This window comes from Catharus ustulatus, chromosome Z, assembly GCF_009819885.2.
Source record: "Catharus ustulatus isolate bCatUst1 chromosome Z, bCatUst1.pri.v2, whole genome shotgun sequence".
In the NCBI taxonomy this organism is placed as follows: Eukaryota; Metazoa; Chordata; class Aves; order Passeriformes; family Turdidae; genus Catharus; species Catharus ustulatus.
The window spans coordinates 35898205-36042383 of NC_046262.2; the positions used below are offsets into that span (position 1 = coordinate 35898205).

Consider the following 144179-nt stretch of genomic DNA (forward strand, 5'->3'; position numbering starts at 1 on the left):
GGGCAGCGCCTTCCCTAACGCTGTGTTTGCTTTCGCTTCCTTTGTTTCTAGTCGTGGGCGCATATTTTTATTCGGTTCCCATCCTAGGAGAGATGAGTTGGGTTGGCAGGGACCGGCGGAAAAGGAAGGAAGGAGTAAGGAGACGAAAATGCCTTTTCCACCTTTGGCCGGAATGGGAAGGCACCCGGAAGGTTTAGCGCCCGGACTCCCCGCTGGGAAGGCAAAGTCCTGCGTTCGGCACGAACGCGCTGGGGCACCCCACCGAACGCCACCGGTGTGGCCGATACTCGGCTGCGGTGAGTTCTGTTCGCCCCCAGCCCCTGCCTCAGGCCCAGTCCGTGGAAAGCTGTCCCCACGTAGCTTTCGGTGACCCTCGGGGTGATGGCATACAAAGCAGAACGCACTGATGCACCTTCTAGTTGTTGTGGATTCATAAACTCCTCGCAGAATTGCCACACCTGCACTTCCTTTGGCCACCTCCATTTTAAGCTACTTGTATCGAAGAATGTTGCCAAATCGGCTATGAATCTGGCACTAGCCTAGGTAGTGGATAGAAAGGCACATCACTGTCTTCTAGCTCCATGACTGATACCTCACCAGCACCTGCTGACATCTGTTTTGAAATTCATATGCTCTTTCCTAAAAGCTTCCATATGTACTGACAAAATTATTTAAGTAAGATCTGCCCTAAAGAGTAAGACAATTAAGGAATTAAAAATAAGAAGAAAAAAAAAGAAAAGAAAAAAAAAAGAATTATAAAACAGGAGAATAATACATTCAATCAATTTTTTTACAGCATGAAAAAAAATCATTACTTTAAAAAAAGTATTTCCACATAGATCTATGTTGTACTAGTATATCTAGTGTATAAAAATGGTCATATCATCTTTTTTCTTTATTCCAGTCAATGACTTTTAGTCAAAATCGGGTAGTTCCAGCTATTAGGAATAGATTATATTTCCTTCAAAACATATTCTCTCTTTTAAAACCTATATGTATGTAAGTATATCTATGTATTCACATGTATTGTTCTGGTGCCAGATGCATTAACATTACATGCAATTAAGATTTCTAAAGTGCCAACACTGAATTACAGAGACAACAAGTAACAAAAAATAGGGAGAGGTTACTTCAAGAAAATAATTATCTGGGTGTATGGGATAAATATTAAAGTTTTCTTCTAAATGCCAGAGTCCAAAAGAGTGAAGGTGAGTATATGGTAGAGCTCACAAGAAATACTTGCTGGATACTTTGTACACCATGCCCAAATCCACAGCAGCCATCTCCAGGAATCACATCTTGAAAAAAGGTTAGGGACAGGTCAATGAGTTTCCAACCTTTAGGCAAAATGAATCAATATCCTCTCCAAAACTGAGGGCACACTGGTCCGATAAAAAACTAATAGTCTGCAGTAGAAGAAGTTGGACTAAACTTTCTTAACTGTTTTGTATGCTCAGAAGGCACAGAAAGCATGAACACAGTATGTACCTCAAATGCAGAACTGTCATTTAATTTTGCATTTTTAATGAGAGAAGACACCCCACAGACCGTACCTGGAATCTGCATCTACCACCTGTACTGATATGACTGGATTTCAAATTTTTACAGAGTAAATGTCTTCAGGTTTTTAATGGATGAACCATCTAGTCCTGAATATGGTATCAGCAGATAGCCATTATACACTGTTTTACTCATTTGCTTCATGACTTAGTGGAAGTCAGAAGAACCCCATTATGGACAATTACATGATAATAAACCTATGAGGAAATTCCTTTCCAGACCTCAATTCCATAATGGTTGGCTTTTGTTTTGAAATGTGAAACATCATTTATAAATATTTTATTCTAATAACAACTATCAGTAAATGACAGAAATCTTTATTGCCCATACAGGTAATTATTATCCATAGATATTATCCATTCTGTTACCAGTCCTGGACAGATACTTCCTGATAAGCCTCCCTATAGCACTAATATGTATTCCTCTATCCAAGCAGTCTCCAGTGCAGCTCATTGCCTGGGAGACATATTCATGTTGCTTACTGCCACGGGAAATTAAAAGTGGGACTGACGGAAGAAGAAAAGATGGTATAAAACACCTTGCATCTTTGGTATTCTTACTTATAAAGCAGTAAAGATTTGGAAACTACTGCTGTTTTATCATGTCCATAACATTATTTGCAGTAATCTATCCCAGTTTTCAATTGCTTCCTTCCATATGCCTGAAGATAGTTACTGTCACTCTCCTCTGTCTCTTCTGCCTAATACAGTTTTTTTGGAATGTTTTGACAGGTTCCAAATGGTATCTGAACTTGGTACTCACATGACAGTAAAACAGAAGATTGTGTATAGCAACATCATAGGATTTTCACAATTTGTATATCATGTGAGTGTTTTTTAGTTGCTATTGTGCATTAAGAAGATATTTGCACAGTACTGTGCACAAGTACGTCCCAGTCCTGTTTGTGAATGCTTCCAGTAAATTTAGAGGCTGTTGGTATGTCTGAGTTGAGCAAATTATCCTTCCAGTATGCCCTCCTAATCAGGTTTTTGTTCACTGGTTTTGTTTGGGTTGGTTTTTTGTTTGTTTTGTTTTGTTTTTTTCTAAGGGGGGGGAAAAACCCCAATAAAATGTATCTGCTGTTTCTCTGCTGTTAAATTAATAACATCCAGTATTTGCAATTTCCTTCAACTGATATCCATTGGTTCCAGTGTGTGTAGTTTTGACAAATTGTCTTCTGAATGTTTCTCAGTGTAACTTATTTCAATGCAAAAGGTGACTGCTAAGGTGCTAAGGTACAGGCTAACGACTAGGGAAGATTTAACCCCCTGATTGATGTGGAATTTTAGAAACTTCTTTCCTTCTACCTGTTTGCACGTCGAGGTTCTTACAGATGACCTATCTTGTGAAAAAGCTCGAGTGTTTTTCGACACGCTTCTGCTCTGCAGAAGAGGGTGTCGTGCGGAGAAGCGCCTGTGGCAGCCCCGCCGTGCCTCCTGAGCGCAGCGCGGAGCGGAACGCGCAGCCCGCGCCCGGCGCTAAGCCAGCCTTGTGTCCGCAGCGCTCCCCGCCGGCGCGCACGGCCGCCCGCTCCAGCAGCACCGCCTGCCAGCCGCATGATTTGCCTCCTTAACTGTGCGCCGAACTGATCCTTGAGCATTGTGTTGGGTGGGTATTTTTTTTGGTCGTTAGGCTTTCTTGCTTGCTTGACTGGGTATTTTTCCAGAGTTTGCTGTTAGTTTAAGGATTTGCATTGTCTTTCACAAAGTTTCGGTTGACCCTTCAATCCTTCTCATGGAAAACGTCTGGTAGGCACAGTGTGATCCAGACCACCACTTCTATGGGAATAAGCTGCTGGATCACCTGCATGAGCTAGTTGTTCCTGTATTGTTCTGCACAAGTCTAATGGAACAGGACCATAAATTTCAACCCTGAAAAAAACCAAAACCCCAAAGTAAAGTGAAAAATCTCACCACGCTTTACATAGCTACATGACAAATTGCATTAATAAATTGGTAGATACTACAGTAAGATGGCCACTCACTGAAAAGGAATACTTAAGTCTTCAGTATTGGCATCTATTTCTCTGAATACTTTTGTCCTATTGTATTGCTTTTACCATGAAATGGATGCCAATTATGCACCAAGGCTTATTAGTATTTTTATTATTTGACAGTTATATAGGTTAAAATCTCCTCCCAAAAGTTTCAGCAAAGCCTGTGATTAAGTGTTCAGCTCAGGATACAGTATGTATCGTAAATTATAAAAACGTATTTTGGCATTTTGTTTCTATCAAAATAGCTTTTATGTGTATTTATTACATTCATCACATTCAAGCACATTTTTCTTTCAGCTTTTTGGATTTTTAACAAGGCAGCTTTTATTCTTTATGGGTTTCTTATTTTTGTGTATGTCCAAAGTGAGTTATTCATATATATAATCACACCTATTTATTAACCTAGAGAGACTTTGTATAATGTCTAGTTCATTTGCCATCAATAGGACTTTTCATGCTCCGCTAGGTTAATGGCATTGTATGTTTTATCTATCTAAGACCTCAAACATTCTATTCTAACCTTTTACTCTTCCCCTACAGTCTTGCACATATCTTGGATATGTGCTCCTAATTCTGATTTCATTTACGTTTCATAGCATAGTAACTCTATCATTTTCAATGGAATTGCAGTGTTTTTCATTATCATTCAGAGTAGTGTCAGACTCTGAGTTCCCTTAAATATATTTAACATACACATTGGTATCATGTGACTCCTCCAGTTTGTTCAGAGCCTATTTCAGAAATAGTCTAACAATTAGAAAGGATAAACTGATAGGCCCTCATTCCCATCTTAGTTCTCGCTGTGTCACAGGACAGGGAAGCAAGAGTTACACATTACCCAGACAGAGGTAGTTCTTTTGGTATTTAATGGAGAAGTATTATTTAATGAATCTTTAGATCATCCAAAGAGTGCATCAGCTGAGGTTATTTTCTTGCAATCCAAAGTACGTCACGAGAAGAACTATCTAACTATCTAACTATATAACTATCTCATTGCCCATAATTTTATAATGGAAGACTAATCCAAAATCAAAGCATTCTTCAATACTTTTCACAATCTTGCACCAAAGTTTAGTATGTAAAGTGAAAAATTATTTTTCCAGTGAAAATAAATACCCACATGCATGTAATAGTACTTCATAAAATTATCTTTTCAATATGTAATTTATACACGAATTACATGCAAGAATTTAGAAGCTTTAGGAATTAATTGTGTACTTTGTGTATGCTTCACGTCTTGTATTAATAGGAGCATCAATGTATTTTGCACATTACTACCAAATCTCCTAATGAAAATCATAAAGAAATGTGTGAGGGATACGTGACATAAGGATAAAAGTTATGACTTAGTCAATTGCATTTTCAGATGAGCAATTAAATTATTTTTATTGAGATATATATATTATTTTAAAATATAACAAAAGTCCATCAGGAGACTGTTTCAAGTATTTATGGTTTTAAAGTGAATGCAGAGAAGGATCTTAAAGACAATAGGTGATCAATGTTTTCCTCTAAATGGAAGTACAGGAATAGGGGAAGTATCTTTCTTTCTTTATATGAGAACCTATTATAAAAGCTTGTGGTACTTAGAAAAAATGGTCATCATTCCTCATTAAGTCTTATATAAAATCATCACAAATACTTGACAAAAGTAGTATTTCCGTGGAAATATTTAAAGTTACAGAGAAAAATGAGTTGGAAGTTAGAAAAATAATTGGCTTCCCTTCAATACTTCAGGAAGTATCATGCAGGAATTCAAGGCACTCAGTTACATACTAAAGTAAAAATGTGGGTTGAATTGTAAGCCTCATTTTATAACTATAGTTACAGTTACATAACTTTAATTACACCTATAATCTCAGATAGCCACATGAACCAGTATTGGATGGTTTATGAACTTGAATTTGGGCAGAAATAGAAAAAATTCTCATTCCGGAGATGCACAGATAATAGTAGCAGTGCAGCAATTGCTGTTATTAATCAAATTCTCCTGCAGTTAACATGGAATGTAGATAGTGCTCTACAGTCTTAAGGAAGATTGGTGAATCTATAATAATATTTCAGGGAATAACAGAAATTCATTGGTAGGGAAAAGGATAACATTTGTTTCATTTGTCCCAAGAGACAGAGAATAGACTTTTCAATTCTTAGAAAATGCTGCTTTGGACACACATAGAGAATTGGATAGAATGCTAAGATTGTTTAAATACCAATTTGGATCAATCCTATGCATTATCCTGGTATAACTGTGAAGTGGGCTGTCAGGGTAGTGCATTTCTATGGGACTGCTTCCTAATCTGGTTGTATTTTTAACTGTTGGTTTCCATTGCCTTACACATAATCTAAATAAAAATCCTCAAAAATTTTGGTTTTGTTTTGATGGTTATATATTTAAGGAGAAAGAAGATTTTTTTTTTACCCCAAAATAAAGAGTGTTTAACAGAATTAAAACTTCTACGAGACTGGGAAATTTTCCAAAGAAAATCTCAGTGGTTAAAAAATCAGTGGTTAAATTTTAATTTGGATACTGAGAGTAATTGTAGCTGTACTTTGAATTACATGGATATTCAAACCTCTTTTATTTATGAAGGAAAACTTTTGTCATTAATGCTTCTGCTAAGAAATTAGTCATAAATCTGAGATTTTCAGGGAAAAAAAAAAAAAAAAAAAGCTTTGAGCTCCCCCTACTGTTCTTTCCATCCAAAAAGACAGAAAAGCTGCATTTTGTTTTGATGTGCAAAATATCAGTCAGATAGAAGAGAAAATGTAACAATTTAAAAAGAAGTACTATTTTAAGTTTCTGGTAATGTGCTGATAATTAACAGTGAAGAGTACCAGAGTGTTTAAGTTGTTTTCCGAGTTGTTAGTACTCTCAAGGCTTTTGGCATTCATAGCATAATATGCATGAGTATGTATACCTCCACATACAATAATTTTCCAAGCTGTCCATGTGAAGATATGATTTATTGTTTGTGTACGTATACACTTGTTCCCTTGTTCCCTTTGAAATTGGTGGATCATAGAACTTATTAAATATTGGCACATTCATACGAGTGAGTAATTTAATTTACTTTTCCAGATAGCTTTCAAAAAGCTCTTATTTATTCAGGTAAGTGATTTAGGAACTCCCGCTGCAATTTATAATAAATAACTACTTGTAAATCTACTTTTTGAGTTCCTTTACATCATTACCACTGCAAGTAACAAAGAGTACTTTAAGAATTAGAATTCTGACTCACATACTGATTGACATTACAAATATTTTTCACTGAAAGTGTTTAATCTCATAATGGCCAGATTTATCTATAATATATAGTTTCTGAGTTCAAGATGATCATCAGTACTCATGAGCAAAGCACTTTTATCAGTTTATTAGTATTTCTTTGTTAGATAAGACTTATTTTTTTCCCATAAAAAAAGCCTGTCTTTGCACATAGGCTGAGCTTTATTTGGAGTTTTGTACTTTCATTATTTTAACAGCTGAAAAATACTAATGTGCTGATTCTTTGAAGTGTTTTTATACCCATTCTCATAAAGAATCTCTGCTAGTCTCTTTACAAGTAATCTTAAGCTGGTAGTATTATAGCAAAAAAAAAAGTAGACACTTTCTCTAGTGTATCATATGTATCGATACTTCTCCTTAAGTTTCCTTATGGAGTTCTAAATTCTTCTAATGAAATAATCTTCAATTTTTAGCACTCTGATTTCCAAAAAGTAGTTAAGCAAACATCTATTTCTTTTGCCTGGTAACGCCAAATATAATCTGTTCTGCATGGAGGTGTGGGGTGAGGCGAGAGTGAAGTCGTGCAAGGGTCTTTCTAGATTTCAGTGAGAAAGGCCCAACAAGTGACTTAATAAGGTTGCTTCAAAAAGACAGGCTAAGAAGAGGGGTATAGATAGTAATATCTTACATCTCCTTAGGTGCTGGGCACTCCATGCAGAATTGAACAGTGCCCCAATGGATTTTTCCATGGCACGCTGACTACACAGAGCAGACCCTGTCTGGGGGAAGGAACTCACTTGAGGTCATCTGTAACTTCCTTACAAGAAAACATGTTAGTTGCAGTGTACACTGGTCCCCCAGGTGGGATCAATACATTCTGTCCCTTGAACCCTACACAGTTTACCTTTCCCAAATATATTGTTGTAATTTACAAATCATATTAATAACATATGGCATTCTCAAGTGCGAGTTCTAATAGGAGAAATGCGGTCTTTTCAAGATCAGCTCCTCACATTTAATGTCTTCTGCAAGGACTTCAATGCAGTATCCATTTACACTCTTTTCAAGGATCACATTGCTCCTTTGTGAAAGTTCATGGCAAAATACCCAGTAAACCAAAGTGACTGATTTTTGATGCCACTTTGTGGTGTCATTAGAGAGACAGCACTCCAAGATTTATGAAGACCTTTGTTTATACCTTCAGATCTTTCACAATTTATCTGTTCCCTACATTGTCTAGAGAAGGGAAATTAAACTGGTGAAAAAGTCTAGAGGTAAGTCATTTGAGGAGCAGCTGAGGGATCTGGGGTTGCTTAGCCTAGAGAAAAAGAGACTCAGGGGTGACCTTATCTCTCCCTAAAACTAACTGAAATGAGGCTGTAGCCAAGTGAGGTCAACATCTTCTCCCAGGCAACTAGGATGAGAGGACAATCTGAAGCATGCACCAGGGGTGGTTCAGGTTGGACATTAGGAACAATTTAAACACACAAAAAATTGTTAAGCACTTAAACAAGCTTCCTGGAGAGGTTGTGGAGTCATCCATCCCTGAAGATGTTTTAAGAGAAGACTGGATGGGGCACTTTGTGCCATGATCTGCCTGACAGGGTGATGTCTAGTGAAAGGTTGGATTTGATAATCTCAGATGATTGATTAATCTAATTGATTCTGTGATCAAGTGAACTTCAATTTAACTGCAATTTTAATTCTATTTTCCTTCTGTTTACAAGTTAACCTTCTTTCACCTTAATGATTACTATTGTGCTGTTTTCCTTTATGAATTGAAAAAAACCAACTCCATGGTCTTCACAAAAGATTTATCAAGTCCTACATGGAGGCTTACATTGGATATAATACTTCAAACACCTGACCATGCTGAGAAGAGCGAGATTTAAGTATTGAGCTGGAAGTATTATTTGTTGCTAGAATTCTATGTTATAAAATGTCGATCCTACTGTTTGTTTAATCTGTTACATTCCCATTTTGTCTTCATTGTCTTATTTGACAGCTTTGTTTATGTTGCATATTTTTATGCTTTAGTACCAGACCTGTTTTGTCATGCATATGGATAGACCATAAGTATAGGTTTCAGTCTTTTTCGGTCCCTGGTGGATTTCAACGGGACCGGAGAGTGCTAACACGTAGCTATCTCTCAGAAACCCATATTTCATCAGCTGAGAAAGACCGGAGGCCACGCTTGACGATTTCCACACGAGTTTATTTCATGCGAAAGGGGGTCAAGCGGGATTCTCAAAGAACAAAGGGCAGACACCTATATTTATAGGTTCAGGAAGGATCCAACTACAACCAATAGAAGTTTATACAAAGAACAGAAACTGACCAATTAAACATCTTAATTTCTAACCAATTATGTTCCGAAGTGCTAGGAGAGTGACCAAATTCTTAAGGAATCTGGGTCAGCCTTGGTATCTAGGATACCTTATCCATTACAGCAAGTTCCAAGGGCCAGGGGAAGATGGCTTTGGAGAAATTGTATCATCCACACATAAGCATAAACAGTTTAGGAGTATATTTCCTTTTTTCTGTAATTCTATTTAGTGTCCAGACCATTGGGATTCCAGTCCTAATGGACAATAGTTGTAAGAGAAATTCATATGCAAAGCCCTGTGTGCCAATACAGGTATTTCAACCACAGGAATTATCTCTACAGGTATGTTTCCTTCCCTCTGTCATATCAAATCCCTCCTTCTATGCATGTAGACCACCTAGAAAGGAGTAGAACTCAGTTTGCAGAAAACATCAGCCATACTTCCCATAAGAGAGTAACTCACTTCACATTTCCATCCATCACTATTAGTAAAAGGTCACCATCAGTTATTAGTTCCCCTGTTACTAAGCAAATATGACTTGTTTGATTCAGGACATTATTTCCTCAATGAATATTTGGGATCTACTTTGCTTCTGGCTATCCATTTTTTGGTATCCTTTTAGCACATACCGATGCCTTTTTCTCTCATCCTAGAAATAAAAGGCAGACACAGGGTAATAAAAAAGGGGTTACCTTTATATAAGGATCCTTAGGTACACAATTTATCAGCTGGAAAATGCTGATGATGCACATCCGGCATAATGCATGTACAATTTTTATAGATTTTGCAAGTTAGGTTATCTGGCAAGAATCCCCAATTAGATGCACACCCAGTGAAATCATGTCCCCCATCTCTAGTACCTTCTAAATCCTCCCCTCTCAGATGAGGCCTGAACTCTGTTTATAAAAAGAAGAAGAAGAAGTCTTGAAGAGCTGATCCCAGTCTTGATTTCTAAGGAGCGCCAAGACAGCATCTTGGAATGTGTTTTTGTCCTTCTGCCTAGGAAAATACTGAAGTTAAGTTCAACAGTAAACTGCAGAGCTACAAATATTTGTATAAAGAATACAGAATACAAAAATCAAGACGGCATAATTTCCCTCCCTTTTTAGAGACACAAGACCCTACCTTGTCTACTCTGTATTTAACCACAGCACCAGTTTACACAACCGCCTATCCCACTAGTTATACAGTTATATACACTAGTTATATAGTTGGCATCTATAACTACAGCTACTATGAACAATTCTTTTATCCAGGCCAAGTTTGGTAAACATTAGGTAAGGGTTACCTAATATAGATATGATCAAAGTTTAAGGTGTTATTTCTGAAAGCTACTTTATGTAAAATTTGAGTCTGCTCCCAAATTTCAGCCAAATCCTTCTTAATTCTTCCACTCTGGTCCATGTAAGAACAACAAGTGGTATTAATAATAGCACATATATCTCCTTGTAGAGACAGTATGAAATTGAGAGCCATTCTGTTCTGCACAACCACGAGACAGACCATGGACTTCTCCCTGTAAGGCCGAAATTGTATCTACAGCCAGCCATTCAATATGTTCGATAATGGCTGAGAGGTCTATAACTCCATGACTATATGTTTTTTTATGTATATGTATATATATGTCTATAACTATGACTATAGTCAGGCCCTCTCCAGCCTGACTACTCTGAAAGAGGGAATAAGAGTTCTGATTACACTACAGAAACATTCAACAAGATTCAGTAAGGGCACTAACAGATATTTTCCTCCTCCCATTTCAATTTTCAGCATGACTAAATACTGTTATATCTGGAATTACAGCCCCAAGAGCACAAACCTGAGCTTTATCTATGGGTACGATTTTTCAGGCCTTATCATCACATATCCAACACCACTCTGTCACAAGTGGTTGAACTAGTCTCCATTATGTCAGTTTCATTTTTCTTCACAGTTCTTGGGCTTATTCTTTCCATGAATCTGGTCTTATGGCAGTATGAAGGAAGAATGGCCTTTACTGTGGCTTTTATAACTGCACAGGGAATTGTATCATTCCCATGATCTATTAGGCTGCTCAGGGATATAGGAAGCAGAAGAGTCTTACTGACCTGTCCCCACCTTTCAGTAGGGTTTGCTTCCATTAAAATGCTAATCCGTAGCCAGTTACTACTCCTATCTAAAGGTGGCAGCTGAAGAGAAATCCAGTAATTGTTCTTATTGAGACCTTTGGATACATTTTGGACTAACGTCCCACGCAAATGGTGGGGCCAGCCCTGACTCATGGTTTCATCAGCAAAGCAATTTCCCTGGTGGAGACTTGTTTTCCATTTTTGATGACATCTGCAATGCATAATAGCTGCCTCTGAAGGCTTCCAAATACTCTGCAGTGCAAGGATCTGTTCAGCATGCTTAATTTCATTACCTTGAGCAGTTAGTAGCCCTCTCTCCTTCCAAATGGCACCATGGGCATGGACAACACTAAAGGCATATTTGGAATCGTCCATATATTCACCTTCTTCCCCTCACTCAGTTCTAGAGCTCTTGTCAGTGCAATGAGTTCAGCCTTCTGTGATGATACATCTGATGACAAGGTCTTTGCCTCAATCGCCTTATCCACGGTTGTCACTGCATAGCCTGTCATTTGCTTACTCTTTCTCATGAAGTTACTTCCATCTGTATATAGTTTGCAGTCTGGATTCTCCAGAGGCATGTCCTTCAGGTCTGGTCTGCTGGAACAGGCCTCTTCTATTGTCTGTAAACAGTCATGCTCAGGCATGTTATAAATTAATGTATATGACAAAAACATTGCAGTATTTATAACAGCTGTTTTTAGGGTAACATTATCCCATTCCAACAATACAGAGTGATACTTAAGCACTCTGCTAGCAGATAGCTAGCCGCCCCCACCCCCTTTTGTTCCAGTACAGTTATCACTGCGTGGGGCGTATACTTGAATTTGTGTTGCCCAAGGGTGAATTTATGGGCCTCTTGTATCAGGATGACAGTAGCCACCACAGCTTTCAGACACCCAGCCCACTCTTGACTAACACTGTCCAGCTGTTTTGAAAAGTGGGCCACAGCCCTTCGTTGATCTCTGAGGTGCTGCACCAGTATCTCCAGAGCAACGTTCAGTCACTCATATGCAAAGAGTTCAAAAGGCTTAGTTAAGTCCGGCTGAAATCAAGGAACATTTCAGCTGTCTAAACGCAGGCCTTGCATTCTCTGTCCACATGATGGTTCCCTTCTCAGCTGCCTTAAGGGCTCCATACAGAGGTTTTACAGTAGTCCATAAGCAGCACCAACCTACCATTCCCAGGAAGGCTTGCATCTCTCTCACAGTGTGGGGCTCAGGAAGACGGCAGATGACTTCTTTTTGTTCTCTGCTGAATTGTCGATGTCCACAGAAGATTTCTAGCCCCAAGTAGACTACCGTTTCCCTGGCAACCTCTGCTTTCTCTTTTGAGACTCTATACTCATCTAGTCCTAAAAAATTCAACAGGCTTACAGTGGGTTGAATACAGTACGGGACGCACCCGGCTCACTCTCCACGGGGGCTCTTGGCCGGTGACTGGGCGTTCCCTCGGCGGAGCGCGGCCCGGGGCGCGCAGCCCCAGCTCTGGCGCTACCTGGGCCGGGCCGGGCCTGGCCCCGTGTCCGCCCCAGTCGCTGCCGTGGGGGTGGCCGGGGGGGGCCGCGGTCTCGGCTCCTTGCGCGGCAGGCGCGGTGGGCGGAGATGGCGGTGGCAGGTCTCCCCGCACCGCCACCAGTGCGGGGCACAATGGGGGCGGCAGGGAGGTGCTGCTCACCCTTCCCCGCAGAGCGGGCGCCACCATGTCCACATCAGCCATGGCGAACTTATCGGCACAGACCGGGCTACCGAGATACTCGTCCTTCTTATTCTTTGTCTTTACTCTTAAAGCCATCGCAAAACAGCCTTCTTCACCTTCGTATGCCTCTGATCTGCTCAAAAATGCTGCAAGTAGCTCTGCATATCTTAATTCTTGCCATCTTCTCTGAGACTGAATTTCTGATAATTCTGCTATTACTGCACTTTCTAGGCTGCTAAAGTGAGGCCACGCCCTTCCTCCTTCTAGTATTTGGATCAGCCAGATTTCTCGACAGACTTGAGTTAATTCTTCTGTGATTAACAGGCGTTCTCCTGCCTGTCAGGGAATGCCAATGTTTTAATATCAAATCTTACGGGCTATGTGCATGCCTTCGTTGGACGATACACATCCCATGTTCTTACTTACTAAAAAGAAAAAAAAACAAAACAAACCCACTGAGAGAATAGCTACTAGCCACAGACTCTGATCCGGGATTCAAACTCACGCTTTCCTCTCCCAAAGCAAATTACTAAACTTTGTGCAATCCTTCTGGGGATTCAGTGTAACCACCTTCATAAATACATGGAGCTCTAATTTATAGGAAACCATTTTTGCTTCCACTGCTGGAAGCAGAATCTAGTATCTGTCATCTGCTTGAATAGTCAGGGGCTTTTTTGATGTTCCAGCCTAATATGTTTGCTCATGGGCTGTTTATTCATCATGTAGGGGACACAGAAATTCCTCAGTACTCTCTCCCCCAGGTCCTTGTCTTCTTTAGAATCCGTTTCTAGATATTTTATAACAATTTTTAATTTTTATTTGTTTTCTTGGAACTCAGATAGTTACTTGGATCAATAGAATTAGCTACCCAGTATTAGCCAAATACTGTATAAACCCCCCAATTCAGCATCTTTCTGCTGTTCAAGAAAACGTGTGAACTCAGCTGAGCACAGTGACTTTGTTAAGTGCTTGCATTCTTATTTTGGTAGTACAGAAAGGCATTTTCTCTGTTCAGTAAACTACAATAGCATCATCAATATGGATAATAACTTTGGTCAATTTGAATCAAGAAAGAATATCTCTCATTACCAGACATGAGAAAAAAATAAAAGTTGAACAGTTATTATTACCTCCCTGAAAAATACACACCATCCTCCATATTAAAGCTGTTGATTTGCCACAAAATTAAATGATAGTCTGTCAATTAGTTTGATTAGTAAAACCTAAAATTAGAAAGAAAACCTACCTGTAAAGAAAGACTGAAATATGATGGAAGATTGTTAAGCAAATATGGTTCCAAATAGGCATGCCTTCTCTTGGAGTTTTTGAAACATGTCGGAGGAGAACATTTGATCTTGGGTCAGACAGCATCAGTGTACTCTTTACAATTATGTAATTTTGTGACAGTGGAATGATGTCATATTGTTATTCACTTAACAGGACAAGAGCCATTTCATTCAAACCACATTTCAGGTGCTTTTTTTCATTCCTGCTGTACTACTGTTTCCCACTCTTCTCAGGATGGCATACTTGCACATCTCTACATGCATCTTCCCAGCTCTAGCTTTGCTTTCTCTCACTTTTTTTTTTTTTTCACTCAGTGCAGGATATTCTCATTCTCTTGTACTCTTTGGGGTAAGCACCAAGTCATTAGCAGCATAATCTCTTACAACTGTGATGGCAATTGTATGTAACTCATTGTCCAAAAAGATTTTATAGAAAAAAATCAGGCTGTTACTGCTGTTTACTTTGTATAATGTTTCATGCACTCTATTTCTGAGTTTGCTTTGCTCTTCTGACCTGGCCAGAAATACAGTGGGAAATACTGACTTTCAGCAATTGCTCCATACTGTCTCTAGGGATGCTGTTCCAGCAGATATCCATTTGCCTCTGTCATACGGATAGTAAGTTATCTTTAAAGATACATGGCAGTCCTGGCTTAGAGGTAGTATTCCCCAATTTAGTATTCCCACTAAAAAAACGAAAAACATCTGCTTCTCCCCTTCCCTTCCATCTAACTGGAGGCACAAAAGGCAAAGATCATGGGTTAAGAACAATTTACAGCAATGAGATAAGAAAACAAACAGTAACAGCAACAATATTAATAATAGTGTTCAAAAGAGGGTGATTCACATGCAAAAATGCTCACTGCAGGCCCCATGACAATAAACAACACAGGGTGGCTTCTGCTACATTTTCTCAACTGGAAGGAACCCCATGTTGTCAAAAGAGAGTCCCTTCACCCTTCCCTGTCAATGATATCAGGTGATAGAGAATAACCTCTGTGTCCTAGCCATTCTCCTCCTGGCTACTGCAAAATTTAATCCTGTCCTGGCCAAAACCAGAACAATGGCCAATTAGAAACAATATTTTTTAATTTGTTCTTCATTTTCAGAAACTTCAAAATCTTTCAAGAATGACAGTCCTGTATGACTTACATTTTCCCAGGAATCATACAGGCACTGGTAGTGCCTCATGCCACTTGGCACAGGAGGAGGTAGGGCAGTTAGGAATGAAGGAGTCAAGTTAAGGATGAGAAGGAGTAGGTAAGTATCTTTGATTCTCACCACCAAGAAAATTAATCTTTCCCAAGATGAGTCTGGTTTACCTATGATAATAATTAGTGAGCTGTCACTCTGTCTTTGTATCAGCCTATGAGCTTTTCAATCTTATTTTCTCTTGCTGTGTGGAAGAGTAGTGAAAGAGCACCTGGGTTGGGTGGGTGTCTGGCAGCCAGCCAAGGTCAATACGCCATATACAGCATGGGTGCATTAGTCCATGTGCCACAGTAAAACTTGAGCCTTTGTTAGACTTTTCGTGTGATAGTATAAAATGTAAAAGGCACTGTATCTAACAGCTAAATAATTTAAATAATGGCTAAAAATTCCAGTATTGCCATGTTATTATACCTTAAAACTGCATCAGAAACAATGTCAGTATGGTTTGTACCTGTAGTGTTCTTTGCAAGTTGGAGACCTGAATTTGCAGGCTATCAGTACTCAATAATGTAAAGAAACATAAAGAAATAACTTAATGTATTAATAACATTACATAAAATATACCAAAAGGTATTTCATATAGTGACTTTATATTCAGCAGTTAACACATGTTGGAGAACACACAGAAATGCCATTCCTAGAATTACAGAATCATGAAATGGTTTGGGTTGGAAGGGATGGACATGGTTGCTTGCTCTGTGCTGCAAGTGCACATTGCTGGGTCATGTCCAGCTCCTCATTCACCAGCACCCCCAAGTCCTTCCTGGCAGGGATAGTCTTGATCCATTCTCTGCCCAGCCTGCATTTGTACCAGGGATTGCACTGGATTGGATTCCTCTTTGATATTTTCCTCTGCCAGTACAAAGATTTATTTATGACTTCTCTAGACAAAACTGAAACTGGGTTAAGCTGAAAGCAGGGGGAAAAGGCCATGAAATTATGTTGAGCAGAACAGTGGAAAAATGAGTAAGAAAAGAACAATCTACTTTCAGATTGTGACATTATTGGCAGTGAAATCCAGGGGGAAAAAAAACCAAAACCTTACTTGTTGATCAAAAAAATCTGTTTAGGCAATTCTTAGGTACCATCAAATAAATACCAGCTTAGAACAAGGACACTTTTTTCTATTTACTCCTACTCCTATACTTCTATACTCCTAGTCTTCTATTTCTATACTCCCACTCCTTCATTCCATGTCCCTTCCTATCTCCACATGCACTGAATGTGATGCTGGATTTTGTTCTTTAACATTTTTCAGACAATAAGCCTAAGACTGGCTGGGTGCCAGAGTGCTTTATTTTCTGAGTTGGCCAAATGTTTTGGTAATTTAATACGTCACTGCTGTGAAAATGGGTTTTTCTTTGCCTAAAATTCTGAAAAAATATGACTTCTTTGGGAAAATGGGATGTTTTTCTTGGTATTTTCTAAATGTTATCAATCATATCTACATTTCAGTTAATTGCAAAATTTCCAGTCTTCCAATTTTCTATATGACTATCATCTTGAGAAAGTTCAAGCAGTATTACAGAATCTTTAGTGAGTCAAGTGAGTTTTCTTACTGTAATAGATGAAGTCTCCTTATCTAGTTTTTAGTTTGGATTCTATAGAATAATGCCAGCTCTTGCTTCTGAAAAACTTCACTCTTCCAAGGCTTTTAAACAATAATATTAAAATTTTGCTGTAGTTTTTTACTTAATCCCAACTGCCTCATCTTCCCAAGTGAATTCAAAACAGTGTTATTTCAGGTTCATTTTAATAGTTAACACAGATGAACATTGTATGACCTCTAGAACAGCATCCAGCACACAATTAAAGTATTAAAATCCTCTATAAATAAAAAGAAGGTAAATCTTTCCTGGAAGAGAGCTAATAACCAGAAAACTTGTTAGTGTATGTATTATATGAAAAAAAACTGATTCTGTATTAAAGAGCTTTTTTGTTGTCATTTTGTCTTCTTTTTTCTTTCTGGAAAACCACTAATGCTGAACTCCAACAAAAGGTTTTTCATGAAACGCAGACCAAAGATGAAGACTATCACAGAAGAGGTACTTCATTCAATAAAATAGGTGTTTGTGGGAGTTGATTATTTTTGACTGAGGAAGCATAGGAAAATTTGGCACTGAAAAAATGATGCTACTCAGAATGCAAAATACACTGAGAAACAGATGCTTTTATAATGCTTACCTCAAACTTACAGGTCAAAAGGGAGTTCTAGGAGTTGTCATTGATAAGTCCAACAGTCAATTGTGCTTTAGCAGCTGAAAATACAATTGGATGTTGACAGTCACCAAAACAGTGCAGAAAACAGGTCAGACACATCTGGTTGGTTCTAAATCTAAATGAGCCTGTGGGCTGTAGGTACAATTTCCATTGTAGTTTTCTCCATTACAAGAAGTAGGTAGTGGAGTTGGGGAAAACTCAGAGACTGGGTGACTGAAACAGTCATGTGATGGAGCAGCTGCTCTGCAAGAAAAAATCAGAACCAGCTCAATTTATTGATATTTTAGTTCTCTCTTTTTGAAAGGAAGTTTTTCTAGAAATCTAAAATGGTCAATGGATTGCCCAGACAGGAAATTTCAGAAATGATAAAAAAATTTCTGAGTCAGAGCAAGGGTATTTAATGTCACACGGGCACTTGCTATTAGCAGAAAACTAGAATTCAATACTCCTGGTTCTGGCCAGGACAGGGTTAATTTTTGCAATAGCCAGGAGGAGGCATGGACATGAGAATTATTCTATACCACCTCACATAATTTTCTGGGATGGAAGGGAAGGGGACCTTCTGGTTAAGGTGGCTTGATGGTAGTGAGATATTGTCAGATGGTCTCTGTGTGGTGAGCAATCATGTTTCAATGGTTTGTCTCTCATGCACTGTTATTAATATTGTTGCTGTTACTGTTTGATTTCTTATTTCATTCGCTGTTTCCAGTAAATTATGCTTATCTCAGTCTGTGATCTTTACCCTTTGTACCTCCAATTCTCCTCTCCAGCCACCCACACAGGGAGGTCGAGGAGAAGGGTAGTGAGCAAGCAGTGCACAGTTTCCAGTGCTTCAGTGGGAACACTAAACAGGGGAATACCATTTCTAAACCATGACAAATATATATTGTGTAAAAATATCAAAAGTGATTAAACTAGTAATGATGGAATGGTGAACAGGACAACTAAAAGTATTGTTGTAATTGTGCACTAAATAGTCAATTCAATTTCTTGACCTGGTCCAGTCTTATCCAGCATAGCTCTGGAACAGGTCTGGCAATGAAAGTCATATGAGGACATTTTCTGCCTGTGCTGGTAGTTGCCTCTGCTTTGAACAGTCTTCTTCCAGCTGAAGTGCACAGGCATTCACAGGGGATACCTGGCTGTTCAGCAGCAGTGCCAATTACAGTAGCTCCCTGGGTGGTGTCTTGCTTCCTTACAGTGCCTGGGAGATGTTTTATCTGTAAAATATTGTGTTCTTCGGCATTAGAATCCCCTTGCAACACCATCTTATGTGTTAATATAACAAATCTGGAATGAGGAGAGACAATATTCCTCCTTTCAATTTCTATTTGAAAGTATATATATATTTTATTCTATGTGATTTGAGTACCTTGTTTACCCATTTACCCAGTAGATAAAAAGCATATTTCTTGATATAAGCCTTTGATATATCTATCTCTTGATAGAGCTGTTGACCACTACCCTCTGGATCCATTTAACAGTCTGGTCACCAAATCCATCTCTCTTCCTTTTGAAGAGAAGGAAGTTGTCAGGACTATGTCAAAAGCTTTACAGAAGTCCAGATAAATGGCGTCTGTAGCCGTTTCCCTGTCCACTGATGTAATTACTCCATCATAGACCACTGGCTTGGTCAGGAAGACTCATCTTTGATGAAGTCATGCTGAGTGTCTCCAATCCCTGTTCTCCCTCTGCCTTAGCACAGCTTCTAAAAGGATCTGTGTGAGGATCTTCCCAGGCACTGAGGGCAGGCTAACTCAGCTGTAGTTCCCAGGGTCTTCCTTTCTAACCTTTGTTTCCCTTTTCCAGTCACCCAGGACTTCACATAACTGTTGTGACTTTTCAAATATGGAGAGTGGCTTGGCAGCTACATCAGTGAAATTGCTCAGGACTCTGCAATATATCTCATCACATTCCATGGACCTACATACATTCAGGTTCCTCAGATGGTCACAAACCTGATCTTTACTTGCTGTGGGAGGGACTTTGCTCCCTCAGTCCTCATCCTGCTGTTCATCCACTTGAGATGAGGTTGTCATTGAGGACTGAGGCAAAAATGTTGTTGATTACTTCAGTCTTCTCCTCATCCATTGTTACTAGTTGTGCAGAATTGTTTATTAGGGGGTACTCCTTCACTGACCTTTGTTTTTTGCCTAATATATCTGTAGAAGACCTCCTATTATTCTTTGCATCCCTTGATAGGTTCAGTTCCAGCTTTGCCTTGGCCTTCCTCACCCCATCTCTACACAACTGATCTTTATATATTTCTGAGGTCACCTATTTTTGTTTCCTCTGTGTGCATTCCCTTTATTTTGACCAGCAATTTCCTACTCAACCATGCCAGTCTCCTGCATTTCTTGCATCATTTTTTACTCCTGGGGATTGCTAGTTTTTGTGTTCTAGGGATTAATTCCTTAATGATCTGCCAGGTCTATTTCATGTCCTTGTCCCTCAGGGCAGCCTTTTAGGGATGGATGGTCACATGCAAAGGGTAGTGGTCAGAGTCCTAATGGACATCAGTGACAAGTGGTGTCCCTCACGGATCCTTACTGGAGCAATGTTATTTAAAATTTTCATTAATGACACAGATGAAGGGATTGAGTCCATCCTCAGCATATTTGCTGATGACACCAAGCCAAGTGGTGCTGTTACTACACCTGAAAGACAAGATGCCATCCAGAAGTACCTGCACAAGCTCGAGGAATGCACCCATGGCAATCTCATGAGGTTTAACAAGACCAAGTGCAAGGCACTGGGTTGGAGCAACCCCTGGTTCCAACACAGGCTGGGTATGAACAGATGGAGAGCAGCCCTGGGGAGAAGGACTTGGGGTGCCAGTGGAAGAGAGGCTGGACATGACATGGCCATGGGCACTCCCAGCCCAGAAAGTCAAACGTGGCCTGAGCTGCATCCAAAGCAGCGTGGGCAGCAGGGGAGGGAGGGGATTCTGCCCCTCTGCTCTGCTCTGGTGAGACCCCACCTGCAGAGCTGCATCCAGCTCTGGGGTCCCAGCATAGGAGGGACAAGGACTTGTTGGAGAGGGTCCAGAGGAGGCCACCAAGTTGATCAGATGGATGAAATGCACCTTCTGTGAGGAAAGGCTGAGAGAATTGGAACTGTTCATCCTGAAGAAGAGAAGGCTTTGGGGTGATGTAGTCACAGCCTTCTAGTGCCTAAAGGGAGCCTACAAGAAATATGGAGAGAGACTGTTTACAGTAGTGACAGGACAAGGGGGGATGGCTTCAGATTGAAAGAGAGCAGGTTTAGATTGGATATTAGTAAAAAATTCTTTACTGTTTGGATGGTGAGACGCTGGAACAGGTTGCTCAGAGAAGTTGTGGATGCCCCATCTATGGAAGTTTTTGAGGCAGGCTGCATGGAGCTCTGAGCAAGCAGTCTAGTGAAAGATGTCCCTATCCATGGCAGGGGGGTTGAAACCAGATGATCTTTAACATCCCTTCCAACCCAGGGTATTCTGTGATTTTATATCTGAAAGCTACCTTAATGAAAACCTATGTTTTCTATCCTTTCTTAGCATTGTTTCTGAAAGTTAGTATATATTTCAAAATTAGTGTATAATAGTTACTACTGTTACTATAACTTACTCTGGCAGTTGAGGCTGTGCAGATCTGTGTAGTGAATCAGAATCAGATGATGAACTTTGTGCAATGAAACTGCTGAAATGGTTCCCAATCTAGGAGAAAAGTTAGGGTCAAGAACAGTTAGCTACAAATGTGTTATTTTCCTGCATGTACAACCTTCCAGCTTAATTTCAGAAGGAAAACAAATGTTATTTCACTTATGTTATTTTACATATTTAATTTATATGCTTTTGTACACAATTATATATAATTACACTGGTAATATATTTTCTTCTCTATACAATGATATATATTGTATGTACAATATCTTATTTAATATATTATATGTTATAGCAATTGTACTTTATGGTGTTATTTTTGCTCATGCTGCCTTTTTATATCCTCCACACTCAGTATTTGCTCATTTCCTAAGTTTGGGGAATTGCATTTTCTGGGTGAGTTTTTCAGTGTTGCTTCTTGTTACAGTTATGACTTCCAGAATTCATCTAGATAATTTTCAGTACAACATTTGGAGGAATAATAATTTATTTTCAAAGACTTTTGTACCTAGATGGTTGATATGATTAAACAGAAATTTTGAAAAAGAGAAAATAAATTTGAAGTAGGAAAAAGGGAGACCATGAATATCAAGATGAGACAAAAGGAGATACCTGACAGTGAAAGAAACAAAAATCTTTTGAAAGCAAGAAACAAGCCAGTGGTAGATAAATGAAAAAAGCAATCAATTTCCACTGAACAAGTCCTGCTTTGCATTCAATCTTTGTTACATCGATGTGGAGCTCCCAGGTCTACAAAAAAGGAGTGCTAATCCGTGGAATGGAGGGCAGGGCTAGATATTTCAGGGAGAAAAGAACTGAATCTATTCCCCTATGTCCAACCAAGATTTCTAAAACAGGAATATTCAGCAATTTTTTTCCTACTTCGTCCATAAAGTATTTTCTACTTCTACTTTGGCCAAGTTTCCTCTTTCCTTTCAGGTTTTTTGAAGCATATTTTCTCACCATTGCTTCAGTCTCCACTGCCCACTCCATGTTGCAAGAGGTTTTGTACAACTGATGATTACCAGAAAAACTTCTGTCTTCAAACCAAGTTTCATACCTTTTTGGATGCCTTGGTTGAAAAAAATGACTCTTTTCTCTTTAACTTGATGTGTCTTTAGGTTGCCATGAAATAGACACTGAGATTCTGAAGTTTGTCACATTTAGTGTGTGTTGAAGGGTCAAGTCCTGTTATAGTATAAAGCCAATAATAAAGAGCAGTGGGCACTTGTCATTATGCAACTATGAGCTTCCAATAAAAACATGATAAAGCTGTCTAATAATGACAGAATGAAATAATTATTTCCTCCTGCTTTAAGCAGATTTACAGGCTCTTCCAATACAGCTTTGCTTAATGAACCTTGGCACCTAACAACAAAGGACCCTCTCAGGCTTCTGGACAAAAGCTAGACAAAACTACCCTGTCAGCAGCTCTTAAAACCTGTCAAATAGTTCTGGAAATTTTGGTTTTGTCATTTTTTGCACTTAGCATTCAACCCTACTGGCATTCTGCAGAACAGAGGAAAATAATATTTAGCTATTTAGTTTTGGAATGAGACAGCTATTTTGTCTTGGAAGTAGGCTTTAAAAGGCCAGATAGGAGAGTTAAAAAAAAAAAGGAAAGGACAAAGTGTCTAGGCAGTAAGCAATAATGTGGAAGAACACCAATCAAGTAGGATACCTTCCAGACATCCTCATAAAGTCAAGAGAAAACATCTGCTGCCCACCCATTAACAGGGCAGAGTGCACAGCCCCTTTTTCGTCTCCTGATGCCGCTAAGAAAGCTAACATTAGTTATAGTGTGAGACTGGGAAATGCTTGTACTGTTGAATCAAATTTAAAAATTAAATTAGTATACATTAACAATAAAACAAACAAACAACAACAAAAAAACCCTCAAAAGAGCATATGGCCTAGAAAGATGCAGAAAGAAAACAGTGAGAACAAAAAGTGCTTCAACAAATTCAGCAAAATGATGACTGGTGAAGAAGATATCATTTGCCAAAGTGACAGAATTGGGTCTGTTTGGGACTGTTCTCTATAGAGACATCTGGTATTTCACCAAATTATGCTTTTGAAGCTCTAAAACAGTAAAGGGAACTGACTTTTACTACAAAAGAAAGTAGTGATTATAGTCACAATTGCAATATATAGGATATATTACAAAAGGAATGAGATCTCTAGCCAAAGAGGAAACATGAAACAACAGTAAAAATTATGTGTTATCTGGGGTCTTCTCACTGTTCACTGGGCCCTGCAGAGGCTCTGGATGATGGCTGGCATTCCAGGACTGTGCCCTTTGTTAGGCAGAAGGTCAGTGCCCCTTTGCAGCTTGTTCTTTGGGGATGAATCTGTTTCCCACCAGCCAGGATACAACCTGCACCTTTCACTCCAAGCTACCTGCACTAGCTGTGTTGTGCAACAAATCTGCGGGCTGTGAAAGGCCTACACAAGAGACTGGAAAGAAGAACGAGACATTGTGACAAGTACCACATAAAGTTTTTAGGGCCTACCCAATTATTGATATACACAGAAGCTTTTGTCACTTCCTCAGTAATCTGCCCTTTTGGAAGGTGTAGCAAAAGTTCTGTGCCATGTGTACCAAAATTCAATGTAGCAAAAAACCCCCAACCCAACCAAACAAAAAGAACGCAAACCAAACCACACTCTCCCAAACCAACAAAATCAAGACCAACCAACCAAAAAAAAAACAATCCCCCAAGAAACTCCACCTAGACCAAAATCAAAGCAAAGCAAACAAAAAAATTTAGAGTTGCCAATAGAATGCAAATCTGAAGCACTGAATCCAATGCTAAGGAAAGAGACACTTAGCATTATTTTTTGAAGAAAACCAAGTTTGGTAGGGACCAACTTGAAGCAGTTTCTTAGCAAGATTTTGAATTTCAGTTTTGGAGAGATCTAAATAGCATGATCAAGAAACTTTTAAAAGTAAAGATTCTTGGAAATATATGAATGTTATTTTGCTTGAGTTTAGTCTGTGAGGTATGAGAGGTATGGCAAGCACAGGAAATATTTTGTCATACAGTAACAGAAATATTGTTTTTGCCACTTCACTGATAATGGTCCTGTGTTTCTTGTTTTTTACATTCAGTTCTCCGAATGTCACAGTGAAAAAATTTGTACAAATGGTGATATTAGACTTACTGAAATAAGTCTTGTTCTGGTACACTTGATAGCACTTAAGGTGCTTCAGTTGCTTCTGATGTCAGTCAATGACAGTGAGTAACATTGCATCTGATAAACACAGTGTCCTCTGAATGTTCTAGTGGCCCATCTAATTTCTCTGGAAAGCTCTCTGGAGTTCGCTCACCTTTAGAGTTTAAGTCCTGCTGCCTACCAGCAGACTAGAAACGCAATTTTTGAAGTAACCAAATTGCTCTTAGTCATCAACCTACAGCAAAAATTTTTCCTGATTAGGTGGCATCCCTATCCATGAATGAGCTGCAAGTTCTAGGAGCAGCACCTGGACTCCCTTTTGAATTATTCTGCCTTAAATGTCACACTGTCACACACTGCGCTGAATGTTAATGAATTATCTGTGATCCCGTGTATGGAAACTAACCTAGCAACCTGATGGGGAACACAGCTGTGAAATACGAGCTTGCTACCCTGTTGGACGGGTCAGGCCAGCTGGGTGCGGCTACTGCTGCATATCAAAACGTTTCCCTACGTGTGGAGCTGCTTACACGCGTGTTTTGCCGACAGAAACCTGAAGCAGGGCCTGCTTTCTTCTTGCGCTGCACTGTTGGCTTTCGGTTTGTTCTACGGATTTGTTGTTTTTGTGGTTTGGCTTGTTTTGGTTTTTTGTATGTGTGTTTGGGGATGGGTTTTTTCCCTGTTTTCCCCGTTTGTTTGTTTTTCTTCAAGGAGGGGAAGCAGTCGTTCCCTTAAGCAACGCCGTTGCTATGTGACAGCCCCGCTGTCGCTACGGCCGGGCGCGGCCATTTTGAACGCGGGCGGGAGGCGGCGGGGCGGTGGCCAATCGGGGGCCAGCCTCGCGCGCCACGCGGCGGTCGCGCCAACGGCGCGGGGCCCAGTGCGGGAGCGGCGGTAATGCGGCGCTGGGCAGTGCTGGGCAGTGCTGGGTCGCAACGGGTAACGGCGGGTGATGCCGAGTAGCAGCGGGTAACGCTGGGCAGTGCCGGGCGACGGTGGGTAACGCTGGGCAATGCCGGTTAGCGGCGCCTGACAGCGGTAACGGCGAGCCCGCGGCGCGGAGGGCGAGCGGAGTGGCCGTAGTCGGTTCCGGGAAGATGGGGCCGGCGGGGCCGTTGTTGAGTGCGGGAGCGAGCGGCTGATGCCGGGTCCCGGCCGCCTCTCGCGAGCCCGCGGGGTGGCAGCGGACAGCGCAGCCCCCTGTTGATGCCCGCTCTGCGTCGTGCGATCTCCTGTGGTTCCTTTGGTCGGTGCCGGGCTTGTGTGGGTGCGGCATAAACGCCCCGCTGTTTTTACCCCTGTACCGCAGATGCCCGTAGCTGGGTACTGTGTTAAAGTTGTGCAGCTGGTCCAGCAAAGGGTGCCTGGCCCCGGCAAACGCCCAGGCCGCGCTTAGCAAGGCGCGCCCACCCGGTGAGCGCGGCTCGGCCTCCCCATGTGCCCCGCAGGTCGGCGAGCGGCCGTGGCTACTGCTGGCAGTGCTCCCGGGTGCCATCTGTTTGCCCACGCTATGCATTTAGCCAGCTGGTTATTTTAATCGCTGCAAACTCATCCCTTCCTGAGAAGTCCTAGCACGGAGCTGGATTTTTCAGTTTTACTGTGTATTTCTTGTCAAGGTAGTCTAAGGTGGTAACAGATTGGTGCAGAAGAGTTCGACTTTGTATGCTTTTCCATTTGGAAAGCATTGTGGGTCTGATTAGTTTGTCCCTTTTTCTCTCTTCCTACAAATGGGTTAAACTTTAGTGGTAGGGCCAGGAGCTCCTTTCTTCAGAGGTGTTGTGTGATAAGGTGTTGCAGTGAAAGCCCCCATGAAAAGAATGTTGCTAAGGAGAAAAAAGGCTAATATTTTGCACATCCATACATCACCAAAAGCCATTGGTGCCTTAAAAATGATGGTCATTTTCTGAACCTGATGGGTTGGATTATAATTCAAACTTTTCTGTTCCTGTGGCCACAGTGTAGTCATTAAATACTAGTAAATCACAGCTAAAAAATAGTGAAAGGGTGTGGCGGAATTGTATTATTACAGTTTATATGTTATTATTATTAAATTTCCAGTAATTTAGATGCTAACAATATATATATATATATTTTTCTAAATTATGCTTCTACAAATGGCTGTCCTCACATGCTATTATCTGTGCAGTAACTTGTCTTAATTTGACATACAGAATATTTTAGAAGATTGTTTAAAGCTATGGTTAAAGGATTGATTAAAATCTATGACAAGAAAAAAAGTTTGCAGTGTGAACAATGTTCGATATTCTGTGTTAAATACTTAAAGTCGTCTTGAGTATCAATAAATGTATCTTCTAAATATATTGGCAGATGTCCCTATGGCGACAGAATTACTTAACCCTTAATAGCTATGTCATAGCAGTATATAGAGATTCTGCTTGGAAGTAGTACTGTTTTTCTGTGTGGGTACTAAAGTATAACTAAACCTTTAGCCTGAAAAGTGCTTACTGAATTTTACTGGGATATGTATATCTGGTATGCAATAGTAAAAATATTTAGGGAATTAAATTTTATTATGCATGAAGAAAATTTAGATTTTTAACTGAAGTAGCAGGGAAGCAGTTTGTATGTTTTCTTGATGGTTGGTCAGGGTGTGTCCAAGGCTTTTGGGCGGACCTTGACTCTACAAAGTTAAATCTTAAGATGAAAACAAGATCTCTACAGCAGTCAGTGCTTAAAGATCAGGGCTTTTGTGTTCTTGATATACTTGTTAGTTTGAGGAGAATAAAAATCCAACTTAGTTGTATTTTGGTGTTTGGGCTTTTTTCCCCCCAGCCCTTTACTCATTTAACTTTACTTCCAAGGTAGTGAGAATCATAAGACATAAGATTTTTAGCTACACATTAAAGATGCTATACCATACCCAAGAACATTTCCATTTTTTGGGTATATGTGAATATACGTGTTGAATTGGCACTGAATGCAAGATAGTTATATATTGAAAAAAGTTTATATCCTTTTTTCTCCTTTCTTATTTTAGAGAGAAATTTATCACATTAAAAAAATGATTGAGTCAGTCAGATTAAGAAGACAGTGCATGCTGGATTTCTACTCACATTATGAACATCTTTGTGAACTTCAAGGCTCCCTCCCACTGAAAACTGTGAAGGCTAGCATGACTCGTGATGCTGTTGATCTAATTGTAGATCACATCAAAGCTACTGATTGGGCACCGCTTCTGAATGCTCTCAGGCATAATAAGACTCTGACTTCTATCAGAGTAAGAAGTTTACATCAACATGGTCTTGAAGAATCAGGTCTGTATAGAAGATAAGTATGTTGATGTATGCATGTTAGAATTTGTTGGATAAAACTTCTGTGTGATTGAATACATGGGGGGAGGAATTGTTATGCCTAAGGAATTATTTTACTTTAAGAAGGTACGTGAAAGAAACAATGATTATAATTGCTTTTAAGCAATAGGGACTGGATTTTACTGATGTGTAGTTTCTTTTTTTTATTAGGTGTGGAAAGACATAAAACTTACTTTAGAAGGAAAATTCCAGCAACTCTGCCAAAAGACTTGACTGGCCAACTATGCAAAGCTGTGAAAGGCTGTCTCAGTATATCAGATGTACTAAAAAATTTAGAACTGCAAGGTTTGCTTCTGAGGGAAAGAGACCTAGCACTTTTAACAAAGGTGAGAATATAATAGTGTACAAATAAAAGGAAAATATGCCCAGAACAAAGAATATGAGCAATAAATCTTCATAAGTATTTGTTGCAGACAAGGATATTTCTCTTCTAAGATATCTTTGTGTAGTTTTACATATACATATAAAATAACTTTACTGAGACATTTAGAATAACTTAGTCTTAACTGAATGCTCAGAATCCCAATATTTACTACAAAGAACTTAGCAACATCTCTGCCATGTGCTTGAGTCATATGACATACGCTCATGAGAGAAACTGCTGTGCATGTGTGTGATAGAAGGGGTGTTGTGGGACACCAAGGAGATAAAAACTGGTCTTCACATGTGTTACTGAAAAGCTCCAATTTGCTCGAGAGTGGCTTCTTGGAAGAGAGGTTGCTACTGGTTGCCCACAGGCAAGCTTCCTCTGTGCTAAAGAAATAAACCTGCTTAAACTGAACTTGAAGGTATGCTTGTTTTGACCTTCATTTGAATCCCCTAGTTTCTTCTAAGGAACAGAGTTTGAGACATGTGGGTGACTTGTTTTTTTTGGTTTGGTTTTTTTTGGGGGGGTTTTTTTGGGTTTCTTTGTTTGGTTTGGTTTTTTTCTTTTTTTTTTCCTTTTTTTTTTTTTTCCTTTTCAGGCCAGCTAACAACATTGTTTGTTTTATTCTTAAGGGCTTGGCCGCAGCTTCGTCTCTGGAGAGTGTCTCTTTAGCCCACTGTCCAATTGGAGATGGAGGGTTGGAAAGTAAGTTTAGACTCAAAACCTGTATATATACTTTTCTCTGTTTAAGTTTCCAAATAGGAAAGCAAATTTTTCAGTATTTCCATTCCTGTTTTGAATTTGTCTATGGAGATTAAAAGAGCAATCTTCACTTTATTCTGTGTAACTCAGTAGCATTTAAAGACTGAAGTGAATTTCTTCACTTCAGGCTAGAAAAAAAATATACTATTTTATAATGATGTTTATACTTCTATTTAAAACAGTATTCATATTTCTTTACTCTTTCCTGACTTGTTTAAGTTTCTTTAAGTAAACTGAAATCAAATATGTGATAGCTTGTTCAGATATTCTTTGCTGAACATTTACACTAGAAATGTATAAACTTAGAACACATTAAGTGCATTTGAAAGACACTCTGTATTTCAGCAGTAGTTCTTTGTCAAAGCTTTTGGATGTTAAAACTGCCTCTTAATAGGGCACTGAAGAAATGTATTCTGATAATACAGGAATGCTGTGTGTAGATAACATACATGCTTTTGTTTTCTTCAGCAATCTGTCAGAGTATAAAGAATACAGCTACTATCAGATTTGTAAACTTCACAGCATGTAGCCTCACGTGGCGGGGGGCAGAACATATAGCAAATGTATTAAAGGTAATTTAATCAATTTTCTTAGAATGGAGTGTTTGTAAGAGCTTAATAAATTTAGTTTTTCACTTTCGCTTTAAAGCCCAAAATCCATGAACACAATTCACGAGGAGCTTGTGTGAATACCAAAATTAAGTGTGCATTCTTATGAAAGCTGTGATTTGGTATGAAAAAAGTAGCTTAGTTTACTGGTGTGGGATTTAAATTCACCATTTCTTAGAAAAAAACATAATAATAGATTAAAGTATTTTCTTAAAATGAGGACTAGACCTATAAACATCTGACACCTGTTTTGGGGGTGCTTCTTTCGTTGTCGGTAATTTTGAAAAATGTCTCAAGTATTCTGAAGCACTGGGTAAGAATAATCAAGATTACAGTTTAGAAGCTACTGATGAATTTATCTGTAGATTTCTGCCTAGTACTATGTTTTAATTACAGTAATTTCACGACTATAAGGTGCACTCTTTTACTAAAATTTTGGTCCGAACCCAGAAGTGCGCCTTATAGTCCAGTGCACTTTACATGATCTAAAAAATTGCGAAATTTGCCAACCCGGAAGTGCGAGCTGTGAGCTGAGCCGCAGCGGGGGGCGGGACTGGGCAGCCCCTGGAGCTGCGCGAGGAGGGAGGGAGCGGGTGGCCCCGTGCCGCCCTGAGCCGAGGGCGGCCCGCCCCTGTGCCGCCCCCGAGCCGAGGGCGGTCCCGTGGGGCTGCGGTGCCAGGTCTGGCGGGGCCATAGCTGATAGGGGCAGGCGGGGCCGCGGTGCTGGGGGCAGCAGGGCCACAGCCAATAGGGGCAGGCGGGGCCGGCTGGCTGCGGCTGATGGGGTCAGGCAGAGCAAACGGGGCCACGGCCGGTCTCCCAGTCCAGCCAGTCTCCCACCGGGCCGCACTTGTTCCAAGACATGTGACCCCTGCCCGCCAAGCCAGAGGCCGGGTCCGGCTGCGGGCACCAGGCCGACGGGCTCAGCCCTTTGGGAGAAGTTTGCTCCGCGATGCAGCTCCCCGGGTCCAGCCCTGCGGGAACCGGCAGCAACGACAGGGAAAGATTGTTCTCCAGGATCGCCTCTGGGCTTGCAGCCGCTTGCAGCGCAGGGCAGGACGCGGTGTGCGTCTGTGTGTCTGCGCGTGTGCATGTGTCTGTCTGTATGAATGTCTGTCTGTCCAAGCTGGGGGGGGTGGGGCACAGCCGATGTGCATGCCTCGCCTTGGATGCCTGCTCGCCCTCAACTTTGCAAAGCTCAAATAGAGGCGCTTGCAGGGGAGGAGGAGTCAGCCAGGCCGATCCTTCATTCACACAACCTCTGCCGAGGGGCTGCCCACAACCCGCTCTGCTGAACCCAGCCAGACCAGAGGCGCGGGGCGGAGGGGAGACGCAGGACAGCCAGGGATGGAGGGGGAGGGGTGACTGTGGGAGAATATATCTCCCCTACACATCACTCCCACCCTTCTTCTGGTGCAAACACCACTAGATCTCACCCTAAGGTCTCCCCGCTTTAGGAGAGATTTGCAGGATTGTTAGAGAGATCCAGGTGGCCAGTAAGTACATGCTGGCTGACATCCCCCACCAGCTCCGTGCGTGTCTGTGGGGATTCCCGAGGGCAGCGAGGTTGTAGGCCCTGGGGACCGTGCGGAGAAGCCTCCGCCCTTGCAGGAACCAGGGGAAGTGACATGACCTGGGGCGGGCGGACCCTGTTGTTGAGAGGGGAATGTGTCTTTCCAGGTGCCTCTCCCACTATGGAAGGAACCTGCTTGTCCATGAGCTCTGAGGGCTTGGAGAGGGGAGGGGTGGCGTGCCTGGGCGTGTGCCCGGTCCTAACCCAGTCCCTCTGACCTGCCTGTATGTGAGGGGAAGGAAGCAGTTGGGCAGGTGGGGGAGGACAGCAGCACTGGGAGTAACCTGCTTTTGAGAGATTCACCTGGAACTGCTCCTGGGAAGGCCCGGAGTCTCTTTTTTCCTCTCCAGCACAGTGGATCCTCAGCATCCATCCCAGGGGCAGCGGCCGGAGGGCCCCTGGAGACCTGGACCAGGGGGGAACGAGGAGCTGCCGGGTGGCAGCAGCGCTGGCCATGGCCCGGGCATGGGGAGAACAAGGAGCTGCTGGCGGCCGCAGCCCAGGTGTGGGCGGAAGGAGCTACCAGTGGCTGTGGCGGCCGAGCCGCAAGCTGAGCTGTGCCAACCAGTGCCTGGTGGGAGTGCCTGGGCCCGCGGCACAGGGCAGGCACCTGCGTTTAAAGGCTACGCCAATCTGTGAAAAATGTTTGCAAACTGAGTACCTGCCAGTAATTTGTTACTTTGTTGCATGCGGTGCAAAAAAAGTGCCAGCCGTGAGCCAAGCCGCAAGGGGGGGCGGCACCATGGGAGCGCTGAGCCATGAGGGGGGGCGGGAGTGGCCAGCTCCCAGCCAGCAGGAGCTGCACAGGGAGAGAGGGAGCAGGCAGCGCTGCGCCACCCTGAGCCACGCTGAACCACACCAACCCTGAGGTGTGAGCCGTGGCCGCCCTGAACCGCGGCAGCCACGAGCCTTGGCCGCCCCGAGCCCCGCCTCACCAGCCAGGGGCGGGTAGGAGTGCCAGGCCCTGCGCACGGGGAGGGCGCTTGGGGCTGCTTTTAAAGGCTACACCAATCTGTTAAAAGGTTTCCTATTTGAGCACATGCCAGTAAACTCCACAATCGTTACTAATTCGTTACTTTGTTGCGCGCGGCACAGAGCTTCACTGCAAAAAAAAGTGCGCCTTATAGTCTGGTGCGCCTTATACGATCTACAAAGTTGTGAAATTTGCCGACTTGGGGGGGGTGCGCTTTATATTCGGTGTGCCTTATGGTTGTGAAATTACTGTAGTGTTAATTTTGATTTCCATGGAAGCACAAAATTTTGTAGTATGCATTTATTTCCTATTCAATGTACCTTGAGAGTATCTGTCAGAAGAAGGTGATAAAATACTTTGTAGCCAAGTTTAATAATTTGCATTGCAAACTGGGCAGTCACAACAAATATAAGTTATGGGTAAGGTTTAAAAATTACAGTAATTTCACGATTCTAAGCCGATTATAATTTTGACTAAAATTTTGGTCTGAAACCTGGAAGCGCGGCTTATAATCGTGTGCGGCCCGTATATGGAATAAGTTCAGAAATTTGCCAGCCTGGGAGTGTGAGCCCACAGTAGCCCCGAGCCGAGCTGGAGCCCGCCCGGCCTCGACAGCAGGGCAGCAGCAGTGCTCCCTGGCCCTGGCGGTGGGGCGGCGGCAAGCCGAACCTGCATGGCCCCAAGCAGGGCTGAGCCAGTAAACCCTGCGATCCTGTTACTAATTGGCAACTTTGTGAAAGTTGCACACGACTCCTCACTGCAAACGAAAGTGCGGTTTATAATCTGGTGCAGCTTATATATGGACAAAGAACGAAATGTTGCCAACACCTGGAAGTGCGCCTTATAATCAGGTGCGGCTTATAATCGTGAAATTACTGTAATTGTGTTTCTTGAATTCAGGAATGGTGTGCTTATGCCACCATTCAAGCCACTTAACATGGTTTACCAAAAAAGGTAACTTGTGATCATATAATTAATTATGTCTTTGCCATTGCATTTGGTAATAGTTTCTTTGTTTGCAAAGCACCAGGCAATAAGAAGACATGGTGAAGCTTGGGCTGAAAGCCTACGTTACAGGAGACCTGACCTTGAAAATATGACAGGTTTGAGGCGGATTACTTTCAACTGCAACATGCTTGTTGGAGATAGAGGAGCGAGTGCCTTTGCAGACTGTTTAGGAGAGGACCTTTGGCTAAAAGGTATTGCTAAGTCTTACTAATGAACAACAGAGTAATTCAGGACTTGCCTTGTATAGTAACTGTAGATATATTGATGTACAGATACTGAGATGTTCCATGTAACACAGGACTTTGCCTACACCAGCAAATTTTCTGTATACTTCGCATCTGGTTATTACTAGTTGCTGTAAGGATTTCTACAAGATCTTAAAATGTAGTAGTGGCAGGCAGAACACTTAAAATTGTGAGATTTAACATTTGCAGCCAGAAGGATAACTCTCTGTGTAGCCTGGGAAGGGTACTCCTTTTTCCAAAGAAATCTCTCTTCTTCTTTTGATAGTGTTGTGTTATCTGGTATTGTCCTTCAGTATTTTTGAGAATGAATTTCTTCTACAGTATGTCTATCACTATATCTAGTAATTGTACAAAATTGCTAATGATGCTGACATAAATCATAGCATTCTGTATATGGAAAAAAATACCTGCTTTATAGTTTGAGGCAGGCCTACGGATAACATCCCTACTGATGGAAGAGGATCAGGTTAGAGAATACTTAAACAAACTGGACAAACAGCAGTCTATAGGCCCTAAATGGGATACCTTCACAAGTGCTGAAGGAGCTGGCTAGTGTAATTTTGAGACCACTCTCAGTAGTCTTTTTGAAAGATCATGGTGGCTGGGAGGGTGTGCATGAGGACTGGAGGAGGATAGCTAATGTCATACCTATTTTCAAGAACTCTGGGAAGAAGGACTCAAGAAGCTACAGACCAGTCAATCTTACTTGGATCCCTTAAAAGGCAAGGATATGCTACCATCCAGAGGGACTTCAGCAAGCAGGCTGATGGGAGCTTCAGGGAGTTTAAGAAATGGAAGTGCAAAGTCCTGTGCTTGGACAGGAATAATCCTGTGCACTAGAACATGCTGGAGCTGTGTGGCTGGAAAGCAGCTTTGCAGAAAGGGTGCTGCAGCTTCTGGTGGACAACAAGCTGTGTGTGAAACATTGCCTTTGTGGCAAAAGGGGCCAGTGGTGTTCAGGGTTCATTTGGCAGAGACTTTGTGAGCAGGTTGAGGGAGGTGATTCTTCTTTACTCAGCACAAGAGAGGCCATGGAACCTGTGGTACAGGAGAGAGCTAAAGCTACTGGAGGGAGTCCAGTGAAGTGTCACTAAGATGAAATGACTAAAGCAGTTCTCATTTAAGAAAGGGCTGAGAAAGCTGGAACTCTTTGGCTTGGGGAAGAGAGGCTCGGAACAGGATCAAGGTGTACAAATATCTGAAGGGAGGATGTAAAGGAGATGGAGATGGTGCCGGGGGACAGGTCAGGATGGAATGGGTAGAAATGAAAACGCTGGAGGTTTTTCCTCAACATTATGAATCCTGCTTACTTTGAGGGTGACTGAACACTGGCATGGGTTGCCCACAGTGGTTTTAGAGTGGTTCATATGACCTCTTGTGCAGATGTTAACAGTTATTTCTTGATGTTAAAAAATTCTAGTTGTCTTTGAAAGTAATGCTCCAGGTTTTACAGATGACTATTATCTTCATGTCCTCATTTCTCATGCTTCGTGTTCTATGAAATGGAAGTTTTTAGCAGGATTAACTTTTTACATATCTTTTATTAAATTACATTACTAACTAAATGCACTGACTAACTACCTTCACTGATTTTTTTTTTTTTGCCTCCTTAAACATTTTAGCACTTGATTTGCAGCAGTGTGGAATATCCAATGAGGGAGCAAGGTCATTATTAGATGCTCTTCAAACTAATACAACATTAGTGGTACTTGACATAAGAAAAAATCCATTAATTGGTATGTATCTGTGTCTGCATTTATCCTCTTCGTGCGGTTGTTGGGGTTTTTATTTCTTCTTCTACAACTCTATGGGGAAACGTAGCTGACTTCTAAGAAAAAAAGAACATGCCGTAGTAATTTGCTAAACATTTTTTAAATGGGAAAACAAGCAGGATAGGTAACATGTACTTATTCACTGACTTGTTTGTTCACATAAAGAGTTGAATCTTAGCGAAAATTCTTAATAAGGTGTTGTAATTAATTCTAGGTCATGTTCTGATGAAAAACATTATTGAAAGAGTTCTTAAGAATGGAAAGAGTGCTGATTCAGAGGTATGTTTTACATTTTGGAATGAGTTTGGGGTTTTCTTTGTAGCTTCCATTGCATTTATTTTTTTTAAAGGATGACTTTTCCAAAATTAATCTAAAGCAACTATTCTAGTTCTAAACAGAAATTTGACTCAGTACAAATAAAAAACACTATCTAAGGGAAAAACTATAACCACTATGGTGAACAATTTCTGTATTAGGCTTTCTGTTTGATTTCTTATGGAATTAAAACTCTCACATGTAATAAAACCTGGATATACATTTAATAGAAATGTGTGTGTATTTGGGCGTTACCATAGAATGTTAACTAAATATTGCTCCAGGACTGCTGGAGGAGTTTTTACTACATGTGTCCTTTTCAACATGATAGTAATTACTTCTAATTAAAAAGTAAAAGAAACCACAATTAAAAATTTAGCATTTAATTTATTTTAAAACTTATTTCTTGTCTCTGACTTCGGTAACTTAAAAATTTTTTAAGTTGCTCAACACTGTCCTTTCCAATGCAAATTGTGTATGAAAACAGAGTTCAGTACTGTTCAGTACAGTTAAAGTACAGTACCCACTTTCATCTTTGTCTAACAGTCCACACAGAGTTCACAGTAATGTGCGTAAGCTGAATATCTAGACCATTTATGATTAGGTATACTATTGAAATGTAAAGAAATCCGATTCAGTTCTCAAAGGAGTCCCAGCAATCCCAGTTCTTGCGTTGGAATTTAATGCTCTTTTGGTTTTTGAAAAGACTAAATGAAGAGAGAGCTGTGGATATATAAGGACTGTCTAATATACTGAAAATTTGTGTATAGAATTTCTGGAGTATTAATACAGTTCTCCACTTCAGTCTTTATAAGACTTTTTTTGAGAAGTTGAGGTTGGTTGTGAAGAGGTGCACTCTTTCTGCTTGGCAAGTACAATCAAAACTTGCAAGATGTCACAGGGATCATATGAAAATAACGTCTGCCTGCAAATGCTAAAGAAAATTACAAAGTCAAACCATAGGAAGAAGCAGCTTTGGGAAATCTCCCATAAGCTGAAAGATCACTTGACTCAAGACATTAGTTTTATATTCAACAGTTAGTGTGGTATCTTAAGTTTTATTGACAGTGGCAGTAATTGTTCATACTTCATTAACAGCATGGATGAAGAAATACTGATCACCAGCTTGCTAAGTAGCATTGCTGTTTCTGCCAATCACAGCTATGTTTCCTTCCTTCCTGCTTTCTGTAAAAAATGATTGGTTTTTCTCAGTAGAATGTACTGGATTCCCTTCTGTGCTGTTTTTTTAGATTTGCAAGACTTGTCCACTTCTAATTGATGCCTTTGCTAAAACAAAAGCTGTATGTTTCAGCCACACTGTGTAGCGGTATAGTGAACTGTAATCATGGCTATGACTACAGTAATTTCACGACCATAGGGCACACCGGACTATAAGGTGCACTTTTTTTTTGCAGCGAGGAGCCGCGTGGCACGCAACGAAGTAACGAATTACTGGCAGGTGCTCAATTTGCAAACATTTTTCAAAGATTGGTGTAGCCTTTAAACGCAGCCCCAGGCGCCCTCCCCGTACAGCGGGCCCTGGCACTCCTGCCCACCCCTGGCGCTGGCTGGCACGGCTCCCGGCTTCCACCATGCGGCCACGCTGCGTCCCGGCTTCCCCCTGGCTGGTGACGGTGGCACTTCTCCCCGCTTGCCCGCGGCTGCGCTGCTTGTCGCCACTTCCCCACGGCCGGCGGCAGCGCTGTCGCTTCTCGCTGCTTTCCCGCGGCTCTGCTGCTTGTCGCTGCTTCCCCGCAGCTGGCAGCAGCGCTGCCGCTTCTCGCCGCTTTTCTGCGGCCGCAGGGGCTGTGCTACCACCGCTTTCCTGCGGCCGCCTGGGCGGTGCCACTGCTGCTCCGATGCCGCCACCAGGCGGGCTCTGCTTGGGGCTGTTGCAGGCTTATACTTCTCCTTCCCCCACGCCTGGGCCGGGACCACCCGGCTTCTCGTTTCCCCCACACCCAGGCCGGGGCTGGCACCGCCCGGCTTCTCATTCTCCCTGCCCTGCGCCTGGGGTGGCGCCACTGAGCTTCTTGTTGCGCCCGGGCCGGGGCTGGTGGCAGTTCCCTCCCTCCCCGAGCGGCTCCTACCAGCTGTGGCCGCCCACTCCCGCCCCGCCTTGTGACTCGGCGCTCCCGCGGCACCGCCCCCCCATTGTGGCTCACATTTCCAGTTTGGCAAATTTTGCAACTTTGTCCATTATATAAGTCGCACCGGACTATAAGATGCATTTCTGAGTTCGGGGGCAAAATTTAGTCAAAAGGGTGCGCCTTATAGTAATGAAATTACTGTAAGTGTAATACATGGTGAAGGTTTGTGTAGTTTCTGAGAGACTGAATAGCTTGAGGTAAAATCCATTGAAGGCGTCTACAAAACAGGATGCTCTAAGAAAATACTGGTTTTTTATTTTGCTGTCTTTATACTTAGATGCTTAGATGTTGTACGACAACAGCAGCACACACCCAGATGAGACAGGCTATGGGCTAGATGATCTTTAGATTTAACATAGGAAGACTGCCATTTTAGGTGTCTAGTAAAATAAAATTAAAATTACAGTAGTTTCATGACTATAAGGCGCACCAGATTATAAGGCCCACTTCTGAGTGTCGGCAAATTTCTGAACTTCTGTCCATATATAAGACACTCTGGACTATAAGGCACAATTTTTTTTTGCAGTGAGGATCCGCCGCAGGCTCTCCCTGCTCGGCTGTCGACTGTGGCCCCGCCTCTACCCGGCAGCCGCGGCATTGTGACCCCATGGGCCCACCTCTGCCTGGCAACTGCGGCAGCCACGGTCCCACAGCCCCGCCTCCACCCAGCTGCCGCGGCACCGCAGCCCTGCCTTTACCCAGCGCTGAGCCGCGGCACCGTGGTCCCACGGGTCTACCTCCACCCAGTACCTGCAACCCCACAGTCTCACCTCCACGCGGCAGTCGCGGCCCCGCGGCCCTGCCTCCACCTGTATGCCGTGGCCCTGCGAGCTCCCCCACGGCTTGCAGCTCACACTTCCGGGTTGGCAAATTTCCGAACTTTGTCGATGTATAAGGTGCACCGGACTATAATGTGCGCTTCCGGGTTCGGGCCAAAATTTTAGTCAAAAGGGTGCGCCTTATAGTCATGAAATTACTCTTCTGCTCTTAGAAGCTTGCAGTTTACACAGGGACTAGATCCAGCTGGAGACACAGCAAAGATTGAGTCCAAAGTGAAAAGAAAAAGTTTTTCTTGACAATGATAAATTTGGATTAAACTTAGTTAGAGCACAGGGATGGCATTTTAGTCATTCTGATGCTTTAGATGGGAATATGTGGGATTTAGGGCTATGTGAGACAAGCTTTGTGTTCATGTCATCTGTATTTTTTTTAATGACTACTTCAGCACTAGATAGACCCTGTATTAATGATGCGCACTGAAAAGTAAGTGCAGAGTAGTTTTAGAATATCTACCAGGGTAATTAAATTAAACTTTTTTATCAGGGCAAGGGGAGCTTTTAGGAGTAGAGCAGTTGCTGTAAGGAAATGAAGTTCGAAGTATAGCTGTGGCCTTTGATCATCACTGTCTCTTAATTTTAGTTCAGGGCTTTTACTTTGTAAGGATGAATTTTCATTACAGGCAGTAAAAACAAACTTCATGGTTTTTAAAATACTGACTTTATCAGCAATACAAAATCACATTAGGGAAGCTTTTATGACTCTGGAGAGCTTTGCCCTGAGCCAGCCATTCCTATCAAGCCAGTTTTATGAGGATGAAATGCAGAAGTCAGGGTTGCATCTTTATAGGGTTGATCCTGGAGGTTTTTTGCTGTGGAACAGTAGCTGTTTTGTGCAGGAGGAAGGATAATATTGGATGGGTTATTGCAGTGGTGTTTTGGGAACAGTTTCTGATAATGTAGGCTATCATCTGTGTTTGAATTTGGGCTTTGTGAGACTTGTGGTTTTTTTTCCTTGATTTTCCAGTTTGTAAAGTTTTCTGTAAGTAACAGTGTTCTCTGTATCTGACAAGCTATCTCTAATTTTAAATAAGCACCTCTTCAACTATCATTTACTAAGCTGATTTATTTTTCTTTAAAAAATACCCCAACGCATTCCAGTTTAAGTGGATGCTGTCTCCGTCTTCCAAAGATTCTTTGAAAACTAAGCCAAAGAAAAGAACTATTGTCCTGGGAAGTGGTCGGAAAGGAAAAGCTACTATACGTATTGGTAATGCTTTGTTTTTTCTGGCTATAGTAAATTTTGTCTGTAAAATTTTATCTTAATGCTTAAGAACTTAAATTAAAAAATGTATGAATTGTGTAAATGTTAGTGTTTTACAGAATGCTTGTCTCCAAAAAAAACCCCAACCCTGTTTATTCTTAATTATATCATACATCTTCTGTCATCATTGGTATCTGTAGGAAACTTGCTTTTGTTTTTAGTGCTGCTAGATACATGGCTGGAAAAATGGTAGGATTTACTAACTTTGAAATGTGTGGAAGCATTGCTCGTATTTATTCTGTATCTCCACAAACTTTCACTTCTGCAAAGGCTCGCAATAGTTAGTTGTCTAGTTCACCTACCGTTGTAACCTTTCTGTAGCAGACTGTCCTCTGCCAGACCAAAAAAATAGGCATTTTTTAACTGATGTACAAAATGTTCTAAGATTTTTTTTTAACTTCATGTAAACCTACTATATATAGTATGTTTAAAATAACATAGGTATCTTGAATATTTGCAATTAAGTACGATAGCTGCAACACTAAACGTTTTTCAGTAAGCTACTAAAAATTTCACTGTAGTACGTTTCACTGTCTCTCGTTTTTACTCTAGTTATCTGGAAGCAGAGAGGTAAGCATCAATCAAAAGAAGTCTTTGTATAAATAAACAACAGTGATGAGGGTGGTGGTGGTAGTGGGAGAAAAAATGCTTGGCAAATGTGGTTGTGGAGGGTTTTGTGGTTTTTTGTTTGGCTTTTTTTCTGTTTTGGGGTTGCTAATTGTGTGTGGGTTTTTTATGTGTTTTGGGGCTTTTTTTTAAGAGAGGGAGGGAGTCAAGGTGAAAATCATCCTGTTTATTATGTTCAGAATGAATTGAGATTTTTAATCCCATTAACTAAGTTATCCATTTCCATATGTTACAAAATCTGTTATTTTATTGATGGCAGAGAAACAATAATCTGAGTTCTTACTAGTTTAACTGTAGCAAATATTAGATGATTACAGTAATTTCACGACTATAAGGCGCACCCTTTTGACTAAATTTTTCCCCCAAAGCCGGAAGTGCGCCTTATAGTCCGGTGTGCCTTATCTGATGGACAAAGTTGCGAAATTTGCAAACCTGGAAGTGTGAGCCAAAATGCGGGGACGGTGCCATGGGAACGCCAAGTCGCGAGGGGGGGCGAGGAGTGGGCGACCACAAGTGGCAGGAGCCTCTTGGGGAGAGAGGAAGCTACCGCCGGCCCAGACACAGGCACGGGCTGAACCAGAAGCCGGGCGGCACCACTCCAGGAGCGGGGGTGGGGGGAACGAGAAGCCAGGCAGCCCTGGCCCAGGCGCAGGGGAAATGAGAACCTGGGCGGCCCTGGCCTGGGCGCGGAGGGAATGAGAAGTGCGAGCCCGCAGCAGCCCCGAGCAGAGCCCGCCCGGCGGCAGCATCGGAGCAGCGGCGGCGCGGCCTGGGCGGCCGCGATAAAGCAGCGGTGGTGTGGCCCTTGCGACCGCCGAAAAGCAGCGATGGCAAAGCCCCTGCGGCCACCGAATCGCGGCACCGGCCGGGCCTCTGCGGCTGCTGAATCGCGGCGCTAGCCAGGCCCCTGCGGCCACCAAAAAGTGGTGGCGGGGAAGCCCCTGCGGCCACTGAAAAGCGGTGGTGGGGAAGCCCCTGCAGCCGCTGAATCGCAGTGCCGACCGGGCCCCTGCAGCTACCAAAAAGCGGCAGCAGGGAAGCCCCTGTGGTTGCCGAAATGCGGCGCCGGCCGGGCCCCTGTGGCCGCTGAATATTGGCAACAAGTGGCGCAGCGGCGGGAAAACAGCAACAAACGCTGCCACCACTGGCTGCAGGGAAGCCGGGACACAGCGCGACTGCACGGTGGGAGCCGTGAGCTGCGCCAGCTGGTGCTGGGGATGGCCGGGAGTGCCGGGGCCCGCTGCACGGGGAGGATGCCTGGGGCTGCGTTTAAAGGCTACACCGATCTTTGAAAAATGTTTGCAAATTGAGCTCCTGCCAGTACGTCGTTACTTTGTTGCATGCCGTGCGGCTCCTCACTGCAAAATAAAAGTGCGCCTTATAGTCGGGTGCGCCTTATATGATCTACAAAGTTGCGAAATTTGCTGACTCCCGGAGAGTGTGCTTTATAGTCCAGTGCACCTTATGGTCGTCAAATTACTGTGGTTTTCTAGACTTACGAGTTTCTGGCTTTGAGAGAATGTGAGGCACAGTGATCATCCACATTAGTTTTCTTTGCTGAGTCTACTCTGATTTAAACAACAGAAGACCAGACCAGTGAATCCTACCTTTTCTTATTAGTCCTCTGAGGGAAAGAGCTTGCTGGTCTCCTGTACAAGCAATCTGCATGAGTACCAGCTTTATTTTTAATTATTTTGCCCATAAATAAAGAATGTTCTCATTCTAAAGCCACTAGAGGACAATTTGAAGCACACAGATACCTTTATTGTCTACATGAATTGTCTAAATTCTAACATGAGACAGCGTAATTAGATATCTGAAATTAGTAATGCGAATAAACCTTTTCGTCTACAAAGCTTTACCTTGCTTTTTGAAAACCAGCTTGCCTTGCATCAAACTAAAAGCGGTTAAGTGTATCAGCTTCTAATCTCAAGTTTTTGTACACTTTAGTAAAATTAGACTTTATGGCAGATTTCCCGCAGTCCTTATTATTACATAGGAAACTTTATATACAGTAACCTGTGAATTTGTATGTGAATAATAAGGTATAACAAATTCTCTTTTCTTCTGATCTTGATCTTCAATCCAGGGTTATCATCTAAAAAATCTGTAAGTCCTGGGAAAAAAAATACCACTGTGAGTGAGAGTTACTCACCAAAACCACTACCACCAGGCACAAGAGGCTTCCTTCCTTGGCGGACTGCAGAACGTGCAAAGAGATGCAGGTGAGGTTTTCACAGTGCAAGGGAAAATACTAAACCATAAAACTTGCATGATAAATACAGTAGAGAGCAAAGTTAACTTTTTAGAATGCTATTTGAAAGTTACACACAGAATGTCATCATAGTTTTTGTGTTTTTATAAATTTTGAGGAATTTACATAAATTCTTCTCTAGTATTTAAAATACACAAAAATGCATGATAGCCATAGGAATATTTATATGCAGCAAAAACCCCCACCACAACCAAACCTGCCTTATCTTCTTGTTTTTTTGTTAATAATGATTTATCTGATGTATCATAGGTGAAGAGGCAAGTTAATGTTCTAAAACTTTTGTATAGTTGGTTTGAGATCCAGTTCAAGGTTCTTAGGTATTTTCCTACCTCGTTTTTCTGCTTCACCTCACCTAATACCCGCATAGTTATTGTGATCATCTAAGACCTGTAAATTAAAATAAAACTGAAAAAAACCTTACACATGGAAGCTTTTTTTGCACATTTTTTGAAACAGTTTTTGTTTGTTTTTTAATCTATTCCGTAGATATTGACCTCTCAAAATGGAGACTATATAACTATTTAAACAAAAGAGTTACTTAATGCTCTATTGCAAATGTGGTTGTTGAGCTTGCTTTTCAAAATGCTGAACACCAAACTCTCCTGTTGACTTTATTGTAAAATAATTAACTAAGTAAGATGGCTACTGAAGATATTAATGTTAGCATCCAGTAGTGTTGCTCGAAATCATGATTAAGTAATCATTATGAGAATGTAATGATGCTTAAAGGGATATAGTGCAGTCTCTGTTGCTGTTTTTTTACTCTTCTTCATCTGTCCTAGAGTCTTGTCTTTGGAACATTATGAACTTATTTTCTTCGAAAACATGGTTTTTTATTCTTTTTTATTCCCTAACTTCAGAGGCAAGGCAGTGGATTGTGCTGGAGAATTGCCAGTGAAGATTCAGGTACTATTCTCTCACATAGTGGTTTTGTTTTTAGTGGTTGGATGCCTGAGAAAAGGGGGAAGTGTTCTAAACAAAATCTCATTGTCTGAAGGCTAAGACTGGAACATTCTTTCAAAGATTCTCACTCATAAAAGTGAAAAAAGTAGCTTACATCAGCATTTGATTTGAAGCTTCTTTGATACTTAGTTTACTTCCGTTTCTGTTTCTGTCTGTTCGTTTTATAGTTTTACCAGCTTGCCGAGTTGGAGTATAGGCACAATCCCTCCAAAGGCAATAGGAGTAACTAACAGCATTTTTCTTGGAAGGCTTTCTGCACCATCTTTTCTGTCTTGCATTTGGATTATATACTTTTTTGCACCTATCTGTAAGCTGCTCCAGTAAACCTACCAGGAGAAGAAAATCCCCATCTTACTTCCTACTGTGTTGCATGTAGTTTCCATCACAGAAGGATCTGATGTCTGCAGAAACCACCAATTACCCTCTGCTCTGGTGTAGGCTTCCCATGGTTTGGAAAAACATGGGCTGGCACGGGATGCCTGTGGCATCCCTCTGCTTTGACAAGAGTCATCCCTGACTAGAATGAGGGTATTGGCTCTACCATGGATCACCTCTTCCTGCTCCCAGCCTGAGATTCCCTCTGCTTTTTCTTACTCTTTTTGTTCCCACCTCTTGTGCCTGTCTGGCATTTTTTGCCTTGAAATGGGTCAGTTGGGGCTGGCTATGTCCTGCATGGCTGTGCCTTGCAGGGACTGACTTTGCTGCTAAATCCTAAACACAAATACTCAACATAGGCACACATAGGATTGATTTTTTTAATATTGTTTTATGCAAATTCTTTTCAATGTGTATACATAGTAAGAAACTCTGGGAAACAACTGTATTTAACTTAAGGTTTTGATATGATTTAATCTTTGATTTTTGCTACACATTGTAATATCGTGAGTGGACATGTTTTACCTTTCTGGTGTAACTAGACAGGTCTTCCTGTGAAAGTGACGCTAGAAAGTGCTTCTACATCTGAAACTGAAGATACAGAAGATTCAGAGGATGTTATCCAGCAGCCTAATTTGGCAAAATCATTAGATAAGACTGATGTAGCGCAGTATCAGCAGTTAGAGGTAAGAACCACATTCAGTACCTTAGACTCCATAAAGGTAAAATATATCAGTTAAACCATGTTTAATTCAGAAAATTCTAATTAAATAAGTAACCTATTTTGGAGCAGAATTTCAGAATAATTTAATACAACTGCAGTATGCATAATTTCTCTGTTCCAATCTTGAATCATAGTGCGCAGACCTTTTGATCAGTGTTACTTCCTGTAGTACTTTCAAGTATTTCCTTTATAAAAGTAGTATGTTATATATAAAAGCTAAAATATAGTAATGACTGTTGTGTAAAAATAGTTGAAAGTGTTTCAGATGTATAATTGAGCCTAGTGAACTTTTTTCATATGCTTTTTATCATTCATTCTACTTCTTCAATACTTAAAGAACTTTGCAGTAGTGAAATCAAACTATTTCTGCAAGTGTCTTGACTGGGAATGTTCTTATAAAAGAAAGGGGTAGAAAAAAAATATGTATCAGTGGCTCAGTAATGCTGCTGAGGTAACCTAGCAGTATTATAAAGTAACACCTTTAGGCAGAACAACTGAATTGTTTCTGAAATATTAAGATTTGAATTCTGTTTGGAGAAACCAGTGATTACTTCTGTAAATAAGATTGACAGTCGATTGGGTTTGCTGACTGTCAGAGCACCACACTGGGTGAGTGTACTGTTCGTATGTGTAAATACTGGACTGTATTGGACACTTAACCCGTCTTGATGTAAGAGGAGTGAAGTTAAGTTATAACTTGCTGTAGGTTTATCAGTAGTGGTAATGTTTAGGATGGCATAGAGTTGTGGAAGGCAAAAGGACTGTACAAATGCTGCTTAAATAACTACCAGCATTTCCAGCTGATGTATGCTTTTTCTTTAGACCTTTTTCTCTCTAGAACTTTCGCTCAGGAAGATTTCAAGGTTTTCGCATGTTGTTGGAACTTAGTTTTATAGCAACTTTTACTGTTGGTGTGCAATGAATTGACATTGCACTGTGTGGTGGCTTCAAGAGCACCGTGTCTGAAATCATAGAATGCCATGTCGTGTGCAAATTGCTCCAAAAACCTCTGTGTAGGAACTACTGTGCTTGCAGAAACCTTTTGGTGTTTTTATTCTTGGTGTTTGGAGAGGGAAGAATATTACATTCACACAGCAGAGGCAGGCAGTGTTTTGTGCTTTGGGGAAGGGTTGTCATACTGACCTGTTGTATCTGTGTTAGCTGTAGTACTATATGTAGGGCAGCTATAAGGAAGAGACAATTTGTGATTAATTTGAACTTCCTTGGAGGAAAACACAAAAATTTTGGCACCTACCCCAAAATTTTTATTTTTCTGTGTTTGTAAAGGTCCAGATTTTCCTGAGTTTCTGAATTTGAAAACCAAAACAATTTTTTAGGCCATGGTTGCTTATCAGATAGCACCATTTAAGTGATCTGCGCCTGGTTCTGTTCCTCACCCATTTCTGTTTCTGTTTCCTTGACACAAAGCAGGTTTCACATTATGGCAGAATCAAGCTATCAAATGGGCACCACTGAATTGTCTATTTCCCCCCTGTCACTTAGTGCCTTTTCATTTCTTGCTTCAGTCTCTTTCTCTTGTGCCTTTTTTCATGTTTGTCTGATCATAAGACTGTCATTAATCAGTTGTTACTACACAGCAGCTTGCGAGGAGAGGTGCTTTGAGGAGCTGATCCAACTGAAAAGTAGTCCAATGTATTTGGTGGTAGCAGGCCTTTCTGTAAATGGGACAAGTTGTTTTAGAACAATGATGGGAATGCAGAATAGGAATAAACAGTAAGAGGTAGGAGTTCCTTAAACTGCTGCTTTGTCAAAAAAAGCTCCCCAACCATCTCTTGATATGACTGAGTGACCAGATTTTCCCTTAAGTATGCAAGTCTTTGAGTACTTCTCTACATCCTTCTGAGCATACTACTTAATGAAATAAGTAGCACTTAGTTGTGTTCTCATTTAAAAAAAAGCCTTGGCTAGTGAAAGCCTAATTTCTGCTTTAATGAAAAATAAAAAATTATATATGATAAATATTCTTTCCTTCCACTAGAGGGAATCAAATGTCACAGCTGGTTTTGATGAAGCCTGTAATTGAGGTAACTCCCATACTGTTAAATTTTAACTAGGGATTTAAATGGTGGACTACACCCTTAATCTAGTTAACAGGGCAACTCTTTCTACATCTCACTACTTTGTGAATTACAAAGAAATTGAGATTGTACAGTAACTTTTTTAAAAAAATGCAGTCAAATATAAGAACATGGCTGATTAGTTACTAATTTTTTTAAAAGAGAATTTAATTTTTTAAATTTCAGTTTTATGCCTCTGTCTAGTGTTGAAAGGACATACTGCTTACCGTAATTCTGAGGGTTACCTATATTTTTGGTATTCAGTTTCATCTCAAAGTCTTCAGTACTGTCTTTCTGGACTGTGATACTTGAGGGCTTAGTCTTGTAGCTTGGATGTACATTTAACTCTTTGATATATTTTAATAATTTTTTTCTGCATAGTGACTAGGACGTTGTATCAACTAGTGAATTTCTTAAAAGCAAATCAAAGATTAAAGTGTACATATACCTGTAATAGAATAGTGACAAATTACAGTAAATTCATTATTATAAGCCACATCATTTTGACTAAAATTTTGGTCTGAACCCGGAAGTACGGCTTATAATCAGGTGCGGCTTATATATGGACAAAGAACAAAAAGTTGCTGTTTTAGTTTGGAGGACAGGTGTCTGCTGAGAAAGGCAGGAACTTCTCTTTGAAATGGAGAATGTAAACCCCCTCCCTCCAAATTATTAGAATTTTGAAATCAAGGGGCTTTCAGGCAAAGATACAGGAATTCGGAATAACAGTTCTTTACTAGGGGCTTTCAGGCAAAGATACAGGAATTCGGAATAACAGTTCTTTACTAGGGAAAGTAAAATAGAAATACAGTACTAAAAAGAAACAAACTTCAAACCCTGACAAAGTCAGAGTATCTTTGACATTTCAAACCAGCAATTTGAAGAAAAAGGTCAGTGCTTTCATCTTTTTAATCTAAACTCTGTCCACAACAAAAATACTGTAGAAGTACAGTTTCTAATGTAGAGTTCTTAGCCTACGTCCTGGAAACTTCAGAATACAAATAATTATACATATGCACCTGCACTATAAATTGAAAAGTAAGAATTCTTCAGTCTGTGGTAGCTGTTAATGATCCTCAAAGCTAGGTTGGAGGATTCCAGGTTACATATCAAGTTATCAGTGTGGAACATTATAGTTTGTACTTTCTGTGCTGTGCTTCTGTGTGTGTTACAGGTTTTACAGCTCCTGTGACTTCCACATATTCAAAGGTAGATGGCAGTAAGACTGTGGTATTTGTGGATGGTTCTCTTTAGATATTTGCCCCCCACCCTATGCCTGGAGGTTAGATAGTACTAAATCTGTTTTGATGCTCAAATATGAGTATGATGAAGACAGGACTAACTTTCTACTTGCAGTGTTTGCTTGGTTGGTGCTAGTGTAGGGATTTTAGCAGTGGACTTCGCTGGAGTAGTGACAGACCATAATCATCACTTTGAGTGGTTGTCACTAGGAGGGCTATATAGAGAGAGTATTCTAGAACCTGCAGCTTGGAATCAGTTGCAAAAGCACCTTGGAACTTAGAACATCTTTGCATTTGTAGAAGGTTTATTTTCACTGTGCATTCTGTTGCAGACTAGTCTTCTCAACTGATTGCTTATGTTAAGTGCAGTAGTATGCATTTGAATAAGCTTTTGCGAATGAGCAAACTATTTCAGTACTATTTGAATCTTTGATTCTTTTTAGAATTACTTGATATGGTGTGGACGAAAAGCAGTGTCCTTTTACATATGTGTGACTGTATACAAAGTGAAAGGGAGTTTTGTTTACTGTTTATTTGTATAGTCTTATCTCTGAAAAATAGAATAACTTGGTATTTCAGCTTTTGGACCAAGAGATTGTTAAGGTGTGCAAGAACAAAAATTTTTGCTTGTTTTTCCAGTTCATATATTGTAATGAAAGATGATAATGCTCTGCTGGGATGCAAGAAAATGCGGTACTGCAAATCCTGACTACTCTTACTGAAACTGAGATTTACTACGTAGAATTAATAATTAAAATACAAGTTTACACATCTCATGAATAAGACTAAAATATATTTATGAAGTGTTTTGGGTTTGTTTTTGTTATTGTTAATTCAACACTAAACTTGGAATTGTGATTAACTTTTTACTGAAGAACTAAGTGAAACCGATTAGAAAAAAAGTACAGATTTACATTTCAGAATTTTGTATTCTTACTACTGAGAGTACAGTTCATCAGAATTTTATACTCTTACAGCTGTAGGAAGGAATAAAATCCTGGATAAAGAGTATAGTTGGAAAATCTAGATATGGCTGCCAAGAATTTCTCACTAGCCTCCAAACTGAGCTTTTGATGATGTAGATATATTTAGTTAAAAATGGTGCTTGAAAAAGTGGAGGGGAAGTAGAGAAGAACATGGTTGATGGTTGTGTCATAGGCCAAAGAGACTTGGACTGTAATTTCATATGATCTGTTCCAATGTTACAAATCTCTTAAGTGAGTAACACTTATTTCTACTTCTGTGTCTTAATATTTTGCATTCTAGAGTTATGTACTGGTAGACCTCTGTCTTGTATTTTTGAAGAGGATATGTTTGGAATGCCATTTAGAAGTTGTTGCTGAGTTGTTTTTTTCAAATTGCATGTTAGTCTGACGTGTTGATATATATATTTCATGGTGGTTTATCTGTGTTTTGATAGTTGGAGCTGGAAGAATGCATGGAAAAACTAAAGGAAGAACAGAAAGCTAGAGTAAAGGCTGAGGAACGATTACTAGAGGTAAAGATACTTAACTATTAATGATGTTTACTTTTAAAGAAGGCACTGTTCAGACAATCCACATGTTAATTAGGAGTAATTATCAATGACCACTTATGTGGCAGCTTCCAGAGTTTCAGTTCAAAGTCATGTGGATCGTTTACTGGTCTTAAGGGCAGTGATGAAATCTGTGTTCAGTAATGTTTGTTCTACTGATCCTGTTCAGAGCCTTGAACTCCAGCTCAAGCTACTCTTTGAATGTATTTTATTCATTTTCTGAAACACTTATGATCTGAGGCATCCTGATACTTGTTTCTCTCAAGAAAGCGATTAAATCTGTTTCCAGTATGTAAACATGGATAGTTCTTTGTCTCCCAACTTGCCATGACTTGTGCTGAAAAGCTTTATGTCTCAATTGTTGCTCAATTTGGTTTATACTGTACCTTTGGTTTTTAAGTTTTGTTTCTGCAGGCAATAACCATATTGGATGGTTTTCTGCATGTCAGTTGTGAAACGCAGTTCAGCTTTGACAAAACTGAGCTACTTATCATAGTTAAATTGTGAGGTCTATTTCTCCTCTGCTGTTGCTGACCTAAAAATATTTTTCTGCTTGAATAACCAGGATTTCTTGCAATATATATGAGTGTAAGGTAGTGTAAACAAATGGATTTGGTCCTTACATGTGATTTGGAGGGGAGTGAAAGTGGTGATATCCTTTGAAATATGAGCAACAAATGATACCCCATAGTACAGGGAGCAAATATCCACAAAGGATTCAGCACTTCTCAAAGATGGATTGTAGCCCTCTTGTGTGACTATCCCCATCTTCCTGTAATGTGATGTGCACCAGTGTGCTCTGCTGGGTGTCTGTTGTTCAGATCCTTAAATGCTTTTTAGGCTAAACACCCCCTACAAGAAATATTTCTCTATCAAGTCTAGGCTAGTTGGACTTAGCACCTTGTCCCTGAAGTGATGGAATAAACCAAGTAGCATTAATCTCTAAAAATGTTTATTTTGTTGCTTATTTATTAGCTACAGTGCACTACACTATATTTTTTTTGTCCTCTCATAAAAAATATAAGGTGGAAAGCCTGTGGTAGTACTTGATTGCATAACTGTAATCTTAAATGAGTGAGTTAATGCTTTCCTCAAGCATAAAACTTCGTATATCCTGTAGTTATCATGCAGTTTTCACTTTCATCATGGATTTGATTAATGGTTGATGTGGAGAAAAATTTAATAATCTTAAATTTTCAGTTTTGGGATGCATAGTGCAAAGGAGAGGTAACAGTGGTATGCATTCCCCCAATACAGAGTGGTGAATATAAAGGAGGACATTGGCCTTCATTAAGGCTTTTTTACTAGTAAAATAAATTCTTTGCTTTTAATGTGTGATATAATACATGCAAAGTAAAATTATATGAAAGCTAAATTTTTCTGCTTGTATATCCTGTACATACCAAAGACAGTGCTGAGCCAGTGGTTTTGAGCACTTACAGGTATATCTGTGGTAGCATAGAACTGCAACTGTGGATAAGCAGATCTGCACAGAGCTCATATAACTGTGCCCTGAAAATGTGTGGTACAGCAAACTCTGCGTCGTGTTACATCAGTTATTTCAGATATTCCTCTTCATGATGCTGCTGTTTAGGCACACAGAGGTGAGGTTTGATATTTTGGGGTTTTTTAAACTGAAAATGAAAGAAATTTCTTTTTTTTTCCCACATAGCTGGAAATTGAAAATGCAAGATTAAGGAGTCTAAATATCTCCCTATCCGAGGTTCTTCATGCACAGTCAGTAACCAGCATGATTTTGGAAGATGAAGGTGTTCTAGGCAGCATTGAGAACTCTTTTCAAAAGTTTCATGCTTTTTTAGACCTCCTTAAAGATGCTGGGTAGGTTGTCACTTTAAGTCTTGCTGTTTTTCCTGAGATCTTTCCAAAATTATCCTCACAATGAAGTATGTTGCCTGCTACCCTGCCAGATTTCTGTACTCTCAGAGAGCAAAGGAGAATAAATTAGCCATGGACCTGTTTTTTAGTCTTTTCCTAGTGGAAAAAGTGTGATCTAAGCACTGTTCAGCTGAGTTCATGCATCTCACTTTGGGAAAGGCTTTCAAGAAACCCATTCCAGAAGAGTAGAAAACTTCTATTAAAGCACGTTTCCAACTCTTCAGTGAATGACCTTTGGCTGTTAAGCATTCCCACAGTATAAAAGGCTCAAAATGCAGTTGAATTGCCTTCAGAAAATGTCCTGTTACCTTGTGCTCTCCACTCACTAATTGAAGTATGGAAATCTACATGGATGAATCTCCAGCCTTTGTATTTAAGGTCTGTATTTATTATTATTATTAGTAGTAGTGCTACTACTACTACTACTTTTACTACTAGAGTTATTTCAGAGAGCATTGATTAAAGTTTGTATTACCATTGTACCTGCAATTCCTCTGCAAGATGATGGTTCATCCTTCCCATTTTTCAAAGAATTTCAGCTTGAACCTAGTTTGTAAAGCTTGTATGACCAAACATGACAGTCTCATCCACAAGAAAGGAATTATATGAATAATGTTGTTATCTTCTCCATGTACTCAGAGAAGATCACAGAGGATTTTATTTGGTCTCCCTATCTTCCACTTCCAAATTGTAGTGATATAACCCAGGACCTAAATGACAATTGCCTCAAGTTGTCCCAGGTGAGGTTTAGATGGGATATTTGAAAAAATTTCTTCTCTGAAAGTGTGGTCAGACATTGGAACAGGCTGCCCAGGGATGTGGTAAAATGGCCATCCCTGGAAATGTCCAGAATGGATGTGACATGGTTTAGTAATGAACCTAGCAGTGTTAGATTAATGGCAGGACTTGATGATCTTAAGAGGTCTTTTTCAACCTTAATGATTCCATGATTCAATGATTCTAACTTGCTGTAAAGTTCACCCTGAGGCTGTGTTCTAATTTTGTGACAATCAGTTTGTAGAGTTACCATTACTACAGGAGTTTCAAACTTCTCAGGAAGGGAAAAATGCATTTTCACTACATTAAAAAATTTTCTTCATATGGGCCCTATGTTTATTCATAGCAACAAGAAGCTGCTCTGAAAGTTACAGAATCCCAGTTATGAAGAATGCTCTTCTCAGCTTCTATTCATCATATGCTGTGCTATCAGTTAATGACTGCAACTTCTCACTTTTTACTGAGGCTTAAAACCCACATGTGATTAGTTTTGCCAATTTCCAAGCTGGCAGGTTACCCAGCATCATTGTATTTGTGAAGCTTGTCATTGACATGTTAGAGGTTATGCTGTTTGGAGATGTGCACCAATTTCTGCTTGAATGACAGAGTTTGAATCTTTGTTCTGCCTGACATGACATCTACAGTAAATTCACGAATACAAGCCGCACTGAGTGTAAGCTGCATCTCTGGGTGTTGGCAAATATTTCGGTTTTTGTCCATAGATAAACCGCACCCGAATATAAGCCGCTCTGTCATTCGCAGCGAGGACCCGCGTGCAATTAGTAACAGAACCGCGGGAGGGCGGGGTTTACTGGCTGAGCTAAGGCTGTGCAGGCTCGGCCCGCTAGGGGCTGCTGACAGGGCCAGGTGGCCCAGCCCGGTGCTGCCGCTCGGGGCTGGCCGCCACTGCCACTGGGCTCGGTCACCCCGGGTCGGCGCTGCCCCGCGGTGGCAGGCAGGGACGGAGCTTCCCCCGCTCCTACGGCAGCGGCGGCGGGCGGGGACGGAGCTTTCCCGCGCCCGTGGCGCCGGCGGCGGGCGCGGACAAAGCACCCCGCCTCCTCCCCGGGCCGCGGCAATGGCTGCGCGGGGCTCCCGTCGGCTCCCGGAGCCGCAGCAACGGCAGCGCCCCCCCCCCCCCCACCTTCGGCTCCTGGGGCCGCGGCAACGGCGGCGCGACCCCCCCCCCTTGGCTCCCCGGGCCGCGGCAATGATGGCGCGGCCCCCCCCTCTCCTCCCTGGGCCGCGGCAACGGCGGTGCCCCCCCCCCCCCATCGGCTCCCCAGGCCGCGGCAACAGCGGCGCCCCCCCTGTGTCCTCCCCGGGCCGCGGCAATGACGGCGCGGCCCCCCCCTGTCCTCCCCGGGCCGCAGCAATGGCGGCACCCCCCGCCCCCCCCCCCCCCCCCCCCCCCGTCCTCCCCGAACAGCAGCAATGGCGGCACCCCCCCCCCCCCCCCCCTCCCCTGGCTGCGGCAGAGGAGGGAAGAGAGCTCTCCCGCCTCTCTCCCCGCCCCCCGTGCTGCCTGCAGGGAGCCAGGGCAACACGGTAACACTGTAACAATCGCGGAATGCCGGCTTTTACTGGCAGGTGCTTGGCTCGGCACTCTGGCTGGCACGTCTGGGGTTGTAAATGTCAGAAAATTATTCACATATTAGCCGCCCCCGACTATTAGCCGCACTTCCGGGTTTCCACCAAAATTTTTGTCAAATTGCTGCGGCTTGTATTCGTGAAATTACTGTAATTGCCAGTATGCTCCTCTGAGTTCAGTGCTAACTAGGAGAACTTCATTCTCAACCTTGTAACACTTGTTCTGAATCTGCAGGCTAATTTGTGCAAAGAGAAGAAAATACCTTCAACTACTTGTTTTCATCTTCGTTAAGATACTTTGAGCTTCACATAAAATCATAAAAAACTCTGTTCAAACCTTTAATCAGATTCTACTTGTGATTTCGAATGTTTAGTCTTTCAAAAACTAAGAATAGTTTATGTGATTTTCTGTTAAATGTGCATTTTACAGGCTTGGACAACTTGCTGTATTAGCTGGGATCGACCAATCAGATTTTGGTCTTTTGGGGCATCCACAAATGAATTCTGCTCTTGGTAAACCTGTGAACATGGTAAAGGAGAAGTCTTTTGAAGAAGAAAGACAGGAACATACCCAGAATAGCAAAGTAAGTCTTTAGAAGGAATGCTAGAGGCAATTCTACTTGAGACTCTTTAATATACTTTTCAGCAGTTAATTGTCCTCTGATTCATGAAGGTGTTACTGCACCCCTTTGCTGTAACTGCATTTATACAGATCATAATAATTCAGTGATTAGTGTAAGCTTTTAAAGTGTTTACCACTTGGAGCACAAACTGCAATATTTTGTAACATATTAAACTTGGGTGGTAATTGTGTTGTTTCCTAGTCTGAAATAGGAAGTTCCTTAGTGGTATGCATCCATTCAATTTGGAAAATACCATGATATGGTTTTTTAGAAACATTTAATAATGAAGTATAGTGTTTTTAAGAAATCTAGTCTTACAGGAGAGACTATACAATTAATATACCTTCTGAAAATCTTAAATTACCTTGTAAGTAATTGCAGTGTATATGTCCAGTCCTGATAGATATCTCTGTGGCCATGACATGAGTTTCAGGCAACTACAAATTTGTAGTATTTGTAAATGTTGCATGAGGTTTTAGAGTCTGCTCTCTGAATTAATAGCAAACTTTCTGGATTTTTCAAAGGAGATACTAAAATTTCCCGTAACAAAGTAAAAAACCCAGGCTTTTTATAAGGCTGTTAAAAAATTAGATACCAGTGGTCTTTAGCTATGTCCAAGTTGAATAAAACTGCTGTAGCAAGAATTACTCTGCATTCCAGTGTGTTTCTGATATCCAGTGTCTTCCCCTCTAAATGTCCTGTTTTCCTCAAGAATACATGTGCTCCTTAAATACGATGTTAAAACTTTGGGGGTTGTTTTAACAGTGTGGAGAGAATTTCGACTCTTGTTCTTATCTCCTAGTATTGGTGATTAGTTTGGATTTTGAGGCAGCTAGGTGCTGTATTGAGACTACACTTCTGTGAACTGTAAGGAGCATAAGGAATTGCAGATGTCTTGGAATGATAGGTATGATTAAGTTCTGTCTGTGTAACTGACACATCTCTGTAGTATAAATTTCTAGTTAATTGTGACACTGTAATGTGCCTATTCTGTGTGATTATCATTATGTAACAATCTTCAGAAATGTGTTTTGAAAGGTGATAAAGAATGTGCAATTGCTATTGCCTCTGCATCTTACCTATATTAGGTAAAGACTTTTGCTCTGCAGACTCCAGTATATGTGGCAGTTGCAAAAGTGGCTTTTTCTTTTTTTCCTCCAGTTGCCTCAGTTTCTTCATTGGAATCTTTTGTTTCAGAACAGAGCTGGGGACATCCAACTTCCTCTTCCTGGCACATTTCAATCCCAGATGGTTGTGAATAATGCCTTTTCATCACTTAGAGAAATTAGAGAACTTCAGGCTGCTGGACAGCACTATCAGCCAGGTTCGTGGAAGGAAAATGAAGCTCAAACAATTAACCAAAATAAAGAGGATAAGCCTCAAAGTAGTACTCCAATACTATCTGAGAGGAGAGTGAAACAAAATGAACAAGCAAAAGGACGTCACTCAACAAGGCAGTTGGCTACCAGTCTGCATTCATTTACTGATTCCAGTGTACAAAGCAAAAATGATGATAGCAGAATATCCAGTGGTATTCCTGGTGAAAAAAACAAAAATTATTCCTCTAAGAAATACATCTCTGTAGCAAATGAAACAGCAACTCCAAGTAACGGAGTGAGAGGAGACAAAAGTAGACTACAGGTAGTAAATATTAGCTCTGGAACTGATACTGTAGGATCTGGTTCTGAAATACAGGAAAGTATACAAAGTGTTACCAGCATTTGAAATTATTCTAAAATGTTTGAACTGTTCTTTACACTTGCAAGATTAGATTTAGGATGTCTCAATATAATTAGTAAATTTTTTGTAAAGTTTTGTAGACTTCATGACTTTTTAAAACATTGCATACTGCTCAGTATTCCTGTTTCATGTTTGCATTCTTTGTCACTAGATTTTTAGTTTTGAAAACATGTGATAAACCTTAAATGGTACCCATTTGGAGTTTGGAGACTCTTGACCTGTGCATTTCATTATTTTGAAATTTTGACAGATTTTTGAGCTAATAAAGCTAATTTGAGTAAAGTTTTTTCCTAGTGTTAATTTTCAGTGTATTGCAGTAGGAGTGCAGAAGTGGTTTTGTGGCAAACATCAATTCCTGCATAACAGTGTATGCATATGACGTTCCAAAAATTGGTGGAAGTTTCAGACTCAAAAATGAGCACAGAAATATGCCTATAAGAAACCTTTAAATACAACCATCGCTAGTGCTATGACTGCACTAATCATAGAACAGTACATGTTGGAAGGGTCCTCTGGGAGAGGTGTAGTCTAACTCATTCCTCTCAGGACCTAGGGAAATGTGAGAATGTAAGACTAAGAGAATTATCATTGTTTTAAAACTCTTGGGATTTACCCTTGACGTCTTGTTCTTGTGCTTGTGCACAGGTAGCTGGTTTGCAGCTTCTGAGGTAAAATATACTTACTACATATAGGAACTAGGCAGGATGATTTAGTCTAAACTGGTGTGAAAAACAACCTGTAACTATTTTTTACTCAGTCATCTGCTGTGTGATTTCTGGAACACATAGGATCTGTAGAAATTTCTGACTCCAGTTGCTTGACAAATACGAAAAAAACTCATGAATCCTCAAATTCAATCCTACAGAGCAAATAGCAGAAGATTAGCTATTGCAATATTGCACAAGTAATTGCACAATGAAAGTATGTTCTTTGTACAGACTTTGTCATTTCGGAGTAATAGAAGGTAGTATATTAATCTGTTATTTTTTACATATTTTCCCAACTGCTTGTCTAATTCTTCAGTCATTCTTTTTTTTGTAATTTTGATTTGTCTGAACAATTACGTGCATGTATTTTACGTGCAGTAAAAGGCTACCTAGTCCCTTTCTAAAATCTAAAATTCTAAAGCTAATCACTGAGAAATTCTGGATAAAATTATAAATTCATAAGTGTTTTATTTGTGAGCTTAGGAGTTAGGAATCTGTTACTTGTCCCTAAAAATACCATTAAGAACTTAGAACAATTTATGTATTACATGCCCCAAAGCAGGTGATACTAATCACCTTTCATGTTAAATACTTGCTTTTCAATATTTGATTTAGAATATGAATTATGTCAAAAATAATCTGTTAAAGCAAAATTGACCAGGCAGTTTGGAACTTAGATGTGCATACATTTTTTCAGTGGGCTAATACTTCACTTTTTTTTTTCCTGTTAAATCAGAAACATGAATGATTCTTCATGTTACTGGTGCTATGGTATTATGCTCTTACTGAAAGAATCTGTGGTGCATACTTTGTAGTTGGATCTGAAATTGGCAGAGACAAGGGATTGAAGCTTCTAGGGGAGAAATACTCTTTTTAAGGCTATCATGAATATGTCAGAAGTTTCAAGGTTTTTTCTGAAAATTTAAAAACTAATTTACAAAAAGTATTTTACACATATAAACATACGTTTTCTATATATAGTTAACAGTATTCTAATAAAAAGTAAAAAAATGTTTTTGTTTTAAATTATTAGGAAACCGTTTTTTACTCTTGAGTCTGAATAAAAACTCTTTCATTCTCTTGCTGTTAGTTAATGTTTTACGTAATTGTCTGTGTTCTTGTTTGACATAAAAGCCTGAAATCAATAGGCCAGCTATTTGCTAGAGAACATGTTACTGTTTACTCATAAAGCTCAATAATCTTTTCTCTTTTCACTTAGTCTTCCCAAGACCTGCTCTTCACAGTTCAGAACTTCGATCTCTGAAAAACAAAATAGCCCCAAACCCTTGTTTGAACCACCAAAGTGTAAGGTTTCTCCAAAATTTGCTCATCTCACTAGTTTGCTGGACCAGACATCCCAGCTGCCTCCTGAAACATTTGCCAGGTTGCTATGTTATCAGCATTATTTGTCTTTTAATAATGACGTCTGTTTTTCAGCCGTGGTACCAGACAGAGAACTTGTGTACATTTGCTCTCCTTGAGTAAGCTGATTCTCTTCCAGCAGTAGTGAATCAAGGTTTCGCTGTCCAGCATAACATGAAGTCACAATGAACCTAATAAAAGTTCATTGAAAGCTCTTAAACTTTACACTTTTTGTTTTAACCTGTCTTCTTTTTCTAGTTATGCATTACAGCTCTCTTTGCGTTTGTGTTAATTACGCAGATTCTCGTTCATATGCAGGGACTGATTTTAGCACTTGAAGGGTCAAATTCTATGACAAATGTTAGAAGTCAGAGGCATTCCTGGAAGTCATGGTTTTTAAAGCTTTTATTGGGTGACTATGACTATTGGTAGAATTCCATAATGGAATTGATGTAATTAAAACATTAAATCATAATTGCTGTTAGCAAAACACTAAACTAGGAGAAATCTCAATTCAATACATACAAAACTGTAATGTCACCTATTACTGTTTCTTTTTATTCTTTCCATCTGCAAGAGCATGATGATCCATTGTCCACAGCAAAAATTTCATGTTTATACATTCTTTCCAATTTTCTATACTTTCTATCAAGGCACAGTATGAAGAGGATTTTATAAAGCTTCTGGGTGACAAGGCTTTCAGCGGAGTTGTTCTCTCATCTTGTGGGACCTGCTATTTTTGACCCTTCTGGTCAGGATGAGACTTCTGTGAACTGAAAGTTCCTATACTTGGTATTTACACCAGTGCTCTCAGCTGATACCAGCACCAGCTTGCCTCGTTTCTATTTTTGTGTTATAGCTCTTTGTGCCAACATTTGAAGTACATTTTTAACTCCAAAGTTTTAATTTCCCTTGTGGTTTTTGCTACACAATTAGGATTCAAGACTGATCCTGTTAGGATATTGAAGCACTTTCTGCAGTAGTGGGCAAGCTTCCTGACCTGAATCCCCAGCCTACACTATTTCTGACTGCTTACACTTCCCTGTACTTCCTTGGATACCATTTTCTTAGCCGGACTGGAGTTTGCCTCTCTGGGCCTACATAGGTGCTTTAGATTTAATACTGGAAAAAGCTGGTATGAGAAACCTGTGTCTTTTTATCTTATTTCTGCTTGAGATACTGGTAAAAATAATTACATTTTTAGTCACATCTCTGTTGTTACTAAGCATTTCAGTAGAGGTTTCTATTTAATTATAACTAATTCTAATAACTAGAAGTAATGTAATTGTTTTGGGTGTTGTGGTGTGAGACATACTTTAAAAATACCTTGGTGTTTTGAAGATAGGTATCCAGCCTGTGATGTCTGTGAAGTTTCCCATTATCTCTTAAGAACTGAGGTGGTTTCTGGTGTCTAAAAGCAAGTTTGGTAGGTTTTTCTTAAGTTGTAGCTATAATTGAAATGAAGTTATCTTTGCTCTAACAATAATGTTTCTCTTCACAATTTTTTAAACAAAATAACTTCCTTAACATGAAAATCTTTCAACTGAGCACCAGATCGGCTGTAAATTCTTTTTGTGGTTTTTGCTTGACAGGAAAAGGAACAAATTTAAGTAGTCAGTATTATTCAGTGGAATAATTGGTAATGAAAAATGGTATCTTATATACATCTCAGTATTCACAAAATAATGAACATCGATACTTCCATTATTTAGAAAAGTGCAGATTTCTGTACAGATAATTGGTGATAAGCAAAGTTAACACCCAACTAACATAGCGCCAGCGTTACAGGAAACACTGCACAATCTAATAGTTCAAGAGCTGTGCTTTGTACAGCTACATATGAGAATTGTCCTAGATACTTGGAAATTATCAGATTGTGATACCCATCTGTTCTGAGTCATACTTCATGACTTACTTTGTCAAAATTGGTTTACTGCTACTACCTTTAAAATAAAACTTGAAAACTGACTTGGGCAAAATGTCTCTTCCTGAAACAATCAGAAAAAACTGAATGAGGTAAAGTCTCTTTTCCTCAGTTAGTTGTACTACCTCCATGTTTTCAATGAATGAAAGTATCTGGGGAAGGAATGCTTTAGTATTCAGGGATATCAGCCTAGGATTTGGCAAAGTCCAAGCTATGCTATCCATTATGTGAAGGTGATCAAGTTTTACAGCTCTCCTGTTTTGTCTTAGATGAAATTAAAATTCAAATTTACCTGCAACAGACTTTCTGGGGAAACGGCACAACATGCACTTCTTGGCTTATAGAAGGCAGGGATCTTCCTCCTCTACAAGGTAAGTATTTCACACAAAATGCGAGTACCATAAACCCACATTTCAAGATGAATCACAGATACGGTCTGGTTGGATACAGCCGGTGATCTGCTCCAGCTTCACAGCTGTATCAGGGATGTAATAGAATATATGGCACAGGATCCCACCTGGGTGGTTCTTAAGTGTCTCCAGCTTGGGACACTCCGCAACCTCTCTGGGCAGCTTGTTCTAGCGCATGTTCTTGCGCACTTAAGTTCTTTCTCTTACTCGGAACTTCCTGTGCATCAGTTTCTGTGCATTATCTCTTGTGATTTCATATGAAATATGAGCGATCTCCTAAAATTCACTGTAACTGCGGGCACTGCTTTTGAGTTCTCACTTGTTCCAAAAGCAGACTGCTTTTGGAACAAGCATCCCAATTCCCGCGTGGGGGAAACGTCCAGGCAAAAAGTTATAGTAGGTCGTGCATTCACCGTGTGTGTGTGTGCGTGTGCGTGTGCGTGTCCGTACGGCCAACCGCCGGGGCCCGCTGCGCTCCCCGCGGGACGCGCCGCTGTGGGGTCCCCGGCCCGGCCCACCCCTCACGCCTCCCGGCCCTCCCCTCACGCCGCCCGGCCCACACACCGCCTCCCCGAGGCCGCGCTGCCAATGGGCGGCCGGGACAGGGGTGGAAGGTGCCGAGCCCCTGCGGCCGCGGGTTTATAGCGGAGGGGTGGCGGCACGGCCTCAGCAGGAGGAGGAGGAGCACCGCGGTGATGCAGGGCGGGCGGCAGGTTGCGAACTTCGGCGCCGGGCCGGCGAAGCTGCCGCGCTCCGTGAGTAGGGGCCGGGCTGGGGCACGGCGGGGCTGGGTGTCCTCGTCGCCCCGGCTTCCCGCGGGATTCCGACTTCAAAGCGAGGGAAACTACTGAATAACAATTACGGGCGTTTACCCGCACAGCGCCGAAACCTGCTGTCTTCTTCCCTTCTCCAACGAACTGCCCTGAAAAGCTCGGATTTTTGGAAGCGAGCTCGAGTGTGGTTCTTGGAATACTCTCTAGGGTTTTGTCTTCTGGGGATACGGCGCCAACCCCTACGTGTTAGTTTTGGGATGGGAAGTAGGACCTAAGTGCACAAGGATAGCTCTGTGGCTTATGAGATTTGTCAATTGATAAATGGCATGGTAATTCCCTGAGACGCCTTTTTATAAGAAGTTATGGTGAATGTGGTGTACACTCAACCGTCTGGAAAGTTGCATCAGCATCCATGGATTATCCAGTTACATATAGAGAGGGGAGGTTTCTGCCGAACTGTATGTACCTGACTTTCAGTTTAAGGGTTATCTACTGTGCAATTTTTGTTATTGTTGTTATTTTCTTAGTTCCCTTCTTAGTATTCTTCGTTATTTTATGTGTTACTTAAAAAAATCATTAGATAAACAGATTTGCTGCAGAACAACTTTCTTGTTTTTATGTGTTTGGGTTTCTTTCCCCTGCTGTCTCTTTTCTCGAGGAAATGTCCTTTGTGGGTAAGGTTGAAAAGAAATTTGTTGTTTTGTGTTGAGCTCTAGATTCCAAAAGGGGCTCTCACAGGCACTGCCTCAGTACCCAGCTCTCTGACAGAGATGGCTGAAAGCTGGATTTAGGGTTTGAGGAATGCAAGTGGGGACAGCTGAGTTCCCTATTATTAATCTGTTTACCCTCTTGAAAATGTAGTGCTCTTGTGTGGACTGCTGCATCACCTCGATGGTTTGTTTCTCTTGGTTGTGGGCTAATGCTACCTGTAAAGCACTCGGAGTCGGTGGAGCAAGGATTGATTATAATGGGTATCACAGATATCTATTTTGAGGCATGAGCAGATTTTGAGATGGATAATGTTACTAGCATTGCGTTTTATTGAGCAGTTTAGCAAGCACTACTCTAATAGTGTGTGTGTTCTCCCTTACTTTGTTTTAGCTACCTTCTCTGTCATGAGTAAGTTAGCTTGTAAAACACGGTGGTTAAAACTTCACAATCTTTTAGTTGACCTTTTGGTAGCCAGCTGTTACAGTTGACAGGCCATACAGATACCCTGTCAGCAAGGTAGAGTTCTTATTCCTGGAATTGCCCTGAGTGTGCAGTTTCTTGTGAGAGCCTAGGGTGCATGGATGCAGCATTTGTCTGATGACTGTTACTGCAGCTCTCTCTTCTCCTGCTTCTTTTTGGAGCAGCCAAGAGTGTTCTGGCTGTCAGACAAGAATTTACCGAAATCAGAAGCCGCAGATCCAGTGGTTAGAATCTCACACTACTTTGTTGATACTCAAGAGCTAAGGGAGAAGGCAGTTAAAAATGGATGGCTGAAGCACTGCTTGGCTAGGACTTTTAGAGACTTGCCTTTTTTGGTTATTTCAAGATTTTGCCAATTTTTTTTCTTAATAAAATAAAGGCTTGTCTTCAAAAAGTGTGGAGTTTTGTTTTGTGAAACAAGTCACTGTCATATTGGCTCAGTTTCAGGTATTCAGTTCCCGAGGATGGTATTTCTTGCTGTTTTCTTCAATACTTTGGTTGTCCTATTTGCCCAAGCCAAGTGAAAGGACCCAGGATGGAGTGATAGGAGTAGGTATATAGTATGCTTGCTTGGAAAGACTGTGTATACAAGCATTAGATGTTCTGTAAGGGTTAAGAGTTCCATTTAACTCCTAGAAATAGTTCAGAAATCTGGAAATGCAGCATTTGAAATAATAACTTGGTCTCCTCAACAAGCGTATGATTTACATTTGCTATCTTATGAAAAGCCTTAAGCTTCTAGTTACAACTGAATTATATGGGTGGCTATACTTCTGTTTATCTCACCTGACAGGTGTCAGGTTATTGCAGTATGACGTAGCTGGCATAGGCATGATGCATCAGAGACTTCAGATAGTGGAAAATTCCTTTAATTTTTTTTTCTTTTGATAGGTATTATTAGAAGCACAAAAGGAATTGGTGGACTACAAAGGACTTGGTATAAGTGTTCTTGGTAAGACTTAAATTACATTTTTCATGATTTCAATGTTTAACTGAATTGTTTAATAAGCCATTCTGATCTTGGTATTTTGGCTCCATCTCTAATACTTATGTGTCTGTATAGATGTGTATAGATACCATTTAGATGTATAGCACCCTTCCCATTTGGAAGGCAGTGCTTTCCTGCAGTAAGGAGGAAGTCTTCTGTGCCATATGGGTAGCAGGCTGGTTTTTCAGCTCCAGTTGCACTAAAGATTTATGCATCAAGATGGTGAGCATTTTATTAATCTATGAAACTGATTAGTTGCTATAAGTAGGACATACAGCTCTCTCTGTAAAATTCAGATTAATGTTTAAATTGTACACTTACACATGGAAGACAGTCTATGGATTTAAAAGGAATTACTGTGTAATTGTCCTTAATGTTTAATTAGCTTTACTGTGTGAAGAAGCCTTGCTAAAGGCAAGAGAACAAAACAACCTCCTGTACTTTTCTATATACTTCTTACAGCATTAGCAGCAGAGAAGGTTCTTACCATGAGGAAAATGAAACCTTTCTAGAAACTATTTTTTATTTTACCTGCAAATGTGGTTGTTCCTAGTGGTATTAAGGTTTTAGGAGTGCCAAATGTCAATGAACAGGATTTGCCTGTATCTGGACTGCAGGTATAAGTCTTCTGTGGGTATTTAGGAGTATTTTTGTACTTAAAGAGAGGAACTGGGAATGACAGCCTTCAGACGTTTTGGGTCTGTGATGTAAAAGGTTTAAAGCTTAACACAACTTAAAAATAAAATTAATGTATTACCATCTTGTTTCATTTCTTCTCTCTATTCCACCAAAGAAATGAGCCATCGGTCCTCAGATTTCACAAAAATTTTAAATACAACTGAAAATCTCATGCGTGAATTGCTGTAAGTGAATTACTTTGCTTATTTTTATGTTATGTGTGTGCTAGTTGCATCAGTAATGTCTAATGTGGAGATCTTTTTTTAAAAATATCTCTTTGGTGGTTTTGATACGTGGATACTGTGCATCGTAGAGTAATAACGTTGGGGAGGACACTGGTCTTCTGTTTGATGCTTATATTGTTGAATGTGGCAAAGGGTTCTTATTAGTTTAAGATGGTTTTTATGTCTAGCTGCATTTGTTTTGAAATTTTGAATTTTGTCGCCTTCATAGACTTCACAAAGGACATGAACTAAAAGAAGTAAGTGCAAACAACAAAAATCAGTTCTCTGGTGGTATAAGTGGGATCTGCACAGTGTCCATAAGTCCTGTTTTGTTAACAAAAGCTCTGTGGATCAGTGTTAGAATCACTGATCAAGAGTCCTTTTCCCATTTGTACAAGGATACTTTAAAAAAAAATTGAAATAAATATATAATGGATTAGAATTACTGTTCTCATAGTAGTTAATAATGTTGATCATGTAACACAAACACTTGACCCTAAGTCACAGCCAGAATCATTGACAAAGGAATTTTCATGAATAATTTGAATATGTAATTTTTGTGATTGTATGAGCAACTCTTTATTGCACTTGCTCTGCATTCTATTTAGTGTACTGTTGCACTTTGAAATTGAAGGGTCTCTTCTGAGTGCTGAGTGCTACTGTAAGCACTTTGGTGTGATGTTCTCAGCTTGACAGAATAGTCGCGAAGCTATCAATAAATAAAATGAAAAGTCAGCATTAATTGTGATGGAATATTGTTCAAGTTTGTGTGTACAGCTACTCAGGAGTGAGTTTGTTTAATGCAGTGCCAGAGTTGGGGAGGGAAAGCTTTTTTCCAGCAAATCTTTATCACTGAAATTCATAGCATTTACTCTTAAATATTTATTTCTCAAGACCAGTGCTGAGGTAAGTTAGTGGGACTTGATCTAAGCTCTAGCCAAAGACTCTTCTAAAATGACAGTGTTCTTCTTCAGTCACAGTTAAATGCATAGTATCAAGTTGTAGGCATCCTGTGTCACCTGGGAATAACATAAATGGTTATTTCTTTTATGCAGAAATATACCAGACAACTACAAAGTTATTTTCCTTCAAGGAGGTGGATCTGCTCAGTTCAGTGCAGTCCCGCTTAATCTTATTGGTTTAAAGGAAGGCAGACAAGCAGATTATGTGGTTACTGGAGGCTGGTCGGCAAAAGCAGCTAAAGAAGCAGAAAAGTATGCCAAAGTAAATATTGTTCATCCCAAACTAGGAGCCTATACAAGTAAGTCAATGATTGTATCTATCTACGTGCTAAGCATTTTGACTCACTCTAAAAATGGATCCAATGTAGCTATTGGGCTGTTGAATGTTAACTAGAGTTGACTGCCCAGCACTCAAAAGAATGTCTGTCACATCTCTCTTTGTTCACTGCTGGGAGATTAGTGGCTTAACAGCTTCCTCCAGAAAAAAAAAAAGGTGAAATGGGACTGAGCAGATGACAGAAAATAAGTGGCAAGAAACAAGTGTCTAAATAGGTAGATGGTCTGGGCTCTGTGTTTTTTAATATTTAACTGAGCTCTTAAGCTACTCCCAGGAATATTGTGAGGTATTTAAATTTCATGTACACTCGGTAATGAGATTACTCTAAAATTCAGAAGAAAGTCTGAGATTTTAACCTTGTTGACCCAGGGTATGGAACACCTGAATTCTGTTACCTGCTTTTAAAGATTCCTAAATTATTATCTTTCCCACCAATGTGTCACTGAATGCACATAAATAATTCTTTAAGCAGGAATGCATGAGATCTGGTTTCTATTTCAGCTGGTTTTGCTCACTTCTCTCTGAACACCTGAACTAAAAAGAGTGGCAACAAGAAAGACAAAGAATATCCCAATATCCCCATATAAGTTAGTGTATTAACTAACAGTGATTAGGGCACTAACTTGTAAAGTAAGTTTATATTCTGTAAGGCACAGGAAGGAATCAAACCTACAACTTTCCAGTCTGGGGGACTGTAATTTATCATTCCATAGCTGTAGATAAGAGGAGATGCAGTAGATAATGATGGAGGCAATAGCACCATCTCCCACCCCTCCCTCCACCTCCCATCAGGCCTTGGAGGAGAAAATAAAAGGGAGAGCAACTATTTGTTCTATGCCAAACCTGTTCTGTGCTGTCAGGACATGCCTGTGTTTTGCCTGTTGACAGAGGAAATCTTAGTTTTGTAAATCAGTTGCAAAGCTTAAAATGGGAGGAAGGTAGGTAACTTTGTTTGTTCAGCTTGAGCAAAACTTAAATGCTTCTGGGATTGCATAGAAACAGAACTTCAGAGAGCTTTGTCAGTGAGAATTTGGTTCCAAAGGCAGAAGGAGGATTCTTGTACTCGGTGTCTGAATTCCTCTGAAATGCTGTTTCGAGCCCCTAGGGCAGTAGTTTGTAGTCCAGAATTGCAAACTGGATGAAAATAACTTGAAGAATAAGGGGTGAAAATAAAAAGATTTTGCAAACTTAATGATGGCTTACCAGAGAATTTTGGGACTGGTGTATTCACTTTGCAGATACATTTATCTTTCTGGTAACAACATGATTAATAGTCTATATGGCAAAATTGTTCTTGGTTTAATTGCATTCCAAGAAAATTACTTGTCTCCAGTGACCTCTGGGTTTCTTTTTTGTCTCTTAGGCATTCCCGACCCAAGCACTTGGAATCTTAATCCGGATGCATCTTATGTGTATTATTGTGCCAATGAAACTGTTCATGGTGTGGAGTTTGACTTTGTACCTGATGTCAAAGGAGCAGTCTTGGTTTGTGATATGTCATCAAACTTCCTGTCCAAACCTGTGGATGTTTCCAAGGTAAACACTTGGACACAGGACTGCACAAAGCATTCTCAAAATTTAATGCATATAGTGAAACACTTTGAAATGTCTGGGTGGCTAGAGATGCTGAGCAGTAAAATTAAGGAGGTCATATTTTGTTAATTGAGTATCTGATGATGGGTAGGAGTGTTGAAATTTCAGGTTTAAGGTTTCAATGTCTATTTGTTTTCCTTTTTCTTGTAAAAACCTACTTAACTATGCTGAAATTGTTCATCGTAATGGCTGCCCAAGATTATTTAGCTACAGTATGAACTTTATTGATGAAGAATATACCTGCTAAAAGAAAATACAGCTAAAATGAATATCTTCTAAATCATATTTAGTCTGTAGATAGTGTACAGCTACAGCAGAGTACTGTGAATCAGTTTTTTTTAATCCTGCCTCTTACATGAAAAATCTGTAACCTCTTTTAAGCTCCTAAAACTTCCTCTGCCTCATGATTATGGTGTCTGTTTCATAGATAGTACAGAGGCAGAACACAGACAGTTACTATGGTTGTGAAGTATACTATGAGTAGAAGTGTCACTGACTAGTAAAATAGCATGTTTGACCTCTCTTACCTGTGTGTAGCAAAAGGGAGTAGTTGTTAGTGCATTCAACCTGGCCTTTGCTGATCTGCCTCTTTGAACAGGTGGATTTTATGATGATTGCTCTGAAATACCAGATGGGTTGAAAATACTGGGAACTGTGTTGGAATTTGTTTTTAGTAAATTTGCATGGAGTAGTGTGAAATTGCAAAAAGCTGCCTTGAGAATTATTTTAGCTATTAAATAAACATTTAGCCAACTGTTGTGAAATTTGTTGTGATTATCTTCCTCAACTGAGTAGTCACAAGTGCACTTTGAAATCAGAACTTCTGCTAACTCTTCTTTTAACCTACAACTTGCTAATTTTCAACACATTTTCAGTTCTGTTCAGTTGACTAATATGCCTGGGGTATTACTCAGTAATAAGATCTACAAGTGAATGCATGTACCAAGTTCTTTCTTCTTCCTTTTAAAGTTTGGTGTGATATTCGCTGGTGCTCAGAAGAATGTTGGCTGTGCTGGTGTTACTGTTGTAATAGTACGTGAGGACTTGCTGGGATTTGCACTGAAGGAATGCCCTATTGTGCTGGATTACAAAACACAGGCAGCAAATAACTCATTGTACAATACTCCGCCGTGCTACAGGTAACTCACCCTGCTATCCGGTATCCTTTACTTGGAAAGCTGCTGCACTGCCATCTGCCGCTCTTACCTAGAAAAGCTTCCCAAGTTGCGTATGTGCCCTCAAGCCGCTGATGCGTTGGACTGTTACATGTGATTCCTGTGAAAACATGGAAGTGTCTGGCCGTGTGACTAGTAGGCTTCGCGTTGCCTAGTGCAACTCAGATATAGAGGATGTCATATCTTTTACAATAAATATTATATATCATAGCCCTATTGTAGAAATTTCAGGATGCAGTTCTGGTTTAACGTTAAAACACAGCTCTAGTCAATTCAGATGCTTTTCTCATTGCAAGGAGGTAATTTGACACTTAAACTTGCTTCTTGATCCCTAGATACAGTTTAATTTAACTTCTTCCTGACATTGTTCTCAGCATTTGAACCTCCAGATCCCCACTGACTTTTTTTACTGGAAAACGGTAAATATTATTGTGAATAAAGTTTTAAATAATATATTACAGGAATAAGTAATTTTTTAATCTTTAAAAATATAGCTTGTTCTTTCTACATCTTTCAGTACTGTTAGTTTTGAAATGAAACTGCAGAAAATTTTTTAAAAGGCATTTTAGTAGTTGCTTTGCTTTTTTCTCTTGTAGAGTTTTGCGTAATTCTAAGACTGCCATCTCAGTGTTTGGTTTGGCATCCAAAGATAAAATTGATCTAGTTTTATAATCATTGCTAACAATCAAAATAAAAAAATTACCATGTACATGATGATTTCGTTATGCAAGAAGCAGATCAGACTTGCTTTTTTAAAAATCACTATCTTGTAGCTTCTGATAACTAGTACAATGGTGCTTTGCTTTGGTGAATGTTTGGATGTTATGCCAATACTATCTACCTGATCTTTAACGGAATAATTTTTCTACTAGTGTCCTCTGAAATGGTTGTTTAAAAACAGATCTTCAAGCTAGGTATCTTTTTTTTTTTTTTTCCCAGAAGCTTTTAAAATTACCTTGAAAATAAAGATTTTCTTTTCATTCAGATAACTTGATAATGCAATCTTATACTGCTGTTTAGTCTCAGCTCTTATAGCTTGTTTGCACGTTCCAGAATTGCAAAGTTAGGTTGCCTAATGATCTTTGACGCATACTAAATATACTGTACGGGCCTAAAGTTCAGTGATACAAACCCTGTAATATAACCTTAATTCCATCATTGCAATAGTGTAACTTAAAATTTTACTGAATTTAAGTATCTCTATATTTGCTGATTGTCACTGCAGAATGTACTGTTGCAATGACATAGGAACAGCTATCTTTATCAACAGAACAGTAAATCTTGTGAGCATTTGTTGTGCCAGATTTTACAGTGCAGAATTTATTCCCCTGAGTTGTGTGCTTACTGTACAGTATTTAGTGCTGTAATTATGTATTCTTACTGGCAGCCTGTCTGCCCTGTTGGCCAGGTACCCCCAGTAAGAATTAGCTATACAGTGTTTCTAGATTTTGGTCTGCTTAGTGTAGCTTTGTAACATAGGCAGTATGTATGTCTTTCTTTTGCAGCGCTTGATGAAACCTCTATTTCATGATCAATTATTTGCCTGACTGCCAAGTCACACATAGTGTTTTTGGACACTGTATAATTGAATATGCCAGGTTTTAAATCCAGCCATTCATGTTTTCCAAGTACAAAGCTATTTCCATTTGAAAAACTGAAGTTCTACTTAATCTCAGTACTTGGACACAGTGTAGTTCCTCTGATTTTTGAAAAGCAAAACAAATAAAATTCTGCAACCTTTTTTTAGCCATTGCAAAGAACTTCTGAAAAGAAAGTGCTGCTTTAGCTGTTACTCAGTATCTGACAGTAACCTTAACAGAGTAGTGGATGATTAAGGGAACTGAACATAAAGTTGAACTAACAGTCTTTCTCCTTTCTCATCACTGTCTTGCTGGATTTCACTTCATGCTACAGACTCACATTGGAGTACACTCCAGAATGTAACAGACTGAAATGTTGGCAGGATGCACATCTGTTTGGCTTGGCCCTAACTGCCTGTTCCAGTTTAAGGAACTGGCAAAGCTTCTTAGTTCTCTTTTTCTCTGGTCTTTTCCTTGTACTTGTTAGTGGTTTGCTGGCAAACAGGCAGGAAATATTAACTGAATTTGCAAAAGCTACTTCAGCAAGACGTTAAATTAAATTAAGATGATACCCATGGCTTTAACCTCATGGCATAACATAGTTGACTCTTTGACCCTAATCTAAATGAGCTAAAATTAACAATGAATTTGCTATAAAAATCTCATTTGCAAGCTCTGAAATGCATTTTGCACTTAAAATTGTTCCAGAAACATTATTTTGATTGGTGTAAAAGAAGTATAAAAGGTTTCAGCTGTCTGGGTTTTTGTGAGTGGTTCTAAGGCTGGCTTCTAAGAGTTCACTTATCCAAAAAGTTTTGCTCAAGGAAGTGAGGGCAAGAGGTGAATGTGGCCCTGTATATTTGCCAAGGGCACAGTCTATACTTCACTTAAATCGTTTACACTGGAGCAGTTAATGGTGTGCTGTCATAAATGTGACAAGATTGTGCTCTCAGAGCTGTCAGGTACTTCCTATAAATGGCAGCCTTTTGTTATTCTGTAGCCTTTCTGAGGTGTTCAAGGATCTGGTACTGGCATCCCTTTAGAAATAAAAAGCAGCAAAATTTAAAACAGCCTCTGCTAGATATGTGTTAGGGAAACTTGTAGGGTAATGTTCTCTGAGCACTCCCTTGGAATCAATAATGAAGGGATTCATAAGAATGAACTTGTTGGATATAGGCCATAAAAACTTGTGAGCAGGTTTTTATGTAAATTGTTGTAGTCGTGGGAAATGTCTGAACTTGAACAAGCTGAGTTTTGTAGCAAAAGCACAAAGGCAAAAGACCTCAAGGATTTTTTTATGTTGCACTTAGTAACTAGCATTGAAATTCTTGGTCTCAAGCCATGCCATGCCAGTAGGCTTCCAGATCTCTACTAAGAACTTGACTGGTAACAAATAATTAAGTGTGATACATGGTAATTTGTTTCACCAAACTTCACTGTTCAGGTCAGCAAAAGGTCTTTGCAGACTGAAATGGGATTAGAGTTCTTATTTTTAATGTTTGTGAAAACATGATTAAATTTCTGGCATATTAATGTACATGTATTTGAGATTTACTCCTGTATTTTTACAAGAGCAGCTGCACAGGGCAAATGCCATTAACTTTTTTTATAAATCTGACTCCTTCTAGGCAACTGTGTAGTCCTTCTAGCTAGGACTTGACAGGCAACTGTGTGGGCAATGAATTGGCAGTGCATGCAGCATGTCTTGGGATGTCTCTGGGAGCCCTGCAGGGCTGCAGGAAGCCTGCAGAACATGTCCTTGTGTGGTACAAGGGATTGAGCTGGGTACAACAGATATGAGTGGAACTTGAAACTTGAATTTCAGGATATTTTTTGTGTCTAGAAAACAATATCTGTTTAGAGTTGTCATAACTTGTAAAATAGTCAATATTTTGATTTGTAAATCTTAAGTACCCTTAAATCAAACTTGGCGTTTTGTTGCTGAAACATTTTGTAAACTGTTAGACAAGACTTATGCTTTTCCTGTTTGAATAATTTCACTGAAAAATGTTCTTTTCTTTTGCAGTATTTATATAATGGGATTGGTACTGGAATGGATAAAGAATAATGGTGGAGCTGCAGCTATGGATAAACTTAGTTTAATCAAGTCACGGATGATTTATGATATTATAGACAAATCTAATGGATTTTATGCGTAAGTTGCTATACTTTTCCCCTTTGCTTCAATATTTGCTACATAACCAAACATTCTTAACTTTGTCTTTTTGAAGTTACTTTTTTTGAGGACTCATAGAGATACTATTTGTGCAAACCCTTCACTTTGTAACTGTCCAAGGATAAGTCTCACTCCAGTAGGAAGTTATTTCAATTTATCTTGTATATATCAGTAGTGAACCCTACTAAAAACATATTCTAAACTTAATAAAGCAGGAGTGTGGGAGAAGAGTATACAAAAAACAGATATGCAGATTCTGAATTGTATGCTTACTGAATCTCTTGGGGAAATATATGCCAAAAAACAGAAAATTGCCTCTGTCAAGCAGAGCGTTTTTATTAGCTAATTATGCTAAGTTCTGAAACAACTCCTGAAATAAAATAGAAAGATCAGACCTCAAAATGGAATACATTTTTTTTATGTACTTTATGTACAGTTTATTTTCTTCAGTTATTTTTGCTGGCTTTCCAAAGCAGATTTAACCCTCTTGACTTCTAGGTGGAGTTGCAAGGTATTTTTGAGCTCACAGGACCTATACGTGGTTAAGAACTGATATTATAATAATTTTAATATTTGCCAAGCTCAGACTACTAATTGACTATGAACCTGCAAAATATTTTCTGTCACCTCCAGTGTAAAAGCAACAGTGTAGGGACCTAATTTACTTCAAGTCAAAGTTAGAAGAGAGTAAATTAAATCTGGATTTTAAATTAAAGCTGTCTGCGATCATAATTGACAGGGATAAAGTTTCATCATAATATTTAATGCATTCTTCTTATCCTTTTAGAGTAATTCATGATTACAAGCTGCACTGACTATAAGTCGCATCTGTGAGTGTCAGCAACATTTCATTCTTTGTCCATACACAAGCCACACCTGATTATAAGCCGCTCTGTCATTCACAACGAGGACCTGCGTGCAACAAAGTTGCCAAATAGTAACAGGATTGCGGGGTTTACTGGCTCGGCTAAGGCTGTGCGGGCTCGGCCCGCTCGGGGCTGCCACTCGGTGGGACCGCTCGGGGCTGGCTGCCACTGCTGCTGGGCTCGCTCGCTCCAGCCCAGCGCTGCCCCGTGGTGGCAGGCGGGGATGGAGCCCACCAGCACCCACGGCAGCGGCGGCAGAAAGGGAAGGAGCCCCCCAGCTCCTGCAGCAGCAGGCGGGGACGAGAGCCTGCCACTCCCCCGGGCTGCGCTGCCTGAAGGAGGGAGCCCCCTGCCTTCCCCCACACCGTGCTGGCGGCACAGAGCCCGCTTCCACCCACCGCGCAACAGAGAAACCAATTTGTAACAATCACACAATCCTGGGTTTTACTGGCAGGTGCTTGGCTCGGCACCTCGGCTGCACTTCCGGGGTTGGAAATTTCAGAAAATTTTTCACGTATTAGCTGCTCCTGAGTGTAAGCCGCATTTCTGGGGTGGGAGCAAAATTTTAGTCAAAATGGTGCGGCTTATAATTGTGAAATTACTAATGAGAACAGCTTTACCTTTAGCATCACCATGATCAGGATTATGATCCTACTCCAGGGAACTCCTGGGGTTTTTCGTAAATGTCAGAAGGCAAACAAAACCTTGAAAAAAACATTTTGTGACAAACAGAAATCTGTATCTGGCAAGTTGGTCTGTAAGGCAATGAGTGGGAAATGCAATGCAAATTGGATGGTAAATAGTCAGTTGGGAAAGCAGAACGAGCTTCACTAAGTGAGCTGTATGCAGCTTCCTAAGCAATAGAGTTAAGACTGAGAATTTTTTAATTGTATCTATAACTAAAAAGAAGACTTAATTTGAAGCTGCCTTCCCAGCTGTAACATGGTACTTTAATCTGTGGCATGCTTCCCTGAGTAAGCCATGTGGCAAACCATTTAGCAAATGGAACCTTTCGTCCATGAAGTGCTCTGTGCTATTTGTAGTTTGTTTTTCAACGTCTATGCACTGAGTTACATCAGATTGCCTAGTAGCAACTGGCTATTCTGAAAACTAAAGCATGGCCACAGGAATTCAGATATGGGAGTTCTTAGATGCATAGGCTTTTTTGAACATTTTTTTCTTGGTTGAACCTGTAGTAGAAGATTTGCACAGGTAGGTGTTATGATAGCACTTTTTTTCTTTTTTTTTGGTGCTATCTGGACAAAGGAACAAGAGAGGAACTGAAAAGAATAATGCTCATTCTTTCCCAAATAACATAATAATAGGTATGAAATTCACATGCAGTTTATTATGAAAATCATTTAGACTGAATGCCTGCAAGAATCTACATCACAGCCTTAGAAAAAGATAAATCTGAAGACTTCATATCTCCTTTATAAGTAGAAACACTAAAAAAAGATACTTAAATCTTCTCTTCCTCCCCCATATTTTCTTACCCTCACAAAAGAGTTGAAGAGAAATTGCACATATCTTGAATTTTCCACTTCAGATTACAGTAAATTCACGAATACAAGCTGCACTGAGTATAAGCCACATCTCTGGGTGTTGGCAAATATTTCGGGTTTTGTCCATAAATAAGCCGCACCCGAATATAAGCCACTCTGTCGTTCGCAGCCAGGACTCGCGTGCAATTAGTAACAGAACCGCCGGAGGGTGGGGTTTACTGGCTGAGCTAAGGCTGTGCAGGTTCGGCCCGCTAGGGGCTGCCGACAGGGCCAGGTGGCCCAGCCCAGTGCTGCCGCTTGGGGCCGGCCGCCGCTGCCACTGGGCTCGGTCACCCCAGGTCGGCGCTGCCCCTCGGTGGCAGGCAGGGACGGAGCTTCCCCCGCTCCTACGGCAGCGGCGGCGGGCGGGGACAGAGCTTTCCCGCGCCCGTGGCGCCGGCGGCGGGCAGGGACGGAGCTTTCCCGCGCCCGTGGCGCCAGCGGCGGGCGCGGACAAAGCACCCCGCCTCCTCCCCGAGCCGCGGCAATGGCGGTGTGCACTCTCCCCCCCCCCCCCCCGCCCCCGGCCGTGGCAATGGCTTGCGCAGGACCCTCGTCAGCTCCCTGGGCCGCGGCAATGATGGCGTGCCCCCCACCCCGTCCTCCCCGGGCCGTGTCAATGACGGCGCGGCCCCCCCCCCACTCCCCGGGCTGCGGCAATGGCGGCGCGCCCCCCGCCCTCCTCCCTGGGCCGCGGCAATGGCGGCGCAGGGCCCCCGTTGGCTCCCGAGCCGCGGCAATGACGGCGCAGGGCCCCCCTTGGCTCCCCGAGCCGCGGCAATGGCGGTGCAGGGCCCCCGTGGGCTCCCCGAGCCACGGCAATGACGGCGCAGCCCCCCCACCCGTCTCTCCCCTGGGCTGCGGCAGAGGAGGAAAGAGAGCTCTCCCACCTCTCTCCCCGCCCCCCGTGCTGCCTGCAGGGAGCCAGGGCAACACAGTAACACTGTAACAATCGCAGAATGCCGGCTTTTACTGGCAGGTGCTTGGCTCGGCGCCCTGGCTGGCACGTCTGGGATTGTAAATGTCAGAAAATTATTCACATATTAGCCGCCCCCGACTATTAGCCGCACTTCCGGGTTTCCACCAAAATTTTTGTCAAATTGCTGCGGCTTGTATTTGTGAAATTACTGTAAATGGGATTTTAAGATATTAAGGAGCTGTGATGCATCTCATGTAATGTTGTGGCCATATATGCATGATTTATTCTAGAGATGCTTCTTCTCTACTTCATGATTCTGAGTAATGCTAATATAGAAGATAGACTGAAGTCACTAACAGAAGTTTCTAATATCTATGAAAATTTACTCATCTTCTGTTCTTATACTTCCTTGAATTCTGTTTAGCTGAGTGTAATTCTGGTAGCACTTTTGCTAGTTGAGAAGTGTCAGTCTTTGAAGAGGAAGAGAAGACACTGCTTTAGACTTAGTCAAATTTCCCTGTAATTACCTCACCTATCCTAAAGTAACTGTTTTCTTTATTTTTCTTTCTTTTCCCTTTAATTTGGTCTGCATACAAGCCTCATGTCTGTTTCTCTTGCACAATTCTGAGTATGTCAGGAAGGGTTAATAAGCCTTCCACTTTACTACTTCCATTGGTATACTTGGTTAAGAAAGAAAGGTTACTTTCTTTCCCAGAAAGTAATGACAATTTTGATTATGAAGGATTGACTTTGAAGGACGAACAGATGTGATTATTCATTTTCTCAAAGTGCATATAACTGAAATATAATTTTAGCACAAAGTGAGTTAAGCATTACATTCTACAACCTTTCTAGATGTCCAGTGGAGAGAAAGAACCGAAGCAGAATGAATGTACCTTTCCGCATTGGCAGTGTCAAGGGTGATGAAGCCCTTGAAAAGAAATTTCTTGAGAAGGCTGTGGAACTTAACATGATATCTCTGAAGGGACATCGGTAAGTATTAGTCAAGTGAATCTCTGTCCTGTGCAGAATAAACTATTACTACAGCATCAGGCATTGTGCATTGACTTACCAGCCTTTCTCATGAGTGAGCTGTTCTTCATACTGGTTTGGCAACGCTTGAGAATAGCATTCTAGACATTGTAATCAGAGATTGCTGGTGGCTCAGCTACTACTTAGGGGAAGTGGTGGGCTTCAGAGAGCTTTATCCTTGATACTGCTTTCTGCTGCAAATCTGTCTCAGTGTGGATGCCAAAGAAGATATATTTTGAGGTCAGATTGTATCAGTGTTATAAGGCCTCTCAAGGTGGCTTGTCTACCTGGTCGCAAGAGTTCTTTCAGTAGTGTTTGTAGGATTTTTGTTGTCATTGGGCTACAGCTTTGGAGCTGTAAATAACTAACAAATACTGAGCTTCTCTAGATTGCAAGCCTGCCTTGAAGAATTAAATATTCTCATGCACATAAATGTGAGTTTTATCATTTTAGAGTAGAAATAGATTTAAATGTCTGTGACTGTTACTATTATCTTTTTTAAAATACATAAATTTTTTATGGTTCCTTTTTTTCCTACCCTTCTATTTTCAATTCAGGTCTGTGGGAGGAATCCGTGCCTCTTTATATAATGCGGTGACTGTAGAAGATGTTCAGAAGCTTGCAGCATTCATGAGAACCTTCATGCAGACGCATCAGTCATAAATGCTCATGGGTTAGAGCCATGATGCATATCAATGAAATAAAAGCTGAAGGGTTTTAGCGTTGCTGTGGTACTGCACGGCTGTAGCGCACAAGTTTTTTCTTTTTGTTCCTGTAGCAATTTTAATTAACTGAATGGGACAGAGGCCCAGTCTTGCAATGATGTGGAAATTTTGGCTTTGCTGAAGTTGAGGATCCTCAGACTGATCATGATTGATTCCAAAATTTGAAAATGTGTGGTTAAAACATGAATAACATTCTAAGATGCTGTGGATCTGAGTCTGTTTCTCACTTCTAGTTACAAATGACTTCAGCAATGCCTTCTTTTTAGTAAAATTCAAGAAACAAAATTAGTCATAAACTCTGTTATGTTTTACAAATACTCTTTGACTGCATAATGAGGTAAACTAACATGGTTTCTAGGGACATCTAGTTGGCTTATGCGGTGCATTCCAACAGTGTAGCACCAGCAGTATTTAGGAGTTAACACCAGCATTCCTAACTTGAGGATCCAGCCTTCAGACTACTGCTCCAATGCTAGAATACTATCATAACCATTGCAAGCAATTGTGGTTAAAGCCTGCAGGACTGGGCTTTTCTCCCCATTAACATTTATTAGTTAAAAGCTAAGATTCATAAGTCTGATTAAATCAATTTCTAAGATTTTTTTATTTCTATATGCATTTTGTATATTAAACTCCTAGGTTATTAATCTTATAGTCTTATTGTGGAGCATGCATATTTGCTGCTGCAAAAAATTTGCTTCTTCATTGTTAACCTTGTGCTAGACTGGATTGCTGTATTCCACTCAGTGGGCCTGTGACTTTCTCTGCACTGACTTTGAGTCCACAGTGCAGCAGACTTCTTTGTCTGGTGTTTCTTTAGTGTTTTTCCTCTCTACTTGCTCCAGTATTTGTTCTACCTTTTCATTATTTCAGTTCTGTAGCCTTTTATACCTGGAACTTGGTCCAACTGGAGTAAATAATAGTCTTCTCTGCCTTTTCCTGACACTGCAGTGTACTTTTGGTCTCACTTTCTCACTTGGTCCTTCTAGCTTATTGCAGACTTTGATGGTTTGGGCTAGAGAGGTCACTGTGGTTATGCAAAGATCTTCAGAAGATCTCCTGTTACAGAATCCTTGAGTTGCTTTTTTTCCTCAGCTTGTGGCTTAATCTCCTATTTTAACTTGTGTAGAAGCTATCAGCTACTGTCAGAATGTTTAGCATTACTACAGCTGGTTTCAGACTAAACTCTTTGGCACACAATGGGGATTTCTTTTTTTTTTTTTAATTTTTGTGTAGCATCAGTGCAGTGGTAACAATTTATTAATAATGGTGTACTGTTCCCTTGATGGAACCTCAGAGCAAGAAGGTGCTGGGATTGAGTTACATTCTTATCTGAAAAATCATTTTAAGACTACTGTTTGGTGATTTTTGTCAACTTAGTGTAACTCAAAGTAACTAAATTATGTGAAAAAAAATAAAATTTAATCATGATATGATGTGAAGTACCATTGTGTTTGAAACTTTTTGATTCTGTCATGTTCAGGAGGAAAATCAAGACGTGTGTTAGGATTTTAGATTCTAGTATATTCCTTTTCCCTAGAAAGCAAGCTTCCCTCATGTATGTTTTATTTCTTTCCAATAAGAGTCTTTCCTATAGGAACCATGGAAACAAAAGTATTATTATGAATGCTTAAAGAACCCTTTTTGCTCTACCTATTATGAATATCTAATTTGGATTCCATATTAAACTTTTTAACTTTATAAATTTATTTTTCTGAGTTTTGTGTACTTGCTTTCAACTGTAGCTCTGCTTATCTCTTTCAAAAAAATAGCCAACCTTTCTATTTTATAATAGCCTTGCATTCATCTTAGCAAGCATGCTTTTGTGTGTGTTTACAAAAAAAATTGCACTGATTTGTGTAGCTGATTAATGAGTCCAACAAGGAACCTCTTGCTGCTTCTGAATTGTGCCTAGCATCTTCTCAATTGTTTATTTAACCCAGTAAGGCAAAAAGAATGTAGAATTAAAATACAGATTGAAGACTGCATTAGGCAGACCATGGTTGACTGAATATCAAGTGAGGGTATGCAGGAATACTGGAAATACAGAAGCATGTCCTGAATGAATTATTTACTTGAGGTTTGTTTCAGGCTAATCCATGCAGCAATTCTAGCCTTCCAAGATGTTTGTGTTTGGGGTTCTGAGCCCCTGTGGACAGTGAAATCCTGATTCTCCCACATCAGATTGGTCGGAGGAATTTCAACAACCTGTTCCTGAGATGCCTAGTCTTTTTTTGGTTCATCAGCACTTACACGCTGGGTCAGTAATTTTGGTATTTGGAAGTAGGTCTCTTTTGGAGTGATATGAATATTCCAGAGATATTAAAATGTGTTAAAAATACAAAAATACTGATCTCACCTTTGTTGGCCCATATAGCGAGGTCTTTCAATTCGTTTTATAGCGAATCATCTCTATTTCCTAGCTCTTGTGTTTGATTTCACAAAAGCACATTCTAGCATTCTGCTTTGTAGTATTAAAGTCTCTGGCCAGTGTCTTTCTGAGGCCTGGCCTAAAAAGAGAAAGCTGCTGAGAAAGTTGCATGCACCCTCTGCTGTGTGTAGTGAGGGATGCTTTAGCCCAGGTGCCAACTGTCCTTCAGGAAAGTACCGTGGCTCAGAGATTCCTGTCAGTTTTCTATGATAAGAACTTCCTATGGCAGTTACCATATGTAAACCAAGCATGAATTAAATAGGAATTGGAAGTCTGGATTGCCACATCCTTATTTAAGAACGGTAATTTCATGACTACAAGACGCACCGGATTATAAGGCGCACCTCAGGGAGTTGGCAAATTTCACAACTTTGTACGTTATATAAGGTGCACCGGACTATAAGGCATGTTTTTTTTTTTGCAGTGAGGGGCTGCGCCGCGCTCAACAAAGTAACGAATTACTGGCAGCTGCTCAATTTGCAAACATTTTTTGCAGGTTGGCATAGCCTTTAAACGCAGCCCCAAGTGCCCTCCCCGTGCCACGGACTGGCACGGCTCGCGGCTCCCGGTGTCCCCTCCCGCCCGGCGGTCGCGCCGTGTCCTGGCGTCCTCCCCGCCTGGCAACCGTGGCTCCCGCGGGTCCCGGCTTGGCTCACAGCTTGCACTTCTGGCTTAGCAAATATTCGAACTTTGTCCATATATAAGGCGCATCTGGATTATAAGACGCACTTCTGGGTTTGGACCAAAATTTTAGTCAAAAGGGTGCACCTTATAGTTGTGAAATTACTGTAATAATTCCAGTGGAGAGAAATTACAGTAATTTCACGAATACAAGCCGCACCAATTTGACCAAAATTTTGGTGGAAACCCGGAAGTGCGGCTAATATTCGAGGGCGGCTAATACATGAACAAAATTCTAAAAGCTGCCAACACGGAAGTGAGAGCCCGCGGCAGCCCCAAGCCAAGCTGGAGCCCGGCCGGCCCTGGCAGAGGTGGGAAAGCCTGGCAGAGGCGGGGCCTGCAGTGTGGGGGTGGGCGGCTGAGCCTGAGCCAGCAGGGCGGGGCAGGGGGGGCGGCAGAGCCCGGGCCAGCAGGGCAGGGGAGCTGGGGAGAACTGGGGCTAGCAGTGCAGGGGAGCATGACAGAAGCAGGAAGGCCGGCGGGTGGGGCTGCCTGGCAGCGGGGGAAGCCCAGCAGAATCGGGGCCAGCAGCGCGGGGGAGCCCGGCGGTGCGGGGGCCTGCAGTGCCGGCCAGGGCGAGCAAACGCGGCGGCGGGCAGCCGGCGTGCCTTGCAGCGGCGGCAGTGGCTGGCCCACCGGCAGGGCGAGTAAACTCAGCGGCGGGGTGGCTGGCGTGCCTCGCAGCGGCGGCAGCGGCTGGCCCGCCGGCAGGGTGAGTAAACGCAGCGGCGGGGCGGCCGGCATGCCTCGCAGTGGCGGCAGCGGCTGGCCCGCCGGCAGGGCGAGTAAACGCAGCGGCGAGGCAGTGCTGACGGGAGAGGGGGGCCAGTGAGCCCGGCGGCAGCTGCAGCACCACCCGGCCGGCCCCGTCAGCAACCATGAGCGGGCCGAGCCTTCCTGGCCCCGCCCCGAGCCAGTAAAGCCCGCTATGCCGCGATCCTGTTACTAATTGGCCAATTTGTGAAAGCTGCGCACGGATTCTCGCGACGAACGAAAGTGCGGCTAATATTCGGGGTGCGGCTTATCTATTGACAAAGACAGCAACATTGTCGAGGCACCGGAAGTGCGGCTTATACTCCGTGCGGCTTGTATTCGTGAAACTACTGTATTCATACAGGCAGCAGTGTGGGGAGTCCTGCTCTTGTGTTAACAGATATTTTATATTTTCATATGTTTTCCTGTTTCTGTTTAAATTAATTCATTTTTTGTTCTTTTCGACTCTTAACCGGCTTAATGTTTTTCAATGCACCCAGGAATGCTTGGATGTAAACAGCTTAAGCCTAGTCCTGACATTCAAGTAGGTGTTTAGAATGAAACAGGAATAAAAGACATCATATTTTGATGTTTTAGTAATTGCAAAGGTATGCCAAAAGTGTTACTAGGTCTGACACTATATTGGTATATGTTTAATTTTCACTGTATTTAGTTCTCTGGGTAGAAAATAAAATGAGGATGAACTTTTTTGTACTTAATTATAATACACCTCATTAAAAAGTGAAATGTTGCAGGTTTTTATATTAAATCAATCAATTTACAGTAATTTCATGAGTAAAAGGTGCACCGGAGTATAAGGTGCACTTTTGGGTGTTGGTGAATTTCCAAACTTTGTCCATATATAAGGTGCACCTTTTTTTTTGCAATGAGGATCTGCGTGCAACAAAGTAACGAATCATGGGGTTTACTGGCTGGGCTCGGCCCCACTTGGGACTTCTGCAGGAGGGAGCGGCCTGGCTCGGGCCTGCGGGGGAAAGCGGCGCCGGCCCTACGCGGGGCTGGGCAGGCTCGGCTCGGGGCTACTGCGGGCTTGCTCTTCTGGGTTGGCAAATTTCGCAACATTGTCCATATATATGACGCTCCGGGGTATAAGGCACACTTCTGGGTTTGGACCAAAATTTTGGTCAAAAGGATGCACCTTATACATGTGAAATTACTGTAATTGGAAAGCAGATTCCCCATTCTAGTCAGAAATTGGACTCTTGATAATTTAAAACCAGGATTCATGACAATCTGTGATAAATACCACCCTTTTAGCCTGAAGTAACTAAGAAGTTATAATTACCAATGGATTACTGGTTACAGGAGAGCGATTAAAAAGATGCAAGGATAGATTTATTTTTTTGTAAGTAGCTGAAGAATAAATGTGTATTTAATGTAAGAAAACCAAAACCTGTACAATTTCTGAAATTGGAGAAAACTGGAATTCTATCTCCTACCTTTACACAATGCATAAAATGCAAAAATTGTATATTTTTGGTAAATAAGTTGGATTAACTAAAATTGATTTGGTTATAAAAGAAATTAAAGAAATCATGTGAGAAAGTGAAAATTTACTTAGTTATTGTAAAAGAAATTGCTATTAAACTGCTTAGAATTTTTAATATAATGAACCAATCTGGGTATGATTCTATGTTGTAGTTCCATAATGTAATCTGAAGAGATTTGAGACATATTGCTAAACTAGGGATGGTAGTAACTGTCTACTGTAAAACTTAGTAAATTAGTTTTTCGTAGTGTAAGCAGTTGTCTTTGGAATTAAGACAACTGTATGGAAGTCTCAAACTCTCGTACTGGGTTTTGCAGCTTGGCAAGCTAGACCTAAAGAATTATAAAAGCTGGAAAACTTCTGGGCTGGTTGTGTGCTGTCAGTGTAGAGCCACAATGGCTTATGGCTTTTCTTTCTTTCCAGGGCAGCCCCAATCATACTGCTTTTGGGCACTTTTTTTGTGAAGACACACCTCTGACCTTACTGTTGGACATGTTAATTCTTGATTCAGTTGTTGTGCTTTGCCTGATGTTGCAGTACTGAGTTTTATTGTCAAGTCAGTATCTCAGTACTGAAATAGAAGGTTTTGCCTGTGGAGGCATTTCTCTAAGCCACCTAAATGGTACCAACGGAAGCTTGCCTTAATCTGTCTGGTGATGTGAAGTGGCTTGGTGCAAGACAGGACATTGCTCTAGTTCTGTGAGGGGTTCTCAGGTGTGGCAAGACGAAGGGTGACAGGCACTGACACCAGAGCTATGTGCTTTGTGACTTCTGAAGGAAGCGTTGAACCAAGTTAGTTGGGGGGTATGGGCAGAGTAAATCTGAGTGACAGCTGGTGAATAGGAGGATATATTGCAAGGTTTAGAGTTAGTTTGTGTAACTTTAAAGGAGAGGAATAGAAACGGAAGAAAAACATTAGGAATACTGTATAACAATAAGTTGTTACAGTAATTTCACGAATACAAGCCGCACCAATTTGACCAAAATTTTGGTGGAAACCCGGAAGTGCGGCCAATATTCCGGGGCGGCTAATACATTAACAAAATTCTAAAAGCTGCCAACACGGAAGTGAGAGCCCGCGGCAGCCCCAAGCCAAGCTGGAGCCCGGCCGGCCCCGGCAGAGGTGGGAAAGCCTGGCAGAGGCGGGGCCAGCAGTGTGGGGGGCGGGTGGCTGAGCCTGAGCCAGCAGGGCGGGGCAGGGGGGCGGCAGAGCCCGGGCCAGCAGGGCGGGGGAGCCCGGGAGAACTGGGGCTAGCAGTGCAGGGGAGCATGGCAGAAGCAGGAAGGCCGGCAGGTGGGGCTGCCTGGCAGCGGGGGAAGCCCAGCAGAATCGGGGCCAGCAGCGCGGGGGAGCCCGGCGGTGCGGGGGCCTGCAGTGCCGGCCAGGGCGAGGAAACACGGCGGCGGTGCAGACGGGAGGGGGCGGCTGGCGAGCCCGGCGGCAGCAGCCCTACTGACAGGGCTAGCAAACGCGGCGCGGGGTGGCCGGCGAGCCCGGCGGCGGCAGCCCGCCGGCAGGGCTAGCAAACGCGGCGCGGGGCGGGCGGCGAGCCCGGTGGCGGCGGCAGCCCGCCGGCAGGGCTAGCGAACGCGGCGCGGGGTGGCTGGCGAGCCCGGCGGTGGCGGCGGCAGCCCGCTGGCCGGGCGAGCGAACACGGCAGCAGGGCGGTGCTGACGGGAGAGGGGGGCCAGCGAGCCCGGCGGCGGCGGCAGCACCACCCGGCCAGCCCCGCCGAGCCGTGGCGCTGAGCTGGGCCACGCGGCCCCGTCGGCAACCATGAGCGGGCCGAGCCTTCCTGGCCCCGCCCTGAGCCAGTAAAGCCCGCTATGCCGCGATCCTGTTACTAATTGGCCAATTTGTGAAAGCTGCGCACGGATTCTCGCGACGAACGAAAGTGCGGCTAATATTCGGGGTGTGGCTTATCTATTGACAAAGACAGCAACATTGTCGAGGCACCAGAAGTGCGGCTTATAATCCGTGCGGCTTGTATTCGTAAAACTACTGTACTTTGTCACCTATTGGTGTACCAGTTAGAACTCCTTTGAAGAGGTGTCCCTCTGCCTTGCTTCCGTACCCTCTTCCCTCAGGAGGAATACTGCTTATTTTGTGGCTCTGTGGCTACTACTATCACCGTAATGGCTGTAGCAAAATCCTGGCTAGCCTGGGAGACAAGGCAGAACACACTGTGCATCAGTTAAATGTCAGGATTGAACTCACTTTTCCTGCACAACCACACAATGTACCCCCTTTACTTGATCTATATTGTAACGATAGCTGCAGATGAACAAAATTCTCTATTCAAATACTTCTTTGCATTGCTGTTGCAATCAGAGAAGCAGTCCCATAGTATTCCAGATGCCCACTAGCAGTAGTTTTAATTACAGCGTTACTTTGAAATCAAATTGCTTGTTTGACAGCACTAGTCAGAATCTTTAACTGGCAATAGAGTGTACATTTCAGTAAGTGAAAAACAATCCACTGTATTACCACCAAACCTTTAGCTTTTTCACGATAATTTCACATATTTTTATGTGTAAAATAATACAGAATATTACTTCTATCCCTACTACATACAGAGAAGACAATCACACCTTGAATTCTGATTGTAGCTCTCTGCCAAGTTTTGATTGGTTTGACCTCTCACTGCTGGTTGGTAGATGCTCTAAACAACATCTGAATGGAAAAAAACCCCAAAATTTTGTTTTTCTGGCCAAGAGGGCCAATGGTGTCCTGGAGTGCACAAGGAAGAACATTCCCAGCAGAACAAGGGAGATCATCCTACTCTTCTGCTCAGCCCTGGTGAGACATGTTTGGAGCGCTGTGTCCACTTTTGGGGTTCTCAGCACAACAAACACATGGAGATGCTGGAGCAAATTCAGTGGATGGCTACAAAGGTGATGAGGGGACTGGAGCATCTCTTTTACAAGGAAAGGCTGAGGGAAATGAGTGTATTCAGCCTGGAAAAGAGATGACTGAGAGGGTACTGCATCAATGTCTGTGAGTCCCTGTGCCTTGTGCTTTAGAATGACCCTGTTGGAGAAGGAAGGTTGGAACAGATGACCTACCACAGTGCCTTTCAACTGTATTCATTCAGTGATACATATGTAAGGGAATGCATTCCAAAAACCATCCACAGATCCTTTATATCTAAAAGATACTATGTATAGGTGAATATTAGATACCCTTGTTTTATGAAGTTTTAGTTTGTGTTCTGATAGTGTTGGTTCCCATGGACCCTTAAATGTGACTTATTTATCCAGTATGGAAATAGTTCCACAGTTATTCCATTGACACTGCTTTAGGGAGACCTTACTGTGGTCTTTCAGTATACAAAGGAGATTATTAGAAATATGGAGCAAGACTTTTTATAATGATCTGTACTTAGAGGACAAACTTTAAACTGAAACTATTAGGTTTAGATATGACATAAGGAAGAATTTTTTTATTATGGTGAGGGTGGTGAAGCACTAGAATAGACTGCCCAGAGGAGCTGTGGATGTCCCATCCCTGGAAGTTTTCAAGGCCAGTTTGGATGGAGCTCTGGGCTACCTGGTCTGGTGGGAGGAGTCACTACCCACAGCAAGGGAGTTGGAATAGAGTATCTCTGAAGGCTCCTTACAACACAAACCACTCCATGAAGAAGCAAACATTTTATTTTGGAGAAATGCTAGTGTAAGTCTTAGCTAAAGATTTGTATCTCCCTCTGTGTGACACCTGGCACATGATTGATGTTTGTGTGACAACTGATGCTCAGAATGGGAGAAATGGCCGACAGGGGCAGTTCACAGCATGGAATTGCCACAGCTCTGCAATACTGAAATAACGCCTTTAAATATTGAGCCAAAATGCTGTTGAGCATTGCTAAATCTTTACTGAAAGAAAGTGACCAGCACTGGAAGACTGTTGTGCCCAGTATGTTTGCTTCCAATTCTCACTTTCCTTAAGATTTTGTTTAGACAATTCACTTAAGATTCTCATTCCTGATTATAGAAAATACAGAGCTTATTATATTATGAATGGTCAGGCAGAATGAAAAGCATTGAAGAGTTTACTTAGAGACTTGGATGTCTGTGAATGCAACATGGAGCAGCATACACTTGGTGCGGCTCTATCCAAGTCTGTGGAAGGAAGGATATTTTGCAAAAAGGCATTTTTTTAAAGCAGTTTAGTTCTGGAGTAAGACTGAGCCAGAAGTAGACAGGAACCATATGCCTGTAGATTAATAGAACTGTATTCACACAGGAAGATGCTAGAAAGACAGCATAAATTATCTAGAGCATTGATACGCATTATCCTCTGTGTAACCCCCAGAGAATGTGAAAGGTTCCTTGTGATGTCTTTCACACACAAAGCATAACCTTGTATATCAGTCAGATTAAGGGCTAACCTTCAAAACATGTGAAAGGCTGGGAGCTTCTCTGTCTCAGGAGATAGAGGAGAAGTGAGAAAGATCTGCAAGAGCAGAAGGGGGTCAGTGATTTACAGTATCATGTATCTCCTTGCTCTCTGCTGAAGCGCTTACAAATACTTCATGTGCCTGTCTATGCAAAAGACATTGGGATGGAACCCTACTCAGTATAAAGAAAATGATCAGTGTTTAGGTGTGGGTGAATTAGGAAAATTCAATTCCAGGCAAGGTCATACAAGGTGAGAAAATGCATGTTTCAAGGCTTAACAAATTTACACATTGCAGAGCAAATTGTAGTTTGGGTTGTGGACAATTAATAGCTTAGCCTAATTCAGCTCTGTGTTGAGCAGAGGTCCAAAAGAGGGTTATAAACTGCGTAAGAGTGAAGTGCCAGATGAGCACTTCTGCTTGAAACAGGGCATCACCAGAGATGGCTGCAGCTGTGATGTGACTTGCCAGGCCTAAATCTCTTGCCTCAGTTAACCAGTCTGGCTCACAAATGGGGAAGATTCCAATCACTACAGGCAACTGGGGGACAAGTTTCTATACATCCCTGAGAAATCATGAGCTCCTAGTACCACAGCATGGAACTGTAAAAGAGAAATGTATTTCTGTCTTGGTTTGAAAGACAGGTGTCTGCTAAGAAAGGCAGAAGCCTTTCTTGAAATGGACAATGTAACTCTCTCCCCTCCCCCACAAATTGTTATAATTTTGAAATTAAGGAGCTCTCGGGCGAATATATGGGAATAGGAATAGCAGTTGTTTACTAGGAAAATGAAAATAGAAATACAGTAATGCAAAAAACCAAAACACTGACAAGAGCCAGAATACAACCTGACACCCCGTCAGTCAGGGTGTTGGTATCAGTCCCATTAAATGCTGGCTGCATCCTCTTGCAGTTGAAGCAGTGGTCCTGTAGAAGGGTGCAGTTTTCCTCCAAAGGTCTGGTAGTTTTCCTCTAGGAATCCACTGGAAGAAAGGCCAGTCTGATGTTCCAAATCTCAGATTCTATTCTATTCTAGCTAGGAATGCTTGCTTCCTCCCCCTGGGTGGAGCATCTCCCAATGGGATGATATAATTTTATCAGTCATGCAGATTCAATGGCCCCTTACGGGAAGATACCTCCCTGAAGGAAGGATGGGTCCTGGAAAAGATAAAGGACACTACCCCACCTGGTTTTGACAGATGGTGATACAATACGTGCTTTTGGTTACACACATACAGCATTGCAACCCAAGACTATTTCATATAAGTATTTAAAGGGCAGTGAACTGGTTGTTACGTATCTGACTGATTATGTCTGGATTATCCTTAGGCTGTTTTATAGAACATATTCATCTAGCAACCAATCTCAAAAAACCTGTGATATAAGGGAGCTTAGGAGCTGAAATGTCCTAGACTGCTGAGTGTGGGAGTCACTTTGAGTTTATTCTGAGAGTGATACTTCCCTTAAGATTTTTATTTTTTTTTTTTTAAGTGTAAGGGGTATTATGTTGTCTAAAATGTAGTCTCAAAATTTCAGTCCCTGTATTAAGTTACTGCAGTACTATTAAAAGCTCAGTTCTAAAAAGGGGTGATTGTTCTCCGAAAAGAATATAATTACAGTAATTTCACAGCTATAAGGTGCACCAGATTTTAAGGTGCACCTCCAGGAGTCGGTAAATTTTGCAACTTTGTACATTATATAAGGTGCATCGGACTATAAGGGGCACTTTTTTTTTGCAACAAAGATCCATGCTGCACGCAACAAAGTAACGAATTAGTAACAGAATCCCATGATCCTGGAGTTTACTGGCAGGTTAGCTGACTGAAGGTGATGTGCTACTGATTACAGTATATTGCAGGATACTTTGCAGTTCATCACAGAGATAAAAACACTTCCAGAAACCTTTCAGCTGCCAGCAGCACATCTGCTCCCACTTTTGGTTCTACTGATGGAATACATGAGGATTAATGAAGGGAGAGGAAAACAATCAGATTTTGGTTGGCAACACACTGTGTCCCATGATAAGGTAAAGGAAAATAAAAAGTAATTTCCATTGGTTGAGGGACAATAAACATAAAACATATTATAAATTACAACTGTAATGACAAAATACGATGCAGTGTTCTATTATCCTATTACAAAAAACGTTATTCAGTAACATGTATTTAAGACAGAAGTAGTTAGGATTCACACTTGAGAAAACATTCTGAGTAACAGAAGATAAGGGACTCAGAAACTGAGCTGGAAATAGTAGCAAAGATGAGAGGAATTGTTTAGCTGTTTCTGAATTCCAGAAAGAACATAGATCTGTTGGCAGTAAGAAAGAAGAGATGACCAGTGGTATCTAACTGGCAAGTTCCCATATCCTGGTGCAGGAGTTGTAAAAGTCCTTACAATGAAATGTTCAAACTCCTTCTGTAAACTTGGGCATGCTGTGAGTTTTTCAGAAATCACATTGGTGGCTTAGGTCCCCAGAGAGTCTGCCTTTTGCAGGAAGATAGATCAAAACAGTGTAGGAGATAGAAGGCTGGGTGGTTGCGGTGTGGGAACATGTAGACTGACAAAGTGCAAAAGAGAAGGAATGAGTGGGGTGGGTGAGAAGTCATGGCTTGGGTGCCAATGTTAGCAAATGCCATTCCTGCTGCTGATTGTTCAGCCAGTGGTTCAGTGCTCTTGGAGACGTGCCGCTTTAAAGGCTAAAAATTCAGGTATGTTTCTTCACAGGGCTGTATTAAGATAGGGAGAATCTGCCATCAGTCAAGGTGTGAGAAACAGACAGACTCCAGTCACATGCTTTCCACCAGCCCCTCCACAGTGCAGGTAGCAGCAGGCTGAGGGTCCTCCTGTAAAAAAACCCTGCTCTCCAGAAATCTGTAGCCTTGCATCCTGGTGGCAAGAACTGTGGAGCAAATGACCTGGTTATTTTTTTGTTGATACATGCATTTTTTTCTTTTTCCTAATCTGTGACAACTGGGGATAAACTGACCAAAGGGCAGATAGTTCAGCTTGGCAGCCTTTTATGGCTGTAGCTGCTGTTGTTTTGTGGAGAGGTAGATGAATCTGTGTCCTGCATTTAAATTGTGATGCCTATCTTGTGCTTTTTTCTTTGAACAATAATTGAGAATATGCAATGGAATCACCCAAAGTCTTGAGACTAATCATATGGGCATTGATGTAAGATATCTGTAAATATTTCAATGAAGCATGGCTGTAGACAAGACAGTGTTTTTTATTGGAGTCACTGAAAGTGATTTCAGCTCCTTCTTTATAACAGCTAGCAATAGCCTGCACAGTGATGTCCCTGTTACCTGCAGCTGGACCACTCTTGTCACTTACTCTAAGGGGAGTGTTTAATGCTCCAGGTATGATTTTCCTGAGGCCTGAGGTACACTGCTGGAAGTGCAACTGAGTGAATGATAATGAACTTTATTGACATGTTATTAACAGTAGTGTAGATCTTTCTGATGCACCATGTTTTCCAATATACTGCATGGTAACAACTTAGTTTTCTGAAATACTGTTTAAGAACTTACTCTAGCACCAAATGAACTAGTTCAGGGGGATTCTTTAATTGGTCATTAATGAAGTGTTTAGTGATAGAAAGTAAAGGCTGTCTGCCATGCAGTTATACCATGCTTCTGTTAATAGTCCATTAGACCATACTTTGTAATATCTTGCTGCATGTATCCTTTTAGTTCAGAAACAAGTGGATATAAATTGAGATTTTATAACTCTTGGAACTCCAAACCAGTTATCTTCTCATCCAACATATGGTGGCTATGAGGCTTAGAGATCAGATTAATCTGTTTTGATTCACTTAAAAAATAAAGGTCCCATTAATAGTTTTGTAAAAGTGATTGTTTGTTTTAGGACTTGTGACATATGTTCTGACTTTCTAAAACTTACCAACAGAACTACAGGCTACTGAGTTTGCCATAATGCCAATCTGTTGTGCCCCGAACCAGAGGAGAGAGCTCAAGTGCCAGAGCACGTAGGACAGATCTGTACTAGGGATTATGTCCTCTTAAAGAGACCAACCTCAGGTTATCCTTCTCCTGTTTTCCCATAACCTTAGTTAGCCATCTCCTGTTTTGCAGGCTTGTGCTGTGTGATAAACATCAGATTGCCTGCATTATAGGTACATGGAGTGCTGGGATATTTTTTGTGAGTAGGACAGTCATATGATGGGGCTGAACAAGTGTAATACTCAGACTGTGGGATCTGAAAAAATCAGGGTGCATTTCTTCCTAAGGGGTACTCTGCAAGGTGCTATCTTGAACCTTGCTTCTTCCCATGTTAGGCTCTGATTTCCAAGTCCTCTGATTGTAGAGAAGGCACTCAGGATTTAGTGAGGTTGAAATACAGATTGAGAGTATTAAGATGGAGTAGAAATGCTGAAGCGGCCATTCTCTCACTGTGATAAGGCTCTGGTTTGGTTTCAGATACCCTTTTTCTCTCCCATTACTAGAATTGTTGAAATAAGCACCTGTTGCAGACAACAACCTAGCCCTCAACTTCTCTTTCATGTACTACTCAAGGCAAGTCTGTTGGATGTTTTTTATAGAGACTAATTCCTTTCTCTGCTGTCAAAGTGAAAGGATGGCACTTGATTTCTGAAAGACACAGAGGGACAAATTTCGTGTCTGATGGCTTTTACTAGAGGTAGAGCACTCTTGAAAGTGGTGCGCTCAGCAGGGCTAATTTAGAGTGGCTTTTTCTCACAGATTGGTGTAACTCTTGTAGTGTTTGTGGTGCAGCTGTTGCTGATGTTGTGGAAGAACTTCCAATTCCCCAAGCAGAAACTGAGGAGTGGGACAGTGCTTTTGGAGAATCTGTACATCTACTGTGGTCCCTGACTCTCTGGTACCAGATTCAGGAAATCACGTATTGTATATCACAGCAATAACACAAAATAAAAATGTCAAGGGATTTGTCATCAGCTGCAGTCTTTTGCATTATTATTCTGTATCTCACCCAGCACAAAATGAGCTTCTGAGCCAAAGAGAATACTGACTCAGTAAGGAAGGAATTTAGTGAGGCTGAAACTGGACTTAAACAAAATTCAGTGCTTCAAAGTACTCTTTGTTCAAAATATTTACTACCATTCTTGTGCCTGTTGTAACATCTCTTACAGAGAGACACAGATATATCCTTGAACGAATTCTTAGCCATAAGCTAACTAGATGTTATTTCTACTCTACATAGATTTTTTTTCCTGTCAGTCTTGAAATCCTTTATAGAAGCTTCATTTTGTTCAATGAAAACTTAAAAGACATAATACATATAGTTATTTATATTTAGAGTATAAAAATGCCAATATGAGATGCAAAATCCTGATAGCAATGATAGTAAACATTTTCTAAATTGCCATACTGATGATTACACAACACTTACATTTAAAAGATCCCCAGTCTGAATTATAGATGACAACATCATTGAAGGGTCCTGATAGACCTGGAAGTCTTCACATGTTTCATGGGTTTAGAGAGTGAGTGGTATGATTAAAAATAGTCACAGTTTTCTCCCACTTCCCCTATCCTGTTTGTTTTGGTTTTTTATTCTTTAATTACAGTAATTTCACCACCATAAGGTGCACCGGACTGTAAGGCGCACCTCCAGGAGTCGGCAAATTTCGCAACTTTGTAGATCATATAACTTTGTAGATCATATAAGGTGCCGGACTATAAGGTGCACTTTTTTTTGCCACGAAGATCCGTGCCACGTGCAACAAAGTAACAAATTAGTAACGGAATCCTACAAGCGTGGAGTTTACTGGCATGTGCTCAAATTGGAAACATTTTAACAGATTAGTGTAGCCTTTAAACACAACCCCAAGTGCCCTCCCCGTGCACGGGGCCTGGCACTCCCACCTGCCCCGGCTGGTGGGGCAGGGCTCGAGGCCGCCACAGTTCAGGGCGGCCATGGCTCACACCTTGGGACAGTTCAGGGCAGCATGGGACTGTCTGCGGCTTGGGGTGGTGCGGCGCTGCCTGCTCCCTCTCTCCCTCTGTGGCTCCTGCTGGCTCACACCTTGGGACAGTTCAGGGCAGCTTGGGACTGTCTGCGGCTTGGGGCGGTGCGGCGCTGCCTGCTCCCTCTCTCCCTGTGTGGCTCCTGCTGGCCGGGAGCTGCCCGCTCCCTCTCTCCCTGTGCAGCTGCCGCTGGCCAGGGGCTGGGCGGTGCCTCTCAGCCCATGTGGGCGGCGGGGGCTGGGACGGGGGGCTGGGTGGTGACTCTCAGCTGCGCGGCCACTGCTGGCCAGGGGCTGGCCGCTCCTGCCCCGCCTTGTGGCTAGACTCACGACTGGCACTTTTTTTTTGCAGCGAGGAGCTGAGCCGCCTGCAACAAAGTAACGAATTACTGGCAGTTTGCAAACATTTTTCACAGTCTGACGTAGCCTTTAAACGCAACCCCAGGTGCCCTCCCTGCACTGGGGTCGGGGCCGGGCGCAACTGCCTCCCTCCCCATGCAACTCCTGCTGGCCATGGTCACCCACTCCTGCCCCACGACTCGACGCTCCCGCGGCACCGCCCCCCCATTGTGGCTCACACTTCTGGTTTGGCAAATTTCGCAACTTTGTCCATTATATAAGGCGCACCAGACTATAAGGCACACTTCCAGGTTCAGGGGAAAATTTTAGTCAAAAGGGTGTGCCTTATAGTCATGAAATTACTGTACGTAAAATTCTGGAGATTTGTTTGATATAAATGCAGTAATGACTTTTGGAGTTCATGGTGAGACTTGATGACATTTCAAACTATGTTCTTTGTAGACTTTTTTTACCTCTGACAATACATCTTACTGATTAGGTTTATGCAGTGTTTATAATTATGTCCTTGTTCTGGCAGGAATGTGGCTTTTACATTTCTTGCTACTGTATTTCACTCTGAGTTAGTACCTGTCTCGAATGTGTCTACCTATTTAGACAATCTGAAACCTGGTTATGAGGTGTAATAGCAAAGAAATTCTCTAGTGTGCAATCCCAAAACCTTCTTTTCTGAAATCCCCCTTCAAAGAAACACATTTTTCAGTTTTTACTTTGTATAATATTTCTCTCTGCTAAATTGCTAAATAATTAGAGAAAATCTGCCTTAATTTTTCTTTAAGTCTCCTCCTTTCATGATGTGTTCCAACCATAATGCCAGCTACACCTAGTCAATATGTTTGACCTCTTTGATAGCACTACAAAGCAGGCATTTAACTGCAAATCTCTCTGTGCATTTATGATGTCATAGTAAGAACAGTTATCACATATGTAGATTTTTTTTTACGTTAAAGATTTCAGAAGTATTTTCCTACACAATTATATTTTTTGTACAAATGCCTTAATAATAGCACTTAGATATTACACCAAAAGGAACAACTTCAGGTCAGAGAAGAAATTATTTATTTTTTGTATTTGAACACAAGTTCAAATACATGCTGCAAGCTGAAGAATCACTTCTGCTGAGAAGCACTTTGGTGTCATGAAGTCAATAAATATACTTTTCACACTGAACTTAACAATTTTTATCAATGTGAATACGATTAAAAAAAAAGAAAGAAGAAGCATGTACAGTTTTTAAGTATCGGAGAACTGTCTTTGTGGACCAGATAATAAGAGAAAATCACCAAAATGCCAGGAGGGCAATTTGAGAAGGCTGGTTAGGAACTGGACTGTAATTTGGGCAATAAACTCTGTTTAAGATAGTCTTCCAGTCATTGACTGTGTCTGTTGCCAGAGGAAACTGGGACTATTAACTTCCTCTGACTGAATCAGAGGGAGAATGCAATAATTTCTTTTACAAGCAGAAGGAAAGGTTCTGCTCAATAAAAAACAATTAAACATTTCCTATAAAAAAGAATGATCGGGAGACCTCATGCCACTGTCAATGTGGCTATCAAAAGCTTTCTTCTGGTTCTTTGAAAGATATTCCATGTAGATTGTGTATTTATACATCTCTGCAATTACAAACTTGACTGAAGACAAATTTTGTTGAGGTGAATTATTCCACTGAATGTCTAAGGATCTAATAAATTTCTTTCTCATCCCAAGGAGGTAATCTTTGATCAGTTTTCAGAAATGACAACTAAAGAGGTATTCCTGCATGCTTATCTTGCTTCGAAGTACTAGAGATGATGTTTTAATTATTCAGATAATTTCTTTCTGCCTCTTTAATTAATTTTGAACATTTTTTGTCAGTAGGATATTTGCTGCTTTACTATCTTGAATCAGTTGCTTGTTCAGGAAATTAGACTGTATCATTATACACTGTATTAAAAAAAAATGTTTCCTTTCAACCTCCTCAGGCTACAAAAATATTTTGGTGCTATTATTTTTGTGAAAAGGTTCTAATCTTGTGATCCTTGTCTGGATCATAGCATTCCGTGTACCAGAAAAAGAAGAGAAAGAGCATTCCTTTTTGCATGGAGTTTAGAATTGAATAGTAGTAAGAGATGCAAAAGTAGCAGACGTGGCTTCTAGCTGTAAGAGGAGTAGCCTGGGAAGAGAATGACTTCATTTTCATAATATACTGATATCATTTAGCTGTACGAGTAATTTTCTCTCAAGGAAAAGGGTCATAAATTATTGCCAATTACTCCCTCAATTTATCATTTTCAACATATAACAGTCACATCACTTTAGCAGTTCGTAAAAATGTGGTATTTCACGGGGTTTTATTAGTATCTGGATTGCTGTACAAAATGGCTTTCAGAAGAGAGAGTCTGCATCATTACACTGCTTCCCATCCATCACCAGCTGGCTATCAAAGGATACAGGAGTAAAGCAAACAATGAAAATTATTGCCCACATGCTGGTCCTCTTTCCACCGTGGTGTCTGCAGTAATTGAAAACTTAGCTTGTCTAACTGCATCTGAGTTCACGCAACATCTATTGTCCAACAAAGCACTCATATTCTTATTTCAAAGCTAATTTTCAGTAACGTTACTACTCAAGAATATTACTGAGTGGTGGGTTAAGTCCTTCAGCACTTAAGCAAAATCATCTCTGAAGGCCAAAGAAAAGCCTACTTGACTTCATTATGTCTAAGATCATTATCTCACATTGCATTAGAAAAGGTGTGTGACAGAAGTGTGGGAGCTCTTCCTCACCCCACAGGCAAATCACCCCAACCGTGTTCTTGTGACCTGCTTAGCATTCAACCCCTAAGCATGGGTTACAAATCCAACTCACCCATAATTGTGGTTGCATTTGCCTTCTGAATAGTATAAAATGGAAAAAGGGGAAAGAAAAGATTCAGGGAGAAGGAAAATATTCAAATGCAGGTACGCTATAGAAGTTAAGTGCTGAAAAATCTCTGTGAACAGGCTTTATTCTAGCTCTACTACACTTCCTTTCTCTTTAGCTAGGTAAGAAAAGTTTATAGTGAGAAATACTTCAATGTACTCTCTATCCCCCTATTGGAGGGATTTTCAAAGCCATAAAAATAACAACACTATTTCATTTCTCCATGAAACAGGAATGGTGATAACATACCAGGGTGATGGGTTACAACTTCAGAGAGATGTGTGCCATTCTGCAGAAGTCAGTGAAGGTATAAGTTTGCAGAAAATCAGAACTCAGACTGCTGAAAAAGAGAGAATTACTCATAGAAAGAATAGAAGGATTTGAAAACTGCTAATATTTTCTGTTAAAGCAGCTGAGAGTTAGACACTGCAGAAAAATTTTGACTCATCCTTTGGGTCAAAAATGTAAGCATCAGGTAGCATTTTAGAATACAATGCCCAAAAGGTTTGTAATGATTTAATGTATGCTAAGTAATTCACAATAATAAGAATGTGCAAATTTTAGATAATTATTGGCTATGTTATACCAAAATATTTGCAGTCTGGTGGTTAAAATAAAAAGATTTTTTACCTAAAGATCTTTTTGTTCAGTTCCTTCTGTTTTTAGCAAACCAAAGCAAGAACTATCAGGAAGGTTTTTCTGATCTCCTTCTTCAAAGGAAGTGAGGATAGAAACGATAGCAAAAATATCCAAGCTCTACAAAAGGGCTACAAAAGGAATTTTCATTTAAACAGGTATTTTTTAAAGCTTTAAATACTTTTATAAGTGGATCATCTGCCTCAGCTCATTGGAAAGGAATCTACCAGGCTTGACTCTGGGAAGTGTGTTTGGCTAGAGAACATATGAGTAAAGAGCTTGGCCTAAAGTCTTCACTCTTCTTTTGGAAAAGGCTAAACGCATAGCAAAGAGAAATGGAAAACTACAAACCATTGCTGATGGAATAGGCTTACAGCAAGTAAGAGACATGTAACTCCACAGGTGTCGTGTTGTGGGTTTGTCCCAGACTTCCATTAGATTGAAATGATGGCTTTTCTTAAAAATCTTTTTACTGGGACGGTAGCTGTCCAGGGGTATGCTCTTTTTTAATTTTTTGGAAATATTCGGAACATTCTTCTACAAATTTCTAAGGGTTCATACAAAAAGGTGTCTATTTTTTGGAAAACAGTTTTCTCCTGCTCTGGAGATTCAAATATTCAAATATCACATGGAGTGCCTTCCAAATAATGTGACTTGATTTGGAAATATGTTCCCTTACAGCAAAAAATAAAGACTCTGCTATACAAATTCTCTTAAAAAGGGGAACACATTCAGCACTAGAAAATGTAAAAATACAGCAACAAACCACATACTAGTAATTTCACAAAGACTGTTGTGGAAATAAAAAAGAAATAAAGGAAAAATAAACGGGTAGATTTTATAAGACATGTTTGAGGGTCTTTCCTATATACAAATATATTTCTTTTAAAGCAGTCTTACACTAAATGAGTGAAGCATAGATGTGTGTGTGCATCAAAAATGTTTGATATATCCACCTTAGTGCCATATAATCCCTTTGGAAATAAAAACAGGCAACTTTACTAAGATATTGCAGAATTTAATAATTGATTAGTTTAAGATTTAATGATATGTTTCATCTATGCATTAATAATTTCTCCCCCTTCTGATGTTAATGCTTTTGAAAGTTATTGCTTGATGACACTGTGTAAATTCAGCAGTCTGTTAGTTAAAAGAAAGGCTTAGAGGTCTTGGATAAGTTTTTGAAAGTTAGTATATTGCAAGTACCAAGAAATTTTAGATGCAGTATCTTAGCAGGGGAAAGAAAAATCAATCATAAATTGCGAAGGGACTTCGTCAAGTTGTTTGCAATTTTTTCTGACCCACTTTTATCAGATGTGAATTAACCTTTATCTGGGAAGTATTTACTTTATCTGAGAAATATAAATGTTGCTTTATATATGACTTGGGTAAAAAAAAAAAAAAGATTTTAAAGCAGTGATCATAAATATTTGAAAGAGATCTTAGTTTCTGTCAAATTCATGTTAACAAGAGTCTGAACACAGGAGGGAGACAAAGACTTGGTTAAGATAAATGCAGAGATGTGTTCAAAAGCTAAGCTTCGGGAAAGAAATGGGAAGAGTGAATACAGCTGGTGATTTACAAGTATTATATTAGATTTAAAAGAATATTTTTATTATATGCCATATTGCTTTCTAAATTGCTCCCTAACATTATTTGGTGAGAAATGGTTCACCCGACTTCTTTTTGCTTTGTTAATTGCTTCAAATGTGATACTTTCTTAGCCTGTTTCTGGAACTGATATCATGGATAGACTTCCCTTGTCTGTGCCTATAGCTGATATTGGGGTAGTTTCATCAATAGAAACTTGAATCACATAATAATTACATTGTTTCTGCAGATTGTACCTCTAATATTTGAAGGAAGATGCACTCATTCTTACTTTTTTTAAAAATTGAGCACCATTTGCCATGTGCATGCAGTGTTTTGACGCTTTATAGTGTTTTGATTTCTTTTGTTTGAGAAGTCTTAGCAAAGAGTTGACATGATAGAGAAAGATTTTTGAACTGTTTTCTTCCAAAACATCTTGGCATAAAAAAATTAGCAAACCACGACTGCACAAGTTTTACAGTCTTCTGTAGCTTGCAGCGAGCACAGCTGAGAAAACTTGCTGGGTGTTTGATAGCTGAGAAACCTAAGCCCTCTTTCCCAGCAGCAGAAGTACAACAATAAGCCTGGCTTTGCCAGTGTGAGCTCGCCATACCTCTGAAGAAGCCTCTCCAGAACTCATTTTCCTTGTACACACAAGGTCTGTCTGCTGAGATTGAAGGTCAGCTCATCTTTCTGATTGCTGATAAGGTTTCCTACTTGCTGAGAGGTGAACTGAGACTGCTTACACTGGCCAGCAAAGAGTCACAGGATGGACTTTTCATTGCAGTCCTATAGTAAAGAAAATAACCCTGACTGGAAGCGAATCCTATCAATTGACTTAGAGATGGTGGGAAAGAGCTGGATATGATAAGGCAACAAAGTGATAATGTGGACAAACTTCTGAATGGTAGGAGTAATTTTCTGTGTGGGCTTTATCAAGTTGGTTACCTTGTCCTTGTAATACTGCTTTTGTGCTTTATATCTGCTTGGAACATTTTAAAATGAAAGCACCAATTAATCTGTACATTTTGGTATACTAAAAATGTGCAAAAATAATTCCAAGGACTTTCAGGCACAATTAAACTCAGGGGATGATGGTTTGGGTGAACTAGTCAGTACTACTCTGTACTCGAGATATCAATTCAAATCTGGATGATTTTATATCCTTCTCTCAGATCCATCCAGTGTTCTTTGTCTTGTTATGAACTGTAACTAGGAAATCAACATTTACAAACTGTATCAAAGAGCTGTCTTACCTCCACCCAAGAAAGCAATTAATAGTGACAAGAAATACACAGAAATAAAATAAAGGACTACTCTACTGGACACTTAAACCCTTTTGAAACATGGCTAACTTCTATGCCATTAAAAAGAAAATGCAAGCCAGATGTTCAGGGTATGTATGGACTACAAAGATGCAGCATCTCTGTGACTTTTAGATCAACAAAACAAACTAAAAGTACAGTAATTTCACGAATACAAGCCGCACCAATTTGACTAAGATTTTGCTCCTAAACCGGAAATGCGGCTAATAATCAGGAGCGGCTAATACAACCTCAGAAGTGCCTGCCAGAGTGCTGAGCCGAGCAGCTGCAAAGTCGGCATTTTGCGATTGTTACAAATCGCTACTCTGTTGCACCGCGGGTGGAACCTGGCTCCCTGTAGGCAGCACGGGGGGCAGGGAGAGAGGCGGGAGAGCTCTCTTTCCTCCTCTGCCACAGCCCAGGGGAGAGATGGGGGGGGCCCGGCGCCGCCATTGCTGCGGCCCAGGGAGGGGGGGGAAGCGCGCGCCGCCATTGCTGCGGCTCGGGGAGCCGACAGGAGCCCCGCGCAAGCCATTGCTGTGGCCCGGGGAGCCGACGGGAGCCCCGCGCAGCCATTGCCGCGGCTCGGGGAGCCGACGGGGTGCTTTGTCCCCGCCCGCCGCCGCCGCGGCAGGAGCGGGGAAACTCCGTCCCTGCCCGCCGCCGGCGCCACGGGCGCGGGAAAGCTCCGTCCCCGCCCGCCACCGCTGCCGTAGGAGCGGGGGAAGCTCCGTCCCTGCCTGCCACCGCGGGGCAGCGCCGACCCGGGGTGACCGAGCCCAGTGGCAGCGGCGGCCGGCCCCGAGCTGCAGCACCGTGCTGGGCCACCTGGCCCCGTCAGCGGCCCCTAGCGGGCCGAGCCTGCACAGCCTTAGCTCAGCCAGTAAACCCCGCCCTCCCGCGGTTCTGTTACTAATTGCACGCGGGTCCTCACTGCGAACGACAAAGCGGCTTATATTCGGGTGCGGCTTATCTATGGACAAAAACCAAAATGTTTGCCAACACCCAGTGATGCGGCTTATATTCAGTGCGGCTTGTATTCGTGAATTTACTGTAATTTTTTTTAGTGTAGAGAATTTCACTGTACTCTAGCAGAATCCTAGAATTATAAAATCATAGAATCATTGAATGGTTTATCCTGGAAGGGACATAAAGATCATCTAGTTCCAACCTCCTGCCATGAGCAAGACTTCTCAGATCCCATCCAAGACCCTGTACAGTTCCAGGGATGGGGAATCCAGAGTTACTTTGCATAGGAGAATCAGTTCCTTGGGAATTGTTCCTTAAATAAGAACAATATCGATTGTAAATTGATGGTGGATCTGTTGAGCTATTTAATAATTGCAGTAATTTCATGACTGTAAGGCGTACTGGATTATAAGGTGCACCTCCGGGAGTTGGCAAATTTTGCAACTTTGTACATTATATAAGGCGCACTGGACTATAAGGCGCACTTTTTTTTTTTGCAGCAAAGATCCGTGCTGCAAGCAACAAAGTAATGAATTAGTAATGGAATCCCATGATGGTGGAGTTTACTGGCAGGTGCTCAATTTGCGAACATTTTTCACAGATTGGTGTAACCTTAAATGCAGCCCCAAGCATCCTCCTCATATGTGGGCCCCGGCACTCCCACCCGCCCCTGGCTGGTGAGGCGGGGCACAGGGTGGCTGTGGTTCAGGGAGGCTCGGGGCTGCCGTGGCTCACAACTCGGGGTTATTGCGGTTCAGGGCAGCTCAGGGCCACCACGGCTCGAGGTGGTTCGGAGATGCCTGTGGTTCAGGCAGCTCGGGGTCGCCTGTGGATTGGGGTGGCTCGGGGCCGCCCGCGGTTCAGGGTGGCACGGGACTGCCCACGGCGCGGGGCTGCCCGCTCCCTCCCTTCCCATGTGGCTCCTGCTGGCTGGGGGCTGCCTGGTCCCGCCCACCTCGCGCGGCTCCTGCTGGCCACAACCACCCGCTCCCACCCCCGCCTTGCGGCTCGGCGCTCCCATGGCACCGCCCCCGCTTCATGGCTCGGCTCATGGCTCGCACTTCCGGGTTGTCAAATTTCACAATTTGTACATTATTTAAGGCGCACCGTACTATAAGGCGCACCTCCAGTTTGGACCAAAATTTTAGTCAAAAGGGTGCGCCTTATAGTAGTGAAATTACTGTACTGTGCTGTTGCTGAAACAGTGCATAACCAGAACCCAAACCTTTAATATATATACAGCAAAATGAGCTCTCAGGCAGTCTGGTAATAGCTTCTTGGGCTATGTGGCAGAGGGAATACTATTCTCTCTACAGTCCTTTTTCTAAAATGAAGCAACTGCTATATCTAAGCAACTCTGCATTAGATCTTTGCTGGCAATAGTGTTTAGCATAGCACAATCTGCTGGAGTTTTAGACAGCTGACTTCTGAGCAGCTAAAAATCTTAACCATAAACAAGCAGGTAGAACTACAAGAAAACCATTGCACTGTGGGAAATTTTAAGAAAAGGTGACTGTAGGCGCTTCCTGCCTGCCTGCCTGCCTAGGTGAGATGAGCATTCTGAACTCTAGCTGAGAAAACACTTGAGAAATGTTAAAAATCTCACTTTGGGTAATATTAACACTTCAGTGTCTGCCCTCACTGAAATTTAGGTCTCCTTTTCTCATTTGTAGCAGTATCTTTGGTGCTTGTGAAGGCATGCTTACTGCACTGTGGGGGTACCCTGCCTACCTGCAGTTCATGGGGGTGACTGATGATTCCAGTGAGTAATGGAGGTGTCTGCCCAGTCTGGGCTTTTGCCTCATAGAAAAGGGAACAGAAGGAGTGGATATCACTCTGAGGATGAATGATACTGATTGTCCAGATCACTGTCACTACTGAGAATGAATTAAGGTTTTGTTTTAGGGCAGCACAACTAATCATGTAGAGTGAAGCAGGGATTAAGAACACTACTTTCTGCATCACAGCAAAGATACTTCATAATAATAAGCAGAGAGACATTAAGACTATCACATCAATATCAATGATTCTGTCATGTAAACTCTGTAAGCAATATTGCATTATTTAGAAATATTTAATACTCCACACAGAGACTGCACACTAAGTATGCTTGAGAAAATAAATAAAACAAATGCACAGAGAGATAAATAAGATGAACAGATCATGTGTTAGTATTAATTCAGTAGTTTTTAGGTTTCAGCTTCCTGGGCAATGAATAAAAAATTACTGGTGTTAAACATCAGACATACAGATACTTGAATAGAAAAGACTTGTGAGGACCACATCTTTCAAGAAAGAACTAAAATGGGGACTGTTCTGTAAAAAGGCTCATTTATGGTCTCTAGCTGCCAAAACTATGTGACTACACATCTGCTTGTTTATTTGAGCCTGATCATGCTCACAGTGATAATAAAGGTTCAAATTCTGTGTACTTAATGGAGATGCTCATGGATCTTGATTTAGAATACTTGATGGGCAAAATAACACAAATGATGACACAAAGGTCATGTCTCTCTGAAGGCCAGGAATATCCATATCGCATGGATACTCCTGTGTTCGAGTGCTGATGGAGATAATGTCATTAATTTACCCTAATTTGTTAATACTCTGCTTGTGTTTTCATTGTATCTGCGTATGTTTTCCTGCCCATAGAAAATGGAAGGCAAAAATTAAATGAAGAGAGTTATGCACCTGATTTTTAAAACTAACTTTGTGTGCTTGTGCACAGAGAAAGAAGCAACTTTGCAAGTACTGAATGTTACCTGATATTCCTTGGAAGTACTTGTTTTCAGAGTTGCACTTTGAGCCTATTTTAACAGGCTGATGTGTCTTCAGCACACCAGAGTAGAAACTTACTAAAAAACTTGAAGTTATTGACCACTGATGTATTAGAAACATCTGTGCAAATTTTATTTTGTTTTTATAGATAGCTTTAAAATTAAAATATTTTGAAATATTAATTACATTTATGTATAAATTAAAAGTATTATTTCATAAACTTGCTTGCCATTTTTTAAAATTTCAACTCTTTATACATGTATTTCCTTTAGACTAAAAATAACTGAACTAAGGCAATACTGTGCAAGAAAAGATAGCCTCAGTAGGAATGGCCTGAATGAGATAAAAAAGGAAAAAGGAACTCTGCAATTACAATTGACAAGTTGGTTTAATATCCAGTGAATGAAGAATGCAATTCAAGAGCAGCTGGATTAATTAAGTAATATGGCAAAACAAACCATGGGTTATTATCATTTTCAGTAGGCTCCAGGACTTACGGAGGCCTTAGGGCTCAGAGTTTAACTTCTCTCCACACAGGAAATGCTGATATCTATAATGAACGTGGGTGTCAAGATATAAAAATGTATTATATATGAGATACAATATAGAAGTATATATCTGACAGATTTTGTATAAAATACAAAGAAGGTATATTTTATCTCATAAATCTTATGATGTGAATCTCTTATGTCTCCTTGTATATACAGACTATATAGATAATAGATTGCAGCGATTATGGAACACGGGCTAAAAAAAGTGGGGGGAAAAAATCTCAATGTCTAATATAATCAGAAATAAAACAATCTGAGGAAAGAAACCAGTAAGTGGTCTGGTGGAAGTGAGTGAAATAAATGTTGTGACCCAGTTTGCTTTTACTGGAAATCTGCTGCTGCCTGAGGCGTTATAAAAACCAATCAGACAGGTGAAAATAGAAAATGAATGACCAATGGAAATTTGTAAAAGTTTCATAGAAAACCTGGAAACCCTGAAAATGATTCTGTGTAAATTCACATGCCAACCACTAAAAGACACACAAATCACATCCTAGAAAATTACTCTTTCAGTAGACTGACAGACTGTTTCAAAAGTCCCCAGCAGCCCTGGATGTACAGGGTAAGAGTTCTCACTGTAGTGCAGTGTGAAGAATGGTAAAAAAGAGACAGAGCCATGAAAGTCTGCAGAAGATGGAAAAAAACTCACTTGTTGTGCTAAAATTAGTCATGGCAAAATTTTGCTAATTACAGGGCCAAATTTCTTTCCTGATTAGAAGCTGGTTTTGCTTGCTCTATTGGGGTGGATCTGAATGACTGATGAAGGATCATCAGTTTGTGGAAGAACAGCGGATGTGCATTGATTTCTACTGACTGATGACAGTGAAAAGCAGAACAACCAGAAACAGCCTGACACAGGCTTGGGAAGGATTGTCTGTTGATGTGATAGGAATTCTGCTGGTGAGTGTCCAGGAAGCACTCACACTGAGGAAATCTTAAGGCAGTGTTTGCCTGTGTGTATAGACCATGATGCTGCCTTCGTTGGGGGAGAAACGAAGGCAAGTGGCGACCTGGCTAGAGCGGACCACGGCGAACACACACACATATACTCTTACAATCCCAGTCACCGGACAAATCACTCGCTACACTGATGCAGTCGACGGTGAAATGCATTTATTGCTCGGCAAACACGGGCTTAAGTAACTTCGATACAGCTGTGATTGGCTAATGCCATGGAGAGGGCGGGGTCTAACTCCTTGTGCATAACGACGTCTTCTGAGCGAACTTTCTAGCTCACCACATTTCCCCCCTCTCCATGACTGATTAAGCCTTCGCAGCTGCGCTAAACTGATGTTAGTAAAAACTCGTGAAACGTATTAGTAACAACACGCAAACTATTTTAAACGTCTAAATGCAATCGCAACTTGGTTATAACTTATCCAGGCTAACAATGAAAAGGGAACCGAACATTAACATGGGTACAACAACTGCAACTAGTCCCACTAGGGTGAACACATGGGTGGTAAACAGGGCTGTTGGGTAAACAGGGAAATTGAACTGGTTTCATTGCCGGAGCATTTGGCCGTGACGTTAGAACTTGTCTTCGATTTCTTTGCTTTGCCGATGAAGCAGGTTTGGCAACGACAGAACACCGAAGCACGAAGATGGAATGCGAGGCTGACAAGATGGATCACGGTGGCAAGCCTGTCAAAAGAAACTCAGAGATCTCGTTAGTTTCATTGGTTTTGTTAGACAGCACGGGCTTTATAGATTTTAATGGGTACCACTTGATGACATCATCATTTTTTAACTGCCGCGTACTCTCTGCCCGTTACAACTAGCTTCCATCGTCTCTTTAGTGCAGGAAGCTTCTGCTGTCTCCAGAGCAGTCACTGTTTCAGAGGTTAGCTCCAGTTCACTTGCTGTGGTGTCATCACTCACATTCTTTCTAGTCTCTGGCACTGTCTTAGCAGTGCATCCTCCACAGCAACACCCAGTTCGGCTGAATTTCTTCCTCTTCTCTTGCCTGTTACCTGCAGCTGAGTCCATGCACCAGGGCACTGGCAGAGGAATTCTCGCATGTGTGGGCACGCTCCTGCCTGGACTGCTGGATGGGGGCCCGGTGCCCCTCCAGGAGGAGCGCCCGCAGTCCTGGCGCGAGAAGAAGCTGATGGAGGGACTGCTGCGTGGATGGGAGCTAGATGTTCTTCTTCTGTGACTGGCTGGTTCGATGCCCAGATGTCTCCTGTCTTTCTCCCCGCTTCTTTTCCCTGTGTTTTTTGGTGGTTTTTTTTTTTTTTTTTTTTTTTTTTTACTTTTAAAAATAACATTGCCCACTTTATTTTGAACTTCCACGCTATTGGGGCGAACGATGAAGAAATTCTGTTCTTTACGTTTCAGTAGTGGTACAGGTTTGGCTTCACTGCGAAGGGTGGGAAGCAGCAGCAGCTCGTGTTTACGGAGCTGCGGCACCAACCTGGGCCAGGGCTGTGGGGTATGAGGCATCCCCCGTTCCTCCCGACGGGCTGGGAGCGGGGACTCTCCCTCCGCCACCTTCCCATCCTCTTCAGAGATGCCCTCCGCCGCCTGGAACAGCTCCTCGGCGAGGGCGGCAATGCGGGACGGCACCTCTTCCCTCAGCAGCTCCCGCAGCAGCGCTTCCACGGCCTCCACCCGCGGCCCCGCCATGGCCCCTCATGTTCGTCACTGCCCGTGTGTGAGGCGCGAGAAAGCTGTTGGCCCCGCCGCTCGCCCTCAGGCTCGGCGCCATCTTGTGACGCGTAGAGCAGCGGTTTTTGTTTTTTTTTTTTTTTTTTAAAAAACTTCTTCAGGGCTCGCCTCTTTAAAGACGCCTCGAGGCTCACATATTTTCCCGCAGTCTGGCGACCGATTAGTAGCTGGATTGGGGGTTGAGATAAGGGACTGGGGCCGCGAGCGGTTGTCAGTTTTCAACCCCACACGATCACCAGACGCAGACTGAGTGGCGACCACCTCCACTTTCGGTGTGATTTCCAAATGGTCCCAGGCCACTCTCCAAGTTTCCTGTTTTAACCACGCTCCCTCCAGAGTCCTCACAGCTCCTCCCCAGCTCTCCAAACGTTTACCAGAGCTGGAGACAATCACGTTGTTAGCGCAGGCGTTAGTACACTCCCTCCAGCACCCTGAATGCAGGGTGTCTGTGGTACGGTCTATCGCCCTCGATTTTAACAACTGCATGATTACGTAATCAAAATTCCTTGATTTGCATTGGATGCCACATTGCCTATGCAATCGGGAACTACCTTGCCAAGCGCATCCATTTCTTGGCGGTACGTGAGCGTCCTCACCGTCGGGGTCAGATCCAGCTGCCTCGACCGCCCACCTCCTCCAGTGCGAGTCCCGTCACCCGGATCGCCCTCAGCCGCGTGTATCGGGGGTTATTCCCTCACCCGAACACCTGGGGGCGATCCCGGGTTTCGGCACCACTATGCTGCCTTCGTTGGGGGAGAAACAAAGGCAAGTGGCGACCTGGCTAGAGCGGACCACGGCGAACACACACACATATACTCTTACAATCCCAGTCGCCGGACAAATCACTCGCTACACTGATGCAGTCAACGGTGAAATGCATTTATTGCTCGGCAAACACGGGCTTAAGTAACTTCGATACAGCTGTGATTGGCTAATGCCATGGAGAGGGCGGGGTCTAACTCCTCGTGCATAACGACGTCTTCTGAGCGAACTTTCTAGCTCACCACACCATGAGCACAAGTGATAATTTTGTTCTTCCTGTACAGACTGGCAAGTGCCCAATATTGTCTTTCGCTGGGCATTAAGATGTGGATCTGCCTGACCTTCGGATGTGTTTAGAAGCAGGTAGATTATGAGTACTCAGGTGGAAGCTGACTCCCAAAAGAGAGTGAATGAGAAAGGTGGCCAGTCCCAACAGCTTTGGAAGTACAATCCTTGAAAAAATGTGTAAAGGTGAGGACAAAGGTGACCTGTGGCAACGGAAATTCAGGCAACTGGTAAGTGACAGTGAGAAAATCTTTTATCAGAGCGTAGACAAAAGTCACCAGACACCTGGATTTCAACAACTGGCTTTTTGTAAAACCAGGCAAAAAGCAGACCTGAAAAGAAAACACAGTATCTGAGCAACAGTAAATAAGGTTTAATGGCATCCACAGAGAGATAACGTGACCAGAGCCATGCAAAACATGTACGCTAATTTCATAAGCCCCACCTGATTATAAACCGCACTTCTGGGTGTTGGCAACTGTCTTGGATTACAATACAGAGTGTGATAAAAGGGATCTATTCTATCACCATCTGTTGAGGGTGGGGGCAGTGATCCTTATCTCAACGGCAGATATTCTGCTAATGGGCCATCCATTGAAACCAGGTGGGGCATTGTTCTTTATCTTTTCACAACCCATCCTTCCAGCGAGTCATTTTCTACCAATGGCCGTTGAGTCCCACTGTGGGACTGATAAAATTACTTCATCCCATTGGAAGTTGCTCCAGCCAGGGGGAAGAGTCCAACATTTCTTACCAAGATAAAAACAGAGGTTTTGGGACACTAAGGTAGCCCCTTTCTCCACTGGACTCCAGAGGAAAACCAGATTTCTCCACATCACCACTGGACCTCCAGAGGGAAACTGCACCTTCTACAGGAGCACTGCTCCAACTGAATCACATCTGTCACTGCAAGAGAACTGCAATCACCATTTAGTTGAACTGCTACCAACACCCTGCCTGACAGAGTGTCAGGTTGTACTCTGACTTTGTCAGGGTTTGGAGTTTGTTTCTTTGTAGTACTGTATTTCTATTTTAATTTCCCTAGTAAAGAACTGTTATTCCGAATTCCCATATTTTTGCATGAAAGCCCCTTGATTTCTAAATTATAATAATTTGGAGGAAGGGAGTTTACGTTCTCCATTTCAAAGAGAAGCTCCTGCCCTTCTCAGCAGACACCTGTCCTCCAAACTAAAACAGCAACTTTTCATTCTTTGTCCATATATTGGCTGCACCTGATTAGAAGCTGCACTTCTGGGTTCGGACCAAAATTTTAGTCAAAATGGTGCGGCTTATAATTGTGAAATTACTGTATTTCCTTTCAGAATAATAAAACCCAAACATACCAGAGATTACTAATAGAGATAGGAATCTGTATGAAATGTATAAAATGTATAAAATATCCTTTAACAGAAAATGAGCACATCTTGAAAATGATCATGTTCCAGACCTGCAAACATTGAAATGAGTAAAGACAAAGAGACAGCTTTTATATTTTTAGGAGAACAGTTGGACTAAATGGAGAAGAAGGTAATCAGTCAAAGCAATCAAGGAAAACATCAGAGCAGGAAATTATTAGGTTATGCTTTGGAGCCAGTGAGTAAAAAACAGCTAATATCAGAAATAAGCTTAGCACAGAAGACCAAAATAGTAATTCTGCTGATGTAGATGACTTAAATTAGAACATAAGCTTTAATTGCTAGATATTTGTGACTGTTTCTTACCATACAGTAGCGAAAGTTTTTGTTTACTGCCTTAATAGGCTAAACCAGTGTAATTTTGTGTTAAATTACGACACTAGATACAGTCTTATCTTCATGAAATCAAGTAATCTACATATTCAGTCCTAGCTTGATATACAGTAATTTCACGAATACAAGCCGCAGCAATTTGACAAAAATTTTGGTGGAAACCCGGAAGTGCGGCTAATAGTCGGGTGCGGCTAATATATTAATAATTTTCTGACATTTACAACCCCAGACGTGCCAGCCAGAGTGCCGAGCCAAGCACCCGCCAGTAAAAGCCGGCATTTCGCAATTGTTACAGTGTTACTGTGTTGCCCTGGCTCCCTGCAGGCAGCACGGGGGGGCGGGGAGAGAGGCGGGAGAGCTCTCTTTCCTCCTCTGCTGCACCCCCGGGGAGGAGGGGGGGGGGGCGCCGCCATTGCCGCGGCCTGGGGAGCCGACGGGGGGGGGACGCCGCCATTGCCGTGGCCCCGGGAGCCAACGGGGGGGGGGGCGCCGCCATTGCCGCGGCTCGGGGAGGAGGCGGGGGGGCCACGCCGCCATTGCCGCGGCTCGGGGAGCCGACGGGGGGGAAGCGCCGCCATTGCCGGGGCTCGGGGAGGACGCGGGAGGGCCGCGCCGCCATTGCCGCGGCCCGGGGAGCCGACGGGGGGGGGGGCGCCGCCATTGCTGCGGCTCGGGGGGGCCGCGCCGCCATTGCCGCGGCCCGGGGAGCCGACGGGGGGGGGGGCGCCGCCATTGCCGCGGCTCCGGGAGCCGACGGGAGCCCTGCGCAGCCATTGCTGCAGCTCGGGGAGGAGGCGGGGTGCTTTGTCCGCGCCCGCCGCCGGCGCCACGGGCGCGGGAAAGCTCCGTCCCCGCCCGCCGCCGCTGCCGTAGGAGCGGGGGAAGCTCCGTCCCTGCCTGCCACCGCGGGGCAGCGCCGACCCGGGGTGACCGAGCCCAGTGGCAGTGGCGGCCAGCCCCGAGCGGCAGCACCGGGCTGGGCCACCTGGCCCCATCAGCGGCCCCTAGCGGGCCGAGCCTGCACAGCCTTAGCTCAGCCAGTAAACCCCGCCCTCCCGCGGTTCTGTTTCTAATTGCACACGGGTCCTCGCTGCGAACGACAGAGCGGCTTATAATCGTGTGCGGCTTATCTATGGACAAAAACCGAAATATTTGCCAACACCCAGAGATGCGGCTTATACTCAGTGCGGCTTGTATTCGTGAATTTACTGTACATTACTGCTCAGCATATATGAAAAAGTACTTGCAGCTTCAAGATCATGTTACAAATTCTGTATTCAAATTTAGAGATTCAGTATAGGACTATCTGCTGTTGCACATTTTAAGCATTTTAAGCTTTCAGTTCATCTCAAAATAAATGTACCTACATATGTAGTGTAAAACACATATGAAGATGACAGTACTGCTTTTTTTGGATTCCAAACAGTAAAAATGCCAAATGTTTACATATGTTGGAATACCTTATTATAATGGTGCTTATTAATTATGGTGCTTAGAAACCAATTTAAAATAATATTTGAGGGCAAGATTTCTTGAACAAGCTGTTCCACAGATCCACACTTTCAGTGCTGCTCTCTCCACTGTCAAGTCTCACTTAAGGAAGTGTTGCTGAACACACACTTTCCCCTAAGAGAGACTGTGAAAACAGTGCTGCCATGGTCCTTTCTAAAGCAGCCTGAGAGCACTGCATGGTTGCAACTCTGCCAGAGGTGAATGAACACCAAGGTGATCACATGAACGTACATGAATGGCTACTGCAACCTGTTTAATATTTTATATTAGATTTTATTAAATTGAGAATGACCAGTACAAACAAATGTGCATGCACTGTCTTATTTAAAACAGAGACGTATATTGTGATCTCTGGTTTCTGTATAATGCTATCATGCAAGAAAAATTATCTGCATCATGTGATGATTTTCTCTTGACATGATCAATCTCCGCTAATAGAATTTATATATATGACATGTCTTTGTGCAGTTCATCTGCTACACAGGATCACCCAGGAAAATATTCCCACTTATGTTGGTCAAAATATAACCAGTGGCCAGAAAAGAAGAAATCTTATAATAAAAATTTGTAGTTAGAGTGTAAGTACAAAATATAACCAGTGGCCAGAAAAGGAGAAATCTTATAATAAAAATTTGTAGTTAGAGTGTAAGTAGTACCATAGGCCAAGACTACCTTAGATAAATTTTGGAACAGTTGTAAATGCTCTATACATATGCCTTATTCAGGCATTTTTATAGAGGTATTTAATTACAATGCCATGTTTATCTCGTCGCAATGCATAACAAACACTCAGATTGGTCAGATAGCTCTATTTAGCTTCTTCTGAAAATTATGTCTGAAAACTGATAAAGTGTTATAAAACTTAGCATGCATTGGCATGGAAGAATTTCACAAATAACTGCACTTACTATTAATGGATTGCTGCTTCACAGTCAGCACAATTTTGGAATTGCCACTATAAAGCAGTTAAATGTCACAAAGCTTACAATATGGGACAAGCAGGGGGTTTGATTATGTGTAACTCTCCCATCCCCTCCAGTGAAGATTTCAGAAATTCATGTGATTTATACTCTTAGAATTTGTGTACAACAACTTACACACATTAAGTTGATTTGATACAATTACAGAAAAGCTAAGATGTTAATTGTATATCACTTGATTTCAAAGTAAAATACCCTAACGAAGATTTGTACACCCAAATCAGAAACCATCCAACATCTCAATAATGAAGAAACCAGTATTTAGCTTATGTGTCATTTTTGGTGCATCGAAGTTTACGAAGGGCTTCATAATCCAGATCTCTGGGAGCAGTTTGTAAACAAACTAAATGATAACTGTGTCTGCATGATCACTGGGAGCAAACACACTAAACAATCTGTGCAGCTGAAGTCATGTGCGAAAAACCATGACTGCCAAAAATTAAAGTGAAAGGAATAAGATTTGGTGGTGTTATATTTTACCTGCCTTCTATTTTTCCTGCCTTGGAGTTTGTTGGACCAGTAGGAAAAGTTGTCCTCTGCATAAAAAGTGGAGATAGAGATGGAGTATATTGGTCCAAATTCCCAGTACTCCTGAGATAAAAAGAGCAGAGAAAATCAAAATGAATGGAAGTAATTAGAAAACTACATCATTAATTTAGTACTGTTTCATGATCTCCTGTTTTAAGGTCTTAGATCTCCACCGGTTTTTCAGAGATGCAGTCAGAGAAATAAGAGAAGCAACCTGCATTTTCCATCATTCTTTCTTCTTTTAAATGTGGAAATCTGGCAGCTGCGGCCATCTAGAATACTTATCCTAGTGCTTCCTTTTTTTCCCCAAAGTAGATTGCTAAGGAAGACCTGCTATTTTGGGATTCTGAGACTTGGCCACCTCCTATCCAGAGATAGCGTTCCACCTTTGCTCAGCAGAAGGTGACAGTGAAGCTTGTGAGGTCTCGGGCTTTCAGCAGTGAAAGAGGTGGTAACTATTTTGTGCGGGGGCATAGAGATAAATTTTAAATGTTCAACCAAAATGTTTAGGTAGCAGTTTGGATTCTAAAACCTTTGGCAGAAGTTCTGATCATGGCAGCTGGGCAGAAAAAGGTCTGTATTACTGATGTGTGCAGCACATATTGGGCTTATTTGAGTAGCAGTGTTTACAAACTGATGTATGCTCACTAACCTGTTCCACTACTTCAAGAACATTTTCATCATAACATATGTCCCAGAAAAAATGTCACTGCTTTCCAAAAATCAAAATTAGTAGCAGTAAAGATTATAGTCTTTGCTTTTATGAAACAAGTTAACACATAATCTGAATTAAAAGCCCAGCCTCTCCACAGGAAAATGCTCATATTAAAGATTTTGTCTAAAGGATTTAATGAAGCTGTTTAAGTAGCTACTCCTTCAGAGAGAAGGGGAGAGCTTACCATGACTGAAAAAAAAATTCCATCAGATGCTTTATTAATAATGAAGGCTTTCAGAAATTCCAGAAGACAACATAAGGTCAGTTTGTATAGGGAAAACATTCCTTTCTAACACAGTGACAAATGTGTGCACACTTTCCCACTTACCCCGTATTTTTTGATCCATGTTCCAACACAGCCCAAATTTTGAACATGGATTTTTAAAGCCACTGTTAAAGTAAGTTGCATTAAATTATTTCCTTTTTTCCAAACCTCTTGAAGAAATTCACAGGACATCCCAAAATTCCTGGGCACCACCTCCACTCACCTCATTAGGGTGGTAAATAAATTTTGTGTGGGGAAAATGTGCTAAAAGTGTCAGAAAAATCTGCATGCAAAAAATGGTCTCCAATAATTAGCAAGTAATAAGAAAGAAATCATCACATATGTACAAATGGCAAACTGAGTAATGCCTCAGCAATATGCTTTGCTATGATTGAGCATGCTAGTTCATTTTCAAAGCAGTAATTTGAATGGTGTAAAGGGAGACCCATTTATTTGCTTCCTTCCCTCCCTCCACCCTTCCCCAGAAAAAGACAGAGCATTAGTTAAAAAAACAAATGGAGGAAAACTCCCCAAAGAACCCTAGCAAGGAACAAGAAAATCATCCATTGCAAACAGCGGGTGGGTCCTCTGACAAGTTTTGTTTGCAAATGATAACAATTACAGGTAATTTTTCATTTCAATTGGAAGAACAGGTATTAAAAAAAAAGGAGAGCAAGAGAAACAGAGAGCGAGTGAGATTTCCCAAGTGCCTTATTCCCTCCCAGGTCTACAACCTAACAGGAGTGTAGAGAGCTCGGTAGTTTCTTCTTATTCCATTAAGTGAGATCTAATTGTGTCTCTTCTGTCTGTTGGCAGATGCGGTTTCTACATAACAACAGCCCAGAGACAGAGCTGCCTGATTAATGCCTCCAGCTGTCATATGCCCCATTATCTGTGCATTTGCATAACTTAATGGTTTAGGACAGGGGAGAGAGGATGCTTAATTTAATGTTTAGCAGGCCCTTGATAGCTGAATAATTTAAGAACTGTCAAGGGAGGTCAGTCCTACAGCGATTCAGCAAGACAGCCGTGATTTCTGAATATCATTAAAATCCTTACTTAGGATAATTTGCGAAAAAAAAAAAAAAAAAAGAAGGGGAGCATAGAAAAACAACAATGCCTGAAAGGAGGTTCTGATTTTCTGTTAACTATTCCTGCCCTGAAGATTAGGAGAAAGACTTGTGGAAAATACCGTATCAATAAATAGGATGGACAGGAGAGAAAGGGGTTAACTCTACGCAAACTCTCTCTCCCTCTCTCCCTCTCTCCCTCCTACTCCCCCTCTCTCCCCTCAGGTCTCCTCCCTCCCCTTCTTGCCCCATCCCCCAGTCTTCTCATAACTGAAGGGTGGAAATACAGAATTTTCTTAAACTCATCTAAAAGCCCAACATGCTTTGAACACGAAACACTCTTGGTTTCGCTTGATGCTAATGAATATTATTAAGCTAATCTTCCATTTGTTTTCTAATTATGTGTCAGAAAGCACTTGCAGTGGCAGCTGAGGCAACTGCCAGGGTGCATTTATTTATCTTCCTATCCTGTGCCTACTGACTGCCTATAGCACAGAGTGATTAGGATCAAATAAAAAGGGATAAAAAAAATATCGGATTTTTTTGCAGCTTGATTACTGTTCTTTTCCAAGTTCATTAAGTTCTGCATGACATTTGAATTTATTTTAAGAACTGATAAAATGGAGTTATTTAGACTTCCCTGTGAGGCATTCTGTCGTAATACAAAAATGAATGAAAGAAGTAATCTACAGCTGGACTGATCCACTGTATTGTTTCCGGCTGAGATTAAGCTAATTTTCCCCACAGCAGCCCTTGTAGCTTTACACTGGTGATTAGAAAGGTGTTGATAACACACCAGTGCTTTTGCTACTGCTGAGCAGTGCTGGCACAGCATCAGTGCAGGCTCTCCAACATTTTCCCCCTCACCAGTGAGGATGGGGAAGTTGTTGGGAGAATGCAGCCAGGGCAGCTGGCTCAAACTGACCAAAAGGATATTCCATACCATATGCCATCTGCTTAGCAATATAACCTAAGAGAAAGAGGGAAGAGGGGAGCAGGCATTTGTTATTACTACATTTGTCTTTTACTGCCATCACTATGAATGTGTAAGCCCTACTTCCTGGAAAGCAACTGGACATTGTCTGCTGTCAGGAAAGAAAGAATAAAACTTTGCTTTTCCTTTGTTTCCATGCACAACCTTTGTTTTTGCTTTATTAAACTGCCTTTATCTTGACTCACAATTTTTTCCCCATGTTATTTTCTCTCCCATGTTCTATGGAAGACAGGAGTGATGGAGAAGCTTGGTGGGCAAATGATATCCACCTATCCATCCCACCATGCCTTATCTATTTGGTAGCCAATTCAAGGACTTGCTCAACAAGTCATAGAATCATAGAAACTTAGAATAATAGAATGACTTGTTTTAGAAGGAACCTTAAAGATCTAGTTCCAATGCCCCTGCCATGAGCACAGACTCCTCCCAATAGACCATGTGGCTCAGTGCTCAGCCTAGCCTTGAACACTCACAGGGATGGGACATTCACAACTTCTCTGGGAAACCTTCCTGTGCCTCACCACCCTCAGAGTGAACAAGTTCTTCCTAATATCTGATCTGAACCTACCCACCCTCAGTTTGAATCCATTCCCCCTTGTTCTATCATTACATACTCTTGTAAAGACTCTCTCTCCATGTTTCTTGTAGGCTCCCTTCAGGTACTGGAAAGCTGCAATTATGTCAACCCAAAGCCTCCTATTCTCCAGGAAGAATAGTCCCAGTTCTTTCAGCCTTTTCTCATAGGAGATGTGTTCAATTCTTCAAATCCTTTTTGTGAGCCTCCTCTGGACTCTCTCCAACAGATCCAAGTCCCTCCTGTGCTGGGACCCCAGAGCTGGATGCAGCTCTGCAGGTGGGGTCTCAGCAGAGCAGAGCAGAGCAGAGCAGAGCAGAGCAGAGCAGAGCAGAGCAGAGGGGCAGAATCCTCTCCCTCCCCTGCTGCCCACGCTGCTTTGGATGCAGCTCAGGACACGTTGGACTTTCTGGGTTGGGAGTGCCCATGGCTGGGACATGTCCAGCTCTTCATTTCCCCGTACCCCCAAGTCCTTCTCCCCAGGGCTGCTCTGACCTGTTCATCCCACAGCCTGTGTTGGAACTGGTAATTGCTCCAGCGCCTTGCACTTGGTCTTGTTAAACCTCATGAGATTGCCATGGGTGGACTTCTTGATCTTGTCCAGGTTTCTTTGGACGGCATCTTGTATTTCAGGCGTAGCAACAGTACCACTTGGCTTGGTGTCATCAGCATACTTGCAGAGGGTGCAATCAATACCTTCATTTAAATCATTAATGAAGGCATTAAAAAACACTGGTACTGATGGTGGTTTGGTTTGTGCTTTTTCCTTTTACATGTTCTCTGTATCCTTCACATATATATTTGTAGCTCTGTATCCTGTTGTGTTAGTAGTTAGTTTTCCCAGTAATTTTCCATGGCTTTTCCCTAAGGAGAAAGAAAAAACAAATTCCAGAGCACCAAGCCCTGGGGGGTACAAGGTCCCTATCCTATCTTGGTTCTTCCTGGGAACCAAGGCTGAGAGCAACTCTTCAAGGTACATCTTCATAAACAAGGTAGAGCTAGCACCAAGGTAGAGGACTCCAAATAAGCAGCTTGACCTGTGTGAAGGCTCAAGGGCCAGTGACTGAAGTCATCCCTCGACCTTGAAAAAATTAATAAGTACAGTAATTTCACGACCATAAGGCGCACCGGACTATAAGGCGCACCCCCCGGGAGTCGGTAAATTTTGCAACTTTGCAGATCAGATAAGGCGCACCGGACTATAAGGCGCACTTTTTTTTTTTTTTTTTTTTTAGCGAGGCTCCGCCCCCAGCTTTCCCCGCGCGGTTGCTGGCCAAGGCCCCGCCCCAACCCGGCAGCCATTGGCCCCCGGGCCTGCCTGTATCCGCCATTCCATGCGGCATCCCCGGGGCCAGGGAACGCCTGCCGCCGCTCCGTGCGGCGTCCCCGGGGCCGGAAAATGCCCGCCGCCGCTCCGTGCGGCGTCCCCGGGGCTGGAAAATGCCCGCCGCCGCTCTGTGCGGCGTCCCCAGGGCCGGAAAATGCCCGCCGCCGCTCCGTGCGGTGTCCCCAGGGCCGGAAAATGCCCGCCGCCGCTCCGTGTGGCGTCCCCGGGGCCGGAGAAAGCCCTCCGCCGCTCCGTGCGGCGTCCCCAGGGCCCCGCTGCTCCAGAGTTCCCTGGTGCTCCGGGTGCCCCCATGTCGGCGGGCTTGCCCCGCGCCGCCACTGCCCTGCCTCCCATCCCTCGCTCGGCTCGGCGCACTGCGGCCCCGTCGGCCCCTATCGGGCTGTGGCCCCGCTGCCTCCAGCACCGCAGCCCCGCTGGCTGCGCCTGCCCCTATCAGCTGTGGCGCCGCTGCCCCCAGCACTGTGGTCCCGTTGGCCCCTATCGGCCTGTGGCCCCGCTGCCGCCAGCACCGCAGCCCCGCTGGCTGCGCCTGCCCCTATCAGCTGTGGCGCCGCTGCCCCCAGCACTGTGGTCCCGTCGGCCCCTATCGGCCTGTGGCCCCGCTGCCGCCAGCACCGCAGCCCCGCTGGTTGTGCCTGCCCCTATCAGCTGTGGCGCCGCTGCCCCCAGCACTGTGGTCCCGTCGGCTCAGGCCGCTGCGCACAACAAAGTTACAAAGTAGTAACACCTCCATGCCCGCGCTGCTCCCGGTACCTGGGGCACCCAGGGCCGCCCCCTGCCTTCCAGCCCGCACTGCTCCCCGTGCCCGGGGCTGCCCAGGGCCGCCCCCTGCCTTCCAGCCCGCACTGCTCCCCGTGCCCGGGGCTGCCCGGGGCCACGCCCCGCCTTCCAGTCCACGCTGCTCCCCGTGCCCGGGGCTGCCCGGGGCCACGCCCCGCCTTCCAGTCCACGCTGCTCCCTGTGCCTGGGGCTGCCCGGGGCCACGCCCCGCCTTCCAGTCCACGCTGCTCCCTGTGCCTGGAGCCGCCGGGGGCCGTCCCCCGCCTTCCAGCCCGCACTGCTCCCCGTGCCCGGGGCTGCCCGGGGCCATGCCCCGCCTTCCAGTCCACGCTGCTCCCTGTGCCTGGAGCCGCCGGGGCCACGCCCCACCTTCCAGCCCGCACTGCTCCCCGTGCCCGGGGCTGCCCGGGGCCACGCCCCGCCTTCCAGTCCAGGCTGCTCCCTGTGCCTGGAGCCGCCGGGGCCACGCCCCGCCTTCCAGCCCGCACTGCTCCCTGTGCCTGGGGCTGCCCGGGGCCACGCCCCGCCTTCCAGTCCACGCTGCTCCCTGTGCCTGGGGCTGCCCGGGGCCACGCCCCGCCTTCCAGTCCACGCTGCTCCCCGTGCCTGGGGCTGCCCAGGGCCACGCCCCGCCTTCCAGCCCGCGCTGCTCCCCATGCCTGGGGCTGCCCGGGGCCGCCCTCTGCCTTCCAGCCCGCGCTGCTCCCTGTGCCTGGGACTGCCCGCAGCTGCCCCACCATGGCTACTCGGCGCTCCCGCGGCGCCGCCCCCCCTCGCGGCTCTCACTTCCGGGGTGGAAAATTTTGCAACTTTGTAGATCAGATAAGGCGCACCGGACTATAAGGCGCACTTCCGGGTTTAGGGAAAAATTTTAGTCATAAGGGTGCGCCTTATAGTCGTGAAATTACTGTAATATACTCCGAGGTTGTGGATGGAAAAACCTCTTTTCCACCAACCTTCATACCCATATGTTAATTCCCCCTCAGTTTTGATGTCCCATTGGCTTGTTGGCCGTGACCACCACAGTTCAGCCTCCTTATTCCATTTATGTACAGCTCTAGAATGTTCTCCCTTCCCTAAATCTCTCTTGGTTCTGTTCTGTCACATTGTCCCACTCTGTCAATCCCCATTGGCTTTCCCTATCCCTAACCCCTCCCATGTAATACCTTACCCTGTCGCCATTGGACCCTAACCCCAGAACTGCCCCCTTTTGCCCCATATATAATCCTGTACCCTCAGCCCATCCCTGTTCTTGTCCCCGGACTTATATTTGAAGCTGTGCATCAGTAAACCAGCCTTCAGATTTCCAAACAAGAACACATCCCTTCATGACTTGTCAACCTCCTGGTAGCCAATGCCCTAGACCGGATTGCGCAGGCTGCTTTTGTAGAGTGCCACTACAGACCTGGGGGGAAATTCCATCATCACTTGTCCTCCTAACTGGTGCTTTTTTGTCAATTATGCTAATTTGCTAAACATATAAAAACTGTATTCACCCTGTGTGGGTAGGCTTTTGTGGACATCTTTCCATAACTGCCCCTGAAGGCCTTCAATAAGGATTCACTTTTATATTACCTTCTATATCAAAATAATCTTGAGTATCATTTCTATGTTGGAAAAAGGCAACAGCGCCATCACGGATCCTTGAGGGACAACACTTGTCTGTCATGTCCATCAGGACTGAACCATCGACCACTACCCTTTGGATGTGACCACCCAAATTTCTTATCCATCTAACAGCTGAATCAATGTATTTCCAATTTAGAGAGAAGGATGTTTTGGGTGACTGTGTCAAAAACTTTACAGAAATTCAGATCAGTGATATCTGTAGCCCTTCCCTTTTCCATATAGTTACCCCATCCTAGAAAGCCACTGGGTTGGTCAGGCAGAATTTACTCTTGATGAGGCCATGACAGCTGTCCTGAATAACCTCTCTCTTCTCCTCGAGCCTTAGCACAGCTTCTAGGAGGATCTGTTTCATGATTCCATGATCTTCCCAGGCACAGAGAGGAGGCTGACAGGGTGGTAGTTCCCAGGCTCCTCCTTTCTATACATTTTAAAGATGGGCACAATGTTTCCCTTTTATCCAATCCTCTGGGACTTCACCTGACTGTCATGACTTTTTAAATACGGAGAATGGCTTGGAAACTACACGAGTGAATTCCCTCAGGACTCTGGAATGCAGCTCATGAGGTCTCATGGACTTATGTACGTTCAGCTTCCTCAGGTCTGAAATAACTGATGATTATTTACGGTGGGAAGGACTTCACTCCAGGAGAAGGATATTCTGCTATTTCTGTTGAGTACATTGCATTTGTCTGGCCCTCTCCCCAAAACAGAGCTCCATCCTTCCTGAGAACTGACACTTCGAAGTCGATAGATTTAGGATTTAAACAACTTCAAAACACAATTATTAATGATTCTGTTAAGAGCACTATTTGGTAGATTCAGTGTAACTTAGTGGCATTTACTGGATGAGATGAGTCTGCTTTTCTGCTTGTGGTAAGCAAGCTGACTTTCTAGCCAGCACTTTGGCCTTAAGCACTTCTTATTGCATATGTTCCTGGGCAGCCACATATTTGCTGGCTTTACCATCTTTCTTCAACTGCTCTCTGTTCTGCTTTGCTCAGCTCAGTTCACCTGGCCCTAACAGAAACCCCCATGGGTTTTCCTTGGGTTCATTCTGGGATCCTTCTTGTTACTAGCTTCTTGGCAGAGTGTGCCTTGCTTTAGCTAGTGAATTCTATAAAATATCTGAACAGCTTATTTGACTTCTGATTTAATTCCCATGGTGTATAAGCAATTACGAATGTGCTGATGATAAAGAAAGAATCTGTAAAACTACCAGAACGTTATGCCAGTGTGTTTGTACACATAATCCATATACATCTCTACACACAAAGCTATGTACATACAACTGGGTGAGTTACCTCAATTTTTTCTCCCCATGTTCTTAAATCTACAGCTCAGAGTACAATCTGACATTGGAGCACCTGGTGTTTTTCTGAGATTAAGACAAAGATGTAGGGAAAATTGAGTTAGAGGATTACATTGAGTTGAAGGAGAACAATTGCTATGGCTGGTTGGCAGCTGCCCAAGATTTTATAAGGAATTGAATGCCTCCTATCTTTGTGCAGCTGAAATTTCCTTCTAAGCCATTTTTGTCTTGACATATTATAAATATGGAAAAGCAACAATTGTCAACTGAATTAATTATTCAACTCGTTTATCTGTAGATAACAACCTGTGTCTTCACCAGGCAGTTACACTTGACAATGACATTTGCTGGGGTGGGATAGTTAGAGTTGTAACAGCATGCAAGGGAGAAAGAAATCCGATTTTCTGTTTAGTGGGCTGTTTTGTCTTTTTTATGATCTTTCACCAAAGTATGCAATATGCAGCAGAACAAGATGAGTGGCACATTTGTTGGGTGTTGTGTGGTGAGTTATACACAGAACTGATCCATGGTAGGAAAGTCACGGATAGCTCTGGATTGTACAGTGGAGGAAAAGAGAGATGATGCTGGATTTTTTATTGCTTGTTTGTTTAGCTACAGTACTGTTTCTTTCTCCCAGAAAGCAAGAATTTTTTTTTTTAAACTCATGGATGTTTTTAATGTTTTATTTTCCTTCCAATTGCTTTGTTTTGAAAGGGGAAATTGATAAACAAACCTGCATTGTGGGGCTAAGTTTCTGAAAGGTAAATTTCCATAAGGTTCATTTTTGGCCACTACCTTTTTGTAGCTTCCTAGCAGGAAATTGATTAGAAGCAGTGTGAAGCTGAAGTAGAAACTGGGATCTTTCATTTGATGGAAAATTGTAGTTCCAGGTTAGAGAATTCAGTTCTAAACATGAAGTCCTGCTCTGTTGGCCTTACAGTTATTTTGCTCATTTCTTTTCAGAGACAAATTTAGTATTAATGCTGGAATCCCCCAATGATAAGGTTGTCCATTTCTAGGCTTCTGCTAACAGAACAAGAACAAGAAAAAAAGGGGAAGGCAAAAAATCCTTATACTTGCTAACATAAATCAGCTAGCTCAAATCAGCACATATGGTATGGTAACATTGCCCATTGCTTTGAGACCCTCTAATGGAAGACCATATGGGCTTCTGCTGCATCAAAACACAATAGGCCTGTGTTTAGGACTCCACAGTGACCTGGATTCAAAACTTCCTTGCTTTTATTGGTTTGTGTGTCTGCATGAACATTTTTTCTTCCAACTCAGTGGGTTTTTTTCTTTTTCTTTTTTTTTTCCCCTGATTCCTTTGTTCAGTGACAGATTCCAATGGGTTGAGCAAGACAATGCTGTGCCTGTGGTTTCTGCATTTCACGTGATTGCCTTTGTGCATTTTGTGATATTTACAGATTTCAGAAATAGTAAGAGAATATCACAACTCTGATAATGACTCCATCAGAATAAATTAATAGAGAAAAAAAGTATTCCCTTTTTTCCTGGTGCATCTCTTTTGAATGCCAGAATTTTTTTTTCAAATTGCAGAAATTAGGGTGCCATTCAGAGAATTTCCAGTGGTTCATGTATGTTGGCTATAGGTAGGACATAGGTCCTTGTTTTTGCCACATTCACGGATCACTAAAATGAATGAATGAATCAATGAATGAATCAATCAATCACAACCTCTTTCCCCCTCCCACAAAAACATGCAAATCCTCTGTGGATCCCAGACTGTTTTCATTCAAATGATTCTCTTTCTTTTCAGTCATGTGTTTTGGCTAAGTCATTTTACTGCCCCCCTTGGCCGTCTTCAGGGTCCCTAAAATCCATTTGACTTAGATCCCATCAACTGGCTAGATGTCTTTTGTTCAGTTCTCAGGTGGAGTAGGATAGGTGAGATCCTCCGTTTCCTGCTCCCTTCTCAGAACAGGAGCAGACCTGGTGGCCTTTCCAGGACTGTACTGTGGTGTGCAGGTGACAAATGTCTTTATATAACAGTACTCCTTCTTTTCCTTCTCTTAAATTATCTGTTATGCATGGATCAAGGCTAAATCTAATAAGTTTTTTGGAAGTATGACAAAAGTATGGTCACCAAGGGCTATGCATTCAACAAGGACCTTCCAAGCCCAACATAAGATGGAGAACAGCAGATGGATGTGGATGACAGATGGGGACATGGCTATTAACACAATGATAAAGAGTGGTTGGCTAGAGAATGGTTTCCCTTTCTGTTCCCAAAGTGGACAGGTTTTCTCTGGCAGCTGGGGCTAGCTGGTGGGAATGAGAACAGTCAGAGGAGGGCAGATGTCTTCACATTGGTGAGCAAGGAAATAGGGCATAAAACTCTCTTCAAGTGATAGCTCTTCTGCATCCAGGATAGGTTTAAACTGATTTTGCAGACAGGGGTTTGGAGAAGCACAAGGTTCAAATGACAGTGGTTGTATATGGAGGCAAAAGGGGCTGAAATTAACTGTGAAAGAGCTCAAACTAGGGCAGAGGGGTGTGTGGGTGGACAGAGGTAGAAAAGTCTGGTATATCTTGCTAATAATAATATAATATAAGAACATTTCTGTCAGTTTTCTATAAGAAATATGGCTGAGTAAGAACACAAATTTAGCAATCTTGCAAAGTTAGATTAGGTAAAATTATCATCATTCCAGCATCAGGTAACTGTTTATTTTGTAACTACTTCCTCTGTAAGTGCTATTGTTCTGATAGTCATGCTGTGTGAATTAAAATTGAGTTGTATTACTTGACATTACTTTACAGTATAACAAGTAGCAAATTGTCACATTCCACTGTGGGGAAGGGTGAGAAGCTCTTTTAAGAATAGATGGTCAGGAATGAAATTAAGCCAAACGAGAGAAACAACGTATCTGAGAACCATTTATTGGTAACAACACCAAAAAAATACTAAACCAAAGAAAACTCAAACAAACCCCCCCCCCAAAACAAAACAAACAAACAAACAAAAAAATGCACCAAAACCCCAAACAAACAAAAAAACGGAACCAAATCAACCCCCCCAAAACAAAAAAACAAACAAAAAAAACCAAAATAAAAAGGAGTTGCCCCACTGAAGAGGGCTAGAGAAGACCGAGCAAGAGGAAGAAACACGGGAGAGAGAGGGGGACAGAGCAGACAGAGGGAAAGAGGGAAAGCGTCACCAGCGGAGGTCGGGCAGTGCCGGCGATGTCCTGAGGTGGGGCTGGGATCACTGCCAGCCTGGGGCAGCAACTGGGAATGGACACTGGATCGGGGATCGGGAATGGAATGGACATGGGATGAGGGGATTGGGCAGGGAATGGACATGGGGTGTCCATGGATCAGACAATGGACATGGGGTGTCCATGGATCAGACAGGGAATGGACACAGGGTGTCCATGGATAGGGCAGGAGGGCAGGGAATGGACAGGGTCCTGCTGACGATGGGCCCCGGGCTGGCTTGGGGGGCTGGATCTCAGGGCTCAGGCAGGGATGCTGGGATGAAGCGGGCAGGGCAGGGCACTGGTCAGGGACACAAGGGAGCAGGGCAGACCTGAGGGTGAGTAAGAGCTAGCGAGGGCAGGAGAACCAAAAGGCAGGACTCCAAAAGTAAGTTTGAAAAGCCCCCCAAAAAAGTCAAAAGACAAAGGACAGAACAGCCCCAGAGCTTGGGGTGCTATTACTTCTATGTCCCAGCTCCTCCCCAGGTGTGCCTGCTGACAGGAGACCACTGGCCCACCCCAGTGTCCCAGTGCCATCCATTGTCAGAGACCTTTTTCCATCTAGCAGTGTCTCTGGGGTGCAGTGTCTGCGGGGTTCCCCTGCTGCCCACCCGTCCCATGTGGGACAGGAACTGGTGGCCAGGCAGAGTGACCCCAGAGACAAGGCTTTCTCTATCCTCTCCTGACTGCCTCTTGGACATGGCCCATGTGCAATCCCTCCCCATAACAGCCAGGGTTGAGACAAATAAATTGGCTCCTGACACAAGTTAACAAGTCAGCATAGCCCTGAGCTCTTGGTTATATACAGTAATTTCACGATTATAAGCCGCACCATTTTGACTAAGATTTTGCTCCCACCCCGGAAATGCGGCTTATACTCAGGAGCGGCTAATATGTGAAAAATTTTCTGAAATTTCCAACCCCGGAAGTACAGCTGAGGTGCCGAGCTGAGCACCTGCCAGTGAAACCTGGGATTGTGCGATTGTTACAAATTGGTTACTCTGTTGCTCGGTGGGGGGAGGTGGGCTCCATGCCAGCAGCGTGGGGAAGGTGGGGGGAGGCGGGGACTCCCTCCCACTGGCCCCACGGCCCTAGGGGTGGGGGGGGGCTCCGTGCTGCCATCCCCACGCCTTGGTGGGGAGGCAGGGGCTTCCTCCTGCCAGCCCCATGGCCCAGGGGGGAGGCGGGGGGCTCCCTCCCCTGCCCGCCTCTGCAGGAGCAGGCAGGCTCTGTCCCCGCCTGCTGCTGCGGGAGTGGTGGGGCTCCATCTTCGCCTGCCACCGCCACCACGGGTGCCGGTGGGCTCCTTCCCTGCCTGCTGCTGCGGGTGCCGGTGGGCTCCTTCCCCTCCTGCCGCCACCGTGGGCTCCGCCTCCGCCTGCCACCGCAGGGCAGCGCTGGGCCAGGGCGAGTGAGCCCGGCAGCAGCGGAGGCCGGCCTCGAGCAGCCCTGCTGAGCGTCAGCGCCGAGCTGGGCCACGTGGCCCCATCAGCAGCCCCTAGTGGGCTGAGCCCACACGGCCCGAGCCGAGCCAGTAAACCCCAGGATCCCACGGTTCTATTACTAATTGGCAACTTTGTTGCACGCGGGTCCTCACTGTGAACGACAGAGCAGCTTATACTCAGGTGCGGTTTATTTATGGACAAAGAACGAAATGTTGCCGACACCCAGAGATGTGGCTTATAGTCAGTGCGGCTTGTAATCATGAAATTACTGTATATGCAGAGAAAAGGTAGAGATGAGTATTTTTTGATAAATAATTGCTCTCAGTATTTTTCCTATTTAGCTTTTTTATAATTTTTAAATTTTTTAAAATTTTATTTTAAACTTTCCTTTTAGGACTTCTTTCTTCAGTGCTCTGCCACACCTATCACGGTCCTCTGCTCCTATCTGTTTTAAGTTTTGGACTAATTCAAATAAGTCTCATAACTATGTGTAATTCTTGATTTTGAAACATCTGACTGAGAGTTCTGTGAAAGCTGGTGGAATGAAAAGTAATTGCTGATATAGACCTATTCAGGAGCAGAAAGGAACAGGAAATCTGCTTGTTTCTCTTCTATCTTTCTGAACCAGAAGGGCTTCCTTCAAATCTCAAAATTAGGTTTGCTTTTAGGGAATACTTTCAGTCAGCATTTGCTCTTCTAAATCAATTTCAAAACATAAATCCTGTGATAAATGCTTGATCTCCTGCATATAGATTCAAAGCCACTTTTTGATTCTGTCTTTTTCTGTCACACAGAAAACATGAGAAACCTCACATTGATTTCTTCCACTCACACATGTAGTGGAAGACAATGAAAACATTCTTCAGCTGCACTAGATACTACCTAGGTGAAAATTTTAAAATAAAGTTCCCTTTTTCCTCCGTTTCCAGAGGCGATTAGGATGACAAGTTAATCATCTGAGCCCTGCATTCTTCAGCTCATCATAGCATATCTCTTCTGATGTAGCTGTGCATTCCATTCAAAGCAGGCTTTTTAAAAGGACTCTGGATATGTTGCAGATTTACTTTTCTTAAGGAAAAATCCCTTAGCCTTTTTCTTAACTAGCCACATATGAATTAAAACCCAGAAAGACTGCAGGTGTCCCAGAGAGGTGGCCATTAAGAGCATAGCTGGAATGACCTCAGTGCCCTGAACTGAAATCTAAGGAGACTCAGAGAAAGCTCTTGGCAGAATGTCACGATTCTCTGTGACCTGGGGAAATCACTTACACTCCCTCTGCTCAAGGCTCCTCATTTGCAAAAGAAGAATTCCTCTTTGCTTTAAGGGTCCTGTACCACTAATGACAGTGAGTGCTCAGCTTCTGAGCTGATGAAAGTCAGTCAGATACATGCTGGTAGACTTTAGCCTGTCTTCTGCTTTCTGGGGTACAATGTGCAAAAAATGCAACTTTCCCATACAACCCACTGTACTACATATAATTTAAGGGACCTAAATAAGTATCCACAGAAATACATTTTGCGATGGGACTGACAGTCATGAAGAACAGAGGTGGTTAAAGATAGTCTTTCAAGTGACAGAGCAATCTGATTCATAGCCCCGGGTATTTGAAAACTACCCATGAGCTCAGAAAATAATCTAGTTGCAATCTCCTGTTGCCTCAACTGTATCCTGGGCTGCCCTGCAGTCTGAAAGAGGGAAGAGACTGCTATTTTGGATGTGTTCAATTGTTTTTTTCCTTTTGTTAGCATCTTCTGTAGCTGGCATAGAATGAAAGAACATCTATTTAAAAGGGTTGTTTCTCTTCTGAGGTTTTCATGATAAATGCACAGATTATGGCAAATTTTCTTGTCTCATCAATATAAAATTTTGCTTTTAAATGGACTCTAATGTAAACAAAATCTTCATAAACCCTGGCAGTGTAATAATAAAGAAAATATGTTCGAAACAATTTTTCTAAGGATCTCTAGAAGAAATCTCTTAAAAATATTACACACAACAGATGCTGTGAAAGGCTGGGCTAAAATAAGGGCTGGTCCTTATTATAAGCTCAGCCTGAGGTGGAAGTATCTCTGGTCAAATCACTGTTTCTCTGTCTTTAGTTTTATGGATTAAAGCCCATCAGGAACACAATTCTGTTTTAAATCTTCTGCTCTCTTCATGAGTAATAGATTTTCAGTTCCCAAGGGATCAGAATAATTAAATGTATTCAAATTTAACTCAACATTTAACACCTAATTTTATTACTGAATTCAGAATTTCTTTTGAGTAGCATATGTGGCAATCTAAGAGAATGGAAATGGAAACCAAGAAAATCCATTTAAACATCCAGCCTGTGAAGTCACTCAATTTCTCTCTTCTGGTCAACGGTTTATGAGAAGATGCCTTTAAAGAAAAAAAATTCTGAGCTTTCATCTTTACACAAATACATATTGTAATGAAACTCCATGAGCTGTGAGGGTTTCAAGTACTTTTTTTTACTGACCACATATAAAGTTAGTTACATATGTGCATTCCTGTGCCGGCAGCTTCTGTTAACTTCTAATAAAGGTACAAATGATTTCTTCAGCAGTACCTACTTGAACAATATTTCATTTGATATCTATGTGAAATGAGCTAGGAAACATGAGGCAGTTCTGTTCCTCACAATAATAACGGCGACAGAATAGAGAATAATTTGCCACACGATCATGGGATCAGAAGAACACACAGTGTGTGAATAAGCATGGAGACTGAATATTAAAGTGTCCCTAAAGCTGCTCTTACTTTGCCAAGATGCTATAGAGAAGCTGGTAGGCAGCTTGAGGAAGGCTAAAGTTTTGTTTTGTTTCTTGCCTGAGCAGAGGTTAGAAAAAAGTGATAGATTCTTGACCTAGACACTGAAGAAAAACTGCTGCTCAATATCACTTGCAATATTTCAATTGTACCCTGAGAAGAATATGGTAGGTGCTAATTGTGCTGGAAACTGGTGATCTATTTTTCACTGTGAATGTTAGCTTATAATTTGTGCCCATGCTGAATTTTTGAAACATGGTTCAATAAAAAATTAAATGGTTGCCATGTCACCCCTGTCAACGCAATGCTCTGACAACTATTGAAGTTTGGCCTCACTTTGAAGACATTAAAAAGCATTAGTACAGGCAGAACTATTTTGTTCAGTTGAAGAAATTATCCCTCCATTTACCTTGCCCTCAAATTCAGGAGTGTGATTGCACTCCTGATAGGGATGGAAAAAAATCTTGGCTTATGCTGTCAAGTCTGAGTGAAAAGTTCTGGGTTTAAGGAATCAAGTGCAGAAATTAAAGTCTTGCAAGCAATTGCATAGTATCAAATTAAGGCCGAGAATGAAAACAAATTCTCACATTGCAAAGATGCTCTTCAGTTTTTTCTGATATGTAGCTTTCCAAAGCACATTCAATAAAAAACATTGCAATTTTGCTTCATCTGCAGGGTAAGAGGGTCTTGAGAGGTCTGCATGTAGGTCTAACTGCAAGAAAAGGGTCAGACTGAGAAAGCTCCTGGCACAATGTAGTATATTGTTTTTTATCCTCTGAAATTGTGCTGCTTATTCCCAAATATATTAAAAAATTGTTTCATGTTTAGGTATGTAGTGACCAACAAATACACAGTAGAATGGGACATAGGGATATATTTCTCTTTGTCTTACTTCTCCCTGACTGCATGCTTGTAGTCATCACAAGGAGCAGGACACTGGTTTAAACCAGTGTTCACTTATCTGCTACATGCATGTGCCCCTATTACAAGGGTGAAAAAACACCGAGAATAGGAAATAAAGTCAGCATTTAATTTAATTTTTTTCTGCTGCATTCATGCCAACTATTAATTAACACTAATTAGTGTTAACTTACCTCTTTCCTGACAGGGCACTGTGCATGCACCAGCTATGCTTTTTGTACTTGTCTAAACCAAAGCAATTTAAAACCTTCTCCTCACTTTTGTCAATAGAAAAGATATATGCTGTTATTCATTTTATCAACCAGTCAAGCAATGCTGTTTCAGATTCTGATCCAGAGTCCATGGAAAGACTCCTACTGGGTTAAACGAGTTTAAGATCAAGCTCTTAGCAATGGTAGCAATTTAATAAATCACAGTCTTGCAACCTCTTTGATGGACTGCATAGCTTTGTGCTTCTCTATGGCCTGCTAGCTTTAGGGTTTCTTTGTTTTTCAAGGATTTTATTCTACCCAAACAACCCTGACTTATGTTCTGTACAGCCTCACTGAACCTAAATAGAGTTTTACAGATTGTAAGTCAGAACTGACTCTGATGTTGTCTTTTTCTGATCCAAAGTTCACTGTCATGCTAGCTTGTCTCTTCCCCTCATCTGCTTTCAAAATTTAATTTCTCTTTTATTTCTGTGTTTCCAGAGCTCTGGCCCCATCACTCAGCTGCTAAATCTCTGACTCTGTCTATTGGGCTGCCTTCTTCCTCCCAACTGCCAGATCTTTGCTGGCTCCCAGCAACCTTCTTTCCATCCTCAAGTGCCATAATTTATTTGCTGCTATTTAGTGAGTTGACAAAGATGAGTAAGCCCGCACTCTTATTCTGTCACCCAGGATTCCTAACTAGATGGAGAGCATGATAAGTACAAGCCAAACCAGTATTTTCTTCTACGGAATCCTAAACTCTTAATATGCATGCCTTTCCAATTCTCCAAACTAGATAGGCCCATATCCTCTGATGGCAGTCCCTTGACTTCGACAACTTTACTTTGACTATGACTGAAATTTACACCTTAGTATAAATGGACCTTATGTTTCACATAAATCACTAGAAACTAGTTAGATGTGTGGCAAATTAAATTAAGTATCTGATGTCAAATTGCTGCAAGTTCCCAAATTAGTGCTGATCAAATCTTAAATTTGTGTTTGAAGTTAAATTAAAATTGCCATTATTTAATGGAAATAGCTCTGTACTATATCTTCAGTGACAGTCATGACTTTAATAATCTAACAAACCACTGGATGTCTCTACTGTGCCATATCAGTCCAGTTAAAAATATATATATCAGGCACAAAAGCCTACTTACAGAAGAAGGCTGTTTGAAAATGGAAATATTTGAAATGATGGGACAGAGATTTGAGATGAATGTCTCACAGCATATGCTATGAAAGATAGACATTACCTATACAGTACAGTACAATTCAACTGATTCTTACAAATAAGGAAGTTCCTTTTCTTTTTATAATTTAGGTGATACCTGTTCTTCAGAGGTACAGAGGTGAATTGATTGGGTTTTTTTCCTTTAAGTAGCTGAATGGCATTCGTATTTAAACTTCCTTCTTCCTTCTTCAAACACCCTTCTAATGCCTTATTCCTTTGCTGTGCCTCTCCATGGACCAGAGATGATGGAGATAGTGTTCTGGAAACTCCAAATGTTAATTAAGTAACAAAATGCTACATGAGAACCAAGGCAATTTAAAACAGAAGGATAAAATCATAACGACAGGAATACCTAACGGTGTCAAAAGTATTACATGGGCTATGTGTTTCTATATGTAAGGGAAAGGGGGTGAACCCTTCAATAGGTACCAGCTGGATTTAGTCACCATGGCTACATAAGATTTGTTCTGGCTGTCCCTTCAAGCTGTTTTTCCAGTGAGAAGGCTTACAGGGCTGTGAGGCTTCTGTGGGGCAGGCACCACGTTGCTTCTGAGACAGGCTGGCAGCACTACACCTGATGAGAAGACTACAGACACTTCCTCATTCAGACACCTCACCAGGTACAGGAAAGGCTGTGCTTGAAAGTGAGGCTGGTTCTGCGGCTGCTTGGCATCCTGTGCCACTCTCTTGGGGGCTGCTTGTATTCTGTATCAGCGTGTTAATTTGCTAAAGAATTCCAAAAGCACATAGTAAGTAGCATTGTGTAAGGTGGGTGTTCTGTACGCTAGATCAAATAGCAACTATAGGACCCAAGTTCTTCCTTTCAGTCGTGTTTTGATTTGTAGGAAGAAAAAAAAAAAAAAAAAAAGCATCAAAATTAATAAAAAACAGCACCACCACACGATTTTCAACTTATCACAAAACTACCCATCTGTCAGAGTAGTTATAAGTCATTACCAGTATGAATGCTTTTGCTTATTTGCAGTCCCTCACACAGTCACTTGCATTGCTGAAGATGAATCAGGATGTGAAAAATGTGTGCCTGGTTTGAGAATTGGGAGCTATGACAGTCAAATGCTTCTTTGCCATGCCAGTAATGACGACTCACTGGCACCTCTAGTATAGCTGCTGGGTATTCATGCAGAAGAGATGCCATGTGTGATGCTAGAAAGCAGTGGTGGCAAATTATTGTGTTGAGCTAGCAAAGTGGGAATTTACAGAGTATTGTCAGATACTCATTAATTATTCTTTCCAGGAAAAAGGTAATAAATGGGGGCTAGATACTCTCATCTCAGTCTTAATAATCATGACTGTAGCTGGTACTTCCTTTTGGGTGGGGTTTTTTTATTTGTTTGTTTTTTAATTTTTTTTTTTTATTATCTATAATGCTGGTGAATGCAATTTTACTTCATCCCAAAACTTTCCTCCGAGCAGAGCAATTGAGCTTTAAAAAGACCTTCTGTATCTATAATAAATTCCTGCATAGCAAAGTTTAAATGTGCAGTTTCAGGGAACAAAGGAAGTCACTAAAATGTAGATAAATCAACAGCTTTTGTTCAAAGGAACCTTTTCACCTCTTCAGTGGCACGGAACTTGCAAGAAAAAAACAGTATTTTGAGTTTTATCCTGCCTCTCATCCACAGCACTTTGCAGCAAAAAAACCAAACCCAACAAACCAAAACCAAAACCAAAAAAGTAATAAATTAGTTCCCCTCCTGATACAGTGTTTGCAAATGTTGATATTTCACTTTGAAGGGGAGCTAGGTCAAGACAAAATGAGGAACAATGTTTTCTTGAAAGTCTGACATAGACAACCTATACCAAGAGTCAGGAATAGGACCTGGATTATCATAAAATAAAAGTCCTGTTTATTGGTTTTTGGAAATGAAATCATGCAGAGGACAATCTCTAAAGAATCTAGTCTACTGGTCATGGCAGAGGATGGAAACTCACCAGCTGACTGCAGGTGTTTCTGCATTGATACTAGAATAAAAGCAAACATATGTTAACTCTATTGGCAAACACACTGCTCATGGTTTGAGCTAGGTCAGATCTGTAACTATGAGTGTGGCAATTCCTGATCTCATTGGGGATTTAGTTTAGAACTGTTGCAAGGATGATTATATAGATATTAATGGATTTCAGGTGCTTAGCTGAATCTGTCAAAATAAACATTGCATATGTTTTGCCAAATATCTTGCTTTGTCCAGAACACAATGTACGTTGACTCATATTGTGCATATCAGACACAAAAATTTGCTCCTTCTTCCCCGCCTGTGGCATTTCTCTAATATACATTTCTTAATCTTAAATTTATGCATTTCCAGAATAATCAGGTTTGCAATTTCCCTTGGGAGAGTATTTGCTACTTCAGTAAATTTTCTGACACTCATTCTGAACATCTTCTTGACTCGGTATGCCTTCATACCATTATACTTTATGCATTCGCTAAATAACTCCATTTATTACTTATGTTTTTGTAGCTTTAGAATATTTGACATCTTGTATTATGTCTCCCCATTATGCACTGAGGTGTCACTTAGCCCGGCTATCACGCAGAATTAGTTCCTATAATTCTTTCTCATTATTCACCTGTGGAACCATAGTTTTTGGGAAGCTCTGGTGTAAACTCCCCACCTGTTTGTCAACATGTTTTGGTCTGTGGACTGAATGCCATGTGCCAAATGTGAATATATGAGAATTGTACCAGGCAAGGACAAGCCCATTTCAGTTTCCATCCAAATCCAAGCACTTTCTTCTTTTCACTGCTCTATATAATAATGAACTCTACTTTGCCACCTCCTACCTCTTTTTCATCCTGCACAGCCAGCTCAGAGTATTTCTGCCTGGAGAGTATATCTACCACCACCCTAGTGACACTTACATCTCTTCATTGGCTTTCATTGAAGTCACTGAGTTGTTCCCAGTGAATTACTAAAGACACTTTCTTGTCACCACTCTCTGGTTCCATCCTGAACAGCTTTAAACAGCTGCTTCCAACCATCCATCCATTTTTTTGCGTGTGCTTGTGCTGTCCTCGGATTGTAATGGCTCATTCAGCTATTCTGCCTATGGAAGTAATGTCTCTAGATGCCTTAATCCCTTAGGGTTGGTCTGACCGTCTAGGAGAACCTGGGGCTCTCTATCCAGCTGTAATGAGATTTGCTTGTGCTGTCGTCAGACCTCTGCTGTGAACCCACAGCACGACTAAGGTGAAAGTGAAGGGTGAACTGCAGCCTGCACCTCTTCCCTCGCTGCCAAGGACACTCTCGACTCAAGTGTGGCAGTTCCTGTGCCTCCTGCATTGCCAGGCTTTTGGCATGGCCCCCAAGGACTATGCCACTCCCCTGAACAGGCTGCAGGGCAGGATGCTTTTGCTTAGATTTCTCAGAGGCACTGATGATCATCAAAGTCTGATTGCAGACAGAGTGAACTAACAATATTGCCAGAGGATATTGAAGAAGGAGGGGAAGAGGGAGCAGAGCTGCCTTTGAGACAGGAGGCTGCAGGAAAACTGTAAATTTTACAACCCTTCTAAAAGGCTTTTAATGGTTTGCTTCATGGCCTCATTAAGAGAACAGTGTTAGAGCTTCAAAAAGAGTCCTCTGCAATTCTTGTGCTGGGTGGGTAATGCATGTCACAACAAATATCTACAGCATAGCAAAGGAGTGCAGAACTATGCTGTATGGTTGGACCCCCAAGAAAAGAGCTAGAACATTTCGTCTTTCACCCTCTACTCTGAATCCTTGCAACAATTAGCCAAAGTAAAATGAATATTAGCTTATGCTTAACTGCCTTTTCAGCATGTTACTCTGCATTGACCCAGTAGTGCTAAACCAATTATTTTTTGAACTTTATGGCTTTAAATAATCCACTACTTTAAAACTCCCTCTACTCTTCAGCTACTTAACCACAGGCCCGACTGTCCTAAATCCTTTTCTTATACTTTGTAGCTTTTTAAGCAAGCCCCCTCTTTAAGTAGACATAATCCCTTCTCTGTAGAAAACATGAAAGACCTTGAACAAATCAAGATTTCTCCATGGAGAATTCAGCTAATCCTCTGCTTAGCTCCTAACAAGGAAATCCATCTCACCACCAAGCACCCCATTACTAGAACTAATGCCTGACTTGAAAAACAAGCACTTTATTGTGCTTTAATTGTAGCACTGCTCTGTCACATGGGGAAGTTGGAGAGGAATGTGACTCGGCTCCTCCAGGAAAGACAGGTCACGCCTTTTTGTTGTTGTTCACCTTACTGTGATTTAAAAGCAGATTAAATTAACTATTAATATGAACTGCACATGCTTCAGATTAGATGAAACAGCTGTACTGTAGCTCTCCAGTATACTCTATTATAAAACAAGTGCTGTTACACTGGATTACTATCCTCCTTTACGTTGTTTTTTGACTGTTGTGAAATTCGTATGCCTGGGCTTGAAGGGGTATAATCATGCCTTTGGGGAGAGGGAAGCATCAGACATTTGGTCACAGAAAATTATGTTAGTGTTAAATCAGAGTGAAAGCAAACTAATCCACAGCACGGATGCATAGTCAGCACTTTTTCCCAGAAAGGTCTCGGCAGCATCAACTGGATACTGCTGCAACAGTAGAAAGGGAGACAAAACATTTTGTGGGAAAATAACTGTATGGATCAGAAAGAAATAGAAGTTGCCTCTCCAGCTCTGGGGTAGTGGTGCTAATGCTGGTATAGCTGCTCACTGGGTACCATCACAAAAATGGAAACGGGAAGAGGACATTTGGTACAGATTCTGGCACAACCTTGGGACTGAGCTCATGGGCCACTGGCATGGGGATAGTCATTGCAATTACTCCTTGGATCCTTGTGGTCCAACAGCCACAGCTAAATCAGAAATGAGCAACACTGTGGGGAGCAGGCTGTGTGCACCTCACCATGTGCACTTCACAAGCTTGGGGGGCACATAGCTTCCTCCTCAGCTTGCCCAGGTTTGGGGAGAGGTGTCCACTGCATTCTGTCAGCAGCTATAGAGGGAGATACACAGCCAGGAGCCAGCATGTGAGGCACGAGACCTGAACAGGAAATGCACCTTCTGACTGATGTACTCACATAAAGCCACATTACCTCTGATTTAGTCTCTTAATCAGCTCCATGCCAAGGATTTAGTGCACTTCTTCTGCCAGTGTGAAGCTTCCCTAGATGTCCTGAAGCAGTATGGGACTATAGGTCCCCATTTTTTTCTGGATTAGGAAGGACAAAGTCATTTGGAAGATGTTTGGGGGAACTCCTGAATTAAACAAGGAAATATCTTCGATGCTGTTTTTCAGAGCTGATAGAATTAACTGTGAGAATGACAACTCATTTCTACGCCTGATAAAAGAATATGTGTATTACTACACAAGAGTGATTGCAACAAGAGAAGAGGAAATGCTGTCTATTCAAATGCGATGAGAAATTAGGATGAAATACCTTTTTCATTCAGGCACAGTTTATCATCTGATGTGGAGAGCATAGGCTGCATGTTTATTCTCTTGGTTTATAATGTGATTTTTGAACTAGGATTTTTTCCTCTCTGTACAACAAACAGCTGTGGTTACTGCTGTACTTATGTCTCTTGATTTTAAAGTATAAAACTGAGAGATGGGTGGGATGGAGGAGCAGCAGCATTATACGGATTTAACGTGACATTAGGCAAATACTGAGCAAGATTTTAATTACCATGGTTATGGCAAATTTTCTTGCTGCGGCAGATTTCAAAAATCCTCCTATATTTAGTAACTTGAATACAAGAACCTCACTGCCTGCTCTTCCCATCTCAGGCTGCATGTAAAGTGTAGAGTAGGAGAGTTAAAAGGTTGTAGTTTAAGGGGAGTTCCACTAGATGTTGGTATAAATCTTCATAATGAGAAAGATCAAAGTGGTCAGCCAAAACAGGAGTTCAGGAAAAGCAAAATGCCACACAACTAGAGTCAGCAACACCCCCTAATCTTCCCCCTACTGCATTATAAAGTGAGGCTGCGACAATTGCATCTGTCATGAACACCAGCAATGACCAGCAGCATCACAGTGGGCTGTGGCACCATGCAGGCAAACTGAATGGAGGGGTAGATTTACTTGATTTAAAATCAAGTAATAATTTGCTTAATTTATTTTGCAAATTATGCTAGGCTAAATTCATTTTAAAATGATTACTATAAATGAGAGTAATTGTGTAATTATCAGCAAAGTAATTACAGAGCAGAAGAACCATTTACATGAATCTGAAATAAAAAATCAAAGCTGGGTCTTATATTCCCCCAGCTGACAGATCTCAGAATGTTACTGGGCACAAGTGTCAGTCTGTTTGCCTGAGGAGAAGAAAAGACACAGCTCTATGTACGTCTAGGTAACACCTTCTGTACCTCCCTTGGATTGGCAATGGACGCCTCAGTAGGGAGTTTCATGGAGATCTTGTCAGGTATGAGGAATCAATTAGGAGGAAAGGCATATGGGAAAGAACATACCATCATGAAAATCTGCTGGGCAGAACAACCTTTGAAATATATTAGCAATGGAGAAATGCCTGCCTTAGTCTCTTGGGAGAGTACTAAAGGATATGCCACTTCTGGATGCCAGAATACTACCCAGATTTTCCCTTTTATCTGGGGCCAGTGTAGCTCTTCTAGAATATGACTGCTCCTTGTGGCTTGAGGAATGAAAAAATCCCAATTCCATTTTCATTTCCATTTCTCATTGCACTGCTTCTGGCTGAGATGGAATTCATTCTCTTCAGGGCAGCCCAGAAAGTGCTGCTTTTCTGATTTGTGCTGAAAGCAATCCTGAATAACACAATCCTGAGCACTCCAGCTACTGGTGAATGCAGTACGGAGGCTTTCTCTGTTTCTCATCCTCCCTGTGCCTTCCAAACGAGCAGGATCCGGGTGGACAAGTGCCTGCAAGGGGACACAGATGGTACAGCTGACCCCAGTGCACAAGGAAATGCCCCACGGTGCTCAGCACGAACAGTTCCAGGAGGGAGGCAGGAGGGGCATCTGTGCTCCCAAGCCAGTGTTAGGTGTACTGCTTCCTGGGGACACCAGACATCCACTTACCCAGGGGAATCTCTTGTTCTGCTGTGCCTGCATGTGCAGATTCTGCTTCTCAGGTCAAACTGTGCCTCTATCCACGAGTCTCCTCCCTTTCCTTGTGTTTCATTCCTACCTGGTAGAAGAGGAGAGTGAAGGAATGACTGGAGTGCTGTTTGGCTGATGGTGGAGCCAACCCATCACACTGTTCATTTAGTGGATTTATTACCCTGTAGTTAATTAAATGCTAGTTATGCAATTCCTTTAATTTACAGTATGAATGAAACCCACGACCAATACCAGAGAGGGGACAAAGTGTAAGTTAGTGATGAAACAGGAAACAGAACTTGAGGATCCTGGTGTAACCAGTGTGAAGGCGATACTTGGTGTTCTGGTAATAGTTCTGCTCTTTAAATCAGTGTATTTCAAAAATAAATAAGCAATCCAGAATCTTGAATTCCAGAATTCTCTGCCATACAAGTATCTACATGTCCTTAAGGTCTGACCAGTTCAAAGGTACAGAAAAGAATTGTATGCTCATCAGATCGTTTCTGAAAATGTGACAATATAATAGATATTGGTTTAAAGATCTCAAGGCAAAATATTGAAAATCAGGGCTGATTTTATGTAGATAACTTTTGCACACACTTTTTTTCAGATGAGCTGGAAAAAAAGACCATAGCTGGGAGAGGTTTGACTCTGTGCCACACACCATCTGCTTAGCCTTTCATTTTAGCTCTGGGTGCTTTTGAAAATGGTGACCTTGATGATTCTTTTTACTTGCACAGCTTTATAAAACTGTCTTGTTACATCCTGCGGGGCTGTAACTTCTAAGAATTAAGAGCCAGACAGAATCAGCTGTTATTGTATGTGGAGGTGCTTGTTGTACAGGGCTGATTGGTTATAAATTGGACATTGAGTGCACAGGCCTCCATAAGGCATGCGAGTAATTATGGAGCAATTTGCATCCTTTCACAGATCTGCTCAGGAAAGCTGTGAATCTCTAAGCTCAGCTCAATATGCAGAGGTGTGTGTGCAGAAGCTGAACAAGTGCATAAACAAAATGAAGTGCTATATTTGGGCTCCTCCTTTCTGGCAGCAGTGATTCAAAGCCTCTAAGATGTCACAGCACTCTCATTCTTTGTGTGTATGAAAATGATCAGCTGAAGTAGAGGACTGTGGTTTCCAAATGGAACTGGGTTGAATCATAGTAGTTGCTGTACTGAGACTGTGTTGGATGTCGGCTGCTCAGCAAGAGCATCCTGGATGCTTATGGAAACCATGGGAAGAAGTCGCAACTTGGACCTTTTCCCTCTTCCTCCTTTTCCTGACCCTTTAATCTAGCCAAAATTCATCTTTGAGAGGGTTCGCCATGAGCCTGGAGCCCCAGACAACTGCTCTGGCTGTTTGCCTTAGAAATCAGCTGTCTCACAGCTGCTTTGTCCTCATTAGTGCAAAACTGGATTTCTTCCACACACTGACCTGCTGGTTGCTCCTTACTGTCATTTACTGAACTTAGCAGCAGCACACTCTATTTCTGTGCTTTATATAATTAAGCTCCAAACCAGCAAGGGAAGTGGCAGCTGCCCCATGTTTGGTGTCAGAACCGTGTGCTGGCAGACCCTGCCAGACTGAGCAGCAGCACAAGTGATGTGAGGGCATGTGCCAGTGCTTCTGTCAGCGTCAGAGCATGTGGGATGAAATGTCTGCTGGTTGTAGGCAGATAGACAATGGCATATCTGTTGTAAAGCCTGCATGCCCAGTAAAAACCCGTCAGAGAACTGTCGACAAATGTGAAGCAGTGGCATGAATTCTTACTGAGTTGGCTTCCTTATACCACATGGCTGCAGTATTTCTGATATGGTGCTAGCCAGACCTTCTCTATTGTCAAACCATGACCTGTGCAGAGGAAGTATCATTAGCTTGACCTCAATAACATAAAAACAAAATGAAAAGCTTTTTACACATCTTTGCCACCTAATGGGTCTTTATTTTCCCATCCCCTAGCAACAATTATCTTTCTAATACTTCCACAGAGTAATTTCTGTGATTTTCCCCGTTTGCTGTAGGATTACAAAATTAGTGCCAGGAGTGCACTTTGTATGGAACTTTAATGGATAGTGGTTCATAGATTTTTACAAATACAGGGAGCAGCCTAAAATAAAAAGTAAGGAAATTCATGACTTGACATCTGAAGTATTCCGCGACTTCAAAGAAGTTTCAGCTGGCCAAGCAGCCTCATTTCAATAACTCAGAAGAAAGGTGTTAGGAAACCTGGGAGTGGATGAGTTCCCACCAGGGATAGAACAACGGAGAGAAGAAAGAAAAGAAATCCCTCCTGGTGTAACTGGAGTTGAAGTGTCAAAGAGTTGGAGTCCTAAAGGGGCCAATGAGGACTTCAGATTGAAGTATACACAGGATATTTTTGGCCTTGGCAACCTCTGAAATAACAACGCAAGAGCCAGGCTTGGGAGATAAGAGAATAACCTTGGAAGCTATTGAGAATGTTGCTGATGTACTTTTTCCTATGTATGTATGTATTTATTTATTTATTTAAAAGGTGGGAGAAGATTCATTCATCAATTGCAAGTCATCCAAGAGAAGAAGATTTCATTGTGTCTGATTCATGAGAAGACAGCAACTGCCTTCTGGGCAGAAACAAAGTATGTCTGAATGTTTGGCCCCAGGGAATCTGACAACTCGGCACCAGCCACGCATCACCTGGGTTTTGGCAGAAATGTTAGTGGCAGCATGACTTATCCTTGTCCTCCTGGGGATAACTACCTTCCAGAGCACACACACGGGGCAAGGCAAAGAGTGATGCAGAAGAGTGGCAAATGAAAGCTGTCCTCCCTGTCAGAGGGCAACAGAAGTGTGTTTCTGTGTTGCAGAGAGAGGTAGCTGAACTCTCTTTCAAACCATCTTGCTGAATTAAAATATTTAACACATTACAGCTGTGCACAACGCAGTCAGTCAGTGATGCTGCTTACTCTCTCCTGCTAGAGAAATTATTTCAATTTCTCTATGAATCCTTTTAAAAACCATTCTATTTTCTGTTCATTCTATACAATAGGTTAACTGTAAACCATTAAACATTTTCCCTGGGGAGGGACTCCACAGAAAATCTTACCATGGGATCCTTCCGTGAAAAAAAAAAAAATCAATCGTCTGAAACAAGTGATTGCAGAAGACCTCTGATGCTGGATGTGATACTGGTAGTCATGACAAGGGAGAAAAAACTGGTGAAACCACCCTCCAGGTATGTGAAAAACTGAAGACTGTCAGGAAAATTGGAAGAAAACAGGGACATCCACAGGTTCACTATTTTATGGTGCAACAGAAATGCCAGTAACATGTGAGAGCCTGAGAGCAGTAGATTACCTCACTGTTGTGATTTACTCTCAGGTTTGGGTTTTCTGTGTATGCGTCTTTCCCTGGTGCTAGTGCAATTAACCCCAGTACACCAGCTTGATTAGAGCTACAGCTGCCTTTCCATCTACCTCGTCAGTAGCTCGAGGTCATCCAGGAATTAGGGACTCTAGATTTATAGAGATCTTTGGTAAAGCAGCACATTGTTACAGTAGAGAGTTAAGACATCAAAACTCAGGAGGGATCCAGCCTTTTGAAATGACATGTAGCCTTTAGATCTGCATGAATTTCTCTCCAGTAAAAACTGTGTGATTTATCTGCATTATATTTATAGCATTTTGTATAGCTACAGACTTCTTTATTCCTTTGCATAAATAACAAACATCTCCTGTACATTTCTTTTTTTCTTCTTTTAAGCTGCAAGAATTGTAGGAGATTCAAAATTTTTGGGTAGATATATTTGCTATAAATGTGTATTGTAGAGCAGGAGTAATAAGAACTAAATTTTTATAGACCTCTCTCATTAAAAGTCACCTTCAGAAAACACTGCTGTACCCTACTTATAATCAAATGACACCTTATAACCACCTAACCATTTTTAATATCCCCTAGAATCTATTGTATTATACTAAGGCTCAGACACTGTCTAGGTAGTCAAGGGAAGGAGTATACCATCATATTTAAAAGCAGTTATTGGGACAGCTTTTACAGGCAGTGGGCTAAGACAATTCAGAAACAATTGCTTATGTGATCGTTTGAGGATTTGTCCCTGTCAAACAGTTAATATTGCTTTAATACATGAAGTAGGCTGTATAAGACAGCAATAATGAAAAATGTCAGGAAAGACAATATCAATTGTTATTCAACATCCACATCAAAGATTACTTTTTTGTCAGTAGCTTTCAGAAAATGTATTTTCCATCAGATCTGATTGCGTTCCTCTTTGAAGTGCTCCATCCTCCTGGTAGATTTAATGTGACATCTAGGCACTTTTTAGTCCCTGGGTCTCTGAGGCGATTCAAACAGGCACAACAAGCCATCACAGGTTTATCCTCAAAGGCCGACACTGTCTGTCTGATTTATTGTAACTTTAAGAATCATCTCCAGCAAAGCATGAACCTTTCTACCCATCCGCAGCCTCAGACTTTTATCAATTCATTTGTATGCAGCCTGTACATTCTGGAACTGAGAGCCCTATAGCCACTCATGGAAAATGCATTACCTGCTACTAATCCTTTTTATCTTTAAAGTCTGTATTTTTTATGTATAAGTCATTTTGGGTTATCATAAAATATACATAATTCTAGCCCCAAAAAAGACAAAATGAAAAGAGAATATATAATAAGTTATGAGCTTGCTGTGTCCTTATCACCAAGGATTCTAAATAAACAGCTCTCCCTATGTAAATACTGCAGGATATAAAACTGTGATTACTTTCAATAGGGAATAGGAATGCTTCCATTTTTGTTCCTCGTTTCAAAGCAGAACAGTGAGATGGATCATTTTAAACGTGTTTGGGACCACTTTTATTTTCTGCTTCATTGCTTTGGGGGCCTGACACTTGTAGGGGTGACTTGCCTGTCAAACTTCTGTCATATACCACAGACATTCAGAACCACCTTATGGTTTCAACATTTTGTTTCAAATTCATGGTCAACCTTAAGTTAGTACAGCTGTTTTATTTTTTCCTTTTACCTTCCTTTTAGGGGGGTCAGGGAGGGGGCGGTGATGATCATGCAGAATGTATTCAAAGCACCTGCAGTATCTCATGCATACTATGAAAAGTGGTGAGCTGGCTGGAATGATGTTAGACTTCCTGCAGCAGGACTTTCTCTAGAAGTTTTAAGTCAGTTCACTGTAAATTTAGTGCACTATTTTCTTAAAATATGGTACTCCATGAACAGTCCTGCCAATAACTTCACTAAATAGAGGAACTATGTAAACTTTTATAATTTTGGATGCAATATTAATCACAGATGGAACTTTTTAAAAATTCAACCTTACTGTCTTCTATCCATGTCAGTCCTGTGTCTCATGCATGCAGAATGTCATAGGTCTAGATTATGAAAATTAACAGGTAGGCTCATCAAGCCATATTTTGACACTTCTGTACATGTATATATTTATGTACATATATACATGCAAGCATGCATGCATACTGCTGCTTGAACAGTTTTATAGGCACGGGGCTAAGACAGCTGAGTTGACCACGGTGAAAGTTTGCGTGTTCCTGCAGCGGGTGTGGCACCAAAACATAGAACTGCTTAAATGGCCAACTTTAATTGATGACAGAGATTCAGTAGCCTAGCTGGAACTAGAAATCTGTATGTTTTTGCTGGTGTTGTCCCATATGTCCTTGGGGCTTACTGTTTCAGTGAGTCTGGTCTCTTGTTCAAACTCATTCTGTACCCCTGAGGAAAAATTAATGTTTAACACTACACGCATACTAGTGGACATTCCATTAGCTAATTAAATTAGCTGAGTTACACTAAGATAAAATATAGGGAGAATACAGCTAGGTCTATTTGTTAGATGCTATGCAAGAAACTAAAACACAGGGAATGTAAATTCAGATCTATTTTTCAGACATGGATATAATACTTTTAGACACTTTTAATGAGTATTTTCCCAATCTAATGCACAACATATTAAATTATTTAAGCAGTGTGTAAGACAGTTGTACAACACTGATTGCTGCAAGCAAAATGACTGTGTGTATAACTGA

The 144179-nt window shown here is 42.0% G+C and overlaps 2 protein-coding genes and 1 long non-coding RNA gene across 12 annotated transcripts; 2 read left to right on the forward strand and 1 right to left on the reverse strand.

Annotated features, from left to right (window-relative positions):
• Positions 1-9780: 9780 nt before the first annotated feature.
• Positions 9781-12718, reverse strand: LOC117010809. Its single transcript, XR_004420767.1, has 3 exons — positions 12393-12718; positions 11508-11837; positions 9781-10105 (listed from the first exon to the last, which is right to left on the reverse strand). It is a non-coding gene; the product is annotated as an uncharacterized LOC117010809 (long non-coding RNA).
• A 12162-nt stretch (positions 12719-24880) lies between these two features.
• On the forward strand, positions 24881-56380 carry CEP78 (centrosomal protein 78). Of its 9 annotated transcripts, none has more exons than XM_033086285.2 (17): positions 24881-25046; positions 27446-27722; positions 27930-28105; positions 28779-28851; positions 29377-29480; positions 33087-33261; positions 34938-35051; positions 35302-35366; positions 39490-39598; positions 40205-40222; positions 42369-42504; positions 43415-43460; positions 44435-44578; positions 49356-49433; positions 51142-51308; positions 54163-54316; positions 55517-56380. In XM_033086285.2, exons 2-17 carry the CDS (start codon positions 27470-27472, stop codon positions 56078-56080), a joined length of 2376 nt encoding a protein of 791 aa, XP_032942176.1. In that variant the 5' UTR covers positions 24881-25046; positions 27446-27469; the 3' UTR covers positions 56081-56380. The 9 variants fall into 9 exon arrangements, with proteins under 9 accessions (XP_032942176.1, XP_032942177.1, XP_032942174.1 ...); XM_033086286.2 differs by lacking the exon at positions 24881-25046 and adding an exon at positions 25292-25341; XM_033086283.2 differs by lacking the exon at positions 24881-25046 and adding an exon at positions 25298-25442.
• Positions 56381-57813: 1433 nt separating this feature from the next.
• Positions 57814-78970, forward strand: PSAT1 (phosphoserine aminotransferase 1). 2 transcript variants are annotated; one of them, XM_033086290.2, is made up of 9 exons: positions 57814-60459; positions 63354-63414; positions 64244-64313; positions 65408-65613; positions 67015-67187; positions 68214-68383; positions 72026-72154; positions 76360-76497; positions 77094-78970. In XM_033086290.2, the coding sequence occupies exons 3-9, from the start codon at positions 64246-64248 to the stop codon at positions 77197-77199; spliced, it is 990 nt and encodes a 329-aa protein (XP_032942181.1). In that variant the 5' UTR covers positions 57814-60459; positions 63354-63414; positions 64244-64245; the 3' UTR covers positions 77200-78970. The 2 variants fall into 2 exon arrangements, with proteins under 2 accessions (XP_032942181.1, XP_032942179.1); XM_033086288.2 differs by lacking the exon at positions 57814-60459 and adding an exon at positions 61077-61253.
• The last annotated feature ends 65209 nt before the right edge of the window (positions 78971-144179 follow it).

Bases quoted from the DNA above. Each gene is read 5' to 3' on its own strand.
- PSAT1 (XM_033086288.2), top strand. From the start codon at position 61,194: ATGCAGGGCGGGCGGCAGGTTGCGAACTTCGGCGCCGGGCCGGCGAAG. The intron at 63,415-64,243 runs GTAAGACTTAAA...ATTCCACCAAAG, and splicing joins ACTTGGTATAAGTGTTCTTG to AAATGAGCCATCGGTCCTCA. The intron at 64,314-65,407 runs GTAAGTGAATTA...TCTTTTATGCAG, and splicing joins AATCTCATGCGTGAATTGCT to AAATATACCAGACAACTACA.
- CEP78 (XM_033086279.2), top strand. From the start codon at position 25,345: ATGCGGCGCTGGGCAGTGCTGGGCAGTGCTGGGTCGCAACGG. The intron at 28,852-29,376 runs GTAAGTTTAGAC...TGTTTTCTTCAG, and splicing joins TGGAGATGGAGGGTTGGAAA to CAATCTGTCAGAGTATAAAG. The intron at 49,434-51,141 runs GTAAAGATACTT...TTTCCCACATAG, and splicing joins CTGAGGAACGATTACTAGAG to CTGGAAATTGAAAATGCAAG.